The 131,209-nt window shown below is 35.6% G+C and overlaps 8 protein-coding genes and 2 non-coding genes across 10 annotated transcripts; 5 read left to right on the forward strand and 5 right to left on the reverse strand.

The window, feature by feature from the left end:
• Positions 1-41,245: 41,245 nt before the first annotated feature.
• LOC120118346 (homeobox-leucine zipper protein ATHB-13-like) lies at positions 41,246-42,414 on the forward strand. The gene is made up of 3 exons (XM_039138398.1): positions 41,246-41,516; positions 41,579-41,931; positions 42,109-42,414. Exons 1-3 carry the CDS (start codon positions 41,411-41,413, stop codon positions 42,412-42,414), a joined length of 765 nt encoding a protein of 254 aa, XP_038994329.1. The 5' UTR covers positions 41,246-41,410.
• A 2,866-nt stretch (positions 42,415-45,280) lies between these two features.
• LOC120118347 (3-dehydroquinate synthase homolog) lies at positions 45,281-55,872 on the reverse strand. The gene is made up of 9 exons (XM_039138400.1): positions 55,852-55,872; positions 55,270-55,461; positions 49,645-49,743; positions 49,457-49,525; positions 49,246-49,386; positions 49,067-49,156; positions 45,820-45,987; positions 45,611-45,689; positions 45,281-45,513 (listed from the first exon to the last, which is right to left on the reverse strand). The coding sequence occupies exons 1-9, from the start codon at positions 55,870-55,872 to the stop codon at positions 45,386-45,388; spliced, it is 987 nt and encodes a 328-aa protein (XP_038994331.1). The 3' UTR covers positions 45,281-45,385.
• A 49-nt stretch (positions 55,873-55,921) lies between these two features.
• On the forward strand, positions 55,922-56,327 carry LOC120118348. The gene has a single exon (XM_039138401.1). It carries the CDS (start codon positions 55,926-55,928, stop codon positions 56,325-56,327), a length of 402 nt encoding a protein of 133 aa, XP_038994332.1. The 5' UTR covers positions 55,922-55,925.
• A 938-nt stretch (positions 56,328-57,265) lies between these two features.
• On the reverse strand, positions 57,266-59,627 carry LOC120118719 (mitochondrial outer membrane protein porin of 34 kDa-like). Its single transcript, XM_039138721.1, has 6 exons — positions 59,519-59,627; positions 59,348-59,415; positions 58,655-58,765; positions 58,170-58,256; positions 57,807-58,015; positions 57,266-57,721 (listed from the first exon to the last, which is right to left on the reverse strand). The coding sequence occupies exons 1-6, from the start codon at positions 59,565-59,567 to the stop codon at positions 57,415-57,417; spliced, it is 831 nt and encodes a 276-aa protein (XP_038994652.1). The 5' UTR covers positions 59,568-59,627; the 3' UTR covers positions 57,266-57,414.
• Positions 59,628-82,787: 23,160 nt separating this feature from the next.
• On the reverse strand, positions 82,788-82,860 carry TRNAA-UGC. Its single transcript has one exon. It is a non-coding gene; the product is annotated as a tRNA-Ala (tRNA).
• Positions 82,861-84,136: 1,276 nt separating this feature from the next.
• TRNAA-UGC lies at positions 84,137-84,209 on the reverse strand. Its single transcript has one exon. It is a non-coding gene; the product is annotated as a tRNA-Ala (tRNA).
• A 1,431-nt stretch (positions 84,210-85,640) lies between these two features.
• Positions 85,641-87,743, forward strand: LOC120118700 (AP2-like ethylene-responsive transcription factor At1g79700). The gene is made up of 8 exons (XM_039138706.1): positions 85,641-85,882; positions 85,977-86,059; positions 86,201-86,209; positions 86,323-86,411; positions 86,584-86,657; positions 86,771-86,821; positions 86,961-87,037; positions 87,181-87,743. The coding sequence occupies exons 1-8, from the start codon at positions 85,641-85,643 to the stop codon at positions 87,735-87,737; spliced, it is 1,182 nt and encodes a 393-aa protein (XP_038994637.1). The 3' UTR covers positions 87,738-87,743.
• Positions 87,744-90,216: 2,473 nt separating this feature from the next.
• On the forward strand, positions 90,217-93,101 carry LOC120118612 (V-type proton ATPase subunit d2-like). Its single transcript, XM_039138635.1, has 10 exons — positions 90,217-90,537; positions 90,722-90,842; positions 91,265-91,372; positions 91,456-91,558; positions 91,740-91,820; positions 91,928-92,013; positions 92,127-92,186; positions 92,282-92,330; positions 92,411-92,545; positions 92,710-93,101. Exons 1-10 carry the CDS (start codon positions 90,357-90,359, stop codon positions 92,839-92,841), a joined length of 1,056 nt encoding a protein of 351 aa, XP_038994566.1. The 5' UTR covers positions 90,217-90,356; the 3' UTR covers positions 92,842-93,101.
• A 3,115-nt stretch (positions 93,102-96,216) lies between these two features.
• Positions 96,217-98,820, forward strand: LOC120118614 (polyvinylalcohol dehydrogenase-like). Its single transcript, XM_039138637.1, has 4 exons — positions 96,217-96,327; positions 96,422-96,873; positions 97,649-98,255; positions 98,326-98,820. The coding sequence occupies exons 1-4, from the start codon at positions 96,262-96,264 to the stop codon at positions 98,782-98,784; spliced, it is 1,584 nt and encodes a 527-aa protein (XP_038994568.1). The 5' UTR covers positions 96,217-96,261; the 3' UTR covers positions 98,785-98,820.
• A 2,463-nt stretch (positions 98,821-101,283) lies between these two features.
• LOC120118613 (AAA-ATPase At3g28580-like) lies at positions 101,284-103,016 on the reverse strand. Its single transcript, XM_039138636.1, has one exon. The coding sequence runs from the start codon at positions 102,988-102,990 to the stop codon at positions 101,356-101,358; it is 1,635 nt and encodes a 544-aa protein (XP_038994567.1). The 5' UTR covers positions 102,991-103,016; the 3' UTR covers positions 101,284-101,355.
• Between the last annotated feature and the right edge of the window lie 28,193 nt (positions 103,017-131,209).

Raw genomic sequence — 131,209 nt, forward strand, 5'->3', positions numbered from 1 at the left:
AAAATATTTTTATTAAAAAAAAAAAACAAATCCCCCGCATGCTCAGCCCACCCTTTTTCTTCCCCCTTCTCTCTTCTCCTTTCCCCCTTTCATGGTTGTCGGCCAGTCGGTCGTGACCGTCATCACCACCTTTATTAGCACCAGCGTCAACCCCCTGTTAGCCTTTCGCTGTAAGCTATCACCATTTGCTGTGGAGAAGCATTCAAATGTTTATTGGATTTTAAGCCATCGTCACTGTTTTTCGTCAATTTCGACCAATTTTGACCTCCATAAGCCACACCGCCACCACCATTCAAAACACTGTGCAATTCCGCTCAAAACCCATACTAGTCGTCGCTCAGTCATTGCTCCTTCGGTGTTAATTGCGGAGATTAAGATTTTAAAGGTTTAGGGATTTGAATATTGGGAATTTGGGTGACGGTAAGGGCAACGGTAGATCAATGGGTGGGCGGCGAAAGGTGGGCGACCGTTCGGTAATAATGATGGTGGCCGGAGATGGCTGAAGACAATTGGTAACGGGTTGAAATGAGAGATTTTAGTTTTTTAGAGTTTTTTTTATAATTTTATTAAAAGTTTGGGGTTTTTTATAAATAAATTAAGTTTTTAAAAAAATTGTATTTTTTTTATTAAAAATAGTAATTTTATTATTAAAAATTAAAAAGTTAAAAAAATATAATGGTGTGCATCTAGGATTATTATTGAGAAAATGTTAGGCATCATTTTTAGCCAAAAAAAAATATAGGCACAAAATCATTTTTTTAGATAAAGTTTAGATATTTATTTTCGTATTAATCCATGTGTTAATTATGTATGTGCAAAAGCAGGGAAATAATGGTAGGTGAATTCGTACAATTAACATTGACATTTGACTAATGCTTTTGCCCCCACTGTCCTTATTTTTCTTTTTCTATATTTAATTCATTCCTTTTGAGCAAACTGGTCCACCCTACTGTCTTCCTTTTTCTGAGACTATGCCAACTTAGTGGAAAAGTGACAAATTTCTAATGCCATGTTTGGAAACTATAAATATCCATTTCTAATCAATTCGAAACTACGATTATACACTTGTTAATCAAAATTTATTTTTAATTGACATTGAGTCTTGAGTTCAATTCCGGGCACTCTCTGTTCCTTTCCCTAACAAAATATGATTATATTCTTTGTTTTGAGACCGAACTGGGCCGCATATTTGGTTTTGGTGGACGAGTCTCTTAACGGAGATTTTCTACGTACATAAGGACTTGAACTCGAAGCTTGCTTAAGCGATATCAAGCTGCCGACCACTTGAATCAACCCCATTAATATTATATTTTCTATAAAATATGATTATATTTACTGTTGTTAGAGTATATGATATAACTTCAAAAAATGTGCCAATAACAATATTATTTTTAAGCTTTTAGAAAATTAAAAAGTAAGGTAATTCTAAAATTCAAGTTTTAACACATTCATTATCAAATGAAATTCAAGCAAGCTTTGAGTGATACGACAACTTTTTAGCCATAAGTTTGCAAGTTAAACCCTCGTATAAAAAAAATAAAGCTCAAACTTAATCAAGTCTGCATCATCTCAATCAAATTTATATTATGAACTAAATATTTAGATAATATATTTAAAAATAATATTAACGACGTCGTTAATACAATATTAATAAAATATGTTGAATATAAATCATTATTTAAATGTTTATAACACTATTTAGATATTTAATTAATATGAAATAAAAAAATTTAATAAATTTTCACATCAAATAATTAAATATCTAGTTAAAAGTCTATCAAACAAATATCTAGTTAAAAGCGTGAAACAAATGGACCAATATGAGAAAAAAAAACATATTATTTCAAAGGTAATTTTATCTAAAATGACGTAAATTTAAAAATATCTAAAAATGAATGGAAATGACATTCTTAAATTCTTATAAAAAATGCTATTATTGATAATAATTTTTTCTCACTTGATGAGAACGATAATAATTTTTTTGAAATACGATAATAATCTTTTATACTCCTAATTTCTACAAGATTAAGAGGTTAAAAAAGGAAAGGTGAATAAATTTTAACTGGGTTTTCTCTTAATTATGTTTGGCAAGGGAAAAAAAGGGGTTAGAAATAAGTTTATGTAGGGGCAAAAAGGTAGGTGAGAAATGTCAATTACATATAATTACATGGAAACCATTCATTAATCAAGCCGTTCGTGCTAATAAAGATTGCATTAACTCGTGACTAAAGTTGTTGACTTTTTGCTTAAACATCATTTATTGTATGTTGGGCCATAAAAAGTAAAAACTAAATTAAATGATTTGTTTTAAGATGAGTAAATGTTGGAAATTGAAATTGTCGAAACGATTTTTAAACGGGTGGGGAGCGAGATTTTAGAAACCGCGTCATTTTTAATTATTTTCTTTTCAATTGACTTTTTAATTAAAAACAATGTGATTTTTAGAAAACATCTCGTTTCGAAAATTTGGAAATCTCTTTACGATAAAAACATATGGTTCGAGGAGTCGCCACCAATCCTTGATTAGGGTGTGATTGGGCACCCAAAAATATTGCCATTTTAAATAAAAATTAATTTTAATTAAAACAACAAATTTGCGGTCCATGTTACCAAAATATGGGTTCGGGAGTCGGTTACGCGTGGAGAAGGATTAGCACCCCCACAACGCCCTAAATCGGTACCTCGTCGATTAATTATTGTCTTTGCAACAAATTTCACAAGTTTGAATTTAATTTGATTTATGATCCCTTAAAACAACAAAAATGCAAATTTGAAACATTGAAAAGCAACAAAACGGATTTAATTAAAATTACCAAGTCATTAGAAAGATAAAGGATATTCGATTATTTAAAAATATCGAGACCAGATCTTTAGGTAAGTTCTAACGATCTTTTCTCAAATAATTTAAATAGCCGAATATTTCTTTTTCTTTCATTCCCAAATTTTAAAGTGAAGAAATCGAATTTTTGATGTCACTGATGGGATACACTTGTAATTTAAAATCGTCAAGAACAACTTTCTTGTAAGTTAAGAAAAGCCATTCTGACGGTTTTAAATTAAAAGGGTATTACCCTTAATCCGATTATGTAATTAGGTCAAGTTGCATATGACGACAACATGCATAAATTATACAAAGTGATGTTAATGCAAAAAAATAATTAAATATGCGATTAAGGTGAATGAATTCAAACATGCTCATAAAAATAAATTACACCTACGTGCGTATGAACAACATGCTTGAAATAATATATACATGCATATATTTAAAATAAATTTAAATTAACCTAACAATCATGCATAAAATATTAAAAGGACTAAAACATAAAAAATAAATAACAACAACCTTTTTCATAACATTTTCATTTCTGGGTATTGCAAACATAATATAACCAAAATATTGCATAGGATCAAATTGAAAGCTTCTCAGATTACATATCCAATGCAAAAAACGGAAAGAAAATGGCCATAACATGATACGGGACCAAAATAAAACACTCTGGAAATCAGGAGGTAAGATTAAAATTCCCACAAAGCTCGGTTTAAGGACCAAAATGGAATGAAACAAAAGAGGAAGGACCTATTCCGCTGTTAGCCCAACGTCCTAAAACCAGGTTCTCCTCCCCTAGCCTCAAACGTTACCGTTTCATGCCTCCGTGAAACTACGCCGTTTTAGCGTTATAACAAATGGGACATTAGGGTAAACTCCTAAACCTGAACCCATTCTAACCCTTAGCCTAAACACCCCACAGCCGTTTTCTCTCTGCCTCTCTCTCTTTAACTCCTCCGCAACCCCAGCAAACCCCGACCGTGGCAGCCACCGTGGCTGCCACCTCGAAGCTATCTCGGCGAAGAACCCGAACGAACCCCTCTTCTCTCTTCGAGCCTTTCAACAACTAAACTGTAACCCCCAAATCCAAAGGCCTTTGACAGAACCCCTGAGCCCTAACAAACCAAACCCACGACCACCGTGACCTTCATTCTCCCTAAGACTCCGATGAGTAACCCAAAAGACCCGATGAACCCTCGCTTTCTCTAAATCAAATCCCTCCTTCCTCGCTCAAACCCAGATGAAACCAAAGAACAGAACAGAAGAGGAAACGACAGCTTACCCTTGGTGACTCAACGGGTTCGGTTTTTCAAACGACGGTGATGGTTCTCCTCTTCAACTCAGGAAGGTCCTGGTTACTTTGCTTCTTTCTCTGAAATTTATGGTTGGTGATGATTTTCACTCGAATCGGGTGTTTAGTTACTGCTAATGGTTTCCTTCCCCCCTTTTTTTTCTCTGTTTTTTGGTGATAACTGATATGTCTTTTTTTTTGCTCATCGATCTTCCTCTGGCCCCCCCTTTCTTCTTCTTTGGTCCCTCTCTATATCTGTTTTTTGTTGTTGGTTTTCTCTCCTCGATTTCTCCGTGCCTCTCGTTCTGTTTCTTGGTTCGTGTGTTTGCAGGGCACTGGCGAGAGCAGATCACGGGCGGCAGCTGTGGGGAGGTGAGCTATTGTCCGGTTGGGCGTGCGTGATCTGGCAGCAGGGTTGGCTTCACGTGAGACTGCAGTTGGCTCGGGATGTTTGGGACATTGTGAGCCGTTGGATCTTGATACCAGATCCAACGGTGGTAGCTTGACGGCGCTGGAACCTTGACTAGAAACCCTAGTGGTCTTTGATCTGGACCGTTGGATGAGAAGCAGATCCAACGGTCCAGGACAAGCGGCGGCTGGATCCATAAGCTAGAAACCCTAACGGGTTTTAGGGTTCTTCAAACAGGCTTGAACATCCAAGCCTGATTATTTTGATTTTTGGGCCACTTTGGTCCAGCTGATTGTAATTTGGTATATGCCCTGTAACAAACATTTAATTAGTATACTCATATGTATTTTAATTGCTTAACATTCATTATAATTGCTTAGTTGCTTATATATCATATATAAATATAACCAAACATTAATCATATAAACGATAGTAAACCCAATTCAACTTCGGAAAAGATCCCGGACAAATCGAGCATCTACAGCTGCCCCTCTTTGCTCATTGTCGTGCAACGAGAATAGAGCAAAGATCACTAGATGATCAAATTTGTCCGATTATGAGAAATTCGAAAGATTAATCGACTCCACTGCAACGCCCATAAAACTGGTTTTATCCCCTATTGCTTCAGGGAGTAAACCTCGAAAATCTTCGTCAATCGTGTCTGCTCCCCATTCTTCCAGAGAGTACAAGACTCAAACGATTCTCGATAATCGTGTCTGCTCCCTATTTTTTCAGAGAGTATGAGACTCGAACAATTCTCAATAACCGTGCCTGCTCCCTATTTTCTTCAGAGAGAATGAGACTCGAACAATCTTCAACGAACGTGTCTGCTCCCTATTTCTTCAGAGAGTATGAGACTCGAACAATCTTCAACAATCGTGTCTGCTCCCTATTTCTTCAGAGAGTATGAGACTCGAACAATCTTCAACAATCGTGTCTGCTCCCTATTTCTTCATAGAGTATGAGACTCGAACAATCTTCAACAAGCGTGTCTGCTCCCTATTTCTTCAGAGAGTATGAGACTCGAACAATCTTCAACAATCGTGTCTGCTCCCTATTTTCTTCAGAGAGAATGAGACTCGAACAATCTTCAACAAACGTGTCTGCTCCCTATTTCTTCAGAGAGTATGAGACTCGAACAATCTTCAACAATCGTGTCTGCTCCCTATTTCTTCAGAGAGTATGAGACTCGAATAATCTTCAACAATTGTTGGGAAACCTGTAAATATTTAAGTCATCATGCAATGTCATGATCCTATTCATGCCTAAAATGTATGCAAATGTGCAATTTAATGCATTTTCTTCTTCGAAAAACCTCATCTCTTTTGATTTCAATGGAACTCGATTTCGTTTCGGGTACAGAGCATTTGACCAGTTCACCCCAGCTAACACTCTCAATACCATATCTTTTGGCTCGACAGGACTTTGACTTATTTCTTTCTTGAAACCTGCCGGTACACATGACCAACTTCTTGATAAATGACAATTTCTTTGGGTCATCTATTAATGGCTAAGATTGTCTATGAATTCCAAAGTTTTAGCTTTTCGCAACCATACAAGCTTATGGGTAAAACCATTGCTAGCTTCAGAATACATGCATTTCCAAAACCTTTTGCGTAATAATACAAAATGATCTCATGTACCACAAGTTAAGCTATGCATTTTAACTTTTTCAAAATTAGATGCTTGTAAAAGGGAAATTAAGAAGGGAAAATATCTCTTTATTTATATAAATGGCGAAGAATTTTTAGGCAACTACATGACAAACTTTTAATCGGAAAAGAACAAAAGGATAGGTGTCTTCAAATATCAATAACACAAATGCTTTTGAACTGGCACGCCGTCAGAATGACTCGAGTGTAGCTTCTGTCAAAAGGATCTCCAAAATGGTGATGATACCTAAGAGTGCGAAACTCTTTTTGAACCCCAAAATCTCCCATTATTGGATGCCATAAACCAATATTGAATCTCACGTGCATTCAATTTCTCCTCTGGTTGTCCCCATCGAGACTCATTAATCTTTGGTCTCAACCCCAATGGCCATTGTCGTTACCCATGTCAGGAGCTCTTCCTACTCCCCAAAAACAATTCAGATCCTCCACCATACACGAACTCTGAATTTAAAACTCAAGTCGCCCTTTGCGGGTTTTCGACTCGACCTCCTTTGGTTTCAAGACGCCCTTTTCGAGTTTTCATCTTGAACCCTCATTTTTTCATTTTTTTTCATTCATTTTTTATTTTATTATTTTATTATTTTTTCACTTATTTTTTTCTTCTTCTTTTTTCTTCAAGCAAAATACTTCTTAACTGCGTCAGAATTCACTGGATAAGGTAATTCAGACCCATCCATCTCAGTTAAGACTAGAGCTCCCCCAGAGAAGGCTTTCTTGACAACATAGGGTCCTTCCCACTTGAGCATCTATTTCCCTCGGAAATCTTTTTGAATGGGCAATATCCTCCTGAGCACCAAATCTCCTTCGTGGATTTCTCGAGGGCGAACTTTCTTATCATGTGCTCGTATCATCCGCTTCTGGTATATCTGACCGTGACAAATAGCCTTCAATCTATTTTCTTCAATCAGATTTAATTGGTCATATCTGGCCTGTACCCATTCTACCTCATTTAGCTTCACCTCCGATAAAACCCGGAGCGAGGGAATTTCCACTTCAATAGGGAGGACAGCTTCCATCCCATAAACTAGAGAAAACAGAGTTGCCCCAGTTGACGTCCGTACAGAAGTCCGATAGGCAAACAGAGCAAATGGAAACTTCTCATGCCAATCTTTATAAGTTTCATTCATCTTCTCTATAAGCCTCTTAATGTTCTTATTAGCCGCCTCCACTGCCCCATTCATCTTTGGGTGATAAACCGTGGAATTATGATGCTTTAATTTGAATTGCTCACATACAGATTTCATCATCTTGTTGTTTAAGTTCAATGCATTGTCAGATATAATTCTCTCTGGTAAGCCATATCTGCAGATGATTTCCTTCTTCAAGAACCTACATATCGTTGACTGGGTAACACTTGCATAGGAAGCTGCTTCTACCCATTTGGTGAAGTAATCTATTGCTACCAGAATGAAGCGATGACCATTTGACGCTTTCGAAAAAATTTGCCCAATAACATCCATGCCCCACATAGAAAACGGCCACGGAGCTGTCATCACATGCAACGGATGAGGAGGGGTGTGCATTCTATCCCCATAAATCTGACACTTGTGACACTTTCGGGCATAATTGATGCAATCAGTTTCCATAGTTGACCAATAATACCCAAAACTCATAATCTGTCTGGCCATTACATGCCCATTAGCATGGGTGCCACATATTTCTTCATGTACTTCTTCAAGAATCATTTTCGCTTTTTTAGTGTCCACACACCTTAATAAGACCTGATCCATGCTTTTCTTATATAAGATCTCACCATTAAGCACATACCCTGCTGCCATTCTTCTAATGGTCCTTTTGTCATTCTCAGTTGCCTGTTCGGGGTAACTTTGATATCTTATATACTGGAAGATATCATAGTACCAAGGTCCTTCATCATCTTCTTCTTCAATGTTAAAGCAGTGGGCTGGATACTCATAAGCCTTCATCTCAATAGGCATCATATTTGAATGCTCGTTCATCTTAAAGGCCGCTGCCAAAGTAGCCAAGGCGTCCGCCATTTGATTTTATTCTCTGGGGAGGTAATTGAAAGTCACTTCTTCAAATTCTTCAATAAGTCCCAGAACTAGTTTACGATATTCCACAAGTTTGGGATCTTTCGTTTCCCATTCACCTCTGAGCTGGTAAATTACCAAAGCTGAATCCCCATATACCCTCAGCATTTTTGCTTTGAGTTCAATAGCTGCTCTAAGACCCATAACACAAGCCTCATATTCAGCCATATTGTTTGTACAATCAAAATTGAGCCGACTGGTAAAAGGATAATGCTCCTCACTTGGTGAGACCAAGATTGCCCCAATCCCATGCCCCAAGGCGTTTGAAGCACCATCAAAGTTCATCTTTCAGTATTTACCGGTGAGCGCAATTGTTTCTTCCTCCGAGATAGCCATTAAATCCTCATCTGGAAAATCGAAGTTCAACTGTTCATATTCTTATGAAGCCCTACTCGCAATGAATTCTGCTATGGCGCTCCCTTTAACTGCCTTCTGGCTTACATACTAGATATCAAATTCGGACAACAGGATTTGCCAACGGGCTAACCTTCCAGACAATGCAGGTACCCCCATTAGATACTTTAAAGGGTCCAGCTTAGATATGAGCCAGGTAGTATGATACAACATATACTGTCTAAGTCTTCTGGTAGCCCACACTAAAGCGCAACACAATTTTTCAATTGGTGAGTATCTGGCCTCACACTCAGCGAACTTCTTACTGAGATAATAGATAGCCCTCTCCCTCTTCTCAGTTTGATCATGTTGGCCCAACACACATCCCATTGAATTGTCATAAACGGACAAGTAAAGAATTAAAGGCTTTCCGGGGTTAGGTGGCGCTAGGGTCGGAGTATTCGAAAGATATCTCTTTACTGCCTCAAAAGCCTCTTGACAATCCTCACTCCATTCTCCTGAATCATTCTTACGAAGAAGGCGGAATATGGGATCACATTTTTCGGTCAGCTGCGAAATAAACCGAGCGATGTAATTTAATCTCCCCAAAAATCCTCGAACCTCTTTCTGTGTTCTTGGGGCTGGCAAATCTTGAATGGCTTTTACTTTATCGGGATCTATTTCAATTCCCTTTCGGCTCACTACGAATCCCAACAGTTTTCCCGATATCACCCCAAAAGTACACTTATTTAGGTTAAGTTTTAGTTGGCACTTCTTTAATCTTTGAAAGAGCTTCCTCAAATTCTTGATATGTTCCTCCTCCGTCTTGGCTTTGAAAATCATATCATCGACATAGACTTTAATTTCTTTATGCATCATGTCATGAAACAACGTCACCATGGCCCTCTGATAGGTTGCCCCTGCATTCTTTAATCCAAACGGCATGACTTTATAACAGAATATTCCCCACTTAATGACAAACGTTGTTTTCTCCATATCTTCAGGGTACATTTTAATTTGATTATAGCCGGAGAAACCATCCATAAATGAGAATAGGGAATTTCCAGCAGTATTGTCCACTAACGTATCTATATGTGGCAAAGGAAAATTATCCTTTGGACTAGCTCTATTCAGATCTCTATAGTCGACACACATTCGTACCTTCCCATCCTTCTTTGGTACTGGGACAATATTTGCTACCCACTCAGGATATTTGGCCACTGTGAGAAACCCAGCATCAAATTGTTTCTTCACTTCTTCTTTAATCTTGAGCAGCATCTCGAGTCTCATTCTTCTCAGTTTCTGTTGTACGGGCTTACAATCAGGCTTTATCGGTAATTTATGGACAACCAATTCTGTATCCAGCCCTGGCATGTCCTCGTACGACCAAGCAAATACATCCTTGAATTCTTGAAGTAATTCTATCAAGCTTTGCCTTCCTTCAGCAGACAGGGTGGTACCAGTCTTTACTTCCTTTCTATCCTCATCTGTAAGCTCTTCGTGAGGCAGAATCTGCTCATCTTCCTGTTCCACCATCTTTAGTAATTCTGAAGGTAGTTCACATCCCTCATCATCATCACAACCTTCGATTTCCCCTTGACATATGGGCATCTCGAAATCAATCTCCGGGTCAGAGTCATTAGCATTCGTATTATTGATATCTGAGTTCCTGAAAGGATAACGAAAAAGAAGATATATATACATATATACATATATACATATGGGAGAATCTTTTCCCATATAAACAAATATAAAGAAATAATATATGTGTATATTCAAACAAAAATGCATAAGGAAATGTTTGCCATTTGGGAATTAACAAAACACATCTTTTATTGAAAGCAAGTAAAAACACACAACTTAACCATTTACATCAAATCACCTACTGTCCCAGGGTATGAACAATAGGGAAGAGTTCTAGTGTATTACTCTGCAAAAGATTTGTAAACTACAGGCAATTCCTCCGCAGTCCAGTTGTTCAACACAAAGCCCGGTGGCGCAGGGTAAATGCCTGTAGCTCTCATTTCTTTGAACTCCTCATCGGTTATGACATTAATGCCCAAGTCCTCCAAGGCATTCTCAACTATCACTTTACTGCTTTCCAAAGTCCCTTGAAACATATATCCTCCTGATACGAAAATGCTGCTCAATGGCGGGAATGTCATGGGCTCCCAGCTTGGGTCCTCACCAGTCAATTTTGCCTTTCTCAATTCCTGAATCTTCTTGATGCTTCTCAATTTTTCTTTTAAAGTCGGCTGATACCCTAAACCAAACCTAACTCTTTTAGTTACAGGGTAGATTGGGCCCACCAGTCCTTGCAACCGACGTCCAAACCCTTTGCCAGTTTTTGCTCCTCTTCTAAGAGTCAGCTTAAGCCCCATTTTGGTGCAGTTTGATAATCTAGGCTTCGGGATCTTCTTTCCTTCTGCCACAAACATGGCATTGACATATTCCAACGATCTGAAAGAACATTCAACAGCTTGTTCTTCCACTTCAACGTATGGAGCAGTAGTAGAAACCGAAGCAATAATGTCTTATTCAGCATGAATGCATATAAGCCTCCCATCAATTGCAAATTTTATCCTTTGGTGCAACGTTGACGGAACCGCACCGGCCTGATGAATCCAGGGCCTTCCCAATAAACAGTTGTATGTAGGCATGATGTCCATCACAAGAAACTCCACTTCGTATATCGCCGGGCCAATAGTAAAAGGGATATCAATCTTGCCTAGAACTTCTCTCTTCGTTCCATCAAAAGCTCGAACCACACTTTGACAGCTTCTCATCAGGGTACTGTCCACTGGCAGTTTTTTCAGGGTCACCAAGGGCATCACATTTAACGCCGAACCGTTATCTATCAGTACTCTGGATAGAACATGCCCTTTGCACCTAACTGTGATGTGTAGAGCCTTATGATTGCCAATCATCCCAGAAGGGATCTCGTCCTCAGAAAAAGATAAAAAATTATCGGCCTGGATGTTGGCAACTAGTCGGTCCAGCTTTTCTGTGGGTATCTCCTTCAGGACAAAGGTTTGGTTTAAAACTTTTAAAAGGGCGTTGCGATGAGCCTCTGAACTCAGAAGAAGTGATAGGATAGAAATACGGGCAGGCAGCTTGTGCAGTTGCTCAACAATACTGTATTCACTATGTTTCAAAAATTTAAAAATTCCATCGCTTCATTCTCCGTTACTGGCTCATTGACGATGGGTTCATCTTCTTTTATCTGCACATCGATACTTTTTCCTTTCTCGACAGCAATCTTCTTCTCAGGTTCTTTGTGATAACATCTACCACTCCTGGTCATGTGTCCCACTTCATCTACCTCTTCCTGTTGCTTTGTCACCTCTCCTATTTGACAAGTATATCTCTAGGGTACCTGTTTATTGTCTTTGTACGGGAACAGAGAGGGAGGTGTAATAATCACCTTTGGAGCTACCTTCTCAGCCACTCGATTCTTGGGAGTAATGACGAGGGGACAACTAGCACTATAGACCCCTTTGGATGATCCATCAGAGGCGTAAACTTCCGCTTCTTCTTTCTCAGCCACTTCTTTGAAGACCTCGATTTCCTTACTATCCATCATCTCTTGTACCAGCCCTAAGAAATCAGAACACTGTTGTATACTGTGTCTTGTGCAGTTATGGTAGTGGCACATCTCTTCATTATTGAACTGTTCACATGGCATATTAGTCTTTAATAGTCCTACCTTGACCATTTGGCACCACACCCAAGACATGGGTGACATCACCTCACTAATATTTTTTACAGCCATTATTCCTTTCTCTTCAGCGACTGCATTAATCCCAGCTCCTGCATGGTTATGCAATGGATTCTGGGCTATGTTTGGTTGTTCACTGTCACCAAAATTGATGACGTTTCTTCTTCTCAGAGCTTGGACGACCTTTTTAAAAGCGGGACAATTTTCAATAGAATGTCCGGAAACCCCTGCATGGTATTCACACTTAGCACTAGCATCATACCACTTGGGATACGGGGGTTGTATAGGGTCCACATGATAAGGTGAGACTACATGTCGATCATATAATTCGTGGAATAACTCCTTATAAGTCTTAGGAATCGGATCAAATTGAGGCCTCTATCTCCTTGGATCTCTTGCCCCTTGTCTATTGTCAATTTGGGGTGATGCTACCGTTCCCTGTGGTCGGGACACTGTGATATTATGGGAATCATACTACCTTACGTTGCTGACTTCGTTTTCCTTCTTCCTCATTGGCTGTTTCTTGATGGAATCTCCTCCCTCAAGCTTCCCGCTTTTAATCGCCATTTCAATCATTTCTCCCGCCGTAACTATATCAGCAAAACTTCGAGAAGGATTACCAACAAAATGTGAGAAAAATGGAGCCTTCAAGGTATTAACAAAAAGTAGGTTCGTTTCCTCCTCTACCAACGGTGGGTGGACTTGTACTGCTACCTCTCTCCACCTCTGAGCATATTGTCTGAAGCTTTCATTATGCTTTTTCTCCATTGCTTGCAGCACCATTCTGTTAGGCCTGACGTCATTCACATGCTTATACTGGTCAAGAAAAGATTTGGCCAGGTCTTTCCATGTCCTGACATCAACTCTCCTTAGTTGATTATACCATCGCAATGCTGAGCCTACTAAGCTTTCCTGGAAACAGTGGATCAACAGCTGGTCATCCCCTACGTAACCAGTCATTTTCCTGTAGAACATTGTGATATGGGCAGAAGGGCATTGGGTACCGTCGTATTTCTCAAAGTCAGGATTTTTGAACTTGGGAGGTAGGACCAGATCAGGAACTAAACTCAGTTCCTTAGCGTCGAGACCATACAAGCTGGTATCTTCTTTCATAGCTTGTACTTCATTTGCTAGCTGCTTATATTGCTCCTGCAACAACTTGTTTTCGCTCTTCTTTGCTTCTTCATCAAGGTCCAGGACCTGATGATATGTGCTTTCTTCGGGATGCGAACAAGATCCCGGTTGCGGATTAACTGCAATGCCGTCAGGATTTATGTGTACTTTGGTATGGATAGATGTTCCTCGGATATTCGGAGACTGTACCGGGGTAAACCCTGGAGGGTAAAGTGGTTCTTCACTTGTTTGCTCATGGGCTTTTCCGTGCTCTGGATTTCTCCCTCCCAGCATATTTGCCAACTTAGACAACATATCCTCTTGAGCCTTAAGCATATCTTCTTGCATTTTCCTTAGATCATCTTGCAATTGCAGTTGAGTTCTTTCAATTTGAGCAATCTTATCATCCATGGCCTTCCTTGTGTTATAGTGATGCTTGAAATTTCCCAGTATTCTGTAATGTATCCCTTATTGTTAATTTTAATGCTTTGAGGATGAATGCAAATTATGTAAAGTGTGATAAAAAATGCAACACAAAACTTAAATTGCAAATAAAATGCAAATGCATGCAGAAAGACATTGATTCATAAGACGCGATCAGTCTTAGAACAACTTTCATTTAGGACAAAAGCATCATCTTTACAAGAAAAGTCCATTACAGAAAAGGCCTAGCTCTCATGTTCAGCTCTACTATCTGATTGACAAGCCAATCGACCCTCTTTCCTACATCTGATGCTGGATTGGTGTAGCTCTGGATGACTTTTGCTTGGAGGTCCATCTCTCCCAACTGCCTCGCAACGCCGCTTAACTGATTCATAGTCTCTCGGATCACGTGATTCACGTTTGTCTTCCAGTCTCTAAAGTGATCGTTTGAGTTTTGCCATTGCAGTCTGGTGCCTTGGACGGTGCGCTCGAGACCAGCGATTTGTGTCTGGCAGCTTCGTAAGGCAGCCTCTAAATCATGAATCTTCTTTTTCAAAGTAGCGTTCTCCTCGAGGCTAACCCTTTGATCCACTGGGCAACGCTGACTGTTTTCTGCAGATAAGGAACTTTCAAGCTGCGTAACGTAGGCACTGTACTCTTCATTCTTTGCCTTGGCTCGAGCTAACTCTTCCTCATGCCTCGATTCCATTTCATGCATCTCTTGATTGAGTACCTCTATCCGTTCGTTCTTTGCTCAGCACCTCTGTATCCAGAGGAATACTTCATCCTGTTTGCCTTGGAGCACACTCTCCCGATGTTGCCTTTCTAATTTTAGCTCTTCTTTGCTTTGCCTCTTCTCAGTTTCGAGCTCGTCGATTCTTTGCTTTCTAACCTCAAGTTCAAGTTGCATGTTATTTGCCTTCATTCTGAGTTCTTCAATATTAGCATACAATTCTTCTTCTCGCTTCTTGCTCAAGGTGTACATTTGTCTTAACTCTTTAGCCTCTGTCCTTTCGCTCTTCAGTGCCCTAACCCAGGACCTTCTCTCGGACTCAAGTTCTTGATTTCTTTTCTTCTACTCTGTCTCTACTTCTCTGACTCGGCGCTCTCTCTCGGCTCTGACGTCTCTAACTCGACGATCCCTCTCAGCCCGGAGCTCTAACCGCCACTGTTATGAAGTTCTCCCGAGACCCGCAATTCCCCGTGCTCGACTCATCTTTTGGTAATCGCTCTGTAAACTAGTGAGATTGGCCTCGACTTCATCATTTGTCTTGCGCATAAGCTCAAACTGTGTATTATAGAACCCCCTATCGATGTCCAACATGAAATTCTTTTGTCTAAAGGCCTCACACTCTGTTTTCTTCCTGGCGATTTCCGCCTCGAATTCACTCTTCAGTATCTCTAACTTAGACGGTACGTATTTAAACTGTGCTTCCAAAGGAATTGCTTGGTCACGATCCGCCAAAGGAAGGATATCATTCTTTCGCGCCGCCCTCCATGCCACGTAATCTGGCGTCAGCATGACCTCAGCTACTACGAAATCAGTTCTAAAGGTTGACTTCCACGCCTCTGACATTGCACGAGCAGTCTTCTTGTAGTGATCTCCACAGTACACAAATTCAGATGCCTTTAGACCGGATGTAGCTGGGACGAATTGGTGTGCCCCAAATTGCCTTAGTACCATCAGCGGCGCGTAGCCTACTCCACCCCATAACCCTAATAGGGTTACCCAATCAGAATCCTCGCATTTGTACAACACATCCACAAAAGCTAACCAGGGGACACGCCACACTATATCATGCTCATGTAAATTTCTGAAGAGTGAAACCCAATCCTTCCTGGTGAGATGCTCTGGCCACTCTTTAGTGAGGAAATCTTTTAAGGGTGAATAGGCCGTAGAAAACAGTCGACTATACTCTCGGTCAATTTTCCAGAAGTGACTGCGTATCCAAACAGTAAGCAACTGGACACACCCGGTGAAGCGGCTACTCTCAGCTCTTCTGCAACTGCTAAGTGCTCTGAATGTCTCGGCCAAAACTGTAGGAACAGGGTTTACCTTCCTTTCCAAACGCTCGAATAAATTGACCACTGCAGCTTCCACGTGATAAAGAACTTTCGGGAAAATCATCAAACTATAAATTCCCAAGGCGAACATCTCCATGCTCTTCTCGATATCGCTATGCTTGACGATAAGCTCCTTGAGGCATGACCAAGGGAAGCAATCAGACTCTCATTTCTTTTGGATTCGATCAGCGACCCACTTCTCTCCCATCCCAGTAATCCTTGCGAGCTTGCTCTTGAAGGATTGTGTCCTTGAGGCTTTTGAGTAGATTCGGTCCAAGTGTATCGTCTCAAAATGAAACAAAGAGATGTATTCTTCTAACGTGGGAGTCATGTCTTCCTTGTTGAAAGTGAAGCAGCTATATGCGGGATTCCAAAATTGGATGAGAGCTTTGATTAGGGGTTCGTTTACTTTCACGTACAACAGAAGGGCGATGTCACCATACTTTTTCCAGAAAGAGTATTTCACATCAGAATTCCAACTTTCCCAAATTTCGCGTAACTCTTGCAAATCGTTTTGCTTTAGACTGACCGGAGCAACCTTTGGTAGTACTGATATGTAATCTTCAATCAAACTGTCGCCTTTCTTCCTCTGAGTTTCTTCGGACCATGACCTCACTTCCGCGTTATCCATTTCCTTGTTATGAAAGCTTTTGTCCATTTTATGACCGCCTTCTACTTTTATGACCACCTTGTGAATCAACACCTTTCTTCATGAATGATGATGCAATGCAACAATAATATATAAAACATAAAACACAAACAAAAATAAAACTGTGTTAGTATATACAATGAATAGTCAAAGAATAAATAAACAACATGAAGATAGAAAATATATACATCCTAAACCTTATTCACCTGGTATCTACCCATCATGGCATCTACCGAATCATGCTTTAGTAGATCCTACCCAACATGATATTTACCCACATGCTTTGTTACTCATAAAAAATCCTAACCGCATGGTATCTAATTCACATGCCTGTTCGAAAAATAAACCTAACCACATGATCTCTAGTTCGCATACTTTTTGCAAAAATAAATAAATTCGAGGGAAAAGTTAGAATGAGTTTCCCCTTTGTGTCTGCGGACAGAGATTCAGCATAAGACGGGCAGGGTTTTGGTATCACTAAAAGGGTCCTCGAATTGTCCTTTGCTGGTGCCCCCTTGAGCTTGCCAGACCCTCGATCCTCACCCATTATAGGCTTAAAACGGATCAAGTTCAATTTCGAGAGGATACATTTCCTTATGTCCATGCGAGGAAACTCAATGTTTCACTCGTAAACATAAGGCATGTACCCCAGAGGTTACTAGCTAAAGCCCATGCGGAGAAAAGTAATTTTTCTCACGTAAGCGTAGCTTTCACCCCTACCAACGGGACAGAGCACAGTTAGAAGGCTCTAAATATTAAAGGTTTACAACAACAGTGGGGAAACTCATAATCCTTTGCCTCGATCCAAGAGAAACAATAGACTAAAGTGAAAGTCAGAAAACTGAAACATGTAGATCACACATTAGTACAACTATTTATTCATTAGCCCAAATTACAAATTAAGATGCAAACAAAACAATTCAAACAAACAAGGGATCAATAACCAAATCAAAGCGAACTTATAACTTTCGTTTGCAAAGACAATCAATTAATCGACTATAGGCCTGACTCTCTAAAAAGTCCCCGGCGGAGTCGCCAAGCTGTCGAAACGATTTTTAAACGGGTGGGGGAGCGAGATTTTAGAAACCGCGTCATTTTTAATTATTTTATTTTCAATTGAATTTTTAATTAAAAACAATGTGATTTTTAGAAAACCTCTCGTTTCGAAAATTTGGAAATCTCTTTACGATAAAAACATATGGTTCGAGGAGTCGCCACCAATCCTTGATTAGGGTGTGATTGGGCACCCAAAAATATTGCCATTTTAAATAAAAATTAATTTTAATTAAAACAACAAATTTGCGGTCTATGTTACCAAAATATGGGTTCGGGAGTCAGTTACGCGTGGAGAAGGATTAGCACCCCCACAACGCCCTAAATCGGTACCTCGTCGATTAATTATTGTCTTTGCAACAAATTTCACAAGTTCGAATTTAATTTGATTTATGATCCCTTAAAACAACAAAAATGCAAATTTGAAACATTGAAAAGCAACAAAACAGATTTAATTAAAATTATCAAGTCATTAGAAAGATAAAGGATATTCGATTATTTAAAAATATCGAGACCAGATCTTTAGGTAAGTTCTAACGATCTTTTCTCAAATAATTTAAATAGCCGAATATTTCTTTTTCTTTCATTCCCAAATTTTAAAGTGAAGAAATCAAATTTTTGATGTCACTGATGGGATACACTTGTAATTTAAAATCGCCAAGAACAACTTTCCTGTAAGTTAAGAAAAGCCATTCTGACGGTTTTAAATTAAAAGGGTATTACCCTTAATCCGATTATGTAATTAGGTCAAGTTGCATATGAGGACAACATGCATAAATTATACAAAGTGATGTTAATGCAAAAAAAAATTAAATATGCGATTAAGGTGAATGAATTCAAACATGCTCATAAAAATAAATTACACCTACGTGCGTATGAACAACATGCTTGAAATAATATATACATGCATATATTTAAAACAAATCTAAATTAACCTAACAATCATGCATAAAATATTAAAAGGACTAAAACATAAAAAATAAATAACAACAACCTTTTTCATAACATTTTCATTTCTGGGTATTGCAAACATAATATAACCAAAATATTGCATAGGATCAAATTGAAAGCTTCTCAGATTACATATCCAATGCAAAAAACGAAAAGAAAATGGCCATAACATGATACGGGACCAAAATAAAACACTCTGGAAATCAAGAGGTAAGATTAAAATTCCCACAAAGCTCGGTTTAAGGACCAAAATAGAATGAAACAAAAGAGGAAGGACTTATTCCGCTGTTAGCCCAACGTCCTAAAACCCGGTTCTCCTCCCCTAGCCTCAAACGTTACCGTTTCATGCATCCGTGAAACTACGCCGTTTTGGCGTTATAACAAACGGGACATTAGGGTAAACTCCTAAACCTGAACCCATTCTAACCCTTAGCCTAAACACCCCTCAGTCGTTTTCTCTCTGCCTCTCTCTCTTTAACTCCTCCGCAACCCCAGCAAACCCCGACCGTGGCAGTCACCATGGCTGCCACCTCGAAGCTATCTCGGCGAAGAACCCGAACGAACCCCTCCTCTCTCTTCGAGCCTTTCAACAACTAAACTGCAACCCCCAAATCCAAAGGCCTTTGATAGAACCCCTGAGCCCTAACAAACCAAACCCACGACCACCGTGACCTTCCTTCTCCCTAAGACTCCGACGAGTAACCCAAAAGACCCGATGAACCCTCGCTTTCTCTAAATCAAATCCCTCATTCCTCGCTCAAACCCAGATGAAACCAAAGAACAGAACAGAAGAGGAAACGACAGCTTACCCTTGGTGACTCAACGGGTTCGGTTTTTCAAACGACGGTGATGGTTCTCCTCTTCAACTCAGGAAGGTCCTGGTTACTTTGCTTCTTTCTCTGAAATTTATGGTTGGTGATGATTTTCACTCGAATCGGGTGTTTAGTTACTGCTAATGGTTTCCTTCCCCCCTTTTTTTTCTCTGTTTTTTGGTGATAACTGATATGTCTTTTTTTTTGCTCATCGATCTTCCTCTGGCCCCCCCTTTCTTCTTCTTTGGTCCCTCTCTATATCTGTTTTTTGTTGTTGGTTTTCTCTCCTCGATTTCTCCGTGCCTCTCGTTCTGTTTCTTGTTTCGTGTGTTTGCAGGGCACTGGCGAGAGCAGATCACGGGCGGCAGTTGTGGGGAGGCGAGCTATTGTCCGGTTGGGCGTGCGTGATCTGGCAGCAGGGTTGGCTTCACGTGAGACTGCAGTTGGCTCGGGATGTTTGGGACATTGTGAGCCGTTGGATCTTGATGCCAGATCCAACGGTGGTAGCTTGACGGCGCTGGAACCTTGACCAGAAACCCTAGTGGTCTTTGATCTGGACCGTTGGATGAGAAGCAGATCCAACGGTCCAGGACAAGCGGCGGCTGGATCCATAAGCTGGAAACCCTAACGGGTTTTAGGGTTCTTCAAACAAGCTTGAACATCCAAGCCTGATTATTTTGATTTTTGGGCCACTTTGGTCCAGCTGATTGTAATTTGGTATAGGCCCTGTAACAAACATTTAATTAGTATACTCATATGTATTTTAATTGCTTAACATTCATTATAATTGCTTAGTTGCTTATATATCATATATAAATATAACCAAACATTAATCATATAAACGATAGTAAACCCAATTCAACTTCGGAAAAGATCCCGGACAAATCGAGCATCTACAAAAATTGAATATAATATCTATTAAAATTCATATCATATTATTTACTTATACATTATAAGTTTAATGTATACTGCATGGAGATTTTAATTAGTGTTCAAAGACCAAATTAAATGACAACACTTTCCCCTTTCACTTGTGATAATGTCGGAATCCAAATCCGAGGCAATAGAAGCACAACAAAATCGCATGCAAAACACAATATTCAAAAGAATCTAGAGAAATCTCATACTTATGTAGGATTGAATGGTCGTATAAGGTTAAATTTGGTGTTTCCATTGGGTTGCATTTAAATTTATTATTATTATTTAATTCATATCTTAGATAATTTCTTAGCATATTTCAATTTATAAAAGAAATCTCATACTTATTTTGTATCTCAATCTAGAGTTTTGTATGGCTCCGACTTCTTTATGTTTAAGTTTTTATTTTTGTATGTTGAAATTAACTCATTTGGTTGGTTTTCCTTTGAGTTTATTAATAACACCGGCACATTTCTTGTTTCAAAAAAATCCATAATTTTACTTTTATTCTTAAATTATGTTTTTACTAAAATAATAATAATGTGACCGCTCATTAATGAACAAACATGATTTTTTTTAGTTTTTTAAATAAAATTATTAATTTTTTATTCCTTAAAAGTTGTTTATTCATTTTATTAACAAGCTTTCAGTGTAAAAAGAGGTTAGAAATTAGAATGAAGAAAAAGAATGGGAGAACGGGGATGATCGATCACATGGTAGTGCGAATTGAGACATGCATTAAACACATTTAACATTAATTTTTAACAGAGCAAGCACATATGTCTCGTTGATTAAACAGTTCAATTTTATTTTTCATATTTTTTTATGAGTTTTAAACCCACTAAAAACACTCTATTCCTTCTCCTAGAGTTCCTTTTCCCTCCACTTTAAATAAAATTAAGATTAAATTTAGATTTTTTATAAAAAAAACCATAATGGACTGCTAGAGTGATTTTAATAATAAAATATAATATAGTAGGTTTTGTTTTTTATAACCTTGATATTAGTATTGTATGTATGATACATGTGAATTTATTCGAATAAAAAAATAGATACAAATATCATATATGAATTTGAGTTTATATTTATTTAGACTTTATACAAATTTAATTTGCTATAGATACATAATACATCACCTTTTGTATGTATGATATCTATGCGTCAAAATGGTAACAGGATTTCACAACGAGAGGAACCTTGCTGGAAGAAGCCTGAACTAGGCTGGGTGATAGCAAATGTAGACGGGGCAATGGGAGGTTCGTTGGAAATGGTTGCAGAGGGAGGGGTGATCCGAGATTCTGATGGAAATTGGATTCGAGGTTTCGCACGAAGCAATGGCGTATGTACTGCTTTGAGTGCTGAAATGGCCTATCCATGACACCTTGTTACTCGCATGGAATATGGGGTTTTAGAAGGTAGAAGTTGAAAATGACTATAGTGTTGCTGTTGAATCCCTCAATGCAGCATCACAGGAAGGAAGAGACTGTGGAATTGTTATGAGAATGAGGGGTTTATTGCTTCGAGAGTGGGAAACGAGGGTGCAGTTTACTCACAGGGAGGCTAATATGGTTGCAGACAGATTTGCTAATATGATTAGAGGAAGAAGCATTGGAAAGATTATTCACCCGGAGCCTCCTCGTGAAGTGGAGGAGATAGTTTTGAGGGAGATGAATCCCGTAGCTTAGTCTTGTTTGTTTCGGCATTATCAAAAAAAAAAAAAAAAAAAGGTTCATATACGTTTTATTGTTTTAGATTTGAAATTTATAATATAAACTTTAATGTTTTAATTTTCTAGTTCCAAATGCAGTCTTTCTTAACACACAAATATTGACTTTTAACTTGGGGGAAAAAAACCTTGTCTAGTCCAAACTCTGCTTTATTCAACGCAATTGTCTTCTTCACATCTAACATCTCTGTCTATGTTATTGTACACCCTCTCTCTTCATAGGTGGTCCTTCATTCCTCCCTCTTTATATCCCTCTTCCCACTTCCTCCATTTCTTCATCTCTTCCATCTAACATCACTCCGTTTTTCTTTTCTTTTCTTTTCTTTTTTGGTTCTCAAACCCACAACATTTTCCATTTATACACCTCCCATTTGCATTTCCACCCTAGAAAAAAATACAAAGCAACTTGGTGTTCATTTCCACGATGTCAAACCGACGGTCGTCGAGGCAGTCGGGTGGAGGCGTTTCCCGGATTTCCGACGATCAGATAATTGAACTAGTCTCCAAGTTAAGGCAGCTTCTTCCTGAGATTCACAATAGCGGATCCGACAAGGTAAATTTAAATTACAATTTTTTCATCAATGTTTCATTGAGTACGATTCAGGCTAAGAAAAAAAAACAGTTGAATTGTTGCTTCTATGTAGCCGGAAACTGGAAGAAAAATAAATGTCTGAAAACGTATGCACTACTTCCACTGCTACATGTACCGCATAGGAATAGTATGTTTCAGTTAGAATGCTACTAGTCTTTGAAAACACGGTCTGAAAATTTGACCCCTCTCATGTCGAGGAAATGTTGACCTTTCCTTGTCACAACAAAAGCTACAAATTTAAAATATTATAAAAGTAATTAAATTAAGGGTAAAATATCGTAATGGTCACTAAACTTTTCTAAAACTTTCATTTAGGTCTCCTAACTTTTAAAACTTTTAAAACTTGCAATACAATCCCCCAACATTTAGTCCATTTGTAATATAGTCCCTGACGTAACCAGCCGTTTGACGCCGTTACACTGCCGTTAGTACGTTTGCCATATGGACACTGAACTTTTCAAGCACTTGCATTTAGGTCCCCAACTTTTAAAACTTACAACACGGTCCTTAATTTTTTTTCTAGACCCCAAATTCTTTTTCGATCTCAAATTTCCTTTTTTTGCTTATCTCTTCTCATTTCCAGCGTAACTTTTCATCCGGGGATGCATGAGAAATTCTAATCTAACTTTGAATTATGTGGATGCGTTGACTTGAATAAGGGTCCATTGAGAGAAGACTCGACCAAGGGACTATCAGGACCATCAACGATTCAAGGTGTAATGTTAGATACATGTCATCTCAGGTGAAGCATAGATGTTCGATGAAATGCTTATGAGAAAAAAATAGGGTTAGAAATACAGAGTTGACAAATATTACTAAGATGAACTAAGTATTATTGTTGAAAGTCACCAACAAAGCTGGAATTATTTTGTACCAATGACATATAATGATTTTTTTGTTTAATCCTTGTGGTTAAAGATTTTTCAACAGATGATCAAATATAATGAAATCTCAAACAACACATTCACCTCTCAGTCTCTTTCGTAACTCGAAAGGCATCATGACAGGGTTAAGTAGCTATTCCAAATATACTACCCTATCATGATGCCTTTCGAGTTGCGTGCATGCAGAATTGTCTTCTAAAGCTATAATTCAATACAATTCAACTGTAAAATTTCCAAAACATGTAAAAAAATCCAATTCGTTCATGATATATTAGTTCCATAATCAACATGAACTTATTAAAAATAAATACGAGTTCACAGGACGCCGAAAACCATAGGTCGGATCAATACAATTCCCAGTAAACTAGTACCAACAGTCTCTCGGATTGAGTCTGGCGATTTCACTATATCGATACTCACAACCAATTCCCTGATTTAAAGAAAAACCAAACAAGAAGATCAAAAAAATTTAGCCTATGACCCTATTTCACTTTTATTCTGATGGACTGAATATCTTTCATAAGGAGTATTAAAAGTTTTGATTAAGAAGAAATAAAGAAAATTAGACGGTTTTGGTTCAAAACTAACACTGAATATCCAAATCATTGACATGTAGTTCCAGAAACATAAAAAATTTAACAAGAAACACACAATGCGAGTTGAAAATGGGAAAGTGTGAAAGAGGAAAAGCCTACTTCCGGATAGCTCAAAAGAGAAAATAAATACCTTTTTGCAAGTGAGGGGAGAGGCTAAGAAATAAACGCAATTGGTGTTGTGTTCCAACAATTCTTCCTCAATTTTTTCTTTTTAAATAAAAAACTGAAAGAGAGAGCACTTCTTGGGTTTACAATTTTACATGGCGGAAAATTGAAGAACAAAAACCAAACGAGAGTGCATGTCAGCGAAAGAAACTGAGAGGTGAATGCGCTGTTTGGGATTTCATTATATTTGATCATCTGTTGGAAAATCTTTAACCACAAGGATTAAATGAATAAATTATTATATGCCATTTATACAAAATAATTTCATCTTTGTTGGTGACTTTCAACAATGACACTTAGTTCATCTTAGTAGTATTTGTCAACTCTGCATTTCTAACCCCATTTTTTTTCTTACAAGCATTTCATTGAACATCTATGCTTCACCTGAGATGACATGTATCTAACATTACACCTTGAATTGTTGATGGTCCCGATAGTCCCTTGGTCGGGTATTCTCTCAATGGACCCTTATTCAAGTCAACACCTCTACATAATTCAAAGTTAGATTAGAATTTCCCATGCATCCCCGACTGAAAAGTTACGCTGGAAATGAGAAGAGAGAAGCGAAAAAATAAATTCGAGATCGAAAAGGAATTTGAGGTTTAGAATGAAAATGAGGACTGTGTTGCAAGTTTTAAAAGTTAGGGGATCTAAATGCAAGCGCCTGAAAAGTTCAATGACCATATTGCAAACGTACTAACGGCAGTGTAACGACGTCAAACGGCCGGTTACGTCGGGGACCATATTGCAAACTGACTAAATGTTGGAGGACTGTATTGCAAGTTTTAAAAGTTAGGGGACCTAAATGAAAGCTTTAGAAAAGTTCATTGATCATTACTATACTTTGCCCTTAAATTAAAGATCAAATTAAGTATAGAAAATAGGTTATAATTATATTACCATCGTTATAAAAAAGACGAGAATTATTTATTTTCTGTAACGTTTTGGTTCAATAATATCATGGGAAATAATAAAAGAGAGGAGCAGCTTTATCAGAGAGAAAGTGACCTATATGTTAATAGTACATATAAAGGTTTGAGTGATTTCCCTTTTAATGATCAATTTATACTACTATTTTAAAAATACAATGTTTAAGATGTATTTAATTAAGAATTCTTTGAATAATGTTTGGTTTCTTCACCGGCCTCGAACCATGTCGGGTTTATGGTCGGTTTATGTGGCGCAAGCACCATTAACCAACAAGGTCCTAAAGAGAGCTGTATTCATTGAATAATGCTAATGACTAAAAAGTGTATTGTTTTTATGAGAAGTCATACGTTTGAACAGTTATATTCGTAGAATTTATAGGTTTATCAACGATTAATAAATATTATTAATTGTTATAAAATAAATAAAGATTATTAATATTTCTTATAACAACTCAAATTATTTTGTATATATATGTTTAACTGGAAATTTAGCATTTATATGACTGGCGTGGGATTTGATTGTTCCGTAATTAGTGCAGGTATCAGCGTCCAAGGTTTTACAAGAGACGTGCAATTACGTTAGAAGCTTGCATAAGGAGGTGGACGATCTAAGTGACCGACTCTCTCAGCTCTTGGCTACTATTGATGCCGATAGTGCCGAGGGTGCTATAATTAGGAGTTTACTTATGTAATCATAAACCAAATTATTATTACTGTAAAATATACAAATGTCCCATCGACTATATGTGTTACTTTGTTAAATACTTTGACTATTAAAAGTTACAAAATGATTATCCGATTATAAGGGTTGTTTTGTTGAGTTTATCGACTATTAAAAGTTACAAAATGGTCACATAGTTATTCATATGTTCCAAACTCGTCATTTTCAATTATGAAATTGACTGTCATTTGAGCTTAACGTTAATATATTGAATGAGATATGATAATCGTTTGAGATTCTGTGACCAGATATCATATCCCAGTCAGCAGGTTAACATCTAGCCTAGACTGTCTTCAATTTATTAATAGAAAATGATAAGTTTGAAATATATTAATACTTGGATGATCATTTTGTAACTTTTAATAGTTGAGGGACTAAAAAATCAACACCCTATAATCAGATGATCATCTTATAACTTTTAATAGTCGAATGACTCAACACAATAACTTTTAATAGCATTTGGTAATGCATACATATCTTCGATTCGAAATATCATTTTTCAGTCCATTCTTCCTGAAATTAAAGTTTAGTTGATGCTTTAATACACATGAAATTAATATGATTACGAAAGTTGTCTGTTACGAAGCAGGTCAGAAAAGCAAATTAGAATATTTGTATAGCTGTTGCTAATATATTTTCATGATTTTTGTTTCGAATTTATTGGTTTTTTAGGAACAAAAAGCTATAAAGTTCATAACTCAACTTTCTTCTCATTATTATTTAAATTATTCATATTTTAATCGACCCATCATTTAGATAATTTTACGTGAGTTTTACTTGAATTTTGATTTTTAAATTTTGAATTAGATAATAAATTAAATAATAGAAAAATCCCAAATATCCCCCACAATAAGGCAGAGCCACCTGGTTGAACTGAGATCTCAAATTTTTTAAAATAAAATTTAACATTAAAATATTAAAATAAATTCTCATAGTTTTTTAAATATTAACCCTACTATAAAAATAAGTAATACCATAGTATAAATTTTCTAACTCAATCTATACCCCACGACCGCAACACTAAAATCTGAACCTAAGGTTTCTACCTTTGGTGGGACACTCTAAAATCCTTGGAATTAGGTAACAAATTAACATTTGAAGAGTGAAAGGCCAACATATGGTTTCCCAATCAATGGCACATATTATCCAACATATGTTTTGGACTATACTCGTACGACCATGAGGTGAATGTGCTGGCAATAGAACAATAGTACTCTTATGCGGGAGCAATTTGTTTCTCATTTTCTCTTTCATAACAATTATATCTATGAGAATTTATCAAGTGAATTTAGTAGTAAAAATAGAATTTTGTTTTTTTTTGAGTTTTTAAGTTCGAGAAGTTGTGTATGTAAGATTATATTATTAATTAATTAATTTTTTAAAATATACACTACCTTGTAATTATCACCAGGGTTGTTCAAAATCAGGTACCCATTTTTTGGATACCCGAAATATCAGGTATCCGGAATTTTTAGGTACTAAAATATTGACTTGTGTCTCGGCCCATTACATCCGGGTACCCATAAGTCGGGTACCCATAAAACTCAGGTACCTGTATTTTCAGGTCACGAGTACACGATTCATAATTTATTTCTTTAAATTATATTATTTATAAAAATAATTATATAAAAAATCTAAAATTTAAAACTCTATAATATATAATCTACCCATAAAGTTTAAAATTTCAAATTACATAATTGAAAGATAAAATTGATTAAAAATTAAACTAAAGAAATATAATTAAATTTTGAATATTTTAAAAAATAATTTAAAATGTTAATGTCAAATAATTTAAGAAATTAAGAATTTAGAATGTTATAGTAATAAAATTTAAGAAATTAGGAATTTAGAATGTTAGAATGAAATAATTTGATAATTATGAATAAAAAATTTAATATATATAAACCGGATATCGGGTCGGTGGATACCCAGTTAAGAAACATTTTGTGATCCGGGCCCAATCCAAAAATTCAAAAATCCAAAAACCCTAAACCCTACCCAAAAAATCATGTATTTTCATTATAAATATCCGATATTTTGTAATCGGGTTGACGGGTCAGGTCAATCGAGTCAGATATTTTTGAACACCCCTAAATTCATCACAGACTATTAAAAGAAACAATCTAAGGGAGTTCTATCTAATTTTATTTTCGTGATGTATACAACTTGATGTATCTTTAATAAAATAGATGATGAATGATAATACATCATTACAAATAAATTTAAATAGATCTAATATTTTATAATGATGTATCAATATTTAATGCATTGATAATGCATAAAAACATACATCATTAATATATTAAAATTTCATAAAACAAAAACCACTTTGAATAAATTTGATGTTCTCTCAAACTCGTGAACAACTCCTTGGTGAATAGATTTAGTGCATGCTTCAACATTAAGGATGTTGACCCCTTTTATAGGCTATAGGATTGACTTCTAGTTGAGTTATTATGTATTTGATAAGTGGGGTGAAGAAGCCGGAGGCTACCCGATATTGGTCTTGATCTTGAAATAGTTATACTTGCCCGAAAACTCTTTAAAGTGGTTGCCCGATATTGGTCATAATCTTTCATTTTGTTAACATGCCATATTTATTACCAACAATAAATTGGTCTACTAGAATAGACACTAGATCCTATAAGTAAAGTTAAGAGTTCAAATTTTAATGTGTACAAATGGAACATGTTGGGTTGAGAGGATCGTTCTCATAATGAACTTTTATAAAATTAAAATTTAAAAATAATCGATTAATAGATCAAATATATTAATCAAATGTAAGTGATTAAAAAATAAAACATATTTATTGCGTACGAATGATAACAAAGGCAAAAACTATCAACAAATAAACTAATGCAAAGGTCGTTATCTTCTTGATATTTTTCATGACATTGTGCACCCCTCATTTGATTTTTTTTTTTTACAAAATTGCCTTGCAACAAAAAATGAACACTTCACATACAAGAAAAACAGTTAAAACAGTTATCTCATACTAAAAAAATTCAAACTAGAAAAACATAAATAAATCCCCAAAACTAATTAAAAGTACAAAATATTTTGTGAAGTATAAAAATTAAGTTCGTGATGTGATCCTACCTAGCACCAAGTTTCTGTTACAAATATTGAAAATTAGGGTTGTAGTATGAAAATAAAAAAAAATTGTGAAATTAGAAAAGAACCTGTAAACGGATGAAACTGAATAAATAGAAGAAGAATTTTGTTGAGGTATGTATGAACAATTTCCTTAAGACATATTCGTCCTCTCCTTGGTGCTTTGAGTAACGTTGGGCGTATGTCTCCCATGATACAACAACAAACGTTCACAACAGTAAGCATAACCGTAGTGAAAAATCGAACACAATATTTGTCTTTATCTATCACCGAAAAATGACATTGGAAGAATCAAATATTTAAAAGGAAAGTATTTGAAAGAAAAATGGAAAAGTTGTGTGTTGAGATGTATCACAACTTAGCCTTTATATAGGGAGAGGAATTGTATTGAAGGTCAAGACCTTTAAATGAAATGACTTAACCATTTGATTAAAAAATATAACCTTTTGATAAAAAGGTTAACATGTAAAGACTTGATTTTTTGGGTGAAATGAATTAATTATTTTTCATGAATAGAGATGTTGAATAGTCATGATTGAATAAATCAATTCATTCATATTTTTCTAACAATCTCCCACACATGAATGAATTTGATTGTTTAAAACATTGACTCAATGTGGTGATAGATTCTACGTTCAATATTTGCATAGGATAGGTAGATGTCCCCCTTTGAGCCTTCCATTATGAAAATATGTTTACTTTACTGTCTGTCTTGTAGACGTGATGTCCTTGAACTGTCCTGCCATTTGTGTAAGCGATGACATCCTCACACAAATATCTCACTGACAAGAGTTTGGTTCTCATGGTTATGTCCATATAGTTATGGAAATCTCATTGTTCTGCAAGATCTTAGAGAACTATGCCTCAATAGTCTCTTTGAAACAGCTCCGCTTCACTCTCACATAGGTGACTTATGTTGTTCAGTTCAACGAATCACATATTGGTCATTAAAAGCATTGCTTAACCTCATACACATTTTAGTCACTATTTTCATCATAGGAATGAGCTTGGGGATAAAAACCCCCCACAGTGACCTCACCAGGTCTATGCAAGTAGGTTAATTAGGTTGTCCCATTGAACCTATATCTTGGGATCTCCAGTCAACTAGGTTGGGTTTTCCTTCACATAGAGCCTTAACAGTTCATGGGCTTTAGTCTCATTCCTCTTGATGTTTTATCAACTTGATCTCGATTCAAACCTTTGGTTAGCGGATCCACAATGTTGTCTTTTGATCTTACAAAATCAATAGAGATAACTCCAGTTGAGATCAGTTGTCTAATGGTATTGTGTCGACGTCGCATGTGTCTCGACTTACCATTATACATTACATTTTGTGCTCTACCAATTGTTGCTTGGTTATCACAATATATACATATTTTGGGTACAGGCTTTGGCCATTCAGGAATATCCTCTAAAAAATTTCATAACCATTATGCCTCTTCTCCAGTTTTGTCCAAGTCTTCAAACTCAAATTTCATCGTGGATCTGTTTATAATTATTTGTCTTGAGGATTTCCATGACACAACTCCTCCTCCCAATGCGAAAATATAACCATTTGTGCCTTCGGTATCTTGAATATCATATATCCAATTGGCATCAGAGAATCCTTCTAACACAACAGGATCTTTAGAAAAATGCAATCTATAGTTTCGAGTATATCTGAGACATCTCAATACCCTTACAATTGCTTTCTAGTGTTTCTCCCCTGGATTGCTTGTGAATATGCTTAAACTACTTACAATGAAAGCAATATAAGGTCTAATGCAACTCATACGATACATTAGACTGCCTATGATCCTTGTATATTCCAATTGGTTAACACTTTCACCTTTATTTTTAGATAGATGTTGACTTGTATCTATCGAACTTTTGGCTACATCAGAATCATCCTTGCCAAAATTTTCAAGAATCTTGTCTACATAGTGTGACTGAGTCAATATGAGACCTTCATATGACCTTTTGATTTATATGCCTAAAATCATGTTAGCAAGTCTAATGTATTTCATGTCAAATTTTGAATTTAACATATTTTTGGTACGTTTCATCATTTCATTGTTACTTCCAACAACGAGTATGTCATCAACATATAGGCATAGGATTACATATCCATCAACAGTGGTTTTGACATACACACATTTGTCATACTCTTTTATTTTAAATCCATTTGATATCATAACACTATCAAACTTTTCATGACATTGCTTTGGTGCATGCTTAAGTCCATATAATGACTTTACCGACTTACATACTTTCTTTTCTTGTCCTGGAGCTACATAACCCTCAGGTTGTTCCATGTAAATTTCCTCATCAAGGTCTCTATTAAGGAAAGTGGTCTTAACATACATTTGATGTACTTCTAAATTCTGTAAAGTAGTAATTGCAAGTATCATTCTTATAGAAGTTATTCTTGATATGGTGAATATGTATCAAAGTAATCAAGACCTTCCTTTTGTTAGTACCCTTTAATAACCAATATGGCCTTGTACTTATCAATTGTTTCATATGTTTTCATTTTCTGTTTGAAAATCAATTTAGAATTTAATGATTTAATTCTATGAGGAAGATCCGCTAATTACCATGTATGATTTTGCATGATGGAATCAATTTCACTCTTGATGGCATCTTTCCAAAAATTACTTTAAGATGAATGTATAGCTTCGCTAGGAGTTACAGGTTCAGTCTCTAGCATATAGGTTAGAAAATCTGATCTAAAAGATTTTTCTACCCGTGCCCTTTTACTTCTTCTTGGCTCTATATCGACTTTAACCTCTTGTTGGACGTCTTAACTATTTTCATTAAGAGTTTCTAAAGTTCGTTTCCTTAAACTTGAGTCAACTTCTCTAGTTTTACAAGGAAATATATTTTCAAAGAATGAGGCATTTTTAGATTCTAATATCGTATTCTTGTGAATTTATGGATTCTTTGATTCATGCACAAGAAATCGATATGCATTGTTGTGGTGAGCATAGCCAATGAAAATATAATTCACCATTTTAGGACATATTTTCATTTGCTGAGGAACATATTGTGCAAGTGTGACCACGGAGGCCCCATACATTGAGGTGGATGAAGAAGCGATGGAGTGTTCATTCCGCTCCTTGGAGTTTGTGAATGCCACCTTTGTGGCAGAAGGAAGAATGATTCATAGACCCCGGCTTTCTAAGTGTACCAGAATGCAGATCATGCAAACATTGGGATGAGTGCCAAGGCTGGAAGAGGGTTTAGAAAGTTTCTGCATGGGAGGATTGATCCAGTCCTTCCTATTTCAAAGCCAGACCGATTTGAGCTAGGCTTTCAGCCTAGTTACCATGAGAAGAGAAAAGAAGTTCAGAAGAACCGAGAGAGAAGACTAGCCAGGTTGACTGGAAGTGAACTTCAATGGGAGCCCATGATATTCCTGCCTCTTTGCCACACATTCAAGTCAAGTGGTTATGCGTTTGAGACCACATTGCCAGACTTAGAAGTGGATTTGGAAGATTTGAGCATCAATGTTTTATCCACTGGAAATGCTGATGACACAGTTAGACCTGGGATATACCCTCTGCCACCTAGGTTAGTGCCTAGCCGTTGGTCGGTCGAAGAACTACCTGTGGTTTACAAGAGTCTTTCAGAGTAATATTCGAACTATCCCTATTCGCCTATACCCGGGGCAATAGGTGTTCTTTTGTAAGGGTTAATAAACATTATGTTTAACTTCAATAAAAATGCATTTTTTTCTTTTCCCATGACAAACAAATTTCCCTTTGTTCCTTTTTGAATTCATTGTCTATCTTCTTCATTTCGATACTTCATTTCCACTTTCCCTCGAATTTAATTCTTGATTATTTCGTGTGGGATATTTTCCTCTCACACATGCACATTTTCCCTTCTTTCAGATTCCCAGATAACAATAATGTAGGCACTAATGATCCTGATCCGGAGGTGGATTTTGAATCAGCCATTTGCCTCAGGGAATTTGATGAGTGCGACACTGAAGAGGAATGCAACTTGCCTACTGAATTGTTGAGAAAGGTAGAAAGAGAAGATAAACAAATACTGCCTCATAAAGAGACAATCGAAATCTTGAATCTGGGTACTGAGGAAGATCGAAAGGAGGTTAAAATCGGCATGACTCTTTCGACGGAAGCAAGACACAACCTGATAGTCTTACTTCAAGAGTACAGAGAAGTGTTCGCCTGGTCGTATCAAGACATGCCTGGATTAGTCACGGATATGGTAGTCCACAAACTGCCAATTAAACCAGAATGCAAACCATTGCAGCAGAAACTGAGAAGGATGCGACCAGAAATGCTCCTTAAGATCAAGGAAGAAGTTATGAAGCAATTTGATGCTGGTTTTCTTCAAGTGGCCAAATATCCGGAGTGGGTGGCCAACATAGTTCATGTGCTGAAAAAGGACGGGAAAGTACGCATGTGTGTCGATTACGGGGACCTTAATAAGGCAAGTCCCAAGGACAACTTTCCCCTACCACACATAGACACTCTGGTGGACAATACAGCCGAGAACAACTACTTTTCATTCATGGATGGATTTTCAAGGTACAATCAGATCAAAATGCATCCCGAACATATAGAGAAGACCACTTTTGTCACGATGTGGGGAACTTTCTGTTACAAAGTGATGCCTTTCGGATTAAAGAATGCTGGGGTAACATATCAGAGAGCTATGGTGACTCTATTCCACAACATGATGCATAAAGAAATCGAGGTTTATGTCGACAACATGATTGTCAAAGCACAGACCGAAAATGAACACGTCGAGTATTTGAGAAAGCTCTTCCAAAGATTGAGGAAGTTCCAACTTCGTCTGAACCCTAGTAAGTGTACTTTTAGGGTAACATCTGGGAAACTGTTAGGCTTCGTGGTCAGCAGAAAAGGCATTGAGGTTGATCTTGACAAAGTTAAGGCCATCCAGAATCTACCTCTACCTCGAACACAAAAGGAGGTCCGAGGTTTTCTGGGCAGATTAAATTACATAGCCCGGTTCATATCTCAGTTAACCGATAAATGTGATCCAATCTTTCGACTTCTCCGAAAAAACAGCCTTGGGGCATGGGATGAAAACTGTCAAATTGCATTCGAAAAGGTGAAAGAGTACTTGTCTCATACTCCTATCTTGATGTCCCCCATCCCAGGCAAACATCTGTTCTTTTACCTATCCATATTCGAGAACTCAATGGGGTGTGTCCTGGGTCAACATGACGAGTCTGGAAGAAAAGAAAGAGCCATCTACTATCTGAGTAAGAAGTTCACCGATTGCGAGGTCAGATATCCTCCCATCGAGAAAGTTTGTTGTGCTTTAGTCTGGGCTACAAAAAGACTCAGACAATACATGTTGTATCACACCACGTGGTTGATTTCCAAATTAGATCCTTTAAAATACATGATGGGTGCACCTACTCTATCTGGAAGGTTAGCCCGATGGCAGATGTTATTGTCTGAATTCGACATTGAGTACGTGAGCCAGAAAGCCATAAAAGGAAGTGTCATATCGGATTTCTTAGCAAGTAAAATCAATGAGAATTATGAGCCATTAGACTTTGATTTCCCAGACGAAGATTTGATGGCTTTATCCTTAAAAGAAACATATACTTCAACAGACAGTTCCTGGAGAATGTACTTCGATGGGGCATCAAATGCATTAGGATATGGCATCGGGGCCATCCTGATCTCTCCAGAAGGGATTCACTACCCATTTACCAGCAGACTGAACTTCGATTGTACCAATAACATGGCAGAGTATGAGGCCTGTGTCTTGGGAATTCGAGCTGCACTGGGGCAAAATGTAAAGACCTTGCAGATATACGGAGATTCAGCATTAGTAATCTATCAGCTCCGTGGAGAATGGGAAACCAAAGACACAAAACTGATGGAATACCGGAAGCTAATACTGGATTTGCTCAAAGAGTTCGATGAAGTCACTTTCCACTATGTGCCAAGAGAAGAGAATCAAATGGCTGATGTTTTGGCTACCTTGGCAGCTGCATTCAAAGTTGGCAGGGAGTCCGAGATGATGCCAATTGACATGCAGTCGTATGGGTACCCGGCTCATTGCTACCAGATTGAAGAAGTAAAAGACACTAAGCCTTGGTACGACGATATTTTACAGTATATCAAGCATCGAAGCTATCCAGAGGAGGCCACTGAAACCGATAAAAGAACCATTAGAAGGATGGCAGTTGGATACGTCCTTGACGGAGAAATCTTGTACAAGAAAAGCCATAATCAAGTTTTGTTAAGGTGCGTCGATACTGAAGAGGCAAAAATGATAGTGGAAGAAGTACATGACGGAGTTTGTGGATCACATGCAAATGGACATATGATGTCGAGACAGATAATGATATGCGGATATTTCTGGTCCACACTAGAAAGTGATTGCATCAACTATGCTAGAAAGTGTCATAAATATCATATTTACGGAGATAAAATAAATGTTCCACCACATCCGCTTCATGTCATGACATCACCATGGTATTTCTCTATGTGGGGCATGGATGTAATTGGGCAAATACATCCAAAGGCTTCGAATGGTCATCGTTTCATCCTTGTAGCTATTGATTATTTCACTAAGTGGGTAAAGGTTGCTTCCTATGTCAGTGTCACTCAATCTGTTATCTGTAAATTTTTGAAGAAAGAGATCATATGTCGATATGGTTTACCTGAAAGGATCATTACCGATAATGCTACAAACTTGAACAATAAAATGATGAAAGATGCTTGTGAGCAACTCAACATAAAGTATCACAATTCTACTACCTACAGACCAACGATGAATGGTGCAGTAGAAGCAGCAAACAAAAACATTAAAAAGATAGTAGAGAAAACAACCAAGACCTACAAGGACTGGAATGAGAAGTTGCCTTTCGCTTTGTTCGCTTATCGAACCTCAGTACGAACCTCGACTGGGGCAACTCCATTTTCACTAGCATATGGAATGGAAGCAGTACTACCCATTGAAGTAAAAATTTCTTCACTACGAGTCTTAACAGAAGTTAAACTAGATGACGCAGAATGGGTGCAATCCAGATACGATCAGCTTAATCTGATAGATGAAAAGAGACTGAAAGCCATTCACCATGGTCAAATCTATCATAAACGAATGATTCGAGCATATGACAAGAAGGTACGCCTAAGAATATTCCATGAAGGAGATCTGGTGCTAAAGAAAATTTTACCAGTTCAGAAAGATTTCCGAGGAAAATGGACGTCAAATTGGGAAGGACCCTATGTTGTAAAAAAGGCCTTTTCCGGAGGGGCCCTTGTCCTGGCCGAAATGGATGGACCTGACCTGCCACATCCCATCAACTCAGATGCAGTCAAGAAATACTACGCATAGGATGAAAACCCGAAAGGGTGTCCTAAGTAAAAAAACGTTTAGGGTGAAAACCCGAAAGGGCGCCCTAGATAGAAAAAAAAAGAAAAAAAGAAAAAGAGCAAAAATGTGGGTTCAAGGTGAAAATCCACAAAGGGCGTCTTGCAACCAAGGATGGATCCAAGTTGAAAACCCGAAAGGGTGATTTGGATAATTCAAGAAACCTATACATTTGAAATTCCCCGGCATCTAAATTTCCGCAGACTCAACGAGTTAGAGAAATGTTGCACTCTCCTGAAGATTGTCGCATTTTTCAAAGATCCTTTGACAAAGGTTGTATTCAAGGTCACCTAACGGCTTTTCAGCTCAGAAGTGCCCACATTATTGAAATCTAAGATATTCATTTATACCTTATCATGTCTTCATCTTCCAAAATATTTGTCATGTATTATTTGTTTCTTTTTCCCTCATGAATAAAAGACAATCCTTTTCTCTATACCAATTCCTTTTGAGCATCTTAGATTGAGCTTAAACTTAATGATTTATTCACTCATGCAAAAGATACTCGTATATTATTGCACAAAGATTCATTGAAAAGTGCAGGTACTCGGAAGCTGATAAGGGCTCATGCATATACTTGAGATGGTCGAGAGGCATTTCTCGGATCAAGGATATAAAAACAAACATCAGACTTGAACATTTGAAGAATTCAAGACCAAGGGTCGAAATCTTCGAAATTCCATACAGACAATCGAAGATCGAGATTTCTCTCTACATCCCCATAACTTTTTCAAGTTTTAGCAGAGTCAATTTCAACTTCGCGATGAAGGATATTGAACTCACAATTTGCTCGAGAGTAGATTTCAACTTCATGACGAAGGATATCTAGCTCGAAGTCAAACATCCACGATTTCAACTCCACGACGGAGGATATCGCGCTACTCAAGACAACACAAGTTCAACTTTATGACGAAGGGACGGCTGGTTGTCAACAACAATTTTCCAATTTCGGAGCCAATTTCAACTTCACAGCGAAGAATATTGGACTCCAGACGACGCAAGTTCAACTTCACGACGAAGGGACCGCTGGTTGTCAACAACAATTTCCCAATTTCAGAGCCAATTTTCAACTTCACAGCGAAGGATATTGGACTCTAGAAAACGCAAGTTCAACTTCACAATGAAGGGACCGCTGGTTGTCAACAACAACTTCCCAATTTCAGAGCCCATTTTCAACTTCACAGCGAAGGATATTGGACTCCAGACAACGCAAGTTCAACTTCACGACGAAAGGACCGCTGGTTGTCAACAACAACTTCTCAATTTCAAAGCCAATTTCAACTTCACAGCGAAGGATATTGGAATCTAGACAACGCAAGTTCAACTTCACGACGAAGGGACCGCTGGTTGTCAACAACAACCTCCCAATTTCAGAGCCAATTTCAACTTCACAACGAAGGATATTGGACTCCAGATAACGCAAGTTCAACTTCACGACGAAGGGATCGCTGGTTGTCAACAACAACCTCCCAATTTCAGAGCTAATTTTCAACTTCACAACGAAGGATATTGGACTCTAGACAACGCAAGTTCAACTTCACGACGAAGGGACCGCTGGTTGTCAACAACAATTTCCCAATTTCAGAGCCAATTTCAACTTCACAGCGAAGGATATTGGACTCGAGACAACGCAAGTTCAACTTCACAACGAAGGGACGGTTGGTTGTCAACAACAATTTTCCAATTTCGAAGTCAATTTCAACTTCATGGCGAAAGATTTTGGCCTCGGAACAACGCAACTTACATTGGATTTCAACTTCACAAGGAAGGATATCCAGTTCTGATACACAACTTCACAGATGGACCCAACTTCACGACGAAGGAGTCATCTGTAACGCCACAACACCAAAGTCTTCAGGTCAAGTTTCACCTTCACAACGAAATACCTTGAGCCAGAAGACGATCCAGAAGTCACTTTCAAATATTCTGAGTTCGATTTCAACTTCACGACGAAGGACATCGTGCTAAAAATGGTTCAGTTTAGACTCAACCTCACGACGAGAGGGTCATTTCGCAATTCAGTCCATATTGACAAACCAGTCTTACATCATATTTCAGCTCTAGAACGAAAGGCATTCGATATGGACAAAATTTGCGTCTTTTAATCTTTGCTCTATTTTCGTTACACGATAATAAGCAAAGAGGGGTAGCTGAAGACGCCAAATTTTTTATTTAATATTATATAATATATTTATATTATAAAGTATTTACATTTTTTTTATTATTACATTTTTCTAGGCCCAATTGGTGCCCCAAATACAAGCCCAAGTCCCGAACTGGCCCGTTGGAGTAACCCATATCAGTTAGGGTTGTTGAAACCCTAAACATGCTCTCCTCTGTGCCACTTCTCATCCAGCGCCGTTTGAAAACACATCCCAACCGAGAAGCCCTCATGCAGTACGTCTCTTTCCTCGCAAGTCCTCACGTCGCACGCCACCAATAGCCCACATCTTCCGGCGCAAGGCTCGTCCACCACAAGAGCAACCAAACACATTAGAGTTCTAGGTCATTTAGAAATCTAAGAATGTAATCTTTTCTTTTGCTATAAATAAATTTTAATCACTCATTGTAAAGGGATTCAGTGGATACGAAAATAAAAAGCAGAAAGTTACGAGCAACAAGAGAACGATTGAAGTATATCTTTTGCAATATTACGAAAAAGTTAACGAAAGGTAAAACCCATACCTTTATTCTTTTTTGAAGGCTTGCATGTGTGGTCTTGTTGTTTTTGATTCATACGAAAGAAATGTTTTTTTTATTTCAAACCGATGAGCATAGGGGAAAAAAGAAGAGTTTTCTTTTTTAGATCTATTCACCCCTGAGGTTCGTTTTCAAAAAAGTTTCAATCTTTTAAAAGAATAGAAGAAAAGCTTTTGAAAAATAAAAAAAGGTATTTTGTCACCGATAATCGGCGGCCATCGCCGATCAACGACGGCGGCGAGGCGACGAGCGACGGTCGAAATCTGGGTTCTTCAAGAACCCAACGTTTGTTCATCCTTTGATGAACATTTGAGAGAAATCAAAGAAGGGGGGCTCTCATTTTCGTGTGAATGAGAGAAATGAGGGATTTTGAAATTTTTTTAAGTTTTCTATTTCAAACCGCCTGACCCGACCCAGATATGTGAGGGATCCGCGTGTTTTGGTCTAAAATAGGGTAAATCGCGTTTTGGTTCCCTTCGTTTTGAAAAGATTTAATTTGATCCTTAATTTTGATTTCAATTGAGATTTTCCTTCAAATTTTGCCTCTTATTTTGTTTTCTTTTCGATTTTATCATTTATTATTATTTATATAAATATTTTATTTATTTATTTATTATATATATATATATATATATTTATATTTTCCTTTTTTTGTTTTTACTTGTTATTATTATTATGATTATTATATTCTTTATATACTTTATTTTTATTATTTTTCTTGTTTTGTAAATATTTTTATATATTATATATATTTATTTTTATTTATCCTTTTTTGTATTATATATATATATATATATATATATATATATATATATATATATATATATACTATTAATTTCTATCCTTCTTATTTTCACTATCTTAATTTCGTTTGTTTTTTTTATTATTATTTTTCTTTTTTATTTATTTTATTTATCTACTTATTTGTTATTTTCTTCTCGCCTTTATTCGTTATTGTTCGCATTTCCTTGTACATTTTGTTTTACATTTTTTTGTTTCTTTTATATTTTTTTAGGTCTATTTATTTTCTTCCTTTTTGTGTTCTGATTGTTATTTTTATTTATACTCTTTACCTTTATTCAATTCGTTTTTTTTTTCATTTCAAATCTAACATTTTTTCTAAGGGTACAACTTCAATTAATCAGAGGTAAGCAATTTTGAATCAAATTTTACCCTTTAATTTAAGATTACAACTTTCTTAATAAGGACAACTGGAAATTATATAATATCGAAAGGGCAGTTCAAGGGTGCTAATCCTTCCTTGACTGTAACCTACTCCCGAATCCGACATATCTTTGGTAAGACGCATATCAGATAAGAAATAGGGTACCCGATCAACCCATTTGTTTTAAATAAATGATCGGTGGCGACTCTAATCCACATCTTTCAAGTCGAAGCCCAATTTTGGGGCCCAACCGAAAGACGGTTGCGACAAAAATAAATTTAGATTACGCAAATATTCAAGAAAGAGATACATATCCAAACAAGTACAAATAAATAGGAATATTTAAAAAACATGGTGTCAAATATGAAAATAATAAGGTCAAATATGTCCATTTAATATCTTATTTAGCAATCAATTCTCTCAAACCGTTGAATTTTTCCAGCGTTTTCATTTTCAACTTATTTACCACAATCAGTTTTTTCAAAAGAAGTTTTTATCATACACTAAAAATGGAGGGTTTAATTACCAATTAACTATTTATACTTAAATAAGCTAAATGATCTTTAAAAAGTTGTTTACGAAACATCCCTTTATCTTTCTAAATTTTGTATATATTTTACATTAAAATTTAAAATATTATTTGACAATCAAACACAAAATTTTATTTTATTTTAATTAAATTAAAATTTTATTCTATCTGATAAAAATGAATTATATAGAGAGAGAGAGAGAGATTGAATCAAGTATATTAGATTAAATACGGTTGAGCGAGATTTACATTTAGAGTAGAATTCGGGTGGGGCAACAACTTGACCCGTGGCTATCCCTAGACGCGTGGCACTAATTCGTGCTTGGGTACCGAGGGGCCAGAAACTTTTGGCAGGAATTTCCGTCCATATAAACAATTTATAATGGAAAAAATATCCACACCCCTGGTTTTATCCATGCATGTCACACATTTTTACCCTAAAAATAGCTTTTTCAGCATCTGTGAACCCCATCACCGCCCTTCCCATGTCTTCTTCTCATAACCTGTCAACCATGATATATTGCAGTCATATGAGAGAGAGTAAGTCCAATATAGCCCATGCCCACTCTCTCTCCCCCCTTTACCCTTTAAGATTCTTCCAAGTGCATCACTGATATAGTTTTCGCCATTGAAATGGCCTTCCCTCCCCACGCTTTCATGTTTCAAACCCTTCTCCAAGATCAAAACCCCCCTTATTCCCTCAATTCCCTCCTTTCTTCCCCTTCTCAATTCTTCCATGGTATGTCTCTTCATCCATCATTTTCTCCTGTTAATGGGTGTTTAATTATGTGTCTTTCTCAGGTGCTGGAAAGCTCGAGAAAATGCCGCATGGCGGCCATGGAAATGGAGATGATGAATTGTCCGACGATGGATCGCATCAGGGGGAGAAGAAGAGGAGGCTGAACGCGGAACAAGTGAGTGCTTTGGAGAAGAGTTTTGAGCTGGGAAACAAGCTTTGTCCCAAGAGAAAACTGCAGTTGGCTAAGGAATTAGGGTTGAAACCAAGGCAGATAGCGATCTGGTTTCAAAACAGGAGGGCCAGATGTAAGAACAAACAACTGGAGAAAGATTATGATGCTTTGAAGAAACTGTTTGAAGCTCTCAAAGCTGACAACCATACCCTTCAAGCTCAAAACACCAAACTTAATGCAGAGGTAAATTAGAAGGGTTTTCTTATAAGATCTTCACTTTCATATGCCTTAATAAGGTTTTTTAATGTTTCTGCTGCTTTTGTTGATCACAAATCCAAAGTGTCAGTGTCAGAAAGCAGCAAGTAGTAGGTTTTTTAGTCATCTAAATCGGGATTGATTTTTCCCCCTCTTTTGGTGTAGTTATTGTCTCTGAAGAAGAAAGATTCAAAACAAACTAGAATGAATAACGAAAACGATGCTGCATGCAGCAATGGAAGCGAAGACAGTCCTGATTTTAACTTTGATATCTTAACAAGAACAGCGTTGAGAGCTTCGTCCATGAGTCCTGCAACAAACATGGTTCAACTTCTCGAGTGTTCATCCAAGCTTGATCACGGAGTGGTTCAAAAAGATTCGAGCTTGGACTGCCATATGTTCAATGGAGCAGATGAACAGCAAGGTTTCTGCCCTTGGGCCGAGCAATCAATCAAGTTTCAATTGAACTAAAAACCATTTCTCCGACAGGCACTAGCGCTCCATGCAATTGGGGATTGGCTTAGCAAAGTTTAAGGACAAAATTACAAGTTTTATTGCTGTTTCTACATTATTGTTCTGTCTATGTAGAGATTTTGTTGTATAGAGTTGGACATATAGGGCAGAAAAATCGATGTCCAGGGATTGTCTCTCTAATAATACGTCTTCCTTACCGTGCTTTTATTGAATTCCTACTTATATATTTGAGGATAAATTACAAATTTCTCTGCCTCAACTTACTTTTCGATTCTACTTTAATCACTAAAATTTTAAAAAATTCAAATTATTCTCTATTTCTATTTGAGTCTCTTAGTCATTAAATACTTAATGGTGTGTTATGATGGAACACTTTTGTTTTAAAAATTATCGCATTGCCTCAAAACTTTCTTATTTTATATGAAACAACCCCTAGTTTTGGATTCTCTTTAATTTTTTTGATGATAGAGCATCATCTTCTAAATCTCAACGGTGACAAGATGGAGGAATAAAATAGTTATATATCTTAATTCTACTTTGATCATGATAGATATAGTAGATCAAAATAATTTGAGTTTTCTCGAATTTTGTGTTTTGAGTTGAATTTTACTAGTTTTAAAATGATTTAAAAAAATAAACTGATCAAATATTAGGAAACGATAAAGAGAGTTTGCCCGTCTCTCAATTGATCCAAGTAAACATTGAAAAATGACGATTTTAACGTTAGCATGATATAGGAACGAAACTATAATAGTTTCATCAATGAAGGAAGAAAAGAAATTAAAAAATGGAAAATATGATGAGATACTTTCATTCACGTATATTTAGATACAAATATAAAAGTATTACTTGCAAACTAAAGATATGTAAAAACAATAATAGTACCACAAATTCGAGTATGAGTAATATAGAAAAATAAATAGTGGTTAATTAAGGTGCATGTGGTTCCAGGTCTGGCATGTAACATGGGCCATGAAATAAAAATTCGATTCTCTACTTGTTTTCTGCTGATTATCATATGGGATTGCTACACTACCAACCTTTTAAAAAATTGCATGCAATTGTTAAAAGAAAGGTTGCTGATATCTTCTTTTTTAAGATAATGATAATATTACCACAATAAATTCAATTGACTTATTTGTGAAACAAAATTAGCTTGAAAGGTGCATCACCCAAATATCTTGTTGAGTTCGGTTCACCATCAAAATTAATAATATTTTTCTTGTCATTATAATTTATTATATATATATATATATATGGAAAGATGAAAATATTTTAATTTTGTGAAAAATGTATTCAATAATTGATTGTAAATGTAATGATAAAATGATTTACATATGGATCTATTCAGGTGTTATATTCCCGTGGTAAATTTTATTTAAATATTTTATAAAATATTCAAAAATATATTTATATAATTATATTATATTATCATTTCAAAAGAAGGGTTCTTAACATTTTAGTCAAATTTTCATTAACGTAGATAGATACATAATATAGATAAAATTCAAGATTCAATTCGTGGCATGAATTAAATAAATATCAATTTAGTTGATAAAAGATCATATATCTTTTTTTAATAATATCTAATAGGGAGATTCATACTCTTAATACAACACTTTCTTTGGTGAGTGAATATCGAGAGACGTATGTAATCTTTGAATTGGATTCAACGTTTGTTGTCAACAAGATGTCTCGACCAGAGAAGGACTTGTCAATATAGGGTTATTATTTTCGGGAAGCTCATAGGATTTTGGATGCTAATTTAAATTACAAAGTCTGTTTTGCTCCTAGAATTTGCAATATTATGGCACATACTTTGGTTAAATGGGCTCTCCTTTCTGAAAATGCCTTGTATTTTAACTCGATTTATCTCAAAATTATTACGTTTCATGTGTCCAATGATTCTTTTTCTAGTAATACAAAATCTTAGGATACTCTTTTCTCTTTACAGGTTATAGAAAAGAGTTTTAATGAGGCTCGTTTTCTTCAACAACAAAAATCTCTAAATTTCACTCCTACGTTAATTTTTTAGTTTTTTTTTTTGCCACATTGATCCTTAAATTTATATTATGTTTATGTTCCTTTTTCATATTATACTATTATATTTTTAATATTTATTATAATGTAAATTTACTATAAACTATTGTTCTAAAAACATTGCTCAAAAAAGTAAAAAAGTATCTCATGATGAGATACATAGACCCTTAAAAATTTTAAGTTCAATTATGTCAACGTATTTTTCACCCACTTGTGTATATATCGATAATGGAGTTTATTTTCCACAGGTGATATCAATTTAATGTTATATTTTTTTATTTAAAATATTAAATAAAAATTATAATAATAATAAAGTAATTTTTTGTGAAAAATTTTCTGCCATCAATTATTAAATATATATATTAAGGTGACGTGTGTACATTTCATCTGACAATGCAAAGTATCTTACCGTGCAATTGTCCATGTGAACTACTGTCACCACTTCTTTATTCTGATTTCTCAGTATTTCATCAAAAGTTAAAATAACGGTCCAATTGATACTATCGTAATTAATCTTTATGCTTTTTGTTCATATTTATAAAAATATTGCATTTTTTTCAGAAATTAAATAATGATGGAAACGATCATGAACCCACTTATTTCACTGATTAAAATATGAAAAGAATAATTGTTATTTCTAAAGATTATATGTTCGATCACTAGTAATTATAATAAATTAATTGAATGTTTATTATTAAATGGTTGATAATAGTTAAAATAAATATTACTTTATAATAACTTAAAAATGAATGGAAACGATAATATATTATATTCGTTATATTGCAACAATCCTGGAAATTGAACAAGTCTTTCTCAGGCATAATGTACTTGTCAAAAATATATAATTCATTGGAAGGCCTTCAAATGGATGGTAACAATCTTGGAAAATGGAGGAGTTACGCCGTCGACGTCGTTCTAGCTGGTTCATTCAATTCTCGACAATGAATTCATCGATCTCTATTCCGGTATGCCGAGCCCCACCTTGTAGTCTTACCAAAACTTCGTCCCCGGCTTTCAGCGAAGTCACGGGAATTGCAGTCTTTCGCATCCGGTTACCTGTGAAACATAGGTGGGGCAAAGCTTAAACCGGTACGATAAGCAGTGTCTGTTACATCCAACAAAAGCTAAATGACAGCCGAGAGTTGAAACGAACCTTCATGAGGACAAACCAACACGACTGTTTCGGTCGTCTGCAGAAGAATGCAGTATGTGGTCCGATCATTTGCATCTATCTGCAGCAAATGTATATTTAGAGTAGCATTTTGAATTCTGAATATCGACTTTGATATCAACATTCTTATCTTTAGAAGCCAGAACGTATGAAAGAGTTCAGCATTACAAAAAAGTATGCCGTCAACAAACCTTTGCTTCCACAAGGATCAGTGGTCGGGTCTCGATCTTAACACGGCCAACAATTGCTGTCTGCATTTTACCCGTTTGATCAACTACAATTACCTCTTTGCCGGCTTTTAACTCAGAAAGGTAGCTTGTTTTACCTCCAGGGACTGCAACATAGGCATGGACAGGCCCCTGCATATTTCCATGAGACCTTGTTCAAAGAATTAGCGTTCAAGAAAGAACAATCATCGATTACCGAGGCATGAAAAGTATTGGGAAATAAACGAGAACAAGTAATTTTTCTATAACCAAATTAGTGAGAATGTAAAATAAAAACGGAAAAATAATACCCGAAATTGATAACGGAGTTGAGCCAATTATGCCTACGTCTCCGGACTGCTGCAGATCTTTTATTAAAGGGAGAAAATTTACAAGTATTTACAAAAACACTTGAGAGAGAGAGCTAGAATTATTTGGGGATAATTTTGAAGCTAAATGGGTTAGGGTATTTATAGTTGAAGCTTAAGGACTAATCTTATAAATATCCTAAAGTTCAAAGACTAAATTTTGTAATTATCCCTTGCCAATTTTCAATAAAATTGGCTGCCTAAATTTGACCATTTAGCCGCCCATTTGCCTGTCGCCCCATGTTAATCAAATTCAAAACAACCGCCCTGCCAAAGAATTGAATCAATTCTACAATTATGACTTTTCAATAATCTCCCACTTAAAGACTAATTTTAATCTGTCTTCACACCTCGATCGATGCAGCAATATTTTTGGTCCTGTTATTCTAGCATTCCAACTGAAGCTGAACACAACTTCAGTTTGTCCGTAGTCACCTTCTTGTAAACCCACTTGTTATGGAGCGCTTTCTCCGTGGTTGCCTTGTCCCTCAACGTCTTGGCTCCCTTCGACTCTTGTCTACTAATCTTTGAAGTATTGTTCCTCACTTGAACATCCTCGGCAAGCCCTTGCTTCGACCCTTCTCTTATAATGGTTTCTGAAGCCATGTTCTCTACACAAACATGCTCGACAAACTCCTTGGACATGGCTAACTCCTCCTGCACTTGGCTTCTACTTGCCTTGGAAAAAATTAACCGTATTGAGCCAACTCTCAACGCCCCCTCGATCATGGGTTCGTCTTCTTCTCTGGACAACTCGATCCTGGGCTCATCCATCACCTTGGATGACTCGGCTCCCCTCGGGTAATCTTGCAACACTTCTGGCATCTTAAGTCTACGCCCTCTCGTTTGCTCGACTCTTACTCTCGGCTTAGCATCTTTGACACTTGAACTTGTGTCAAGACTGCACACCTCTTCTCCAGACTCACCAACTGGTTCATCATTGAGTGGACTTTCTCTGTCACTCGAGGAACAACATTCCTCATCCTTTGACTTGCCTTCATCATGGATTCACTTGCCACTACCCTCGACTTTCGATTTTGTTTTGGAAGTCTTGTTCTTCTTGACTCCAAATTCTTTGATGGACTCAGCGGTTGTCAAGGCTTTAGACAACTCCTTGACTTCCCTTCGCTCAAACACTCTCCTCGCCTATGGCTTCAATCCGAACATGAAGGTGAAGAATCCATCTTCTTCAGTCAAACTTTGGACTTTGAGCATAAGTTTTCTGAATCGACTCACAAACTCCTTAAGTGTCCCTTTATGCATGAGACGCCTCAACTTGGACCATGCCTCCATCCTGACATACTGTGAGCAGACTTGCTCACTTTGCACCATCGGCTTGACAACTTTATCTCTTGCTATCGAATCGGGTCCTTTCTTGTGCTCGACTACTTTGACACCTGCAGTCTCGTCACGTTTTCTTCCTGGTTCGATTGCTTCAACATCAACAGTCTTGCCTCGTCTCGATCGTTGCTTGGCCGCATTGATCCCCTCAATCGGACCAAGTTTTTTTTTTTTGACTTGGTAGCTTTAACACTTGCGACCGCGCCAATTCCCGCTACTTCTCCTTCTCTCATCCTCTTCATGATGGTTGTAAGGCGACGCTTCTCGGGACATCCTCTAATCAAATGAGGACCATCACAGAAGTAGCACTTAAGCTTTTCCTTGCTCACCTTCTTCTTCGCCCCAGACTTAGCCTTGTCATTCTTTCTCTATGGCATTCTTTGGCTACGAATAGTCGATGACTCTCGTTGGCCATTCGAAGAGCTTTCTCTACCATCTCCCTATTGCACCTTTTTCTCAGTCTCCTTCACTGTTGCCACTATCTCTGGGCATAGGCCTGGACGACACATCGCTACTTGGCTTGTCACCTGCAAGCTCAGTCAGCTTTCCAGCTACAACTATGGCCTCCGAAAGTCTCTAGGTATCTCCTTGCTCTCCCCCGAGCATCTCCCCTAGTCTAAGTCCTTCCAAGAAGGTCTTGAGCACATCCTATTCACTCATTGCTCCCTTGCATATGAGCAGCTCCCTCTTGAGCTCATCAACTTCGTTTCTCAAAGCCATCGCTCTCACTCAAATCTGGCTTATTTTCGATCGTTTCTGATAATTTCTACGAACCACAGTGTATTAGAACACCTCCGTCGACAAATTTGTATCGCCGACCAAATTTCACTATTCACAAAATTCATTATTCATGTGAATAGTAACCTCATAGAAAAATTGACAAAATTCATAACAAAAAGCTCTGATACCAGTTGTTGGGAAATAAAACGAGAACAAGTAATTTTCCTATAACCAGATTAGTGAAAATGCGAAATAAAAACGGAAAAATAATACCCGAAATTGATAACGGAGTTCAGTCAATTATGCCTACGTCTCCAAACTGCTGCAGATCTTTTACTAAAGGGAGAAAATTTACAGGTGTTTACAAAAACACTTAAGAGAGAGCTAGAATGATTTGGGGATAATTTTAAAGCTAAATGGGTTAGGGTATTTATAGTTGAAGCTTAAAGACTAATCTTATAAATATCCTAAAATTCAAGGACTCAATTTTATAATTATCCCTTGCTAATTTTCAATAAAATTGACTGCCTAAATTTGACCATTTAGCCGCCCATTTGCCAGTCGTCCCATGCTAATCAAATTCAAAACAACCGCCCTGCTAAAGAATTGAATTCATCAATTCTACAATTCTGACTTTTCAACAAAAAGGCCCTTGTATATTCCAATACTCGAAAGAAAAGGTGACAACTAAGTTAATTGCTCTGAATATGCGAACGATTGCTTTCTGCTACAACATTTTCGAAATTTGGAGGGTAAGTTAGACATCTTTTTTAGCAGTAGCCAATTTTGAAGGTGAAACTTACGGCATTGACTCGGAAAGGTCTACTTGCAATATAATTCGACTCCAAACATTCCGAATGAACAAGAAAAAGTCCCCTAGTAAATGATCCAACCTGTCAAAAGGTCGTATTGACACTTAATGTGAACAGAAACATTTAAACCCCTACAGAGAGTTTGGGGATAAGTGAGATAACGAGTGTACCAGAAGTCCCTCACCAGGCCTCATGAGACTACAAAGATCCACACAAACCCAATCACCCATTCCAACTGCAAGAACTCGAGTTATAGTGGCTTTAGTCAAACTCAGCCTGTTGTGAACTTCATTCCTTCTATCGAAATACTCCTAAAAATTTAAATCATGTCAACGGACGATCCTTGGTCAACTCAAAAATCCAGAAACTGGCACTGATTACCTTCAAATCAAGAACAGCTTTGACATCCTCAGCTTTTAAAACCACCCCACCAAGTCCGTGCTCCAAAGCCTGCAAAGGAAAAATAGTCATGGAATGGAAAATGCAATAGAGAGCCAACTCGACCATACAAGGAGGAACACAAAGACTACAAAGATACACCCGCGTTTTCTAAGATAACTTGTAACTACCTCAAGAAATAGTTGTGCTTCAGCAGGTGATTTCGAGATGGCAAACACAGTTGTTCGACTCCCTTGAAACTGTGCCACAATATTTTCAGCAGGTATCACCTAGAAAAATGAACAAGACCGGTAAAAAATGACCAAAAACATCATTACCTATATCTTCTCAAAGACTGGACCTTTACATGATTTAATCTGCAAAGTTCCCAACTTTATGCCATTAGCTCAATTAAGCTGATTAAATTGTATACTTAGAAAGATTTCTAAGAGAATGTAAATAGTTTCGGACATTTAAGAACCTGAAACAAGGGAGCCGAATCTGGGCTCTGACAAGGGAGGCTGAAGCAGAGGACAACGAAGCCATCACCCTTTTTGTGTTTGAAGTCATTAACTAAGTTTTGATTTGGGGTTTAATTTGGACTTCTTTGCTTGGATTGCTCCGTACTGAATCTAACTGGGGGTGGACTTTCACTTAGGGGTGATCGTAATTCGGTTAAAACCAACTATAATTTCGGACGATTAATTTTGAGTTTGGTTGATTAATGGATAATGATTTTTTTTAAATTTTGATTTCGATTAATTCGATTTAAAATCGGTTAATTAATCAAAATAATTAAATATTTAATATATATATATTATTTAGCTCAAGCGTGTTTAAACTTCGGTTTTAACCGAATAAATAAAAGTTATCAAATATTTAATATATAATATATATTTTTTATAAATTTCGGTTAATCCGATTAACCGATCAATTGACAGAACATAGTTCTATTAAGTTAATTCAAAAAATTTGGTTCATTTAACTGTTAAAAACAAAAAAAAAATTGATTAATGAAATTTGGGTAATCAAGTTCAATCGATTAACCAAATTAACCGCTTGAACACCTATACTTTTAGTTGTTTTTATATCTTTATCGCTATGAGTTTTAAAACACACGAATCTAACTGAATTTCATTTCATTTTATCGTTAAAGAAAAAATTGGTTAATGAAATTTGGGTAAACCAATTAAGTCGGTTAATTAAATTAACCATTTGAACAATTATACTTTCAATAGTTTTTCTATCTTTATCGCTATGAGTTTTAAAACACTCTAATCTAACTGTATTTCATTTCTTTTTTTTGGATAATTTAAATATTATTACACAAAGAAGCAGAGTTCTGCTACAAACAAGTCAACAACAAAAGTCTATAGAGAACTATACAAAAGAAATGAACGGTTAGACAGTACCCCAAGAATTACAGAGTGAGATTAACACTATCAAGTCTATTAATAGTTTTTCCTTTTAGTTGTATTCCTACGCTTTCCTTAATGATTTTGAGAAGATCCTCGGTTTGTCTGGAGCTACCTCGAAACATTCTTCGATTCCTTTCTTCCCACAGAATATAAATGTAAGCACACCAAGCAAGCTTCAATATTGTTGTGAGAAGTGATTTGTCTTTCCAAGCACCACAAGCCCATGTTACCATGTCACCCCATAACGAAGTAGATCTTCTCAACCCATTAAGGTTCATTATAGAATCCCATAAGGATGCAACCATCGGGCAATGGAAGAACAAATGGTCCCTTGTTTCCAAAGCAATAGAACATAGAACACAATTACCTTCAGTAGTGATCCCCATTCTTTGAAGTCTGTCTCTTGTTAGAAGTCTATCCAAGTGAGCCATCTAACCTATCAAGCTATGTTTCGGAATGTGAAGTGGATACCAAATCAATCTCTACCATGCAACTTTTTCACCCTTGATCCGAACCTCCTCCCATATGTCTCTAATCTGTTTGTCACCGGTTGAGATGATAGGATAAGCTTTTGTCCTTAATTTGAGTAATCTATTAAAGCTCCAGCTTACATTGGTCTGAATCTGCAGATACCAAAAGTCGGTCTCCTTCAAAACATATTCTTTAAGCCAAGCAACCCATAAAGAACCTTCACCCGATAGAATTTTTCTGATGAGGTGCAGAAGACAAGCTTTGTTCCAGGATTTTAAATTCTTCAGTCCGAGCCCACCTTCTGATTTTTACTGACAGATTTTATCCCAACTTATCCTAGCTCCGGAAGAGGCTTTATCTTCTCCTTTTCAGAAAAAGCGGGAGCAGAGTTGATCAATCTTGTTTAAGATAGATTGAGGTAGTATTAACTGTCTACACCAGTAATTCACAACACTAAACAGAATTGATCTTATGAGCTCCAGTTTGCCAGCATAGCTCAAATCCTTACCAGCCCAATGATGAAGCCTAGCTTTGATTTTCTCAATTAAAATATCACAGTCTTTTTCGGAGAGTTTTCGAGTGACTAATGGCACACCTAAGTACCTCACTGGCAAGGTTCCTTGATTAAAACCAAAAATTTGCTTAATAGCATCTAAAGTTCTTGAAGAGATTCCATCAGCAAAAAATTCCGTTTTAAATGCATTAAGCTTTAGGCCAGACATTTCATAGAATTGATCTAAAACGCTAATGATGCCAACAATTGAATCAACATTACCTTTGCAAAAAATTAGCAAATCATCAGCAAAGGATAAGTGTGTTAGGCCGATCTTCTTGCTTTTAGGATGGTAACCAAATATGCCTCGTGCAGCACCCAAATTGAGTAATTTGGATAACACATTCATAGAGAGGACAAAAAGGAATGGTGAAAGGGGGTCTCCCTGTCTAATTCCTCTTGCTCCCTTGAAATAGTCAATTAAGCTCCCATTGAACGAAATGGAGAATCTAGCTTGAGTAAAACAAGCTTCTATCCAAGCTATGAAAACCGTAGGAAGGTCAAGCGCCTGAAGAATATTTGAAATGAATCCCTAGTGAAGTGAATCAAAAGCCTTGTGAAGATCTATTTTCAAGGAGCATCTCGGGGATATGTTTTTCCTGCCATAGCCTTTAACCATTTCCTGGGCAAGGAGAGTATTTTCAAATATGTTTCTTCCTTTAATAAATGTTGTCTGATTCAAAGTTATCATGTCAGGAAGGTGCTTAGTTAGTCTTTTAACCAAAATCTTGGTTATAGCCTTGTAAATCACTGAACATTATGAAATTGGGCGGAAGTCTTTAACTGACTTTGGGTTAGGAACCAATGCTAGAATGGTAGCATTAAAAGCTGGCAAAAGATGAGAACTATGGAAGAAGTAATGGACTGCAAGCACCACCTCATCGCCAATAATAGGCCATGCTTTCTTAAAGAAAATAGGAGTTTATCTATTTGGACCAGGAGCTTTATCATTCCCTTGATTAAAGATGGCTTCCTTAATCTCATCAATGGTTACTTCCTTAATCAGGTTAGTAGCTGCTTCTGCAGGCAGAGAGTAATGGAGCAAATCGTTAAGAACAGTAGGATTGGTATCTCTGACCCTTGGATCGACTGAGCTGATTAGGTTGAGGAAGAAGTCAGTCACTTTGGCAGTCATTTCTTCGAAAGATTCAAGTCTGTCTCCTTTCTCGTTAACCAGAACCCGAATAGTGTCCCTTTTATTCTTAATAGCAACCCTTGAGTTAAAGAATTTGGAACATTTATCTCCTTCCTTAAGCCACTGCACTTTGGCTTTTTGTTTGAGAAACATTACCTCAACCTCTTCAAGAGTGTTAAGCTCATATTGCAGTATTAACTCCTTACCGATAACATCTTCAGCTTTTAAAGTGAGTATTTGTTGTAGCTCCATTTCGCTTCTCTTTTTCCTTACACGAGCCGAGAGATAACTAAAGTTATTTCTATTTAAATTCTTAAGGCATCTTTTAAGTATCTTCAATTTAATAAAGTGTAAATTCATTGGGTTGCCTTGAACTGATCCTTTGCACGAATGTCTAACCAGGTTCATGAAGTTCAGGTGAAGTGTCCAAAAATTGAAGAACTTGAAAGGCTTCGGTCTGTTGCTTGGAATCTCCTTCGATAGCCAAACTATGGCCATACAATGATCAGAAATGCCCGGAGCAGTGAATTCAACAAAGGATTGCTGGAAAGAGCTAGCCCACTAGGGGTTAATTAGCACCCTATCAAGCTTCCTAGCCAGAAAAGTATCTTGCTGCTTATTAGTCCAAGTGAAAGAAGGGCCGAAAAATGGACGGTCTTGAAGTCGAGCTCATGTGTGAAGTCTTGGAAATCGTCCATATCAGGAGTAAGATAGTGACCAAAAAGCTCATGATCCGAGCTTTCAGATGAATGCAGTATAACGTTAAAGTCCCCTCCTAGTATCCAAGGGGAGTGTTGAATTGTAATATTAAGTTCTCGAAGCTGGTTCCAAAGTTGTCTTCTTAGTATTCCGTCATTGCTTTCATAAATTGCCGAGATGAACAGAGAAGCTCCAAGATAGTTTCCTTTTACTGTAATACTCTGATCCGTTACTTGGATGATGGAAAGATCTAATCCTTTCCTCCATAGAACCCACAGTCTCTCATTTACAGCGTGGTTGTAATTGGTACAAACATTCCAATAAGCAAACTTTGACTTGAAAATAGTCTCTAACTTGTCTAGTTTGACTCTAGTCTCCATTAAACGCATAACTTCAACTTTGTAATGATTAGCTCTTTGAAGAACTATTTCTTGTTTTAGAGGTTTGTTAAGACCTCATACATTCCAAAAGCTGATTATCATTTAGAGGATTGTCCCACAGAACCCCCATTACCATCTACATTATTGCTTTGAGCTTTCTCTATGTGTTCCTTTTTCTTTGATTTTAACTCTTTCACCAAACCTGCAACTCCCAATGAAGCTGTTAGTATTTTCCTTGGAGGTCTATCAGCACTTTGTGGATTTTCTTCAGCAGTAAGGAGCACTTCAAATCTGTTTTTAGAACCAACTAATGGAGCTTTTGAGTTTTCCTTAACAGGCCTACCTCTTCCACGTTTTTGGGCAGCTTTATGAGTGACTGCTATATCATCTTCAACCTCAGTAAGACCATTAGTTTGTTGGTCCCTCTCAGCTTCTAAGTCGTTAGGAACATTTTCTGTTTGATCAGAAACAGTTTGCTCAAACTGTTTTTCTTGATCTTTAGAGTAAATAGAAGTCTCATTGTGATCTGACATGTTTACATTAACAGCTTCAGTAGGAATCTGTTCTTCAGATGACATTTGTCCAGAATTCAGAGGTTCCTGTAGTAATTCAACTCCTCCTATTGTTGGAGATCCAGAGTTAGGATTTAAATCTCCCTTCTTTTTCCAGACTTGGGAAACTGTTAAGGCTGAATTCTGTTTTTGCAGACATCCCTTGTCTAAGTGGCCGAAAACTTTGCATTTTCTACAGGATGGTGGGATCCAAGGAATTTCCACTTGTATCGAAGTAGTTTGGCCATCTTTCAGTTCAACATCTATAAATTTCGGAATTCCTTCACTAGCCCCAATTTCAACACAGACTTTAGCATATTCAAGTCTGGATTTCGAAGCAGTAATCGAATCCATAGAAATGGGATTTCCTATTGCACTTGCTAAATAACTTAGATCAGCTCGGTTAAAAAGTTCAAGAGGAACATTAAACAGATGCACCCAAACTGGTAATTTTGACAAATCAAAGCTAAGTCTTTTCAAATTTGACTCCCATTTCCTAAGTATCACTGTCTTGTTATGAATGTGCCATGGACCGTTCTCAATCACCCAACCTCTAGCAATTTTTGAGCTAAAAGAGAAAATGAAAAGGTTGTTACCAGCCGAACTCACCTGAACTTGTGAACCTTGTAAAGCTTTGTTCCACAGGTTGTTGACAATCCGTTGTAAAGATGAGAAATTGGGTGTTGCTCCGAGGAATTGCCCAACCAGTGACAGTTCCCATTCTGAAATTCCGGCTTCCAGGACCTCCGGTGGGGGAAGAACAACTGGAGTCCCATCGCGATGCTTTGGGGGGGGGAAATTCTAGGTTTTGTTCGGCAGTGCTGTGTCAAACGAACCATAACAAGAAATTAAATTAAAGAAAGATCATCGATAAATATAAATTAGGGTCAAGTATGTGAGAAAATTATCTCTAAAAATAAACCGTTTATACAAATCTAATTCAAGAGTTCAAACTTATAAATTTTAAGGAAAAGATAATTTATAAAATTTGAGAGAAATAAATTATTAATAAAATGTAAAAAAAAATTGTAGACGAAAATATTTAACCCGTTAACACATGGGAAACTATTTTCTCTAAACATTAGGCATAAATAAACGTAAAATAGTATTGTTGGACATTGATTTTGCTTTGCCTGTTACTCATTGAATTTTGGGTGCTTAAATTTCGGTCTCTCCTATCTCTTCATTGACAATATAAAACTCGTTTCCCATCAAACGTTCCTCAATTTCCTTTCTGCCTTCCAATCTCTGTTAGAGTGGTAGCCATGGAAATCTTCGAGAAAGCTAGTGTTGTTCGTTTATGTAGACACCATGACAAGTTCTTAGTAGCCAACGATGATCAGGAAACCATCGGCCAAGATCGAGATGGATCGTCGAGGAATGCGCGGTGGGCGAGGGAGTTCCCCGAATCAAGTTCGTTCCATATTCGTCTCAAAAGTTGTCACGGAAAATACTTAACGGCTTCAAATATGCTGTTTCTCATCGGACTCCGAGGGAAAAGGGTGTTGCAAACGTTGCCGAGACGACTGACATCTTCAGTTGAATGGGAGCCACTTAGTGAAGGCGTTCAGGTTAGGTTCAAGACGCGTTACGGCCAGTATTTGCGCGCCAACGGCAGGTTCCCGCCGTGGATGGGTCACATTACACATGATAATATCCCGCATTGATCCTTCACACAAGATTGGATCCTTTGGAACGTTGAGATTCTAGAACATCGGGATGATAAAACCAATATCGAATCAAATTCGGACGATCATGGTTCACCTTCAGAGATATCACTTAGGGGACCTATAACGTCTACACTTGAGGTTTGATGAGCATGGTCCTGGTTTAATCAATGAATTTATTTACTTTGAGAGCCTGATAAAAACTCATTGGTCTGAATATTTTATCTTGGCATGTAGCCTGATAACTCAACAGAAGGTTCACCGGCGGCATTTGAAGGAAGGGTAATCAAGTAGGAAGTGGTCAATAAAAATGGCGATGTTGATGCGACGATGGGAGAGCGAAGCTTCACGTTTAAAGGCAGTAGGGTGGTGGAGTTGAAGAAGGTTTTTAAGGAGGAGACGGGTGTGGATGAGGAGTTTACCATTTGCTCACGAAACCCTTTGGACGGCAAGCTTTGTCCACTTCGATTGCATCTTCCTCCAAACAATTCCGCCATGCACGTTGTTGTTGTTGTTGTTCCTCAATCAACTAAAGGTTGTCAATTTATAATAGTAGATTAAAGTGTAAAAAGATAATTAATCCTAGTAATACATTAGTAGACTAAATTTAATACAGTAGTTAAGCCCTACAGAAATTTCACCCGACTGTACCTACGACGGGCTGCTAGCTAATGAAGTCAAAGGGAGGGGGAAAGGAACAAAAATGATTAAGGAATTAATTTACTGTATTTACTTGTGCCATTTTCAACAGAGGACATGCCTTCCAACGGTTGGATTTATTTTGGTCTTCCTTTTGTTAGATTTTATATGAAAATCAACTTGTCTGTATTTCTTTCATTTGTTGCAGAGTAAAATTATCCACTTCCATTAAGAAAACCAACCTACTAAAGCTTTGAATTGTAAAACAAAACATGATTTAAAGAAGTTATCTCGCCTCTATTTTTCTTCACTTCATTATTTTCTAAAATGAAAAACCATTGGCATAAAGGAGTAGTTAGATGGCAGCACCATCAAAGTCGCTAAACAGAAATTCTTATGCCTGCCATGCTCTTTCACCAAAATGAGCTCATTATGTCATAATAAGTTCTCAAGGCTTGAGTGCCAATGCAAGTCCCACCTTGGGGCTCTTGTCAATCGACTTCGTATCCACCTCTCCAGAAATTGTAAACAGGGACTTCGGACGCCACTCGTGCTGGATCAGAGCACTCGCCTTGCCCACATTGGTCACCCGTGCCTTCACAGTTGTCAATGGATCCAATGCATGTTGTGTTCCTACAGTGATGGTGTTCACATTGGTAGATAAGGTATGGGTCACTTCGGCACCAACAGAAGTGTTAGTAAACGGGTTCACGATATGATAGTAGGATGCGTTGACAGAGTCGCCCTTTTCGTTCCTGCACCAATCAGGGTATTACGATAGAGACATATACTCTTGGAATGTTCAGCTGTAGAAAGGTAAATAGAAACATAATCACATACAGAGCCAGTGAAGCAATGAGATCCTCATTGGTGAAACTCAATCCAGCATTGCATTTGGTGAAATTCCCAGTCTTTGTGTCGAAAGAGATATCAGTACCGAGTGCAAGAACATTTGTCCCAAGCACACCCGAGAAGTTAACTACTGGGTTTGCAGTTAATCCAATGCTTGAGCTTATCCCAGCATACTCATGCAAATACTGGAGTTCAATCTGGTATACATGGAGAGAAAATAGACATGTCCAACAGCATCATGAAGCTGTCCCAATGCTTAGAGGCAATTGTAACACGATCTTGTGCTAAAAGCCAAAACAAAATGGTAGTTCCCAGTGTTGCAAATTGAAATTTGATGACAGAGTTGTGTACCTTTCCAGACCTCTGATCAGGGACTCTAAAGCTAAATATTGTCTTCAGCCCAGGCGCAGGCTCATCAACCGTTATGGTGGTAAATAGCTGATAAATGTAAACAACTTTAGTACAACAAATGTTCAACATATCTTATAGAAGATGGCATGCACATAAATCAATAGCAAAGGAATACAAGGAAAAAGAAAGAAACTATGAACTCAACCAAAGAGATCCTTTACTTGCATAGGAATTCTACCAAAAAGATTAAATCCCCAAAAGTTACATCATGCTCCAGTTATATTATGTTCTAAATGATTTTATCAAGCACACATCCTACTGGTTAAAACACATGCTTCAAAGTTGAGGGGATAATCCGTGCATGGAGAAGGTAAAACCAATTGAGAAAAGAACATCATATCTCACGCACTAAAAAGAAATTGTAACCAAGCTACTCATCAAATAAAAAACAAATCAACAAATAAAAACACAGACAAAATACTTACATTGGAGTTGGTGTCCACTTTGATATCAGTTGTAACATTCTTGTTCTTCAGCTGGGTGTTAACATCAGCCAGAAAGAGTTCCCCTTTCTTCGTTCCAGCAGAGGTGATTGCCTAAAGATAAAGAGGGAAAACCCTCGAACAAAGAATTAGTTCACATTCAAGAAATCAAGCATCACACAGAATAATTGAAGTCAAAAGAACGATATAACCATGCTAAAATCATAAAACATAATAGCAAGAAATGCACTAATCAAAACATATAAAAGAGCCAAAAAGATACATCTATATAATAGCCTTTAAGACCAGCTTAAATTATTCATTCTTTTTCGTAATTAACATAATTTTACCATAAGACATGCATGAAAAATGGTCTTACAAAACCTAAAGAAAAATAAATTCAAAATGTAAACAAAAACAGCATTCAGGTTCACTGAAATAAAGAAAACATGCATTTTGTATCAAGCTAAAGAAACCCATTTTGTATCAAGCTAAAGAAACCCAGAAAGAAAGATAAGAAATCTCAAAAATATCATAACAGGACAAAAATCAAAACTTGGTTTTCACAGAGCAAAGAAACTAAAATCAATTCCTTTAATAAAAAAAATCTAGAGAAAAACAGAATAGATAACTCCAGAAAATAAAAATAGAAAACCAAAAATTTAAACCCCCAAAGAAAAAGAAATAAGAACTTACAACTCCAGTGGGAGAGGTAGTAGTCAGAGTAAACTTTTGGTCAGTCTGATAGTCCTTGTAAAGAAGATCTATAAAACCCAAAAAAAAAACATAAATATTACAGCTTTGAAGCTTCAAATAAGTATGAAAGATTCGAAATTTCTGCTAAAAAAATAAATCGTATTATTATACCTCTGGCTTTCTTGCCGATTTCAGTGTAGAGACCAGGACCCTTGCCCATCTTGTTTTCTTTTGGGGAGGAAGACTCTTCAGGGAGAATTTCAGCGATAAAAGAAGAATGAGAAATGATCGCTTCTTTAGAGGGGATAAATAAATAGGGGAATCCAAAACCCTAAACGGATTGGGGTTTTTGGGGGTTAAAATATTTTTTTATTAACGAAAAACTGTGAACCGTGGGATGATAGATGTGAGTCGGTTTATCTTTGCTTTCACCGTTGATCCAATTGGAGGTCTCTACTTGGCAATCAAGAAATATTTCCTAAAAAATTGGTTTTTTTTTTCTTTTTATACTAATTGAATTCTATTTTTTGGTAATGGTAATAAGATTTTGTGTTGCTATATTTAGATTATTTTTTAATACTAATCGTTGCTTTTAAATTTCTAAAACGGAAATTTCGTTTAATTAATAAATTATTTTTTATTTACATTGAATACCTTTGTAACATAAATTTCATTTTAATAAACTTCTAATTTTATTCACGTCATCAAACTACATTTTACCCAAAAATAATATTCTCAAAGATTTTGGTCTGAATATTCCAACTTTTTGTTTTGTTTAAAAAATTTCTAAATTTGCCGACAAATATATTAAAAACAGATCTTAAAATTGTAAAAAAAGACGAAGAAATTTGGAAATGAAAAGAAAATGACGTAAAAATGGTGCTTTAAAGAAAGAGGCATGATTTTCAGAATCGGATCGGTTAGTGAATCGGTCATGTTACCGGTTCATTGATTTAATCGCTCGAATCGGTCCAACCGTTCGGAAGAACTAGACGATGTCATAATTATTTAAAAAATTAAATAAAAATACCAAAAATATTTAATAAAAAATAATTTTTTATATCATAAGTTATATTCAAAACAAGTCATAACATATATAAATTAAAAACCATAAAATCAATTGAAACAAAATGATTCAAATTAATTACAACATAATATTTAAGGTAAAACATAAATATTAAAAAACAATCTCACATGGCTAAGAAACATAGAAGAGCATCCCAAAAGTCTAAAGAGTAAAAATATGAGAACAAAACAATCTCACATTGTTAAGAAACATAGAAGCGCATCACAACTAACTTCTATAAATAATAAATGTAATTTGGAATTCAAAATCATAGAGCCTTTTGGTAAGCATTGAGTGAACTATTCTTTCACTTCAATCAAGCTCGAATTTTAGGCTTCAATTGAGCTTCTAAATTTTTTTTTAGTTCAAGCCTTTTTGAGTTCAAGTTTTAATATTATATTTCGAGTTCGAGTTGAACTTGATAATTTTTAACTTGTGAGTTTGAGTGGAGTTGAACTTACTTTTAAAGTTTTCAAGTTCGAGTCGAGCTCAGCAATACTCGAGTTCGACTTGGCTCGTTTAACAAACGACGTTTGGTTTAATTTTAAAAAAAAATTCCAATTTTTTCCGGTTTTCAGCCGGTCCGGATCGAGCGGTTCTGGTCGGTTCACTAATAACAGTTCAACCGATTTAGATTGAACCGGACTAGACAATGATTCCCGGTTGAACCGACCGGTCTGATCTGATTTTCAAAACAGAGGAAAGAGGTGCAGATCAAAAGTGGAAACTGGATAACATAATTTGGAAGATCACATCATATTTGCTAAAAATGATGTTTAAATTCGGGGTTAGGTTGATATACTTTCTGGAAATTTAATAACTACCTTATAATTTTCAAGTTCTTACAAAAAAGTTCCATAATTTAAAATAAATACATAAATTAAATTAATTAGAATCGGGGTATGACAATGCCTTCTTAACATTCTTCTGGTACAACTGATGACTATTGGATCATGGATGCATGAGCTGCAGATCATGTCACATTTGATTTCTATAGTTTGTTGCATCATGTTCCTTGTGTTTTGCCTCATTTTGTTTAACACCATAATGTTATAATAAACCTCTATAATTTATACTGGTTCAGTGGCATTAACCCCTACTCACATAATTCACAATGGTCGTTTTGTCCATGAGTTCATTCACAACTTATTATTTGTTTCCAAATTAGCTTCTGACCTTCACTGTGCTGTTTTTCTAATTTTTTCATATTGCAGAACCTCTCAAGTGGGAATATTCAGAAGATTGGTAGGAAGCGTGGAGGTCTCTATTTCTTTTCTTATTCTAATTTATGTTCTTCAAGTTCTAAATTTTCAAAAATTTGTTTCTACTTGTTATTCTTCTTTTATAAAAAAGAATGTTGTTCTCTCGAATGCTAGGTTAGGTCATGCTACTACTGTCAAGATGAATAAATTGTCTTTGTTTTTTCTCATCATCTTAATAAAGTTGTTGATTGTTTAATATGCCCTTTAGCTACCCGAATTCCCTTTCCTATAAGTATTTCTAGATCTACCTCTGTTTTCCAACTTGTTCACATCGACTTATGGGGTCCTTATAGGATCTCTACCCATAGTGGTTTCGATATTTCATTACTATTATTGATGACGATAGCTGTACGACTTGGGTGTATCTGCTGAGACTCAAATCCAATGTTATTCTTCATTCACAATCTTTTTTCAAACTGGTTGAGAATCAATTGTTTAATTCTATTAAGGTCCTTCGAAGTGATAACGAATTAAAATCTTTCTCTGCTATGCTTTCTTCCCTTGGTATAATATATCAAGCTAGTTGTGTCGACACTACTCAGTAAAATGGTATAGCCAAACGTAAGCATAGACACTTGCTTGAGGTTGCTCAAGCCTTGCGTTTTACCTCTAAGGTTCCCATAAAATTTTGGGGTGAGTGTGTGCTCACTGCTTTCTACTTATTAAATCGTTTGCCTTCTTCTGTTCTTGATTTGAAAACCTTTTTTGAAAATTTTTATGCCAAGCAGCCTTTCTTTTCCATCTTTGAGTTTTTGGTTGTTTAACTTATGCCACAAAACCAAACTTTCATGACAAGTTCTCTTCAAAAGTAATTTCATCTGTCTTCATGGGTTACTCATCCACTAAGAAAGGTTATTTACTCTTTAGTCTTGAATCCAAAAGATTTTTTGTTAATCGAGATGTGGTCTTCCATGAAACCATTTTTCCTTTTCATTTTGCAACCTTATCTTCTTATGTTTTTTCCACCATAGTCTTACATTTTGAGATATGAATTTATGGTTTTGAACCCTGCTCATGTACAGGCTGCCATTTCTGATCCTAAAGTTTTAACCCCTATTTTGGTCTCAATGATACCTTTTTGTCATCCCCTATTATTTCTTCCAATGAACATGTTTACCCTCATGTTTCTTTCTCTTGTGCTCCTTTGGCACCTATTAGACATTCTTCTCATGTGTCACGACCTCCTATTTGATTACATGATTTTATATATTCCTATCAATTTTCATCTGCTTCAGGTCATCACTAATAATATTTCCTATGATCATCTTTCTTATTTCTACCTCTACCTAAGTTGAACCAAAATCCTTTTCAGAAGTTGCTAAACAACCATTTGGGACCAACAACTAGTTGGTCAAGTGGGATGAAGCACTAGATCTCTTAAGCAAGGGCAGGGGTTCGAATCCTGGCGATTACAAATGGAGTAAATTAGGTTGGGAGGGTCACCCTTGCCTCTTTAGTACCCAATCTGGATTAGTTGATCAATAAATCAGATATCAGTGGTTATACAGAAAAATAACTCATTTGGGTCAAAGCTATGGTAGAGAAGATGTATGCTTTGGAAGCCAATGAAACCTAGTATGCGGTTCCCTTACCTCCTAATAGGGCGTCCATTGGATACAAATGGGTTTACATAATCAAGTACAAGGTTGATTGTTCCGTTGAAAGGTTTAAAGCCCGCCTTATTGAGAAGGGTTATAGTCAAAGAGAAGTTATGGACTATGCAGATGCTTTCTCTTCTGTGGCTATAAGCTTGTCAATGTTAGACTGATCCTTGCTCTTGTTGCCTTTTTTTATTGGTCTCTTTTTCAAATGGTTGTGCACAATGCATTCATTTAAGGAGATCTTTTTGAGGAAGTTTATATGTAACACCCCAAATTTCAAGCTAGTAGTTTTGGGTTTACCTGAGAGGTATATGGACCTCAAGGAGTTCATAATTAAGGTCGTTGAGTATGAGCTTGATTGGGTGTGAAATGAGCTCAAAAGGTTATTAAAGTGGGATTTTTGAATATAAGGTAAAATATGAGGACTAAAAGTGTAGTTATACCATTGTTGAAAATGAGGTTGATGTCTAGGTTTTAAATCATATTTGGGCGTGGGTTTTTTTTTGGGGAGGAGGAGGAGCACTTGCCTCATTTTCTTCTTTTTATTCATTCTTCTTCTTTTTATTCTTAAAGCTTCATGGATCAAAGATGATGGCGGTGAGGACTTATTCCATGTTCCATCTAGTTTTAAATCAATCTTTAAGGCTTCTAGCAACATGGTGGTTTAAGGATTTAAAGTCTTTCTTTTCTTGTTGGATAGAGAAAGTAGGTATAGAGTGCTCAAAGGCAAAATGAAGAGTAGGAGAAAACAAGAGTATATAAAGAAAGGAGCTTCATTTCGGATTCCTAAACTAAGGTAGTGTATTTATAATCTTTTGTTGTGTTATGAATTTCCTAAATGTGATGCCCTTAGTAGAGACCCTTAGAAGAGACCTAGTATACGTTTACTCTTGGTGAGGCCCTTAACAAAGACTAAGGGAAAGCATGAGACTTACACTATAACAATAGAATTTTTGAACTTTAAATAGGTAGCACTTGATTATGATCATGTATGTACATATTGTTTATCGCGTCTTCTAGCATGCTTACGTATAAAAGATTCAAATACTGCTCTAGATTAGCGATTATACTACTGGGCTTTGTAAGCTCAGTGTTTGGATGTTTACTCTCACATGTTAGTATATTGAGTTGTTCAAGGAGCACCTTCGCAGTAGGATTTCCAGTATTCCTTACATAATACTGTTTGGTTACTTGCAGTGGGCATGTGTATACATAAGACCCTTGTGTATTATGAATTGTAAACTTTGAGCTGTATTGATTGATTTAAATTATTTTACGGAGTTTTGATTTATAAAAGAATTTTATTATTGTTTTGAACTATTAGCTTTTAAATGGTGATTATGAGTATTGATTTTTAAAAAAAAAATTGTTAGCCACTTGGTGGTCTCATGTAACATTCAAGTTCTCTGGACTTCGGGTCGAATCGAATTAGGGTGTTACATTACATGAAGCTTCCTGAAGAGTTTTCATGCAAGGGTGATAAGATGGTTTGTCTACTTAAGAAATTCCTTTACGACCTCAAACAAGATTCGAGCAATGGAATATGAAACTCACTGATGCTCTTATAACAGCAAACTACCAGCAAAGTAAATTTGATTACTATCTCTTTACTAAAAAGAAAGATGACAAGATAGTGCTCATATTGATCTATGTGGATGATTTACTAATAACTGGTAATGAATTGTCTCTAGTTGATTTGATGAGTTGAAAGCTTTCTTGAATCAGAATTTCAAGATGAAAGACCTAGGCGATTTGAAATATTTTTTAGGGCTTAAAGTGTTGAAAGCAAATGAAGGTATTTTATTGAACCAAAGGAAGTACATATTGGAATTGATTAATAGTACTGGTTTAGGGGAGCAAAACCAGCTTCAACTCCTTTGGAACAAAATCTTCATCGCACCACTGCCGAGTTTGATGCTACTTTGCAGCAAGAAAGGTTTTCGAATGACGTTTTGGAGGATAAATCATCTTATCAAAGATAAGTTTTCGCATGACATTATTTTCAGACTTCAGATTGTTAAAACTATATTGTTTCAGTGTCCACTGGCGTGATATCGGGATTCTTCTCATTGTGACTCACCTTGTTTGATTCCGGGCTCTGCTGATATTTTTGTATAATTAGAATCTGAGTTGATTATTTAGAGAGACTTGTTCCGATCTTAGAACTGTGATGACGATGGACAACATATAGTGGAAGACTTTGGTTCTCCAACTGGAAGTGCCGACATTTTCTCTGTTGTTTGTTGTGGTTTCTTTGTAATATTGAGTGTTGACAAAGTGGGATGAGAGCATGAAGCACAAAGTAGATGGTTGCTTGCTTTCTGATTATATATCAGACCCAAGAGGAGGGAATGATCCAAATTAACGTGTCTAGTCCGGGTTTGTCACGTGAAGATACTAATTTTTTCCCATATTGATTTATTTATTATTATTATTATTATTATTATTATTATTATATATTATTATTATTAAATAAATATATATATATATATATATACACAGGCCCAAGATCGGGGCCCGATTACAACTCTGGCCCAACAGTAACCAAACACGGTGGCCCAGATCCCAGAAGCCCTAGGGTTTCACAACCCTAGGTTTATATCCCGGCCGCCACCTCCAAGCTTCAAGAACATCCACGCGGCGCCACCACTGCCTCCAGCTGCCTTGCCGACGCTTCAGTTCCAGATGGTCCAACCAGTTGCTGCCGACGCTGCTGCTTCCACGACGCCGGCCTCGTCGAGCTTTCCAGAAGCCAGCTGCCTCCCAAAATCAGAGCTCTATGGTGAGTCACCGCCATAGCTTGGTGACTCACCAAAGATGCTACCCATGGGACCGGTCTGAGGAGTACACTGTGGTGGCTATAAAAGCCACCACTGAACCTGCAAAAAAAAGGAAAAAAAACAGAAAACAAAAAAAGAAAACGAAAGGAAGAGATAACCACAGCAAGCCAAAACAGAGACCAACAGCTACGGAGCAACCAAACAGAGAGCAGAATACGAGAATAAATCAACAACCAATAACCAGAAAGAAGAGGAAAAGGAGCATCTTACCATCGTAGAAGCCTCTAAACCGTCTGGAACCACCGGAATCATTGTAAAACCGAAGGTAAAACCTTCGATTTATTTTAGATCTAGAACGATCTAGAGCATTTTAGGACAAACAGAGGTCATATTCGGCCTTAGAAAGTCGAGATCTATGCTCTAGAGTAATTTAGGAGTTCCGGTCACCGTGAGCGGTGGCCGGCGGTGGCGATCGGCGCCGGAAATGGAGGCCGGTCTTCTCTTCCGGCGAGAGAAAACGAGAGCTTCTCTCTCTAAAGAGAGAGAAGCAAAACCAGAGAAGTGAGAAAGATGGCCCTTAGGGTCGGCTTAAATGGGTATAAATACCCTCATCAAAACGACGCCGTTTTGGTGAGGGTATCTGTGTAATTTCACATATGGGTAAACCCCATCCGCAGTCCATCATTTTTATAACTTTACATTTTAGTCACTAAATCAATTTATAATCTTTTTAATTCGGTTCTTTAATTTTAATTTAATTTATTTTAGTCCTTTGTATTAAAATAATATATTTAGTGTAAATAACAGATTTAGTCCGTTAATTTTAATAATTAATATTTTAATTCCGAGTAAATATTTTTAATTTATTCTAATATGATATTTGAATTTTATATAGTTTTATTTTAGTCACCAAATTAATAAAATAAGAAAATAGCATGTTTAATTACTATAATTTTGATTAATATTGAATTAGGTTTTTAATTTTAATTTTACTATAATTTAGTCACTAATTTTAAATGTTTTCATTTATTTTACTGCTTTTAAATATATCATTCTAATTGTATTTTTATTGTTTTAATTGTTTATATATTTAAATATTTTTACTATTATTATATAGTCATAAACATATATAATAAATAAATATTTATTTTTCAATAAATTATTTTTAACATTTATTTTTTAATATCGAAGAAAAGGGCAGTCTTAATACAACTGGATGTCCTATTCTGGTATTTTAAAATTAAATATTATAAAAATTATTACTTAATTTTATTCAGATTAATATTTATTAATATCAGAGAAAAGAGCTGTCTTAAGACACCTAGAAGTCCTTTTCCGATATTTCTAAATATTTTCTAAATATTTTTTTAAATAATATGATTATAAATTAAATATATTTTGAATTTTTAAATTTTTAATAATAGAGACAATTTATAATTAAAAAGTACCAATTTTGGGCGTTGTAGGGGTGCTAATCCTTCCCTAAACGTAACCGACCACGAATCCCTTTTTATTATTAAAAAGAACGAATTTTTGGTTATAAACGCAGATCAGTTCATCTTTTAACTGATGTTTTCTTAAAAACTCTATTAAAAGATAATTTTTAGGTATTCGACCTACCTGACCCAAAAGGCCGATGGCGACTCCCAAATTATTTTCAAAACCATTTATTCACATAAATTTTCCCGCCAATTTAAAATTTCGTGCCCGGACGAAAACCGGTTACGACAGCTTGGCGACTCTGCTGGGGACGTCAAACTTTAAAACCAATTATTAATTGTCTCTATCAATTAGAAAATTAAAATTCATATATTTAATTTATAATTCTTTCTTTTCAAACTTTTTATATATATTTTTATAGTATTTATATATATTATTTCATTTTATTTGCAAGCATTTTATTTCATTATTTATTTATCTGTTAGAGGTTTGAACATTTCTCCTCACACACAACACTTGCATTACATAAAGCTCTATAATTGAGTTTGTCCATTTTAAGTGGGAGTGAAAGCGACGTCTTCGTGAGAATTTATTCTCCGTGTCAGACCTAGCAAGTAACTTTCGGGGTTCATATGCTTTTTGTCTTCGTGAGAATTTATTCTCCGTGTCAGGCATAGAGAAATGTGTCCCCTCGAATTGAACTCGGTCTGCTTAAGTCTGTAGTGGACTATGATTGAGGGTTGACAGCCCAAGAGGGCATCAACAAGGACAATTCGAGTACCTTTACTCCTAGAATTGAAACTCTGCATATAATAAACCCTAGAAATTCACCTGATCTAAGACAATATTGAACCTCTGTTCATAGGTATACACAAAGGAGAAATATGCTCTAGCTTTTAATTTATTTTATTTCCTTTTCTTTTTCCTGAATAAATGCATGCGAACTAGAAATCATGTGGTTAGGTTAACTTTTTCCAAACAAAGCATGGAACTAGAAAGCATGAGGTTAAGATTTATACCTTGATAGATAGATTTTTTTTCCATTAGTTGGTAATAACTATTCTATTTTTTTTATTTTTTTCATGCATTTTACATTGCTCTAATCTGTTCATATTGATTTCTTTTGTTGCATGATCATGGCATAACCAAAAGGTGTTTACTTGAAAGACTGTTCATCATATTAGAAAGAAATCGTAAATGGACAAAAAGTTTTATGATCAAACAAAATATGATGCGGCCAAGAAAAGGCATCCTGAAGAAACTACGAGGATCGAGGGAAGTTCTGTACATAGAGAACCGGTTATATTAATACCAAAGGTATTACACAAGGATCCTACCAGATTAATACCAAAAGCAGTCTATGGTAAGAACATCAGTCAGGGCATTCAGAGTAGTGGAGGTTTTTATGAAGCTCAAGCATGTTATTTGAAGGACTTGAACGATCAAAATAAGAAATTGAGCACAGAAATGAAAACCATGCATGAAGATTTTCAGAAGATCAGTCAAGCTTTTCGAAATGCTGGCATAGGAAACACCCCAGAAGAGTGGATAACAGGGGTCACCAAGCTGAAAAAGAATTGCAATATATATGAGGATCTTGTTCAAGAACTTATTGGACAAAAAGGTTCTCTTACAAGGGAAAATGAGCAACTTCGAGAAGTGACACAGAAGATGAAAGAGAATATCATAGAAGAAGTTGCAGTCCAGACAAGCAATATGGTTCTTAAATGATAGATTTAGTTGATTTTACAAGGAGATGAAGCAGACTGAAGACTCAACTTTTTGAGCATGAATGGAGACTAATTTGGCTTTGGAGAAGTTAGGAATGAAATATATCCCTACATGTAAAGTTTTGTTTGATGTACCGAAACTTTTGCGTTCAATGAAATCTGTTCTAAGATGATCACTCTTGAGTAACACCTTTTCATACATGCATTTGTATTTTGCAATTGTACATTTTTACGTTTGTATTTACATTTACATTTTTAAATTTACATCATGCATTAAAATATATTTAATTAAATAATAATGTTTATTTATTTTCAATATCAAAGAAAAGGGCAGTCTTAATATAACTGGATATCCTATTCTGGTATTTTAAATAATTTACATTTACATTTTTACATTCACATATTTACATTTGCATTTGGCATTTGCATTTTTTATGTCATAATACATTAAAACATTCATTCATTAAAATAAGGATTTCAAACGAAGTGATCTTGGTTTTTCCTTGAATCAAGAACGCTCAGCACGACACAAGAAAAATGTCTAAAGAAACTGAAGATAGGCTAGCCAAATTTGAGATAAAGCAGAAAGAAATACAAGAGGAATTGAGGAGCAAGTTGGCACAAATCGAAGCTAATTCTCAGATCGATCTATTGAACAATATGAAAGAAATGATTGATAAGCATTTGACTGCTGGAAAGAGTCTTGTTGAAAACCCCACAAATTCTTTGGGTGTTACACCTGTTCAGATTCCTGAGTTCACCTCTGTACCCCAGGAAATTCAGTCACCAATTTATTTTGCTGTTAAGAACTCACCATATCAAGCTGGAGCATCATTCCCCACTAATTGTCCTATTACTTCTGAGTTGGAGCCTGATGAATTTTGTAATAAGGTCATTGACCTAAACAAATCAGTTGAGAAGGAAAAATTCACTCAACGACTGGAAAATATAGAAGAGGTGATAAAATCTATAGAGACAGTTGAGTCATTTTATGGGTTTGATGCCAAAGAACTAAGTTTGGTCCCTGGCCTGGTTATTCCACCAAAGTTCAAGGTTCCAGATTTTGAGAAGTATAATGGGACCACATGCCCTTCATATCATATCACTATGTATTGTCGTCGTATGGCTAGCTATGTAGAAAATGAAAAGTTGTTGATCCACTGTTTCCAAGACAGTTTATCTGGGTCTGCATCCAGATGGTATAATCCACTAAAACGTACTCAAATACGTTCTTGGAGGGATTTAGCTCAAGTTTTATTCGGTCAATACAAGCACATGAATGATATGGCATATGGCCCCTGATCGAACAATGTTGCAAAGCATGAATATGAAGTGCAATGAAAGCTTTCGACAATATTCACAACGATGGAAAGACGTTGCTTCTCAAGTACATCCACCATTGACTGAAAAAGAGTTCACTACTTTGTTCATCAGCACATTAAAATTTCCTTATGTTAATCACATGATAGGGGTTGTCCCTAATAATTTCTCTGACATCATCATAAGTGGAGAAATCATCGAAATGGCTATCAAGAATGGCAAGATAAGAGGCTCTGACAATATTAAAGTCAAGAAAGAAGCTGGGGTTAATACAATGAGGTCTTATTCAGTTAAACATGGTGTCAAACCTTATAGAGTGATCAAGAAGAAAAAGAATGTGCAGGGATTTCAATTTCCTCCCTTCCACAGTTCGAGTGAAAAATTGCATCCAAAAATGCTCTCAGCCAGATCAATTACTCCACAACTTGATCAATCACAATGGCCTCCAAATGAGAATTGGACCTATAAGGAAGTTCCTTGGATAAATCAAACTAGAATTCCAAATTGTTCAGTTAAGGTTCCTGGTAACCTTAAGGGAAATTTCCAAGACCCTTTAGAGCAAGCAATTCAAAAATGCAAGATAAAAGAAGGGGTTAAGGTTCAATGTTCAGAAACCATTGTTGCAACAGAAATTAATATAACCAAATCCTACGAAGAATATCAGGCACAAGAAAATGGGAAAAGAAATCAAAAGGCTCCCATGGATGTAATTCGAGATTGGCCTATAGGTCTAAGAAAGAATGAGGCAGATATAACCCAGAAGACATCTCAGATACCTATATCAGATTTTCCGAAAACCAGTAAGGCAAGGGGAAACTTAAGGAGTCTGGTTAATACTACCCCAGTTATAGCTGAAATGAGCATTCAGAACCCCCTCAATAACATGAGAGCATTCATTCGTTCAGAACGGTCAAAGAAAGTGATAGCCTCGCGAGCGAGAAAAACTCTGAAGGTGTTTCAAGAATCTATCTCAGACCTGTACCCTCATTTGGTTAAAGGTCAATACATTACACCAAGATTGGTGAAGGTGTCACCAAAGCCTTATGCCCATTGCTATGATCAAAATATCTTCTGTAATTTTCACTTGGGAGTATCTGGACATTCAACAGGGAATTGTTGATCACTGTTAAAGGAAATAGAGACGCTCGTCGACAAGGGAATCTTGACACAAGAAACGATCAAGGAATGGGGGGAAAATAAGGATAAAAATCCTGGGCCAAGTACACACCCAATAATAGAGGAGTAATGATGCATAAACAAGTGGAAGTGTTATCTACCACTGTAGTACTTTCTATTTTCAGCATCTTGTTTGAATATGTTTTTTGTTCATTTCTCCGCCTTTTGTGCAATAAATAAATATGTGTTTCTTTTATGGTTATGAGCAAGGAGTCAAATTTTAATCTTGAGATTATTGAGTATCAAGTAGATTAAATATTCTTTTAATTTTTCAAGAGTTATAGATCTATTGGCAAGTGGTAAAATTATATCTTCAATATCCCATCCAATGTCAATTACTCGACCCTTACCAAAACCAAATCCTGACACTACATTTATCTGAGATTCTGAAGAAATGTCTCTACTTGTTTTTGAGACATCAACTCTAGATGTTTACCTTCTCGGATAGAGTTGGTTGGTTTATGATATTACCCCTTCCACCATATACATGACTTTAAGAGTCACACATTTATCCTTCCAAACACAAAACCATCATAAACCAAAAGACCTCAAAAGAACCAAACTTTCAATTATCCATGAATTTTACTGCAAGAAGAGACGAGATGAGGCATCATGGACCAACTCATTGATGATAATTTCGAGTGATTAGGGCATACTCAAAGAAGAAGGGGAAAGTGAATGATTGAAATAAATATATCATGCATTAATTACATTTTTTTCATGTAAATAAAGTTAATCTTGAATATTCATCCCCCCTGCGGATACCTCTTTTTACAAAGGTTTCTGTGTATGAGATGATGAACGGCATTGTTTCATTTATCCTTTAATATATATATATATATCCTTTGTTGTCCCCATTTGAGCCTGAATAATTTTTCTTCTAATTCAACCCTAACCAAGGATCACCCTCTACATTGGGGGGCAAGGTAAAGGATATTGGCTCACAAGAATAAAGATTGTCAATACAGTTTTATTACGAAGACAAGTTTCCATGAAGTCATGAAAGTTTTGAACTACAAAGTATATCAAATACAGAGTGCTTGAAGATCAATCCAATCAAGAATAATGGAAAACCTCCAAAATGCAAAAGGAAAAGGAAGTGCTCAAAGCAATTGAAGTATTATACTCATCCAGCAAAGAAAGAAGAAGAAAAAAAGGAAAAAAAAAGAGAAAAAGGAAAATTGAATCAAGATGGGTGATTTATTGAGCCTCAAGTTACAAGGTTGATCAAGTACAAACAAGAAGAGCAAGAAATACTGAAGATATGAGAAAATGGAAATGAATCCAAAATTTGGCAGTCTAGAGGGATCCAGTTGATGGAAAATTCCCCAGCAAGGCAGATCCAAGTCAAACAAAACAAGATTGATGGCATCAGAATGAATTGATCCTTGGTTTGATGACCCTTAAACACTTATTTGGGCCTTTTTTTTCCTTTTTTTCATAACCATAAGCCATGGCCTACGTTACGTACCTGAAAAGTCCATTTTAATCTTACATGGATTTCTAAGTAAAAGAGAATATCTTCAGAATTCATTCCGCCTCTCAAGATTGATTTTTATTTGCAAAAATTGGTTTTTAAAATCTTTAATGCATGATATGAAAAATGATAAAAGTAGGGTTCAAGATATAATTTAAAAAAAAAACATCTTTGAAACCAAAGGAGGATTCGAGTTGAAAACCTGAAAAGGCGGCTCGAATATTGAATGGTGCAACAACGACATAAGAGACGATCTTAAGCTCTTATGAAGCACCACACATCTCAAAAACGTTCCTGAGATTCTGGAAACGAGAAGCATCTCTACAAGATGAGCATAATAACCATTTCTTCAAGTTAGTGGAAGCCCGAAGCGACATACTGAACCAACTTGAAAGAACCTACTTTACCAAAATCAACCTACACCTTAAATCAGTCAATAATTTTGACACTTGTCATAGGACTATGATTTTTGAATGATTTAAAAGTGTAGTTGATTTATTTGATATTCATTAAACTCATTGTTTATGATTCGATTATATTGTGAACCTGAAAGGGGTAATACTTTACAAAATTCTTTCATTCTTCAATAAAGAAAGGAGAAAAAACATTTTCAAACAGTACAGTCTCAAATGAGGAAGGTCCTTAAAGCAATTGTTGCTTATTATACCTCTGTTGTAGAAAAAGAATGAACGAAGCCAGAAGAATGAAGTGCTTCACATTTTTGAAGGCAAGTGGTCCAAGAAGCCAGAAAGTCTGGAGAATTGAACTTGTGACACTCTCCTATGACATTAGCAATTCATCAAGAAAGATTATCGTTTATCTCATGCTGAGGGCGATAAGCATCACCAGAAAGATTATTTTCCCCAACCATCAATTCATGTTCTCTAGAAGATTACATCATAAAGCCATGAACAAGTCACTACCTGCACTCTGGTTATACCGTGATGCTGACTCAAGTCTTGATACATTATTGCTACTTCTTCTATGCTGATCATTTTCTTTGTCAAGATGATATTCATTATGTCCTTCAGAAGATTGCTGAATTTGAATTTGAGGACTTATGACACAGAATAAGACATTGGAACAGAATCTACCCTTATAGGCCTTTTATATAGGGTAACATTGGTTACAGGATTCCAAAAGTTGAAGATGACAAATTTTACTGTCAACTAAACCGTTCCATAATTCGAAAAAAGTGGGATATATTGAAGCAGCAGAAGAGACAGTTTGTTGTAGCAATCATTGCAAGTAAATGAACCAACAAAAATCTTCAAGCCCATCACAATGATGTTTATTTCTTCCAGTAAGGTTGTTACGCTGGATGCCACTTACAACAAGGTCGAATTCGACAAAACTACTCATCAATTGCTCCAACCGATCATCATTCAGTTCTTGCACATCTGTTTTCAAAAGTATGCCAAGACAGTAAAAGGCAACTTCTGCATCATTGATCCCATAGAAAAGAGACAGGACATTGATACCACCATGGAACATGTCTCTATACAGATCCTTGTGTATGGTTTTTAGGGAAACCTAGAAGCATTTCCACCTCATCAGATTCAAGTGGAACAATTTTATTCTTTTTAACCCATACCAGATTCCATTTTCAGCACTCATCAAGAACATACTTCTGGACACTCGAAGGTGGCTCATTGTCATAAGCTTCAAGAGCCTTATAGATCATTTCTGTCAATTTGGCACTTCCTGTACATGTTTATAAACAGTTCAACTTTGTTCTTGGATCCCAAGAAGGCCATCATTTCTTTGTCAATGTAAAAGCATCAGCACATGGAGGAAGCAGAATAAGAGAAAATCTGTTCTCAATTGGCAAAATTATGAATATAGCCCTTTTCAGTGTAGTAGCATGAAAATGCTTCGAATCTACAAATTTTGGCTCTACATCGAATAAGTACTGTGATATTCCAGTCCAAACATTAACTGGAGCAAGTGCCATGTGCTCATAGTAGAAATAAGAAGACTCAATAGCATCTTCTGGAAGTGTTCTTTTAGTTATCTGATCTGGTTTGGTATGAACCCCAAAACCAATCATTGGATTTAAAAGATGAATTTGCTCATAGTAGAAATAAGGAGACCCAATAGCATCTTCTGGAAGTGTTCTTTGAGTTATCTGATCTGATTCGGTAGGAACCCCATAACCGATCATTGGAATTGAAAGATGAACTGCATGATCATCTTCATTAAGAAGCTTCTTTTCAAGCTTCCTCTGCTTTTTCCTTTTCCACAAATCATAGCCCAAGTTTCGCCTTTGCTTGTAATTGGGATCATTGCATAATGGCTTCCTATCTTCTACCATAAGAAGTGCATTAGTAACCTTAGCCATTTGATCAGCACATATAAAATCTGTCAATTCTGTAATTGATGAATCTGAACCACATCTCTCCATGGTTATTGAAGCCTCAACCTCTGAGAATCCCATTTTTGTCAAGTATAACAGTTTACTCTCCTCATCAGAATCAGAATTCATGATTTCCTCGATATCAGAAGAACTATCAATATCTGTGAAATCATCCTGAAAGATCGCTTCATAATCAGATGAGTTGTTATCAGGATCAACATGTTGCATGGGTGCGGATTTTTGATGAGCTTGTACCATTGTATATGTAGTCTTGCCATTGCATCAGATTACTGTTTGCATAAATTGGTTTCTCTCCCACAGAAAAGTATATTTCAGATATGGCCTTCACTGAAAGATGATAAGCCACTGTGTCAGCCTGGAACGGATTACCAAGCTATTTTTACTACTCTGTCCGACTAAATCCTTCCAGATACAGAAAATGGTCACCTCATTCAGAAGACACATATCTCAGACGTTTCTGTTAGAATGATTGAGTACTTCTTAAGTTTGTGACAACATGAAGAGAATTCCATTTACTTGACAATACTACTGTTTAGTAACACCATAATGAGAGCATTCAAGATAAACAGATTTGGGGCACGAATAAAGCCACAAGTACCTACAACAGTGTATTGTCAAAATTAGACCTCTTGGGATCATGATATTCAAGTCAAACAAACATTGAGAGTAAACCAGAAACAGAATATTGGGGCATCTCAACAGCCAATTTCATATAGAAATATTCCATGTGGGATATCTTGAGGGCTTATTTCCACCAACAATATGAATATTTGGGTATTCTTGGAGGCTCATCTCAACAAGAAGTAATGTTGAGCATACTTTTAGCATATGTATCAGCAAATGTTGGGGCATTTTAAAGATTCCTTCAGACAGATCCATGTGGGGCATTTTGAAGGCTCAGATTAACAAGAAGCAAATGTTGGGGCATGCTGAAAGCCCATTTCAATCAAAATCAGAACTGTTGATGCATTTTGAACACTTGTATTAGCCAATGTTGGGGCATGCTGAAGGCCCACAACATCTTGTGTCAAGATCATTGACTTGAACAAATATTTCCAATGAGACAGAAAGGTGTGAAGAATGAAAATGGTGAAACAATGATAATCGAGCTGACTATACATAACTGCTTCGTTCATCAAGTAGTTATATTATGATCATGTTGTTGAACAAATATCTACTCAGCAAGTATGGTTTCAAGTACCCAATCTTCTTAACCATGTATCACATGACAACGTGTTCTTTGTTAAGCTACATCATGGTTGCATGAATAAAGATGGTCCCCATGCAGACTATTCGATCCAGGGTTCAGTTCCTCGAGATCTCAGCTTTGAATTTTGTATTCTCTGTGTCGGTGACAATTGAAAATATTTCTTTGAGATTTCCTGGCAGTTAGTTTCATACCATACTGTTGGAATTACGAAGCTGTTTTTCACAATAGTTTTCGCTTAATCGATGACATTGGAAAGGGAGACTCGATTCACTTATATTACTGTTATTCCCGTTGTTATTGGGGTTTTTATTGCCAGCCAGGAATGAACTGAATTTTTATCTATTTTGGGTTTTATCATGTGTGTTTCATCCCCAGCAGCAAGAATTCCACAGATATCTTTCTGTACATGGATCCTATAGATGAAGTACTTCTACTTTCTACAATGCTCATTACAGAAGAAAACGTGATCAGTATTACATTTGCCCTTGCCCAGGATGATATAGAGATCAATTAGTGTCTCCTATTCAATTCGACACCAGCACATTTTGTGAATTTGACCAACTATTTTTGGTCATACCAGTATTTCACCTGTATTCCCACTGAGTTTTGTTCTCAAGTGGTTTTGTGACATCATACAAAAACTTTGAAAACCATGCAAAGAGCTTTATTGACCAACAATTCGAGCAGAAGCCTCAGGAGATGAAGAATTTGTTGTCAAATGTTTTATGAACCAGTGATTATGGTGTTAAACCAATGTTGTTATCATATGGTTTTCCTTTATTGATACAAGATGAAGATTTCTTTCCACAGAAGGAGAATTAAAATTTTAAACAAGAAACTAGTAGTACCAACTAAGGTTGAATGACATGTTGTTGTTAAGCATTTCGATATGATATGATCCAAGTTGCCTTATTTGAGATTTGATTATATATGGAAATATGAAAGGAATTGGAATAAATCTTCCTTATGATGTGTTTCAAGAGTTAAAACAGAACAGACTCTACTCTCCCAATTAATCATTGTTGAGTATATCTACATCTACACTCTTCAAAGATGATAGATTCCCTTTTTAAAGATGACAGATTATCTTTTCAAAGATGAAAGCTTTATCGGATTTCTGCACAAGTCCAAGCAAAGAAAATTAGTTTTATCCAAGACAAAATAGGACATCAAGGTCATAGTTCTGACTACAGCAAGAGTTCCACAAATGAAACATTCCTTCAGAGACTTTCATGAAGCAAAGAAGACATAAAGATACAAGTTAATCAGATGATTCTGCAGAAATGCAAGCTCTACACTGATATCCAGAAGTGACCCTGACAATAAATGATGAAGTGGAGGAAAACCAAGTTCACCATTTTTGAAGCCAAATGAAGATTGCATCAACATTCATGCATCATATTTAGGCATTTGCAAAAATAGGTGCATTTTCATTCATTTTATTCATGTTGAATTTTGACAGGAATTTCAAATATTTTAGCAAAGATTTAAATTCATCATTCAATGGATCAGCATTGCCAGGTCGAGTTCATAATGAGAAGAACTCATCTGAAGAAGGAAGAAGAAGTTCATAATGAGAAGAATTTGTTCAACCTTTTGTTTAAATTCATCATTTGATGGATTAACATTGCCAGGTAGAGTTCATAATGAGAAGAACTCGTCATCTGAAGAAGGAAGAAGAAGTTCATAATAAGAAGAATTTGTTCAACCTTTTGTTTAAATTCATCATTTGATAGATTAGCATTGCCAGGTAGAGTTCATAATGAGAAGAACTCGTCATCTGAAGAAGGAATAAGAAGTTCATAATGAGAAGAATTTGTTCAACCTTTTGTTTAAATTAATCATTTGATGGATTAACATTGCCAGGTAGAGTTCATAATGAGAAGAACTCGTCATCTGAAGAAGGAAGAAGAAGTTCATAATGAGAAGAATTTGTTCAACATTTTGTTTAAATTCATCATTTGATGGATTAACATTGCCAGGTAGAGTTCATAATGAGAAGAACTCGTCATCTGAAGAAGGAAGAAGAAGTTCATAATAAGAAGAATTTGTTCAACCTTTTGTTTAAATTCATCATTTGATGGATTAACATTGCCAGGTCGAGTTCATAATGAGAAGAACTCATCTGAGGAAGAAGAAGTTCATAATAAGAAGAATTTGTTCAACCTTTTGTTTAAATTCATCATTTGATGGATTAACATTGCCAGGTCGAGTTCATAATGAGAAGAACTCATCTGAAGAAGAAGAAGTTCATAATAAGAAAAATTTGTTCAACCTTTTGTTTAAATTCATCATTTGATGGATTAACATTGCCAGGTAGAGTTCATAATGAGAAGAACTCGTCATCTGAAGAAGGAAGAAGAAGTTCATAATAAGAAGAATTTGTTCAACCTTTTGTTTAAATTCATCATTTGATGGATTAACATTGCCAGGTAGAGTTCATAATGAGAAGAACTCGTCATCTGAAGAAGGAAGAAGAAGTTCATAATGAGAAGAATTTGTTCAACCTTTTGTTTAAATTCATCATTTGATGGATTAACATTGCCAGGTAGAGTTCATAATGAGAAGAACTCGTCAACTGAAGAAGGAAGAAGAAGTTTATAATGAGAAGAATTTGTTCAACCTTTTGTTTAAATTAATCATTTGATGGATTAACATTGCCAGGTAGAGTTCATAATGAGAAGAACTCGTCATCTGAAGAAGGAAGAAGAAGTTCATAATGAGAAGAATTTGTTCAACCTTTTGTTTAAATTCATCATTTGATGGATTAACATTGCCAGATAGAGTTCATAATAAGAAGAACTCGTCATTTGAAGAAGGAAGAAGAAGTTCATAATGAGAAGAATTTGTTCAACCTTTTGTTTAAATTCATCATTTGATGGATTAACATTGCCAGGTAGAGTTCATAATGAGAAGAACTCGTCATCTGAAGCAGGTAGAGTTCATAATGAGAAGAATTTGTTCAACCTTTTGTTTAAATTCATCATTTGATGGATTAACATTGCCAGGTAGAGTTCATAATGAGAAGAACTCGTCAACTGAAGAAGGAAGAAGAAGTTTATAATGAGAAGAATTTGTTCAACCTTTTGTTTAAATTAATCATTTGATGGATTAACATTGCCAGGTAGAGTTCATAATGAGAAGAACTCGTCATCTGAAGAAGGAAGAAGAAGTTCATAATGAGAAGAATTTGTTCAACCTTTTGTTTAAATTCATCATTTGATGGATTAACATTGCCAGGTAGAGTTCATAATGAGAAGAACTCGTCAACTGAAGAAGGAAGAAGAAGTTCATAATGAGAAGAATTTGTTCAACCTTTTGCTCAAATCCATCACTTGATGGAGCAGCTTTTCCAGAGAAGTTCATAATGAGAAGAATTTATCTGAAGAAGAAGAAGTTCATAATAAGAAGAGCTTGTTCAACTTTTTGCATAATTCTATCACAGAAGGAGATAGATTAGCATCAACCTTTCCAGAGAAAGTTCATAATGAGAAGAGCTTATTTAACCTTTTGAATGACTCTATCACAGAAGGAAATAGGTCAACATCATCCCCAGCAGAAAGTTCATAATAAGAAGAACTCATCTGAAGAAAGAGAAGAATTTATTCAACATCTCCATCATAATCAAGTGAAGCCAAATGGATAAAAAAAATTTATTATCTTTTCATCTTTGCCCTATTCCTGTTAACACAAGAATGAGCAAAGAGGGGCAGCTGAAGATACTAATTTTTTTCCCATATTGATTTATTTATTATTATTATTATTATTTATTATTATTATTATATATTATTATTATTAAATAAATATATATATATATATACACCGGCCCAAGATCGGGGCCCGATTACAACTCTGGCCCAACAGTAACCAAACACGGTGGCCCAGATCCCAGAAGCCCTAGGGTTTCACAACCCTAGGTTTATATCCCGGCCGCCACCTTCAAGCTTCAAGAACATCCACGCGGCGCCACCACTGCCTCCAGCTGCCTTGCCGACGCTTCAGTTCCAGATGGTCCAACCAGTTGCTGCCGACGCTGCTGCTTCCACGACGCCGGCCTCGTCGAGCTTTCCAGAAGCCAGTTGCCTCCCAAAATCAGAGCTCTATGGTGAGTCACCGCCATAGCTTGGTGACTCACCAAAGATGCTACCCATGGGACCGGGCTGAGGAGTACACTGTGGTGGCTATAAAAGCCACCACTGAACCTGCAAAAAAAAGGAAAAAAAACAGAAAACAAAAAAAGAAAACGAAAGGAAGAGATAACCACAGCAAGCCAAAACAGAGACCAACAGCTACGGAGCAACCAAACAGAGAGCAGAATACGAGAATAAATCAACAACCAATAACCAGAAAGAAGAGGAAAAGGAGCATCTTACCATCGTAGAAGCCTCTAAACCGTCTGGAACCACCGGAATCATTGTAAAACCGAAGGTAAAACCTTCGATTTATTTTAGATCTAGAACGATCTAGAGCATTTTAGGACAAACGGAGGCCATATTCGGCCTTAGAAGGTCGAGATCTATGCTCTAGAGTAATTTAGGAGTTCCGGTCACCGTGAGCGGTGGCCGGCGGTGGCGATCGGCGCCGGAAATGGAGGCCGGTCTTCTCTTCTGGCGAGAGAAAACGAAGCTTCTCTCTCTAAAGAGAGAGAAGCAAAACCAGAGAAGTGAGAAAGATGGCCCTTAGGGTCGGCTTAAATGGGTATAAATACCCTCATCAAAACGACGCCGTTTTGGTGAGGGTATCTGTGTAATTTCACATATGGGTAAACCCCATCCGCAGTCCATCAGTTTTATAACTTTACATTTTAGTCACTAAATCAATTTATAATCTTTTTAATTCGGTTCTTTAATTTTAATTTAATTTATTTTAGTCCTTTGTATTAAAATAATATATTTAGGGTAAATAACAGATTTAGTCCGTTAATTTTAATAATTAATATTTTAATTCCGAGTAAATATTTTTAATTTATTCTAATATGATATTTGAATTTTATATAGTTTTATTTTAGTCACCAAATTAATAAAATAAGAAAATAGCATGTTTAATTACTATAATTTTGATTAATATTGAATTAGGTTTTTAATTTTAATTTTACTATAATTTAGTCACTAATTTTAAATGTTTTCATTTATTTTACTGCTTTTAAATATATCGTTCTAATTGTATTTTTATTGTTTTAATTGTTTATATATTTAAATATTTTTACTATTATTATATAGTCATAAACATATATAATAAATAAATATTTATTTTTCAATAAATTATTTTTAACATTTATTTTTTAATATCGAAGAAAAGGGCAGTCTTAATACAACTGGATGTCCTATTCTGGTATTTTAAAATTAAATATTATAAAAATTATTACTTAATTTTATTCAGATTAATATTTATTAATATCAGAGAAAAGAGCTGTCTTAAGACACCTAGAAGTCCTTTTCCGATATTTCTAAATATTTTCTAAATATTTTTTTAAATAATATGATTATAAATTAAATATATTTTGAATTTTTAAATTTTTAATAATAGAGACAATTTATAATTAAAAAGTACCAATTTTGGGCGTTGTAGGGGTGCTAATCCTTCCCTAAACGTAACCGACCACGAATCCCTTTTTATTATTAAAAAGAACGAATTTTTGGTTATAAACGCAGATCAGTTCATCTTTTAACTGATGTTTTCTTAAAAACTCTGTTAAAAGATAATTTTTAGGTATTCGACCTACCTGACCCAAAAGGCCGATGGCGACTCCCAAATTATTTTCAAAACCATTTATTCACATAAATTTTCCCGCCAATTTAAAATTTCGTGCCCGGACGAAAACCGGTTACGACATCACATCTTCACATAACTTCAAACTAAAACACTCTTGCACTCATGTGCAGTGCCATCTTTAAGATGACAAAATTGGTTCAGATAGAAAGAGACTAAGAAAATTTAGCAGTGTAATTGTGTTGTCTGTTTCTGATTGTTATAATCAGAACAAAAAGGAGGGGAAGGAAAATGGAGATGCGGGGGATCGAACCCCGTGCCTCTCGCATGCAAAGCGAGCGCTCTACCATTTGAGCTACATCCCCAGCTGTTCACTGCTGTTCAATTTAGGTATTAGACTTCTTCTAGTATTGACTTTGGTGAGTAGGCTGTCATACTCCAACTATTGATTTCTCTTGAACCTATATATGGACATAAGTTGAAACTAGGAATGGGATAACTTGAAAACTTAACCTTTTCATGCTTGTTTAAAGTATTATCTGGTTTATAGTACTGATCTATTCAAATAGCTTTAGTTGATTGCGAATAACAAGTCTAAACTGGCTATTAAAACTCGTGATCCGTAAGCAAATGTGAGCATAGATGCTAAACAGGGTTAACATTGAGTCAATAGAGTTGTAGCTGCTGCATTTACATTATTTCCCGGTTCAAGCTTGGGTTCATTGCTTGCTTAAAATTTGGAACATAGAAGTGCAATTTACTTGACTGAACTCAAAAGGGTGTATAGAATTCATGATTATGATAAGAAATGGGCATCTTTTCAGGTTCTATCCCAAGAATAAATTTCCCATATTCAGTTGGTCCGGGGCTTTCTCTCACATGTAGTTGTGATTGTGCAGGATGAATGGAGAATTCAGATGTTTCCCCTGCAGTGGAGTTGAGGTTGAGATGCAAATCAGGAGGTAGGGTTTACCCACCGGAAGCCCCTCTTGATATCACCAAGGTTCTCGAGCTTCACATTGTAAGCGGCGAAAGAAAAACGATTGAAAAATTCATTTTCTTTTAACGGAAATCATTCCTCTTATACAATCAAAGCACTCATGTTGCATACAAGATGGGAACTCCAAGGGCTTAATAAGGTTGTTGATCCATCTCATTTCACAGTCGATGTAAAAGGAACATTATACCCTGGCCCTGCTAGAAATAGAAACCGACTTAGGGGTCATTTAGAGATGCACGTATAATTTGTAGTATCGAGTGTTGACAGGTGATGGCAAAGTTGGTTGAGAGTGTGAAGCAGAAAGGTGGTGGTAGGTAGCTTGCTCTCGGATTATATCAAATTCAAGAGGGAAAGATCCAAATAAACGTGGTTTGCCACATCTTCACACAACTTTAAAATAAAACACACTTGCATTGATATGCAGTGCCATTTTTATGATGACAAAATAGGGTTATAGAGATTTGAGAAAATTTAGCACCGATTGTTGTTGAGGGTTACTGTTTTTAAACATTATCCGAAAAGCAGCTCCATATTCTTGAGATTGTGTGGATGGATTTTCCTTTGAATGCAGCTGACTTGTGTTTTCTGTTTCTGATTGCTTTATACATATATAACCAACACAAAAAGTGTGGGGCCGGGAATGGAGATGCGGGGGATCGAACCCCGTGCCTCTCGCATGCAAAGCGAGCGCTCTACCATTTGAGCTACATCCCCTGCCGTTGAAACGTTTCCTCTTCTAATTTTATTTCCTAATATTTTTATCTTATTATATCCTTCCCCTTATTTACAAAATGAAATGACAGAACAGAGAATTTTATCATTATATATTTATTTGATTTTGTCGAAGTTAATTTTTATTTAAACTATTAATCGGATAGATATAAATTATGATTAAAAAATAGACGAAACTTGGTCCAAAATCGATGGAACAAAATCTTTTGTTTTTTTGAAAGGGATGCAACAATATTTAGATTGTGACTAATAAAGAACTATTCGTTTATAGCCTCGTTTTGTATAAGTAAATCAAACAATTTTTACTCCCAGAGATCATCTAACTTATGAAATCAAAGTTTACCACTAGATCAATAATGAGAAATCAAAGTTTAGATTGCTGCAATCTTTAAAGAAATCAAAGTTTTAGTAAAACAGAAAGATATTATATCTTCAAGATAAATACTGAAATTCGAATCCACGTAAATTACGATATTATGAGTATATTTTACCACTTGATCAATTAATGGATGTCATTGAGAAATCAAGCCTTTCACTACAACAAGTTTTAGACTTCTGATTAACCATAAAAACTTCAAACCCCAACAGATTCATAAGTTCATCCCGTGGAACCTCATTGATTCTTTCATGCTTCATATAACTTACAGCTCGTCTCTTTAAACCCAATGAACAGAAGCTGTCAAAAACAAAAACAGACAAAATACTTGCTTATGACCTAAAAAGTTCAATGTAACTATTTCAGATGTATAACAAACTGCACTGCATGGGCTATGTTTACAAGAAATTGTCCGGGAATTCCTTTGAGCTGGCTTGTCTTGTATGCAAGAGTTAAAAACATCATACGCTGTCAACCTGTTGAAAACAAAAATTGGTACTTCAATAGCACACTCTTCAACAGTGTTTTCGCCTTCGGATTCTCCGGAGGAATTTTTCGCCTCTTTTCAACTGGCTGACTGAGTCTGTTCCCGTGGCGAAGCTTTAATGGACTGAGTTTCCTATGGAATCAAGGAGCATAATGTTCTTTTGATTAAACAATATGAAATTATTTAATTCCTGGTCGGGGGAAAGTACAAGAAATTCCCTCTGGTTTTAGTTGAAAAAACTACTTAAACGAAGCATAATTTAATCTTTTAATGGTTGTTAACTATTCAACTACATCTAATCAGTCCGCTATTTTTGTCAGCAACTGCATTGGGACATCTGAAATTCATCTGGCATTGCAAATTTGTCTTCATTGTTCATAGAGATCATCGACACACACTTGTTTTGTACTAAACAAACAGTTTTCCACAACCATAACGGAACATAATAACTCCAAATTCGATAACCACATTATATATACATCGACTCTTTAGTTTCCTATGAGTCCAGCAGCTATTTAAGAGAGAAGAAAGAATATCAAGGCGACAAGAGATGGAAATGTTTATGGTTAGCGAACAACAATGCCTAGGAAGCCGTCGGCGCCGGTTAAGCTCGGTCGTCGAAGGTGAGGTTCAGAATTTGAGGTGTGTAAAGAGACGTCGACGAAGTCCGGCTTCGGTTGCAGTTGGATTTGATGGCAGTCACGGCCTGGTTCAACCCCAGCAACAAAATGATCAACAAACCATTGCCGCTACCACTGTGAAAAGAAGCTCGAGGTTCCGTGGTGTCAGCAGGTACAAAACCAGACCTTTCTAAACCCCATGATAGCAACCGTGACGTTGGTTTCGTTCGAGTTTGGCCAATTTTTAACAATGTTAAAATGAACAGGCATAGATGGACTGGGAGATATGAAGCTCACTTGTGGGATAAGCTTTCTTGGAATTTTACACAGAAGAAGAAAGGGAAACAAGGTAATCTTTCATTCTCTGTTTCGTTTCCCTTCTTTTTTCGGGATCATCGTTTTCGATTCATAGATGCTTAAGTATTTATTGTATGATTCTATGTTCCTCCATGGATTCCTGCTGTGAATTTGACTCTTGGGGATCCCGCAGTTTATCTTGGTGAGTGCATCTCGATCACTGTTAAATGTCAAGTCTCGCTTTTTTAAAACAAAAATCTCTTTCTATGATACAGAGAAATGAAACATGTTCTTCTCTTTTTCCTAAATTTTCAGGAGCTTATGATGATGAAGAAGCTGCTGCAAGAGCATATGATTTAGCTGCACTTAAGTATTGGGGGACATCAACTTTCACCAATTTCCCGGTAACTGGCACCTTCTATTATTTTTTTCCGATACAAAAAACGGTTGCCGAAATGGAGATTCGAAACTCAAACTTGCTTATACTCGGATTCAGGACCTTCTATTAGTCTGAAGACATATTGATGTATGTAATATGTAAAGAAGTTATCTAACTCCCTTTAATGATTTCTGCAGATATCAGACTATGTAAAAGAGATTGAAATGATGCAAACTGTGACAAAAGAAGAGTACTTGGCATCATTAAGAAGGTAATCTCTATTATGTATATATATGATTATCAAAATCACAAATTTATTTACTTAAATCAAATTCTAGATGTTATTGTTGCTAATTAATGTATGCTAATTTTAATTTCTTTCAGAAAGAGCAGTGGGTTTTCAAGAGGTGTATCCAAGTATAGGGGAGTTGCAAGGTACTTTTGTTTAGAATCTCTGGTAATAACCTATGTAATGTATTATGAGACAAAAATATTCGAGGAAAATGAAAAGTTCGAATAATATAAACGAATCAATATTTTCAAATTTTAAGATTTCTTTGGATGAATCATGCAGACACCATCACAATGGAAGATGGGAAGCAAGAATAGGGAGAGTCTTTGGGAACAAATATCTCTACCTTGGCACTTACAGTAAGTGTATATCCATATATGTTATTCCTACTTTTTTGAAGTGTTCATATGACATTCGTTTTTGATACGTAGAAAAACTTAGAAATTTAATGCAAACATATTCATATCTTACACTTAACACATTAATCCTTATGACATTGCAGGCACCCAAGAGGAGGCTGCTCGGGCTTATGACATTGCAGCAATTGAATATAGAGGGATAAATGCAGTGACCAACTTCGATTTGAGCACATATTTCAGATGGTTAAAACGGGGAACAAGTGATCCAGTTTCTGCAAATGAATTAATAGCAATGGCGGAACCTGAATCCAAGGCTTCATTTTACCACTCTTTAGCAACAAACCATTGCTTGAGATTTCCAGAAAAGCAAGAAGCTTTCGAAAACAAAATCCCATTAAACTCATACAGGTCTTCTTCTTCTTCAACATCACCATCATCATCACCCACCGCACTTGATCTGCTATTCCGATCTTCGATATTCCGAGAACTCGTCGAGAAGAACGCGAATGTGTCGTCCGAAGACGGAAGCAGTAGTAGTGATGCGGACGATGAACCAAAGAACAAACAACCAGGAAATTATGGAGATGATGATGAGTTTAGTAGGCTGCTTTATGATGGCATTGGTGACTTCCCATTTGGTAGCTCTTCTGGTAAAGATAGCATTGAATTTCAAGAAAGAGGATTCCCTTTCAGTTTATGAATCTACAAATGCGTAAAAAAGATTGTAAATAGATTAGGAGTAAAATTAATCTATAATATCTAGTAAGAACTTTCAATGTTTGTTAATGTTGGTGAAATTTAATACTAATAAATTTTAACAATGTTAACAATTGAATTTGAATGTTTAAATATGAGAAATAGAGATTAAATTCTTAAAAACAAAAAATAAACAGACTAAATTTCGCACATACTAAGAGTATAGTGACTTACATCATATTTTAGCCAATAGTTTAATCTAAGAAATGTAAAAAGAAAGTATTTGGAGGAGTATTAAGCGAATTCACCAAAACACGTATAACGACGTGGATCTCATTCTCTATCTAAACTGGGGAATGTCTACGGAAATTTAAAAAAATATTTAATAAAATCGGTTAAGCGATACAGAAAATGTTTACTGATAATAATGTTGTAGGTAAAAAATATGAAGAAATATTTAAGAATTTGGCAACCGGCAAATTTTGTTTATTGGTAGGTATTGATATTGTACACAGTAGTATAGATATATATAATAATATATAAGAAAGTGAAGAAAACCAGTTAAAATATATCGATACCTTTATAAGTATATGTATAAAAGTATCGGTACTTTAGTAAGTAAAAGAATTGCAATAAAAACGTCAATAAAGTATCGATATCTTACACACATGTATCGATACATGACAATATAACAGGTTAAAATTTGACATTCAGTTTCAATTTGACAAAACAGGTAACGAATTTGACAAAACCGATTGAAAATTGACAAAACTGGTTGAAATTTGACAAAACCGATTGGAAATTGACAAAACCAATTGAAAATTGGCAAAAGCGGTTTCAATTTGACAAACCCAGTTTCAATTGACAAAATCGATAAAGAGATATCGGAATTGTTGAAATTTGTATCGATACGTTTACAAGTATATGTACCAAAGTATCGGTACTGTAAAAATTTAGAAGAATTGCAATAATGGCGGTTATAAAGTATCGATACCTTATACACATGTATCGATACATGACAATATAACATGTTGAAATTTGACAAAACCGGTTTCAATTTGACCAAACCGGTAAAGAACTATCGAAATTGTTGAAATTTGTATCGATATGTTTATAAGTATATGTATCAAAGCATCGGTACTTTTATATAGATATGGGTATTTTTATTCTAATATATTTCTCAAACAATTTGCACGCAAAATGTATCGATACACATATATAAAGTATCGATACTTGTAATTTCAAAACCTATTACTTTAAAGTAATAGGTTAATTAACAATGTAAACGGTAAAAGTCTACACGTATATTGATAATAGGCGTAAATACCAAGTATCGATACTTATATATATATATATATATATATATATGGATATTTTTATTCTACTATGTTTCTCAAACAATTTGCACGTAAAATGTATCGATACATATATATATAAAATATTGATACTTATAATTTCAAACCTATTGCATTAAAGTAATAGGTAAATTAACAATGTACACGGTAAACGTTTTTATCAGTATAATGAAAATAGGCGTAAATGTCCAAGTTTCGATACTCATATATAAAGTATCGATACTTATAATTTCGAAACCTATTACTTTAAAGTAATATTTAAATTAACAATGTACACAGTAAATATTTCTACCGGTATAATGAAAATAGGCGTAAATGACCAAGTATCGATACTCATATATAAAGTATTGATACTTATAATTTCGAAACATATTACTTTAAAGTAATATGTAAATTAACAATGTACACGGTAAAAGTTTTTACCGGTATAATGAAAATAGAATTAAATGTAAAAGTATAAAAATTGTCATATAAGTATCGATACTTATAATTTCGAAACATATTACTTTAAAGTAATAGATAAATTAACAATATACACGGTAATATGTTGATAATATTGAAAACAAATTAAGTAATTAAACTATTTTATTATCGTCGAATTTCTAAGGTCTTGTCAGCTTTAAACAGGTGCTACATATTATATTAAATAAGCTTACTTGTTATGTTATTATGGTTGATAATGTTTCTAGTAATTAACCTATTTTGTTATCGTTAGATTTCTAAGGCTCTATTAACTTAAACTTTGATAACATTTTAGGTGTTACTTAATACGTTGATAATATTAATAACAAATTAAGTAATTAACTTATTTTGTTATCGTCGAATTTTTAAGATCCAATCAATTTTAAAAAGACATTGTCTATTACGTTAAATAAGTTATACTTGTTATGTTATTATGGTTGATAATATTTTGAATAATTAACCGGTTATGTAAAAATTAAAATTTTTTTAACATATTTTACATCAAATAATGATATTACTAATTATTATCATTATTATTATCAACACAAATAATATTTTCAATGAAAACATATAATATTTACAATAACACATTTAACCTATCATTTATTTAACCAATTACACCGTTTTCTAACCATATTTTAACCTCCCGTAACTGTAATTTCCAGACACCTTCCCTTCCCTACTACCACAAATCCCCCCCCCGAAGGAAAATAAAATCCTCAAATCTGCAGCTTTAGGGTTCGGTTTTTAATTCCAATTCCCAAATTCAGATCTTAATTGTTCAAATCAGTTTAAAAAGGGCCAAAATGTATGGATTCGAAGCTATGACGTTCAACATCCACGGCGGATACTTGGAAGCCATCGTGAGAGGTCACAGGGCCGGGCTCTTAACCGCCGCCGATTACAACAATCTTTGCCAATGCGAAACCCTTGATGATATCAAGATGCATCTCTCCGCCACCGAGTACGGCCCTTATCTCCAAAACGGTACGTTTCTTTCATGATCTTCTCTTCTCAGTTTCAAATCTACTAAGATAATTAATTGATTTCGTTTGGATTGAATTGAAATTGATATTAATTACAACTTCATGGAGTTACTTCAAAGTACTTAATAGCATTTGAATTATTGGATCTTTTTAATTTGATTATAAAACCTGTTGATCCTTTGCAGAACCTTCACCTTTGCATACGATTACGATTGTGGAGAAATGCACTCTTAAACTTGTTGATGAGTATAAGCATATGTTATGCCAAGCTACGGAGCCATTGTCCACCTTCTTAGAGTATATCACGTGCGTAAAGATTTGTCCTTTTTGTTTCTTTCTTTGATTGCTTGAGAGATATTGAATTGTCTTTCTCTTAGATATAGCCAAGGCTTTTATTTATTTCACATATAATAATCTGGGTTTAATTTAATTTAATATTTAGCAGCGATCAGCTTGTTCGCTGCCATCTGAGTACTAGTGGTTTGATATGGTGGTGTGAATTGTGTACATCCTTTTTCTGCTAATGCAGTTTGGTTAACTATTTAGCCTATTAGTTTGGTTAATCAATTTTAAGCACACGTTATAAGGTAGCGGACTCTGGTTGAGCTTTTTTAAGTTGTCTCAGTGATATTTGGAAAGCTGTCTGTTAAGATGGCTTTGAGATGCAGATTGATTAATAGGTTGTTGTGGATTTAGTGAAAACCTAATCTTTTGATTGTTCCATTTAGATATGGTCACATGATAGACAATGTTGTCCTGATTGTTACTGGAACCTTGCATGAGAGAGATGTTCAAGAGCTTCTGGAGAAGTGCCATCCTTTGGGCATGTTTGACAGGTAATCTATCCCCTAAACAGAGATCATCTTATTATCTGACCTCACATGATACATATGCTCACTTTCCTGTTTTGCTGCTTCAGCATTGCAACCCTGGCAGTTGCTCAGAACATGCGTGAACTCTACAGATTGGTTCTTGTTGACACTCCACTTGCTCCGTACTTCTCTGAGTGTATTACCTCTGAGGTACAAGGTTCTAACAAACTTTCTGATAGTGTTTTTTCATATTAATTCTCTGACTCTGTAACTCTCTCGTTATAAGTATGCATGTTACGTTGTTAGTAGCTCTGCTAGAGTGTTGTTTGTGTAATGGTGTAATTTTTTAAACCTTTGATTTTGGGTTCATTCATCTCTGATTTTTCTCAAGGATCTTGATGACATGAACATTGAAATTATGAGGAACACTCTCTACAAAGCATACCTTGAAGACTTCTACAAATTTTGCCAAGTAAGGTTCTAATACAGAAGAAAGTTGGCCTTTCTTTTTGCATATGGCATATGATGTTTTCAGTACCTACCTGTTAATTTGAACATTCTCCCCTCACCCCCGCACAGAAACTTGGTGGTGCGACAGCAGAGATCATGTCTGACCTCCTTGCCTTCGAGGCTGACAGAAGGGCTGTGAATATTACCATTAACAGGTACTATTAATTATGGAAAGGGATCATTTCTTGTAGTTTTCTAGTTTTACTATTGCTACTTTCTTACCATGTATTTTCTAATAAACATGTTTGGTGTGGTTTACTTTTTTCAGCATTGGCACTGAACTAACTCGTGATGATCGGAGGAAATTATACTCAAATTTTGGTCTTCTGTAAGCTCTTTCTTTCAGGCCTGATTATGCTCTTTTAGTTTGGGTAATAGATTCTTCTGTGTTTGTTATCTTTGAAAGTGCTACATGTTAAACAGTTATCCCTATGGCCATGAGGAACTTGCTGTCTGTGAGGATATTGACCAGGTTTGTTTCATTTTCATATGCTATGCTTTCTTAGAAGAAGTTACTTCAATATCTTATCTGTTTCTTTGTTTGCTTTCTAGGTCCGTGCTGCTATGGAAAAATATCCTCCCTACCAATCAATTTTCTCTAAACTATCTTATGGAGAGAGCCAGATGCTTGACAAGGCATTTTACGAGGAGGAAGTGAAAAGGCTTTGCTTAGCTTTTGAGCAACAGGTTTATACTTAATTTCTCAGGCATCAATTATATTTGTTAATAATAGGAGACGAGGAAAGGCACAGTGATGACATATGCTTGACTTTGTTTCCTTTTGTTCTCTATTTTCTTCATTTATTGAACAACGTATCTCTGATTTGCTTTTCTTGGACGATGACCTGCAGTTCCATTATGGGGTTTTCTTTGCATATATGAGATTAAGAGAACAGGAGACCAGGAACCTGATGTGGATCTCTGAATGTGTGGCTCAAAACCAAAAGTCTAGGGTTCATGACAGTGTTGTCTTTATATTTTAGATGATCCGAGAGCCGGTTAAGAATAATTAATTGGATGTGTTTTGCATAATCAGCTGTAAATTTTCATTCCTCAGTTTATCACTGGAGTGGTTTAGCTTCATTGTTTAACATTTTGTGGTAAAGAATGAACTCCATATTATATAATATGTTTTTTGGGGATAAAAACGGTGAATTCAGATTGATTAAAATGTATTATTGTCTTGACTGAGGTTGTTTTCAATAATTTAATGATGAAATTTCTAGAAAATTTCAAGTTCTGGTTACAATGCTTTGAGTTGTTGGCTACTTATTGACTTATTCTAGGAGTGGCTTATCATTTTTGTGGACAGATCACAGATTTGGTTGTCCTTTTTTGTTTTTGTTTTTGCTTTTATTTAAACTACTACTAATGTACGGATATTCTTGGCTTTTTAATTTTTTAATTAATAATAAAAATTTTAAGTAAAAAAAGTATTAAATATTAATTTTTAATTATACAAAACGAATTTCAAATTTGTTCATGAGTTATTGTAGATCATAATTTTTTTCTTGAATAAGTTAGGTAGTATACGAAATCGATCTGTAAATAAAAATGTGTAATTATATAAATGGTCATTAATGTTTAAATAAGTCTCTTTTCCTCATTGATATTTTAGAAATAATGATTTGATCATTAATGTTATCAAATTATAATAAATTGGTCAAACCATTAATGTATCAAATTATAATAAATCGGTCACTTAGCTATTAATAACCGTTATTGGAGTTATAGAATGTTGATGTGATAAAAAAAAAATTTTGACATCATTTGATTGTGCTCAATACTCGGATGAAGTTTACCATCAAGAGATGGCTGAGGAAGAAAGAATAAGATGTTGATTTGACCCTAAACATAGAAAAAGGATCAAACATAGAAAAAGGGATCAATCTTTTCGAAACTCATTTGCAAAATGGAAATTTTGTTAATTCGATTCAAAGAGTTAAAGTTGTTGAGATTGGAACTTTAGGACTCTGAACTAGTGTGTAACTTTCGATGTATTAGTAACCGTTCACGTGAGTTGGTGAAATGCAAATTCAGTGAGAACGAAATTTAGGGTAATCTTAAATATGTCGTTGAAAATAAAGCTTTGGGTCTTGATGGATTCAATCTTGGCTTCTCGAAAAACTACTGACGTTTGCTAGAGATGGCATAGCTTTTTTCGCATGTTGGAACCAATGTTGTCCTCAATGATTTTATTTCATCCTCGAGTATCTAGTGCTAAATACCCGGATCTACATCCTCAATGATTTTATTTCATCCTCGAGTATATAGTGCATGCCTAAGATTAGAAAGAAGCTGGCTAAGAGATGCGACTGGTGTGCTCCTGTGAAGGTTACGATCAAGTTCAATGTAAATGGAGATGTGAAAGGGAGCCACATGCTTACTTGTACATGGGGTGTTTTGAGGAATCATGATACCAAGTTGTTGTCTGTTGCCTGGTTTGATCCCTCGCTGTTGTTCGAGCTTGTATTAGGGCTTCCTTATGTTTTGTTGGTGGCGCTCTTTGGGGCCATGCCTTATATTTGTGTATGGCGCTCTGTTATCCCCCCCCCCCCTCTTTCCTCTACAGTGGGATGGTGTCGAGTGTCTACCGCGATTGTCATTATTTGCATCGATGACATGGTTAAGAATCCAACGGAACTTATATTCAATATTAATGTCACAGGGTTCAAGAACAATGCCCGGATGATTTGCTCATCATTGGGGTCAGCGGACCGGCTTTTGTTGTTGCAGAGAAGCAATCCAATGGAAGGTTGTTTGGTCAACCCTGCTTGATGAAAACCTAGCTGCTGCTACCACCTGACATTGTCAGGGACCTTATTAAAAAAGGTTGGTGATTTTAACTTTCTATAACGGTATTTTTAATTATTAAATAAATCGTTGAGTTGGTCTAAATTTGAATTTCCTATCACTCAGATGACATATTTTGAAAGATAAATATAATGTTTTTAATATGTAAAAATCACAGAAAAATTAGGCCACGTTATCATGATGTGAAGTCAAAGTATTAGCTTAATTTAGAAGTAGAAATCATCGACAAGGAACATCACAGCCGGCGGCAATGGCTGCAAATAATGGTCGAATCAGTTGGTCAACAGCCAACCCTAGCAATGGTGCAGCCAGTGGGCCTGTGACAATGGCTAATGGGGTCCTATTCAGTGATTCAACATACGAAAAAGGACCATCGTTTGCAATAGATGTTAAGAAGGGGGGAATTTCATGGTCGTAGAAACACAGGGACCACAATTTACGGTGGAATTCAGTCAGCACATATTAAGTCAAATTTAGTTTACACGATCTTATCTATTTTAATTTCAAATCTTGAAAATCAAATGATGGATTTAAAAATTTAAAAATCAGAACTAAAATTTTATTACTCTTTTTTTAACAAGATGAGTAGTGTACTCTAAACCATCAATAACTTTTTTATTAAGTTAAGGTATTACAAAATAATATATGTTCTAAATACTCTCAACCATTTGACAATGGACGCTCAATCACCCTGCTGTAGTCACTGGTGCTCAAATCCGTGACCTCTAGAAACAACAACAATTCATTTAACCACTGAGATAAGTTGGTTCGTTAAGATAAATATTATTATTATTGAATATCCTTTAATATGAGAATTTTATTGCGGTTGGTTTTATTATTTGAATTGAAATAAGAATGTTAATAGTCAATCATGATATCGTCTAAATTTTTGTATAAATTTTGCATAAAATTATGACAACCTCTTTTGAAGATTAAAATACGTAAATATAACGAGTAAATATATTTTGACCAATTGGTTAATATTTTAATCTTTATTTCCTCGTATTCTCTTAAATTATGAATTCTAAACCTATTAAGAATACTCTTTTTTCTTTCCTTTAGAGTTCTCCTTCTCCTCCCTTCTAATATTATGATTAAACTTAGAATTTTTTAAAAGAATTATTTTTTAATAAATATATGTAAACATATGAAATTGTAAGTTGGCTAATTTAATAACTCGGTTAAAAAATTTTTTTTAAGGTGGTAAAAAATGTTCTTCTAAGGTAATTCGTTGTTTATACATATAACATGAGGTTTTATTAAAAGACTTGAGACATTGGTAAACATAAAGACACTAGAATAAAGGGCTGATTTTATCGATACACGCAACTTGATTTTTAATTCATCAAGATGAAATGTAATTTGGAAGATATAGTTGTCTGCTATTATATTCCCAAGTCATATACAGTTGGATTTTATGTTAAGATGTAGAACATATTGTAAAGTCAAATTTTCTTTTTTAATACATAAAATAATTAAAAATAGTAAATAAATGATAGTCTTGCTAGCTAACATCAGGATATCATTGCTTAAATCCCCTCTAATCTCATTACTGTACAATAAATTAAGCAACATAAAATTCAAGTTCAATGGAGTTGGTTCTCTTACTATGCATACTTTTATTGCTGGTTTCTGCACCTACAGCTGATTCAAATGTAAGTCTCAAAGCCTCCTCATCTTTTACATGCACATATATAATATATAAAACGATGCACATATCCGTTCATATTATACGACCCATTTACGTAGGGTTGGTTAAGCCATGGTGGAGACATACTGAACAGGAGATATGCCGACGAGGAAAGCAAGATAAGCCCAGAAACAGTTTCGAATCTGAGATTGAAATGGAAATTCAATGCCGGGAGAGACATCACCGCGACACCGTCGGTTTTGGACGGAGCAATTTATTTCCCGAGTTGGGATGGATATCTCTATGCCGTGAACGAATCCGATGGATCTCTTATTTGGAAACAGAACTTGCAGCAGTTGACTGGCTTTAATTCCACTGGACTTATATCCAATGTTAGTGTCATAGTTTCAAGAACAACGCCCGCCATTGCGGATGATTTGGTCATCGTTGGGATCTGTGGACCGGCTTCTGTTGTTGCAGTGAAGCGATCCAGTGGGGAGCTTGTTTGGTCAACCCTGCTTGATGGAAACCCGGCCGGTTGCATCACCATGTCTGGAACTTACTACAAGGGGTTAGCCACTTGATTCTTTATTATAACTTTTTTCCATTGAAATTTCAAGAAAAAAAAAACCTTGTTTTTGGATTCGGTAATGCTAAACATGACACTCATAAGAGGTGAATAATTAAAAAATATACATAATTTGTGGCTTCTTTAAAAGGAAAAACGTTGGCATATGAATCATCAAATCCTTGACAATTATAATAGAAACATGATATCAGCATAGAATATAATATAGCTCTACGTTTTATTATTATTTAAACAAGGAAATTCAGATTTTACTTTCTTGAAAGATCCATAAGTATTTTATTATTTACTTGGCCTGCAAATATATACACTTTTCAACAAGATTTGCATTAGGTGTAATTTGTTTCATTTCTGACTTTTAAGGTATAAACAATAGAAAAATCGATGAGATCAGCAGATTCGGATGAATGTGTTAATTACAATCCAAAAGTCAAATGTAAGGCTAAAGATTATTTAGTTTGGCTGACCTCATAGTCCTTTGAAAAATTGGACCATTTCTAAGCTCACCTAAGTTACAAAAAAAAAACTATACAAGGGAAAGAAACATACTAAATCATTATATAAGTTATTGTTTTTATTGTTAAAATAATAATTTAAATAATTTAGATTGAGTCGAACAATATACATATTTGGTTCAGAAAGATAATAATTTGACTCTTGCAACTTTTGATAACAAACGCATTCTCAAAGTTTGAGATCAAAACCAACAATGTCAGATGTCCTAGTATGTTAATGCCTCGTTAATTTGATTTAAAATCAGGAATTTCTACGTTGGCACATCTTCACTAGAAGAAGTGCTAAGCCTTGACAAATGCTGCACATTTCGAGGAAGCTTCGTCAAACTCGACGGAAAAACCGGAAAAATCTTGTGGCAGACCTTCATGTTACCCGAAAACTTCGGCAACCGTGGCGAATACGCCGGGGCTGCCATCTGGGGCAGCAGCCCGCCAATCGACACCAAGAGGAGCCTCGTCTACATTGCCACCGGGAACCTCTACTCGGTTCCCCAAAACATATCCGATTGCCAAGAGAGAGAAAACAATCAAACCCAAATTCCTCCAACGCATTCGGATGAATGCATCGAGCCCGATAATCACTCAGAATCATTCGTGGCCCTTGATTTGGACACTGGAAACATCAAGTGGTTCCATCAGCTCGGGGGCTATGATGTTTGGTTTTTCGCCTGTAGTAATCTTTCAGTTCCTGATTGTCCTCCGGGACCAAACCCCGATGCTGATTTCGGCGAAGCACCGATGATGATAACCATAGACGTGAATGGAACTGAGAAAGACATCGTTGTTGCAGTCCAAAAAAGTGGATTTGCATGGGCATTGGATCGTGATGATGGCAATATTATATGGTTTACGGTGAGGTATATTACCCCGAGTTAACTTAGTACTAAAATACAATGATTAAATTAGCCATTAATTGGTGTAGGAAGCCGGACCTGGTGGTGTCGCCGGAGGCGGAACATGGGGAGCCGCCACAGATGAAAAGAGGGTTTACACAAACATAGCAAACTCCGATCGTAAAAACTTCACTCTGAAACCATCTACAAGGAACGCCGCTGCCGGCGGATGGGTGGCGATGGATTCTAAAAACGGTGAAATCCTTTGGTCGACAGGCGACCCTAGCAATGGCACTGTCACTGGGCCTGTGACGGTGGCTAATGGGGTCCTATTTGGTGGTTCGACGCATAAAGAAGGACCTATTTATGCAATGGATGGTAAGAGTGGGGAAATTCTGTGGTCATATAACACAGGAGCAACTGTTTTTGGTGGGATGTCAGTTAGCGATGGGTGCGTTTTCGTTGGCCATGGATATAGGGTTGGTTTTGGAACCCTCAACCCCAACAACACAGCTGGAAACTCACTCTTCGCATTTTGTATCTCTTAAGTCCTCACTCGGACATTAATAGTGTAGGGGTTTTGTGATAAGTGTAATAATTTTATATAATTAATGTACTTCATATAAATCTATTGAAGCAAATAAAAATTTTATGTGTGTGTTTTTTTACGTATGTTGTCCTAAAAACTTGATATTAAATGTAAAGTGATTAGTTAAAAATAAATATTAATTTATTAATTATCAGATGATTTAATCTAATTATTTTTTTTAAACGGAAAATAACCAACATTTTATTAAAAACTAAGAAAACAAACCAACATCAGTGTGGTCCAGCTGTTACACACAAATAAAAGCAAAAATCATAAAACTCAAACATAACTAAAGTAGTGAGAAACGAAGCAAAAACATTAAAGTGAAACCGGCTTTCCCATCATTGCTCCAGAAGAAAAAAGAACGATGAAACGTTATTAGTAAGGAAACAAAACAGATGAAAGATAGAGCTGAAAGCACTGAAATACTCCGATGGGTCATCTACGGGTGGTCTAACCACAGCTTGTCTTCCGAGGCTTGAATCTCCACAAACTGAGGCGCCTCTTCAATCCATAACCTATCAGATGAACTGGAAGACGAATCGTTCGCCAACAGGTGAGCTGCCTTATTCCCTTCTCTTTGGACAAACTGGTAGATACATGCATGTAGTTGATCTGCTCTTTTTTTTCTTTTTTTATCTCATGTTGCAACGCTTATTTTCGAGAGGTCTAGCATTGGTGACTTAATTTTTAATCACTGATTTGAATCACCTTCAATGATTACTGATATAATCCTAACTCCACCGCAAGCCGGATTGCATGTGTTACTCTCATCGCTTCTTCTTGGAATAAGAAGGTAACCCTTGTCAGTTCCCTTCGACTCGCTGCCATGATCTAGCCAGCATCATTTCGAATTACAACACTTGACCAAGCTTTATTTTGTGCTAGTGATCATCGCGCATCAAAGTTATATAACTTTTACTTGCAATTAGGGGCTTCCATCGAACTAGAATTTGTAGATGGGGACCTCGAAGGCTTTCATTGGTAGAGGCATAATCTAAGCATTGAGCTCGAACAATGGTAATGATGACTTTTACTTGCAATTGATTGCCTTTGTGAATGAATTTATTTCGCGCAAACCATAGAGCCTAAAGAATGATTATTATTTTCGCATGCTTTGTGGTAGGGTACCTGTCAAATAAGTACCCTATCCAATCTAACATAGGAACATCACTAACATCCTGATTCCAGTGATAATACAACGCATACCACATTAACCGGGGCAAAAAAATCCACTCAACGCATACCACATTATCATGTTTCTGGACAGGTTCCTCTTCTTCAATAGAAGCCATCACTATGTTCGATCCAACACATGAAATCTCATTACCAACAATAGAGGCAAGTGTTCGCTCCACCCAGCTCTTTTTTCTGACTCGCTCTCCCTGTGACGGTAGAAAATTCCTGACCCCCATTCATCTTTTGAACCCCCCAAGTACCTTCAACACAGTATCATCACTCAACCATGGGCTCGTCCCCCACCCCTCTTCTTCGTGGAGGCATCCGAATTGAAACATCCCATTGTGGAACAGGCCCAACTTGTCCTGCAGAACACGTAAGGGGCAATAAGTCGCCCCATGTCCAAGTTTCCCACATAAAAGCCAGAACAATCGAAGCTTTTCTTATTAAAAAAGTGGAATAAGTGAAAGTGCCATTCGTAAGGGATAGTTTTTTCCTTCTTCACAATGGCTTCCGAACATCGATTCCAACCCTCATCCGAATACAACCCGTGTAACCAAGAGTAACGACAGACGCATCGCCCAATGTTTTTTCAACCTGCTCGGAAATATACCCTACTAGTAGATCATTAACCAACACCAAAAAATCTACCCTTGTCAGCGGCACCTTCATCGGATCATCATCCTTTTGAATGTGGTTTAAGATTAAGAGATGGAATGTGGTATAAGATTAAGAGATGTGAATTAAAATACCGGGGTCCATTCGAAGCGATCCTATTTGTGTCAATTTCGTGAAATAATCTGAAGAGAAATTGTTTCTCCCCTAACTCAATAATCGCAATGCCTCCTCTGGGATGCCACACATTTTCTAGAGTGATCCTTATTGCTAGAAAAATCACTAAGCTCGTTGCCAGGAAACGACCGACAAGACAATTCAAGACAGTTCTCAAACGAAATCGGCCATAATACCCAGCGAAAACAGACTTCAAGAATCAGCCAAACCCTAACAAAACTTAACACTGAGAAAACTCAAAAAACATGCCAGAGATGACAGAGAAATCCTAGCAGATTTAATCTAATTATGAGCTGTATTATAAGGTTAATTATAATATAATAGAGAACTTATATTAATCAATAATTTAATATAAATTTGGTAGTTCATAAATTCATATTGAGCGAATAGTTCAAAAGAATTATTGTGTTGACTACATCCCAAGGGGAGATGGCTTATTTTGGTTTATAGAACAGGATAATTCTCTAATAGAGATATAGAAGTATTAGTGATACAATAATTGTCTCATATCAGAGTTCTCATTATTTTTCGATGCATGTGGGATTGAGATGCCACGGAATTAATGGATGACTCCATTTTCCTTCACTTCTTTGGCTGATTTTACATCTTCTGTGACAACCTCTTCAACAGGTTGTTCCTGTTCTGATTCTTCCTTGGGTTTTTCCTCTTCCTCTGCTTTCTTCCTTGCTTCCTCTTTACCAGCCTCAAGTGCTTCAATCAAACACTTCAAACAAGCTTCATCTTCTTCATCATCATCCGATTTCAACATCAAGTTCTCAGCAACATCGGCCGGCGTCATATCCGTTTCTTCCAACAATCTCTCGATTTCTCCGAACAGCGGATGAGAATCAATGTCCAAGTAGTTCTTCGCCAACACCTTGAATGCTTCAAACCGACAATACGACATCTCGATGTGTTTATCCATTCTTCCCCTTCGAATTAAAGCCGGATCAAGCTTCTCGACATGGTTGGTGGTGAAAACGATGATTCTTTCGCCACCGCAAGCCGACCAAATCCCGTCGATGAAGTTCAACAGCCCCGATAACGTTACTTCGCTCTCTTTCTTCTCTTCGTTCTGCGACATCGAACTAATCGGATCGGAGCCTTCTTCGCTCTTATCGTCTTTCTTCTTTTTCTTCTTCCCTTCTCTTTGGCCTGTAAGATCAAGAGAACAATCGATGTCCTCGATCACTATGATAGACTTGTTTGATGTCTCGATCAAAAGCCTTCTTAACTCCACGTTGTTTTTAACAGTCGTAAGCTCGAGATCGTACACATCGTAGTTCAAAAAGTTAGCCATGGCAGCAACCATGGTGGATTTGCCTGTTCCCGGTGGACCATAAAGAAGATAACCACGTTTCCAAGCTTTTCCGATCTTAGCATAATAGTCTTTCCCTTTACTGAACTTCAAAAGATCTTTCTTGATTACGTTTTTCTTCTTTTCATCCATCGCCAAAGTATCAAACGTCGCAGGATGCTCAAACGCCACATGTGTCCATGTAGTGCCATTTCGTGGACCGTAAGAACCTTGGCCCCCGCCGTTCGAGTAAAGTTTCCGTTGCCGGTTATCGGCGGCGATAGCCTTACCCTGTTTCATCACATGTTTGAGATAAGTTCCGGTGACAAATTCCCGATCGCGTTTATGAAACTTGAGGACGTAATACCGCTTCTCGTCGGCGGCCGGATAAAAGGAAAACTGCTGTGTTTTCGGAGTGGATCGATTCGCCGACCACCAAAGCTTGACTCCATCGAACTCATCGGTGATTTCTTCATTATAGTCCATGCTGAGAACTAAAGACTGGCTGTCTTTAACAACGTCGGCTTTGAGTCGCTTAGCGTTTGCCGATGATTTGTCACTGAGGTAGTTCTGAATCGCAGAGAAGGCTTCGCTTTTCTTCATCCTTTCGCCGGTGTATTCATCGAAGGTTACATGAATGTAAGGATAGAATAAATTCGAAAGCTTTTTACCATACCGGAACATATAGTCCTGGAGTTGTGGGGGCAAATATTGTCGGAACATGGCGTAGGCGAACATGATAGCCGCCATTGTTGAGCCTAGATTAGACCAAAATTCTCCCTTCATCATCATTTTGCTTCTCTGTCTTTCTCTCCCTTTTCTACCCCTCGAGATGACTGAAATTTTGTGATCTATACACTTGCCAAGCTTTTGAAGATATAGAGGAGATGATCGCATTGAACTTTCTGAGCTGTTTCCATTGTTATTCGTACAAGGAGAAATAAGGACTCTAGGGTACCTGTTTTTTTATATAAAAATATGGGTAAACTACTGCCATGATCACTAATATTTGGGTAAGTTATCGTTTTCACCACTGATGTTTCAAAAGTCACAAATCGGTCACTAACGTTATCATTTGTTACAAATTGACCACTCGTCATGGAAAACACGTGTCATGTTAGCAGCAGTTAACAGGTTTACTTGAATGGTATAATTACACAAATAGTTCATGTTATTTATATATTCTTTCAATTTGATTTTAGTTTTAATAAATTAAAATATATTTATTTTTAATTCTTATAAATAATGATAAATTTTTATACAAAATAATTAAATGTTTAAATCCAACGGCTTTATAAAAAAGGAAATCAAAATTTTTAAATTAGTTATAAAAACAAAAAAAAAGTTACCCATCTTAAGTGAAAAAAATTTAAAAGTAGTTTATCCTAATCTTAATTAATTTCTACTATCAACGGTCCAAGACTCGTCATTAATGTTTTTTTCACTTCACTTTTTTCTTCCCCAAACTCTTAATTAATTTCAAACTTTTTTCTTCCCCAAAATAATTTGAATTTTAGTTTCTCAGATGATCAAATACGTATTTATATATCATTTGAATTTGGAACTTCATTTTTCATTAGTATACCAACTCTCTGCTTTATCATGTGAATATGTGTCTTACAGGCTGCTGTAGGTCCTTGTAATGTTCCAAAACCTAGTTCTTGGAGTACCATCGAGCAAGGCAAATGAGATATGATCACGTCTTCCATTTTATAACCGTAAAAAATAATAAAAAATAATTAGTAAAATAAAATTTGATCAAATAAATTAAATATAAAATAATAAAAATAATTTTACTATTTAAAAAATGTAACAAAATATATTTGATAGAAGGAATTTATAGAAGGAAGAATGTGAATGTAATTTTGGTGTGGTTTGATATTTGGATTTGGGGGTATTTATAGGGGAAGGGGGATAGGTCGTCCGGGATTTAAGGCAGCTGCGATAATAATAGAACGAGCAATAATTGAGGGGGATAATCGAAGGTGCGCTTTATGATCCTCGCCTCGCTGACATGTCAAAAACCCCTGAAGGCGCGAATTACAGTTAGTGCTTTTTCACCGTGGTGCCAGCTCATACAGAACCCCAAGAAGGCGCGCTTCATGATTCGCATCTTCCGTCCATGTCTGGAAGAAGAAATAAGGACTCTGAAGTGTAGGGCCTAATTTTTATAAAAATATTGATAACATTTTTATTTGTTAAAATATTGACTTTTAAAAATATTTTTCTTATCGATTTGTACTTTTTAATGCACTTAACCTATTAAACTCGGGCAGTTAATAAATAATAAATGATTTTGGGGATTTACATCAATTTTTTTTTTAAAAATAACTAGTTTTATTAAAGATAAAAAAAATATTCAGAATTACAATAAAAATTTATTAATATAATGTAAACGTAAGCCAAGTTATAGTTAGGATGTTTTTCTATTACCATTGACACAAAAACTAGCTACCTAGATCATATAATAACTGAAAAAGAAAAGATTAAAAATATAATCAATGTTTGAACTAAATAAAGATGCAAATAAATTTGGATGAACGAACCACAAAAAGGGATAAAACTACTGAAGACCACCGAAAAATCGCAAATCAAAATCAAGCATCGTGAGAAAACTAACCACGAACGCAAAACACTTATTTAAATCAATCTAAGGGTCCAAAGCAGGAAAGATCATCATGATAACAAATAGGGTTAAAATGTATGTTCTTTTAAAGTAGGATAGGGTTAGAGTTGTTTGTATGTTAGATTTGTATGGTTTAGGGTTTAAAAAAAGGGTTAAAATTGATTTTATGTTAGAATGTTTGTGTTTTTAAAGTAGGATAGTGTTAAAGTTGATTGTATGTTAGATTGTAAAAAATAAACATTAAACATTTAATTGGAAAAAATATATAGATATACGAAAGGGTCATCTTGTAAAATAAACAAGTTGGAATCGCATTAATTGAAACTAAAAGAAAATGAAATAAAATAAGTTAAAACATTGCAAAATATGATTACATGAGTGGTGGTCAACGGTTACGTGAAGATGAAAGAGATGAACATTTTTTCCTATTGTGGTTGGGGTTTCTGCAATGGCCACATCTTAAGTTTTGTCTTAACGTCTCTCAAATATTCACATCACAATGAATTCGAGTGAATTTTGGATGACCTGACTCTTTTAATAAGTCCGGATCTAGTATAATTGGAAGCCAAGTCTGAACCTCATTTGGATATTTGTCATTACTTATAGGGGAAACTCATATTCATATACTTTGAATACTTGTGAAAGTTGGTATACGAGATCCACATAACACTTATAGTTTTGACGATAAAATGAGCAAGCTGCTATGACATGGGAGCATGGATACTTCAAATCTTGAAAAAACCCACAGTCACATCATCTATCTCGTAGATTAACTCTGAAAGAGTTAGATTCAATCTCTTGCAGAGGTCGTGGTATTTCTGTGACCCAAAATAATTCTTGGGTGCGAGAAAAACTTATTACAAACATGATGTTTGATGTTGCAGATCTGCTACTAATCGTGGGTGATAAACATTATCATTTTGCATCCAAGTAAGAACTTGCCCCGAGCTTGGCAAAAAGTTCACCCAAATGAAAATACGTCATTTTAGCCAAAGTAATTACTGGTAAATGACGGGGCCCCTTTAAGGTTGAATTGATTGCCTCAGCCAAGTTGGTTGTCATATGTCCATATTGATATCCACCATCGTATGCGTTTGTTCACTTTTCTTTGTTGATCTCACTGATTTAATTGTATTCATGTTCATTTTTTCCTCGTAATTCTTGAAGCATAGCCGTAAACGTTTGATGTGAGAATTAGTAACCAAAGCGAACTAAAGTAGTTAGTATAAAAAAATAAAAATGAGTGAGAAATGAAATTGGAAAATGTAACATACACATGCATATAATTAATTGTCGTTCATCATTCTTCTTATATCTACAATGATAGTTTGTAGCAATATGTTAGATACATAGACGATGTTGGACGTGTGGGGGGTTTTCACATTGGACCCAAAAAGTCTATTGCTGCTTTGATCCCAGCTCCTCGGCTTGAAATGGTACAAATATGTTCCCTCATGATAACACGTGACCGTAGATTTCTTAGGAAAAAAGCCCAAGACTCTGTATCTTCTCCATCAACAAGGGCAAAGGCAACGGGAAGAATGTTGTGATTACCATCTTGGACAACTGTCAATAATAAAACTTGCTTGTATATTCCATACAAGAATTTACCATCAATTTGGACAACGGGTTTACAGTATTTCACTGCATTAATGCATTATGGGTAAGTCCAAAAAACACAGTGGAATTGGCATCGATCTCGAAGAACTCGATCATTCTTGTAGGCATGGCTAGTTTCGAACTCAACTATTATCCCAAGATTCAGTTGTTGAATTAGGATAATCGAACTGGGTAGTTCGTTGTAAGACGAATCTCATTCGCCGTGTAGTTTTATAATGGCATTTTGTTTTTTCTTCCATGTTTTTTTGTAGGAGACCGTGTACCCATATTGAGATTGTATTACAAAAATCAACACTGCAATAGTTATGTGGGAGCTTGCTCTAACCAAGGGCATGATGGCTTGGCAAATCACGTTTGAGTCCAAGTTTGGATGGTTCTGGTTGATCCCCTATGCACAACATGTATAAGGACCACTATATTTTGTTAGTTCTCTTCTGTCGGTCTTCTTTCTCTTTAAAACACGAACCATCTAATTGCAGTCGTTATCACGTTGGGCACAATAATATACATACTTTTCGGTAGTAGATCGGTCAACTCTGAACTGAATTGAATTACGAATATTCTAATTCTTAATTGCCATCATTGCTTTTTCTTTATATGTGAACTTCATTTTATGATATAAATCACCATCATTAACTGATGAATGCCTCATATAGTTTCAATGTTCTAACACTGCAGACCCCTTACTCAATGTGTCGACTACTTCAAAATTGATCAGGTACCTCAACCACATACAATGGAACTGATTCCGAGATTTTTCGGGAATTAATATACCTCCAATGAGATGTAGTATATATGCTCGGGCAAATGCTTTTGCCTTGTCATTCGAACAATTTTCGTGCAACTCTTTAAATTCACTTTTGAGGCACCCTAATGTTATTCAACCACTGTTAAAACTGGGTGGACAACTTCCAAGATACTCCCTACATAAAACCCCCAAGCATCATCTGTCACACCACATATGACAGTTCCATTGACAGGAAGCCCCAATTGCATTGAAACATCCTCCAACGTAATGGTACACTCCCCACATGGTGGATGGAACGTGTGCATCTCTGACTGCCATCTCTCAATTAGTGCATAAATATGGGCGAGTTCAAGTTTGTAACCTCCATCAATTTTAGTTAGGTAACCAAATCCAACCATAGATAAATAACACCATATACATCTCGGTGTTTTCATCTTCTTATTGCGAATAAAAACTTCTAATATCCTATCAGTTTCCTAATAAATAAATTCTAACCATTAATATTTTAATTCATACTTTAAAATATTTAAATAAATTCTAATAAATAAATTCTAATAATTTAATTAATATATACTCAATTTCATAATATTCATAAATTTAAAAAGAATATAGTTTCATATTCTTAGCGTATCAATAAAATGAGTTGAAATATGATCAACATCTAATTGCAACATCGTTCCTTCAATTTTTTAACTGTAATTAATAAATATAAACTAAATAAGTTTACAATTAAATAATAAAATGTTACATAAATAATAATAATAATAAAATAATACAAAATTATTGAATAAAATAATTAATTACTAAAAAAATAAAAATTTTGATAAATGAAACAAATATAAAAATACTTATACCTTAGTTTATATAAGAAATAGACATGAAGAATGAAAATTTTGGTGTGATTTATGTGAGGTGGGGAAGGGATTTATATAGGCAGTCAGTTGTGGATACAGGCGAGAATTCGAGGTGGCAAGGGGGAAGGCACGCCCTAGGGGATTCTACTTCCAGAGGTGTCAGAAAACCCCGGTAAGGTGCACCCCAGGGAATGCGCCTTCCAAGGGTGTCGATATTCGATTAGCGCATTTAACCGACCACGCCTTAACCTTAGACACATTTCGTCGGGTGTGCCTTACTCTCTCGTGTTAGATCGAACATTATTTTTCAATTGGTGACCGATATATAAAATTTTTTAGGGTGCTTTTTTTTGGTCAAAAACCAAATATATAAACATTTAATATAAAACAATTAAAAGTTTTTAAAAATATATTATCTTGTATTTAATTAATAAAAAATGCTCCATTTTAAAATATTTACCGCATTAATTTTATATGACTTTTTAGTCTCATGAAAAAAGTTGTCGGAAAAAATTGTTTTTATCTGTTTTGTGTTTGATATCTGATTTAAGAAAAATGAAAGAGTTGTTGTGCATCTTCCAACCATTCATCATTGCTTCATAAGGAAGTAGGTAGTTGGATCATTGAGTGGAAAGAGCCTTAGCTAAGGGTGGGTCTAAGTGATGTAATGGAATTGATGTCACAATCTTGGATGACTACGAAAGTCCTTTGGGTTTTGTTTCTTTCCACATGTTGGAACTTGCAAGTAACTTTCCCCATTCTTTGTTTATACAAAAGGTCGACCGACTCAAGCTTTTTATTATATATTATCTAAAATGTCCCTACATTTTAGAATTTATATTAATTTTATCATTGACCTTTAAACTGATTTAGTTTTAATTTTAGATTCAATTAAATTATTAATAGTTTGACAACATGGGAGTTTGATGTTGACTATAAAACCAAAAAAATAATTTATTATTCATATTTATCATCTTCTTCGTTAAAATTAGAGTTTTTCACTCATTCTTATCTATTATAAGAAATTGTCATTCTCCGACGTCATTTACAAATACTCTAAATAGTGACGAAGACATCTCATCATTTTCTACCATTTTATTATTTAGATTTTCCTCAATCCTCTTATAAAACTCATGAAAGTAAAAAAAAATCATTTTTGGAGATTTGAAGGCTTAAATTTTAAGATTTTAGGATGTTTGTTTAAAAATTCAACTGGTGAGAAACATTCTTTCGAGAAGATAAATAACATAGCTCCAAATTAACGTCATTGGACGACCATCAGAGGAGATTGAAGTATTAAAACATCAAACCTTTATTTTTTTTAGTTTTGAATGGATTTTGTGAAAAATCAATTCGATGAGAAGAAAAAGAGTAAAATGTGAACATTTTGATATTAAACTTGTCATGAATCTTCACCAATAACAGAAAATAATTGGCCAACAATGTCGACTAAAAGAGTTGACGATTTTTTTAGGGGACCAAATCGATACATAAACTAAAGTTTACAACTTAAAATTAACGTATTGTTAAAGTTAATGACAAAATTGATACACAATCTTAAATTTATAAAGAAAAATGATCACTTCATCATATTCTTAATGATTCAACAACTCAATGTCCTAATTGAATCAAAACTAAAGTTCATTGTTAAAACTGAAATAATTTAAAGTTTAATGGTAAAAATAATTTACAACCTAAAATTTAATTGTTGACTATCCTGAGCTGTGGGGATAAATATTGTCGGAACATGGCATAGGCGAACATGATGGCCGCCATTGTTGAGCCTAGATTAGACCAAAATTCCCCCTTCATCATTTTGCTTCTGTCTTTCTCTTCCTTTTCTACCCCTCGAAATGATTGAAATTTTGTGATCTAAAAACGTGCGAATACGATTATGAAAAGATATTATATTTTTAATATTTTTGATAAAATAATAATTAAAATATTATTATTATTGTCGGAACCGTCTTTCGGTTGGGCCCCAGAATTGGGCTTCGACTTAGGAAAATAGATTGGAGTCGCCACCGACCACTTTAAAACGAATTTAGGTGGGTCGGACACCATCTTACCTGATCTGCGTTGTACCAGAAACATATCGGGTTCGGGAGTCGGTTACGGTCAAGGAAGGATTAGCACCCTTGAACCGCCCTTTCGGTACCGATTAATTTTCCGGTTGTCGTTATAGCGAAAAATAGAAAATTTAAATTTAAATTTAAATTACTCGATTCGAATTACTCACCTTTGATCAATTGAAATTTCTCTACAAAGTCAAAAATGTTAGGGGAAAGAAAAAGAAAAAAGTAAATATTGAATAAATAAAAGGAAGGAAAAAAAATAATACAAATGCTAGATTTTAAAAGTGATAAATTAAAAATAAGAAAAGGAACAAAAATACACTAAAATTAAGGTAAAAATGAATAATTAAAAAAATGCTAAAATTAAAAAGGAAAAAAAAATTCGAGGACTAAATTATAACAAATTAAAATGGATGGGTTAACCAGGTACTAAAAATAAACTGCAAAATAAAAAAAGTAAGGGGGCCAAATTGCAAAACAATGTAAATTAAAAGTAGGGACTGAATTGAATAAATCAAAAATTCAGAGGTCAAATTGCATACGGTGACCAGATTGTAAAGCGATTCAAACATCCAGGGACTGCGGAGAGAATTAAAAAAACTTCTAATTGCAAGGAGGCCCCTGGTATATAAATATAAAAAACTTTCCCTTTTGAATTCATTTTCAGCATTTGCAGAAAATCATCTCTCTAAACGAGAGATAACTCTCTCAGCTAGCCCTCTTGGTCGAACCCCCGCCACCGTTCACCGCCGCCTCCGGCCGCCGGCCTTGGCAGCCGGAAAATGCCAAAACCTTCACCAAATGACCCCCTTGTCCCGCTCAAACCGAAATCGAACCCCGATTCACCGCAACCAAACCCGAATCGCGTAGATCTACAAAACAAAACTCGGCCTTTACCTTTTTCCGGCGAGACCTTTCACTTTCCCGGCATGTTTACTTCCCGCTTTGCTCGGCTCTCGATCGTTTTTTGTGTTTTTGTGTTCTTGTGTGTTTTGTTTCGGTTTTTTGGTTGATGTGGTGGGTTTTGCTCACTGTTGTATGTGGTTTTTTGTTTCGATGGTGGCTTGTTTCGTGGTTTGCTGTGATGTGGCCTTTTTGTTCTCGGTTTTTTTTGGTTTGCTATGTACTGTTTGTGATCCTGTGGCTCGCCTTGGTTTACTGTTGTGATGTGTGGTTCTCTGTGTTTACTGTTTGTTCCGATTTGTACTCCGGTCTTGTTGCATGTATGACCGGCGACGTGCGATGCTCTTGACTCTTGATATCGCCTCTGAATGTTGACTTGCTTTATGGCCGTTGGATTGGGTCAGATCCAACGGTCCAGATTGACCTGTGCCCTTTCCCCTTTTTTGCCGTTGATTCGTGCGGCACCTTAACATATGCTGCAACCCTAACTTTGAACTCTAGGCTGGATCAGGCCCTCGAGACTTATTGGACTATTTGGACCCTGAAAAAAACATAAAAAGAAAATAATAAAAAGAAAATAAATAATAATAATACTGATATAATATAAATTATATAATACATATATTTCAAAAATATTTTTTTAAACTATATATATGATATTTTAAAAAAATTCAAAACTATATAGTTTTCAAAATGTTTTAAAAATATTATATAAGTTTTAAAAAACGTTTTTAAAACTATATATTATATAATTTATTCGAAAATGTTTTTAAAACTATATATTATATAAGTTTTTAAAATGATTTTAAAATTATATGTTATATATATTTTCTAAAATGTTTTAAAAACTATATGTTATATAGTTTTCAAAAATATTTTAAAAAACTATATATTACCCATATTTTCAAAATGTTTTTTTAAAAACTATATATTATATATATATTTTCAAAAACCGTTTGCAAACCATATAATATATATAGGTATATATGTATAAAATAATAATAAAAAAATATGGACGAAAATTAGTGTCTACAGCTGCCCCTCTTTATCCTTTTTCGTGGAACGAAAAATAGGACAAAGACAAAAAGACACAAATTTTCGTTCGGTGGAGTTGAAGAATAACTCCCTGTCGAATTGAGTTTTAGATGGTTCCTCCGTCGCGAAGTTGAGTCCCCTTTGAAATGATATGGAATTGAAGCTGCAATTCGGAATTTGAATCTGGATGTGGCTTCTCGTTTCCAAATTGTAGTCAACTTCGGTCTTCTTCTCGGTTTAAAGATCTGGGTTGGAAAATTCGACTTGAATGTAGTTTCTTGACTCCACCCTGTGGTTGATAGGCCCTCGAGCTGAATAAAATCGAACTCCGAAGGTTTTCGTTGACAAATAGCTTTTCTCGTCTTAAGCTATACTGCCGGAAAAACGGTTTATTGTCACTAAGTTACGGCTTACTCAGGTCTTCTTCTTGACTTGAAAACCTTGATTGCCATCGGAAAGTGGTCTGATTGATGTGTCATCGAGCTGAATAGAGTCGAACTCGACAAATTTATTGACAGATAGCCCTTCTTGCCTTGAGCTATGCTGTAAATGATGTGCCCTCGAAACTAAGTGTAATCGAAATTAAGGGTTTGGTGTTTCAAGAGAAACATTTTCAAAGGTTTTTTTTCAAGAGAAACAATTTCAAATGTTTTTTCAAGAGAAATTGTCTCAAGGGAGACAAAATTTGGTTTCAAGAAAAACATATTCAAAGATTGGTGTTTCAAGAGAAACTACCTCAAGAGAGACACAAATTTGTTTCAAGAGAAACAATCTCAAAGGTTTTTGTTGACAGATAACTCTCCTAGCCTTGAGTTATGCTGTAAATGATGTGCCCTCGGAGCTGAGTGTAATCGAACTCGGGGGTCGTTGGCAGATAACCATTCTCGACTTAAGTTATGCTGCAAATGATGTGCCGTTGAGCTGAGCGTAGTCGAACTCAAAGGTCTTTTGTTGGCAGACAACCCTTCTAGACTTAAGTTGTGCTGCAAATGATATGCCTTGGAGCTGAGCGTAGTCGAACTCGAAGGTCTTTGGTTGGCAGATAACCCTTCTGGACTTAAGTTATGCTGCAAATGACGTGCCTTGGAGTTGAGCGTAGTCGAACTCAAAGGTCTTTTGGTCACAGATAACCCTTATAGCCTTGAGTTATGCTGTAAATGATGTGCCCTCGAAGCTGAGTGTAATCGAACTCGGGGGTCTTTGGCAGATAGCCCTTCTCGACTTAAGCTATGCTGCAAATGACGTGCCTTGGAGTTGAGCGTAGTCAAACTCAAAGGTCTTTTGGTCACAGATATCCCTTCTAGACTTAAGTTATGCTGTAAATGATGTGCCCTCGAAGCTGAGTGTAATCGAACTCGGGGGTCTTTGGCAGATAGCCCTTCTCGACTTAAGCTATGCTGCAAATGACGTGCCTTGGAGTTGAGCGTAGTCGAACTCAAAGGTCTTTTGGTCACAAATAACCCTTCTAGCCTTGAGTTATGCTGTAAATGATGTGCCCTCGAAGCTGAGTGTAATCGAACTCAGGGGTCTTTGGCAGATAGCCCTTCTCGACTTAAGCTATGCTGCAAATGACGTGCCTTGGAGTTGAGCGTAGTCGAACTCAAAGGTCTTTTGGTCACAGATAACCCTTCTATCCTTGAGTTATGCTGTAAATGATGTGCCCTCGAAGCTGAGTGTAATCGAACTCGGGGGTCTTTGGCAGATAGCCCTTCTCGACTTAAGCTATGCTGCAAATAGTTTGTTTAAAAAATGGCTTCCCTTAACGGGTCGAAGCCGGTCATGAATCTTCAGGTGGTTCCTCTGAGCGAGAACCAAGTAAGACAATCTTTGGATGACTCCCATTTTATGGGAAAGCCCGTTGATGAATTCTGACAGCCAAATATCTTCCGTTGTGGAATTGAAATCTGGCTTGAAGACATAAACTAGAAACATGTTGCTCATTGTTGAGTTGAGCTGAACTGAATTTGATCTGAATTGGTTCTCGAACCCATCTGAAATTGGTTCTGAGATCTGTAGATGTGTAAAGTCGGTTGAGGTGTAGCTTCTTGCTGCTGAGTTACACGGCGCTTGTGAATCGAGTATCTTTCATCCTGAAGTTGAAACTTGATTCTAAAAGCTGCAAAAAATCATGTATGCCAAAATGACGAATGTGATGCACCTAAGTATGTCTAAGATGCATGCAACATGAATGAATTATGTGTTATTTCTTGGATGGAGTCTTATGTTTAGCCTGTCAATCTGGTCCTTGGAATGGATCGTGCTCTATTTGCTTCCCGAGCTTTGACTTTACAGACCTTTCATATCTGAGACTGTTCTGCTTGAAAATGTTTTTCTCTTTTTTCTTGTTTTAGGAGAGAGAAATGATAAAAATGTTGTAAAATATTGTTCGCAATTGAATCAAATTGTAAATGTGAGTTCAAAAAATATCAAAGGAATCAAGAGCTCTTTTAATGCTTTCAAAGTTACAAATCTTTGACAAATGTTCAAATGGATGAGTTGGCTTTAGGTTGGCCTCCTTTATAAGGTTTTGGTAACCCAAAATGTCATTTTTTTTATCGAAATATGCTTTGGCATCTCATTTGGGTGCGGACAAAATGACGCAACTAGAATGACCAATTACTAGACATTTTATTTCGGTCCTCTGAAATCTTCCATTTGTTCAAGCTTTTAAGGCTCCTCCAACAAAGGCAGTGCAAAAAAATATCGGTCTAAAAATGAAATTCTTGAGTGCTCGTGTGTAGTCAACTATAACAGATGTTCCTTAACTCCCTTAGTCCAACATTACCGAAAATTTCTTGCTCAGATAAATTTGATTTAATTTACCATTGTCTGGCTAGCTGAATCCATAAAGCCGGGGTATTTAACCAATTGCTTTAGAGGGACAGCTTAATATTATAATCACTCTTATCAAGTTAACTGAAGGGTTCATCTCATCACAGAGTCTTCCGCCTGACAAGAGCAGTGGAGCAAACACCGAATTGCCAAGTGTCCGAGCAACGTCATGGTTTGAACGTAATATACTCATAAGGCCAGGGCTTTCAAGTTTCCTCTATAACCAATTGCCTTAGCGGAATAGCTTAGTTTTTACGGATTTAATTTCTTAAGATTGTCAAGAAGAACCTGTTATAGCCTAGGTGTTTGTTGAAAGTCAAAAATTTCATCTTTAGAGTTTAATTTTCAAGCAACTGACCTAAACTAGATTCACATACTCGACTCTTTCATTTGTAAAGATCATCATCATCATTGAACATCTTAAATAAAAAACATAGTAATTGTCATATGCAAATGATGCCCCATGTTGTCCGCACCTTATGAAAGGAAAAGGGTATATTGGTTAATTGCAAGAGCGGGGTACGGTGTTTGAGGGTATATTCTGGATAAGGTCAAAGTCCTTGTTTTAAATCATGTTACTTCGTCAAAGATCTGTAACTTTGAACCGTTTACAGAGTTTCTTAATTCAAATGATATGCAAAGAATTGCAAATTTGCAAATGTGATCCATTGCTTAACATCTTTTAAAGTAACATAAATTGATTCAAATGTTCTTACAAAAACTTGAGAAAAAGTGAAAAAAAAAACAAGTTCAAACAGAATGCCTCAAACGATGAAATGATATTCCTCACTTGGATGCCCCCAAGTTGTTGAAGTCGATCCAGTTGTGGTTACGCATCTTCTGTATGACTCTCTTGAATGCGTAACAGTTCTCAATTGTGTGCCCTGGGACACCGCCGTGATATTCACAATGTACATTCTCATCATACCAATTGGGGTATGGGGGCTTTATGGGTTCCACCGGGTATGGTGACACTACATGGGTATCAAGAAGTTGATGGTAAAGCTCTTTGTAGGTCATAGGAATAGGGTCGAAATGTTCCCTTTCCCTCATTGGTTCTCTGGAATCTTGTTTAGAAGTACCTGACGGTACATCTGTAGTTGATTTTGGTTTGGATATCGTAACACCTTTACTGGCATGGTTGATGTTGTTAATCTCTCCATCCCGCTCTCGCATAGGAGGTTTCCTACTGGCCTCGCCATCATTAATTTTGCCTTGCTTTATGGCCAACTCAATCATTTCTCCGGCCATAACCAAGTCTGAAAAGCTTCCTGATGTGATCGCAACCAGGTGCCCGAAGTATGGAGCCTTCAGGGTCTGCACGAAGAGCTTTCGGGTTTCCTTTTCATCTAACGGTGGATGAACTTGCATAGCCAAATCCCTCTATTTTTGTGCGTACTGCCTGAAACTCTCGTTATGCTTCTTTTCCATGCTTTGTAGCATAACTCGATCTGGCCTTATGTCATTGATATGCTTGTATTATTCCAGAAATGACTTGGTCAGGTCCTTCCAGGTCTTGATATTTGATCGGCTTAGCTGGTTGTACCACCGAATGGCTGAGCCCGACAGACTATCCTGAAAGCAGTGGATCAGGAGTTGGTCGTTTCCTCCATATCCTGTCATCTTTCGGCAGAACATGGTGATGTGAGCGGATGGGCAACTATTCCCGTCAAACTTCTCGAACTCCGGGGGCTTAAATTTCGGAGGAAGAACCAAGTCCGGGACTAGACTAAGTTCCACTGCATCGATTTCATGGTAGTCACGGTCTCCTTTGACTACCTTCATTTGGTCCTCTAATTGTTTGATTTTTTCCTCCATCTTCTTCGCTTTGTCATCTTCGTCCAAATCCGGTATATGGTAATAACCCGGATTGTTCTTAAGGTTAAATACAGAGGACGAGGGCTTCGCTTTTTCAGTAGATGAGTCCCCTCTAGGTTCTGGTAAGATTTCAGGTGAGATAACCACTTGCGGGGTAGGTTGTATAGTTACCCCTTCCGGTGAACCTACCCCGGGCGCACTGGTCTGTTGTAGGCCAACTAACTTGGCAACGATCTGATCAACCAAGGACTCTTGGTTCTTTGTGATTGTTTCCAGAGTATTTCGACTGTTCTGGTTTATCTTGTCTTCTAACTCTTTCTGTAGTTTCAATATATTCTCCTCGATTTATGTAATTCTAGCTTCCATCCTCTTCTTCTTCAAACGAGTGTTATGCGGATGGGGTGTGTCCAATGCTTGAGGCGGTGTATCCAGTATTTGCTCCCCCTTATGAGACATGTTTATGTTAGTTAATGTGAATGCAAAGAAACTAACAAAATGCAAAGAAAATAAAAAAATGCAAAATGTCTAAATATATGATGGATGAAATGTCCGAGGCACTGATCCAAAAAATGTGACTGTTGTTCTGAATAACCCTTATTGGTGACAAAAGTGTTACGTCTGAAGAGGCAAAAACTTTTTTGATGGTACAAATCCTGCACAGCTTCTGACAAGTTGATTCGTCTTTTTCACTGGTTGAATATCCTGTCGAACCATTCCGGCTCTTTTGGCTAAACTTGTGCAGGTGATGGGCTGCTTGCCCCAAAAGGGGTCTCGAAGGACTGCATCTCCGGCTTTCACTCTATGTCGAGCTTGATCCAAACAAAAGTGCCATTGGAGCCCTCTATCCAAAGTTTATCGACTTGTTTCTAAAATTCGTCAATAATGGTCTGCAGCTTAGCTGGGGTTTCGTCACTTGTTATCGTAGTTTTCAAAAAGAGCGTCTGGGTCAGCAACATTTTCCTCGTCTTGCCCCTGCAACCTTTGCCTCTGAGTATTCTTTGACCACGGCTGGACTTCTAAGCTTTTTATCTATTTGTATTGTAACCCCTTTGTCCATTAATACAAATTATTCATGTTTAACAAACACATTTTTGGTGGATCAACACATCGTTTTAAATGATGCAAACGATGAACACAAAATAAAAGAGAACAAAAAATAAAAGGGTTAGTGAGGTAAATCAGAACAATAAAAAATGAAAATCCTACCCCACATGCTTTAATTCCTACCCGAACATGATCTCTATCCCGCATGCTAATTTCAAACAAATCCTAACCGCATATTTGTCTAGTTCGCATGCTTTGAACAGAAAATAAAGCAGGAAACAAAGCATCATAGGGTTTGGAATGAGGTCTTGGGGTGGGCTCTAATTCCCTGCACTCTCCCGGTTTAGGTTCTAAAAAGGTACTCGAGTTCTCCTTGCCGGTGCCCCCTTGGGCTTGCCAGACCCTTAGTCCTAAGCCTATTACAAGCTTGTGTGGACTAAGTTAAACTCGAGAGGACACATTCCCTTATGCCCGCACGGTGAATAAATTCACACGAAGACATAAGGTATATGAATCCCGAAGGCTACTTGCTAGGCATATGCGGTGAATAAATTCACACGAATGCGTCGCTTTCACCCCCACTTAAAATAGGTTCAGAGCTCGGGTTTAGAGCATGGAGATGATAATTTTGAAAAAAAATATGAAATCATTAAAAAACATCAGTACAACTATTTATTTGAAACAAAATAATCAAAGATAAATAATTGGAATCGAATAAATAAATAAAAATTAAAATTTAACATTTTCGCATAAAAAGACAACCAAAAATTAATTTCAGCCTGACTCACTTACCTGTCCCCAGCGGAGTCGCCAAGCTGTCGGAACCGTCTTTCGGTTGGGCCCCAAAATTGGGCTTCAACTTAGGAAAATGGATTGGAGTCGCCACCGACCACTTTAAAATGAATTTAGGTGGGTCGGACACCATCTTACCTGATCTGTGTTATACCAGAAACGTATCGGGTTCGGGAGTCGGTTACGGTCAAGGAAGGATTAGCACCCTTGAACCGCCCTTTCGGTGCCGATTAATTTTCCGGTTGTCGTTATAGCGAAAAATAGAAAATTTAAATTTAAATTACTCGATTCGAATTACTCACCTTTGATCAATTGAAATTTCTCTACAAAGTCAAAAATGTTAGGGGAAAGAAAAAGAAAAAAGTAAATATTGAATAAATAAAAGGAAAGAAAAAAAAATAATACAAATGATAGATTTTAAAAGTGATAAATTAAAAATAAGAAAAGGAACAAAAATACACTAAAATTAAGGTAAAAATGAATAATTAAAAAAATGCTAAAATTAAAAAGGAAAAAAATTCGAGGACTAAATTATAACAAATTAAAATGGATGGGTTAATCAGGTACTAAAAATAAACTGCAAAATAAAAAAAGTAAGGGGGCCAAATTGCAAAACAATGTAAATTAAAAGTAGGGACTGAATTGAATAAATCAAAAATTCAGAGGTCAAATTGCATACGATGACCAGATTGTAAAGCGATTCAAACATCCAGGGACTGCGGAGAGAATTAAAAAAACTTCTAATTGCAAGGAGGCCCCTGGTATATAAATATAAAAAACTCTCCCTTTTGAATTCATTTTCAGCATTTGCAGAAAATCATCTCTCTAAACGAGAGATAACTCTCTCAGCCAGCCCTCTTGGCCGAACCCCCGCCACCGTTCGCCGCCGCCTCCGGCCGCCGGCCTTGGCAGCCGGAAAATGCCAAAACCTTCACCAAATGACCCCCTTGTCCCGCTCAAACCGAAATCGAACCCCGATTCACCGCAACCAAACCCGAATCGCGTAGATCTACAAAACAAAACTCGGCCTTTACCTTTTTCCTGCGAGACCTTTCACTTTCCCGGCATGTTTACTTCCCGCTTTGCTCGGCTCTCGATCGTTTTTTGTGTTTTTGTGTTCTTGTGTGTTTTGTTTCGGTTTTTTGGTTGATGTGGTGGGTTTTGCTCACTGTTGTATGTGGTTTTTTGTTTCGATGGTGGCTTGTTTCGTGGTTTGTTGTGATGTGGCCTTTTTGTTCTCGGTTTTTTTGGTTTGCTATGTACTGTTTGCGATCCTGTGGCTCGCCTTGGTTTACTGTTGTGATGTGTGGTTCTCTGTGTTTACTGTTGGCTCTCGGTTTCAATGGTTCCGATTGTTCTGCGTAGCCTCCGATCCCCCCTGATCTTGCGTAGTGTTCTATATTTATAAGCCCCGGTGAGGGTTTGTTTCCTGCTGTTATGGGGTCAATCCCAGATATTTCGGGGTGGCCGGTTGTTGCATGTACGTGTTTGTTCCGATTTGTACTCCGGTCTTGTTGCATGTATGACCGGCGACGTGCGATGCTCTTGACTCTTGATATCGCCTCTGAATGTTGACTTGCTTTCTGGCCGTTGGATTGGGTCAGATCCAACGGTCCAGATTGACCTGTGCCCTTTCCCCTTTTTGCCGTTGATTCGTGCGGCACCTTAACATATGCTGAAACCCTAACTTTGAACTCTAGGCTGGATCAGGCCCTCGAGACTTATTGGACTGTTTGGACCCTGAAAAAAACATAAAAAGAAAATAAATAATAATAATACTGATATAATATAAATTATATAATACATATATTTCAAAAATATTTTTTTAAACTATATATTATATTTAAAAAAAATTTCAAAACTATATAGTTTTCAAAATGTTTTAAAAATATTATATAAGTTTTAAAAAACGTTTTTAAAACTATATATTATATAATTTATTCGAAAATGTTTTTAAAACTATATATTATATAAGTTTTTAAAATGATTTTAAAACTATATGTTATATATATTTTCTAAAATGTTTTAAAAACTATATGTTATATAGTTTTCAAAAATATTTTAAAAAACTATATATTACCCATATTTTCAAAATGCTTTTTTAAAAACTATATATTATATATATATATATTCAAAAACTGTTTGCAAACCATATAATATATATAGGTATATATGTATAAAATAATAATAAAAAAATATGGACGAAAATTAGTGTCTACAATTATTATTTAAAATATTAATTTTTTAATATTTTTGATAAAATACTAATAATAATAAAATGAGTAGAAAAATAATATTTTAAGTAATAATTTATTAGATATATTAATAAAACTGATAAATCGTTAAACTGTTAAATAATAATAAAATCAAAATATATATCATTAATCGTATATTAAGAAAAATATATAGAGGAGATGATCGCATTGAACTTTCTGACCAGTTTCCATTGTTATTCGTACAAGGAGAAATAAGTAACATCCTTAATACCGGGTTAGTGACCAAATTATAAAGTTTCAGAAATTGGTGATTAAAGTAGGATAATTGAATAGTGCAATGATTTATTGGAAATATGATGAAGGTTATTCAGTAATTATTAAAGGAAATAAAGGGTAAATTGGTCATTTGACCAGAAAGATTTTTATCTTTCTTTTAAGGGTTATAAAACACGTGGGATATGAGATAATTATCCAGAGTCTTCTTCTCCAGCTTCTTCTTCTCCCCGTAAGTCTCATTTAAAGGTGAGTTTAATTTAAGCTGTTTAATTCTTGGATTTATAAGTTGATTTTGATTCTTGGAGTATTATATAAGCTTAAGGAAAGCTTATATAAGCTTAAAACATCAAGAAGAGAGAATGAGAAAGGAATTTCTATTAAAAGATTAGAAATGAACTTTTGATATAGAAAGGTTTTTGAAATTCTAAGGATGAATTTGACTTGTCAATGGTTAAATTAAGAGATTTGGAGTGATAGAATTGGATTTAGAACATATAGAAAATTTGGTATGATTCTTGAATCTCATAAAGAAGATAGGATTTTGAGGTTAAAGATGATTTGCATGGATATAAGTTGGTTCAAGTTATAGTAGTTGAGTTTAATGTCAAAATAGGGGCTTAAAATAGAAGAATTAAGGGAAGAGTTGATGATTTACGTGCTAAAATGTCAGTTCTGGGCAATGTGCATCGATGCACATTCATTGTGCACCGATGCATCGATGATAAATACCAGAAATTGTTTAAGGTGCATCGATGCACATGCAGTGCATCGATGTATGAATTTAAATAGAAAACATCGAATAGGATTTATGCATCGATGCATAAGGAGTGCATCGATGCATCCCCATTAAATACAAACATCGAATAGGATTTATGCATCGATGCATGGTGTAGTGCATCGATGCATACCTTCATTAAAAGATGAAATTGGCTTTTCTTTGAGACTAAGGAGTGATAGTTTCGAATATATCAATCAGTATATTGATAAGTATTAATGTATTATTATGTAGATATAGAATGAAAGCTTGTTCCGGAACAAACTAAGGATTAGGATTGATTCAAACAACGAGGCCCAGGTGAGTGCATATTCAATAGTATATGATGTGCGATGGGAATAAGACTTGCGATGAGTCTATTTCCTGAAGTGTTACACATGAATGCATGATTAAAGGCATGAATTGAATATGCATGTATGTATGCTTGATTATATGGATTGATATGTTCTTTTATGTGTTAGGTGAGAAAGTATAAGTAATTACATAAGAAAGGTTATGAATTATATGAGATATAAACTATGTGATCATAGTAAAATATAATTATTATTATATGATAAGTGAAATAAGCTGGATAATATTAATCTATAGGATGAAGTGAGAATAGTACACTAACTAGGAGATTTGAACATAAATGATAAGATGAACATATAAGATAAGCTAGATGGGAAAGATTCATATGTTTAAATAAAACTATAACACATGGGTTGTATGATAGAAATTTATGAAGTTATATGAGAAGATTATAGGAGTTATATGAAATTGAATTAAGTAAACAGATTAGATTATATATATATATAAAGAAATAATAGAAGTGAGATGTGTTTATAAGTTTGCCCTAGATGAATATGAATATGAATTATAAGAGTGCTATATGATTTATATTAGGATAAATCTTGAGAATATATTTATATAGATGGATATGAAATGAAATGAGTTATATGAATACATAATTATGTGATGAAATGGTGGATTACCTGAACATGTGAATATATATATATATATATATATATATATATATATATATATGTCTAAGAGAAGGCATCAGATTAAGATATAAGCAATGTGACTATAAGTATATATGTGCTCTAAGTGATATGACTTATAGGTATTTCTATTATAATGTTACATAATATGTTATGTATGTTAAATGAATTATGTGAGGGTATAAGAAATGATATGATATATATATGTGAAAACAAGTATATGTTATGAGATAAGACCTATGACTATAAGCTACGTGAAAGTGTTCTAGGTGTTTCGATATATTATATGAAGTGTATGATCTTATGTGAACAAGATATGATAAGTATGTTTACATGAATAAAGCTGATTGGGTGAGAAATGATAGAAATTATATGAAAACATGACATATGTGACATGTGAATTATATGGAAATGATCTACGTGTAAGTGAACTACGTGACTATGTGATAATATGAAAAGAAGCTATGTGATACGTGATATGTGAAAGTGAATTGCACGTTTATGTGAATATTGAAATGAAATAAATGATAACGCCCATGTTATGTGTCATGAGAGCTAGGGGTATAGTTGGCATGCCAAGAGTCGAGGGTCTACGCGGTCCTTCGGGATATATATATATTCTTTGGAACATGTGTGAAGTCTGGTGAGACACATATATGATCCCTAGCATATGTATATGATTCTTAAGGAATTCTATGTGGTCCTTATGGACATCATTATATGGCACTACGGTGCAATTCTACGCGGTCCTTCGGGATATATATATTCTGTGGAACATGTGTGAAGTCTTGAAAGACACATACTTGATCCCTAGCATATGTATATGATTCTTAAGGAATTCTATGTGGTCCTTATGGACATTATTATATGGCACTACGGTGCAATTCTACGCGGCACTTCGGTGAAATTATAAGAGCTGTGGTGACAGCATTAGTGCACAACCTCTATAGACTCACATATCGATAGTTCTCACATACGTACATGGGCTAATCCAGAGATATGAACAAATATAAGTTAGTAGTATGATAAATGCTATAGAAATGATATGATGTTGTGTGTGTATAGTGTTTGATTGAAAAAGTATGTGATTATATGATAAACTGTTAATGATGAATTATGTGTATGTATGTATTTACTGCAATTAATCTGATATGATTTTATACGATATGAAAAATGCATGGAATTGCTATAACATGATAGAACAGAACATGCATGTATCGATATATGTTTTAAAGTGCATTATAAGTTGTTATGCCTCACTAAGTCTTCGACTTAGCGTGTGATTGTTTCACACGTAGGTTTCGAGAAGAGTAAAGAGTGATGCGGAGCAAGACAGGTCAGTTTTCCTTACCAAAAGATCAGATCAGAAATATTTGACAAAGTATGTATTTGGTTATGTATAAAGTGTTGGCATGTAATAAGTCATTAAGTACGAGCACTCTGATAAAGTCTGTATTTTGTTTTAAATAAAGTTTTAAATTTCCCGGGATTTTTCTTAAGAGTCAAGGTTTGAAAAGTCAATGTGACACTTCGGACTCGTATCCGGGTCGGATACGGGTTGGGGGTGTTACATAAGGAATCTGAAGTGTAGGGTCCCTGTTTTTCTTTTTTATAAAAATAATATTAACTTTTTAATTTGTTAAAATTTTAACTTTTAAAAATGTTTTCCTTATCAATTTGTACTTTTTAATGCATTTAACCTATTAAACCCGGGCAGTTAATCAACATTAAATGATTTTGTGGATTTACATCAATTTTTTTAGAAAACATCTAATTTTATTAAAAATAAAAAATATTTAAAATTACAATAAAGATTTATAAGTATAAAGTAAATGCAAGTTAAGTTATAATTAAGATATTTTTCTATTATCATTGACATAAAAATTAGTCACCAAGATCATATAGGTACTAAAAAATAAAATATTAAAAAATCTAATCAATGTTCGAACAAAATTACGATATAAATAAATCTGATTGCATCAGTACATAAACTACAAAAAAGGATGAAGCTATTGAAGGTCACCGACAAATTGTAAATTAAAGTCAAACTACGTGAGAAAACTAATTGTTCACACCCGTTTTTGTCCGGTTTTTTAATTTATATTAATTAGTATTATTATTATTTGTAACATATTTATAACATTGTTCTGCAGGCCTCAACCCAATTACAAAACATGAAACCCATACGAAGCCCAACAACCCAGGGTATGACCCATCAGACCCAACCTAGTTACAAGACCCGGAGCCCATATCCGACATGACCTAGAACCCAAAACCCTAAACACATTAGGCTTTCTGGTGATTATTTCTAGCGCTGCTCAACGATGACCCTTAGATATGGACCCATCCAACGGGCCAGATCACTTGAAAATAGGTTTTTTGATGACCTTTCAACCGCCGACTCGGTTCAGTCGTTGGATATATCTAGATCCAACGGTCCAGATGATGCATAGGGCTTAAAACCCTAGCTGCTCTCCACTGCACCGTCGTTGCCTAGGCTAAAGCTCCCATCACCGCCACTGTCACTCCTGCCAGAGTCATCAGTCGGTCGCCTGCAACAAATCAATCCATCATCAGATTAATCACGTTAAAAACCCTAAATAAAAAAGTAAAAATAAATCTAGATATAGATTTAGAGGCAATCATATCCTCTGATCTCCAAAACATAAAGCCATCACCATCAAAAGCCACATGCAACATAAAACGGGGAAATATAAAGAGAAAAACATATTGGTTTTTGAAAAGAAAAAGAACCCGAGACAGAAAAAGAACACAACCCAGAAAAACAAGAGAGAAAAAAATCGAGAAGAAAAAGAAAAAGAGAGAAAGTAAGGAAACTAAACCGAAACTTACCTTAGATCTTGTATTCGTGGCCTCACCGGAGCTAGAAGACACCACCACCAAAGGTAAAACCTTTATATTTTTTTCTTAGATCTAGGGTTTTGAGTGGGGGATCTCGATTTTGGGTAGTGGAATGGCCTGTTTCCTAAGAGAAAAGAGAGAGGAAGACGGAAGGTCTGTTTTGGATGAGGTTTCTTTAACTATCATCGCCGATCTACGACGGCCGTGGCTTCTATTTATTTCTCCACGACGGAGAAAGAGGCAAAGAGGGATAGTGGTTTGAGAGCATTTTGCTCTCTGTTTTTTTAAAGAAGAGGAAACGAGAGAATGAGAAATATGGCTGAGATTAAGCCTTTCGTCTGGCCTTATATCCATGGTCCCAAATGACACCGTTTGAAGAGGGGTCGGGGTTAAAATTTCAGCGCATGGCTAAATTATGTCATGAGGCCTCTAGGTTTTGTAAATTTCTTTTATAGTCACTGATTGTAATTTATTTGCTTCGTATTTTATGCCCCACATTTGTAAAGCTTGTATATGGGTCACCATGCTGTTGTTGTGTATATTTTGTGGATATTAGATATTATCCTTTATATTTATGAAAGTTACATTTTGATCACGGCTTCTGTATTTTGGGTTAAATGTTGAGTATGACCTATATGTTTCTCTTTCATTATTTTAGTCCTTTATTTACTGTACGAAAATGGTAATTTACACCTTTGGCCCATAAGGTTCTCCTGATGTATTTTTTACTCATTGTTTAAATTTAGTTTGGGTTATTTGCTTCCTTAGACCTTGTTATTTTGTTTAGATCCTTTGCTAACTATATGTTTAACATTTTAATCCTTGTGTTGAGTTTTTTATTTTATTTTATTTCATCATTTTTTTATGAATTATTATTATGGAATGTTTATATATATATATATATATATATATATATATATATATATATATAAAACTTAATAGATGCTTTATTATTCATAATAAATCTTAACTAATTTAGGATATTGCTGCTAAACTTAGTTGTGCTTTAATTCGATTGATATTCACAATTTCCCTAATATATATACACTCGAAATTATTTTCAAGAACATTATTTGTAGAACGTGCGTGGAAAGTACCATTTGATCGAAGTGGTGCAATCCGATATGACGTTATAATGGAATATGAACTTGAAAACACGTATACTTTTATATGAGTTTATTAAAATCATTATTTATTTTTATTTATTTTCTTTCTTTATTTTTTATATTGTTGAATGTTTGAATTTTATTTTTATTTTGTTATATTTAAATGTTAGTATAAAGGATGTATGTTCAAGGAAAATGAATTATGATTATTTCTATGACAATTTTTTATATTAATTTTTAAATTAATTCGAAGATAGAATATTTCTTTATGGATGAGAAATAGATGAGATAGCTTTCCCGATGGAAGATTACGAATCTCGAGATTTCTTATCAAGTTAAAAAGTTTTCTTTAATTTATTAATTTGGAGTAATTTAATTAATATTCAATAAATAGATCATAATTTTATTTTTTATTCAAATTTTAAGTTCCACAGTTTCGACAGTGTGTAAGCGGCTAAGTACCAATTTTGGGCGTTGTGGGGTGCTTATCTTTCCCCACGCGTAACCGATTTCTGAACCCCTAAATTTTTTTCTAATAACTCAAACCAATTTTGTTCTCTTAAAAAACGATTTTTCTTAAAATTATTTTGAAAAGACGTTTTAGGTATTCGACCTACCTAACCCAAAGGTCGATGGCGATTCTCATTCAATTTAATTTAATTCAAATTAATTCAAAATCACCAATTTTTCAAATAAAGTCATAATTATTTTTAAACCTAATTGTTTTCTAAAAAAATGGTTATGACACTAACCATAAACGCAAAACACGTATCTAAACCAATATGAGGGTCCAAAGAAGGGAAGATAATCATGATAACAAATAAGCGTCATCTTAATCAATTGTAACGATGTCAAATTTAACACCGAGAAAAAGATAAACAAGAACAACAATAAAAAATCGTAAGGTACCAAAAATCAAAGAAAAACGTGCCACAAAGGAAGAGAAAAATGTGTTATAAAGGCATAAAATATGTCACAAAGACATAATTATTTTTATTAAAAAAACTAAAAAAACAAAGAAAAAATATAACCGGTGAGCGGCAACCAACATTAAAATGGTATCACCGTCTGAAATGATACAAATATGTTCCCTTGCGATAACATGTAACCATATATTTCTCAAGAAAAAAGCCCAAGACTTTGTATCTTCTCCTTCAACAATAGCAAAGGCAACAGGAAGAATGTTGCGATTGCCATCTTGGACAATTGCCAATAATAAAGCTTGCTTGTACTTTTCATACAAAAATGTATCATTGATTTGGACAACGAGTTTACAATATTTCATTGCATTAATGCATTGTGGGTAAGTAAAAAAACACAGTGGAATTGACAATGATGTCGAAGAACTCGATCATTCTGGTAGGTACGACGAGCTTTGAACTCAACTACTGTCCCAGAATTCAGTCGTTGAACCAGGTTAAACCAACTGGTAGTTCATTTTAAGATGAATCTCATTCGCAATGTAGTTTTATAATGACATTTTGTTTTGCCTTCCATGCTTTTTTGTAGGAGACGGTGTACCCATATTGAGATTGTATAGTAGAAATCAACACTGCAATAGGTATGTGGGAGTTTGCTATGACCAAGGGCATGATGGCTTGGCAAATGACGTTAGAGTCCAAATTTGGATATCCTGGTTGATCCCTTGTGCACAACATGTATAAGGAACACTATATTTTTTTAGTTCTCATTAGTCGATCTTCTTTCTCTTTGAAACATAAACCATCCAATTACAGTCGTTATCACGTTGGACACAATAATATACATACTTTTCGGTGGTTGATCGGTCGACTCTGGATTGAACAGAATTGCGAATATTGTAATTCTTAATTACCATCATTGCTTCTTCTTTAGATGTGAACTCTATTCCACGATATAAATCACCAACATTAACTTATGAATGCCTCCTATAATCTTAATGTGCCAAAACTATAAACCCCTAACTCAATGTGCCGGCTACTTCAAAATTGATCAGGTGCCTCAACCACATACAATGAACCTGGTTCCGAGATTTTTCGGGCATCAATATACATCTAATGAGTTATAGTATATATGCCCAGGCAAATGCTTTTGCCTCGTCCTCCGAACAATTTTTTCGCAACTCCTTAAATTCACTTTTCAGCCACCCTAATGTTATTTAACCACCGCTAAAATTGGGTGGGCAACTTCCAAGATACTCCATGCATAAACCTCCCAATCATCATCTGACACACCAAAAATGGTAGTTCCATCGACCGGGAGCCCAAATTGAATTGAATCATCCTCAAGCGTAACGGTACACTCCCCACATGGTAGATGGAACGTGTGCGTCTCTGGCCGCCATCTCTCAATTAGTGCATAAATAAGGATTGATTCAAGTTTACAACCTCCTTCAATTTTCACTAGGTAAATAACATACCTCCAAATTAACGTCATTGGATGACCATCAGAGGAGATTGAAGTATTAAAACGTCAAACCTTTATTTTTTTTCCTATTTTGAATGGATTTTTGTGAAAAATCAATTCGATGAGAAGAAAACAGAGTGAAATGCAAATATTTTGATATTAAACTTGCCATGAATCTTGACCAATAACAGAAAATAATTGGTCAACAACGTCGACTAAAAGAGTTGATGATTTTTCTGAGGGGACCAAATCGATACATAAACTAAAGTTTACAACTTAAAATTAATGTATTGTTAAAGTTAATGACAAAATTGATACACAATCTTAAATCTATGAAGAAAAATGATCACTTCATCATATTCTTAATGATTCAACAACTCAATGTCCTAATTGAATCAAAACTAAAGTTCATTGTTAAAACTGAAATAATTTAAAGTTTAGTGGTAAAAATAATACACAACCTAAAATTTAATTGTTGACCAAAAATGATAAAAGGTGAGTGACACTCGACGATGGGAGACTTGATCAAATTTAAGGATTAAATTGATATTTTATCTAAATTTTAAGAGTTAAATTAAAAATTAACTTCTTTTACTAACATGCCACATAATCAAACTAACTGAAGGTAACGTCTTAATGACTAAAATATAACAACCGATAACATAAGTGACTAAAATTTAATAAATCAATAATAATAGTGACCAAAATATAATTTTTTTTAAAATTTAATGAGCAAAAGTACAAATACAAAAAAGAAAATGATCAATATAATAGTTTACCTTACAATCGATACAAATATGGTTGACAATTTATCCTGAATCCAACGAGTTTCAATATGAACCGATTTGATAGGGATGTATTTTTTTAAATAAAATTTCGGATTCAAGTCAGGTTAGGTTGGATTTTTTAAGAGGCGAGGTCAGGTAAAGTTGGATTCGGGTGGAGGGTGAAAAAACTCTGACATGAGTCGATCCGAAGATAATAACATAATTTTCTTAAAAATTTATTATTATTTTTAATTAAATCATTATTTTATATCGAGTCGAGTCTAGTTAGATTCAGATTTATACTCTAAAAATTCAGGTCGGATCAAAATTTGGTGGATCATATATATTTTTAAGGTCGGGTCGAGTCAGATGGAAGATATAAAATTTTTAAGTCAGGTCAGATAGAGTTTAGGTAAATAATATATATTTTCAAATCGAATCAGACTGACAAAAAAATTGACCCTAACCAGACCGTTGTCGTCCCTATTGGCAAACACTTAAAGATCGATAATTTAATGAGTTTTAAAATGAAACATAATGATATAATCAATAATTCTTTTATTAGTAATCAGTATAGAATCGATCATATAATTTAATAATCAAATAAATATATATATTATTTTATTTTTATAGTATTAATACTACTTACACCTAATGTTTCAAAAAAAAAATATTACTTACACCTAAGAATATGATATTTTATGAAAAAGATTTTTTAATAATAGATATATGCATATCTAATATCTAATATCTATTCCTATTCAACCTCTTCACGTCTATAGGCTTCTGCTGAGTTATATATATATATAAATTTAGATTAAAAGTAGCTCCTCAAGTTTAAGGTTAATATATACATAAGATCTAATTAAAATTTATATAAGAATTTACAGATTCATTATCAAAAGTAACAAAAGTAGAATTTAAACTTTGAATTACAATTTCAAATTTCTATATTCCACCCACTTGTGCACTCTTTTTTTTTATGAGTTTCTACCGAATTTCAATGCCGGGAAAAATAAGACAACTCGTCATATGAGACTTTGGTCAGGTCCGGAGTGGTTGATTTCTTGTGCATGTGAAAGTTTCAAGAAGGTCCCAACTTGTATATTATAAAATTTGGTCTCCATCTATAACATTTGTGCTGATCTTAATCCCTAGGTACCAAATTGTATTATAATACAATTGTCACAATCTATGAAATCTTTATGTACCTTAGCCTCGCACAAAAATAATGTGTACATACATAATTTGTTCTCGAGCGTTATTTTACATCCATGAATGGCTTCTTTCTGCTATTAAAAATATGTTTTTTCCCCTTATTTCACACAATCTCTTAGTGATTATCACATTTTCCTTTCACTTCTTTGGTTTTTATACCCTGGGTACTCAACTACATTGA

Source organism: Hibiscus syriacus, unplaced genomic scaffold (genome assembly GCF_006381635.1).
Source record: "Hibiscus syriacus cultivar Baekdansim isolate YM2019G1 unplaced genomic scaffold, ASM638163v2 tig00110328_pilon, whole genome shotgun sequence".
NCBI lineage: Eukaryota > Viridiplantae > Streptophyta > Magnoliopsida > Malvales > Malvaceae > Hibiscus > Hibiscus syriacus.

Coding starts and splice junctions, on each gene's coding strand:
- LOC120118346 (XM_039138398.1), top strand. CDS start 41,411: ATGGCCTTCCCTCCCCACGCTTTCATGTTTCAAACCCTTCTCCAAGAT. Junction 41,517..41,578: donor CCCTTCTCAATTCTTCCATG/GTATGTCTCTTC, acceptor TGTCTTTCTCAG/GTGCTGGAAAGCTCGAGAAA. Junction 41,932..42,108: donor ACACCAAACTTAATGCAGAG/GTAAATTAGAAG, acceptor CTTTTGGTGTAG/TTATTGTCTCTGAAGAAGAA.
- LOC120118347 (XM_039138400.1), bottom strand. CDS start 55,872: ATGGGAAACGAGTTTTATATT. Junction 49,157..49,245: donor GGCCTGGTGAGGGACTTCTG/GTACACTCGTTA, acceptor ACCTTTTGACAG/GTTGGATCATTTACTAGGGG. Junction 45,988..49,066: donor GACCTTTCCGAGTCAATGCC/GTAAGTTTCACC, acceptor GGAAATATGCAG/GGGCCTGTCCATGCCTATGT.
- LOC120118348 (XM_039138401.1), top strand. CDS start 55,926: ATGGAAATCTTCGAGAAAGCTAGTGTTGTTCGTTTATGTAGACACCAT.
- LOC120118719 (XM_039138721.1), bottom strand. CDS start 59,567: ATGGGCAAGGGTCCTGGTCTCTACACTGAAATCGGCAAGAAAGCCAGA. Junction 59,416..59,518: donor AATCGGCAAGAAAGCCAGAG/GTATAATAATAC, acceptor TGGGTTTTATAG/ATCTTCTTTACAAGGACTAT. Junction 58,257..58,654: donor AAGTGGACACCAACTCCAAT/GTAAGTATTTTG, acceptor TACATTTATCAG/CTATTTACCACCATAACGGT.
- LOC120118700 (XM_039138706.1), top strand. CDS start 85,641: ATGGAAATGTTTATGGTTAGCGAACAACAATGCCTAGGAAGCCGTCGG. Junction 86,822..86,960: donor AAGTATAGGGGAGTTGCAAG/GTACTTTTGTTT, acceptor TGAATCATGCAG/ACACCATCACAATGGAAGAT. Junction 87,038..87,180: donor TCTCTACCTTGGCACTTACA/GTAAGTGTATAT, acceptor ATGACATTGCAG/GCACCCAAGAGGAGGCTGCT.
- LOC120118612 (XM_039138635.1), top strand. CDS start 90,357: ATGTATGGATTCGAAGCTATGACGTTCAACATCCACGGCGGATACTTG. Junction 90,538..90,721: donor CGGCCCTTATCTCCAAAACG/GTACGTTTCTTT, acceptor GATCCTTTGCAG/AACCTTCACCTTTGCATACG. Junction 90,843..91,264: donor ACCTTCTTAGAGTATATCAC/GTGCGTAAAGAT, acceptor TGTTCCATTTAG/ATATGGTCACATGATAGACA.
- LOC120118614 (XM_039138637.1), top strand. CDS start 96,262: ATGGAGTTGGTTCTCTTACTATGCATACTTTTATTGCTGGTTTCTGCA. Junction 96,874..97,648: donor TCTGGAACTTACTACAAGGG/GTTAGCCACTTG, acceptor ATTTAAAATCAG/GAATTTCTACGTTGGCACAT. Junction 98,256..98,325: donor GCAATATTATATGGTTTACG/GTGAGGTATATT, acceptor TAATTGGTGTAG/GAAGCCGGACCTGGTGGTGT.
- LOC120118613 (XM_039138636.1), bottom strand. CDS start 102,990: ATGCGATCATCTCCTCTATATCTTCAAAAGCTTGGCAAGTGTATAGAT.